This window comes from Narcine bancroftii, chromosome 14 (genome assembly GCF_036971445.1).
Source record: "Narcine bancroftii isolate sNarBan1 chromosome 14, sNarBan1.hap1, whole genome shotgun sequence".
In the NCBI taxonomy this organism is placed as follows: domain Eukaryota; kingdom Metazoa; phylum Chordata; class Chondrichthyes; order Torpediniformes; family Narcinidae; genus Narcine; species Narcine bancroftii.
The window spans coordinates 20,317,431-20,426,520 of NC_091482.1; the positions used below are offsets into that span (position 1 = coordinate 20,317,431).

Consider the following 109,090-nt stretch of genomic DNA (forward strand, 5'->3'; position numbering starts at 1 on the left):
TAGGATGGGGTGGGTAGAGGCAGAGCGAGTGGAGTGAGGGGTGAATAGAGGTTGGGTAAAGGACTGGTCAGGTAGAGGGATGGTGGGTCGAGGGTGAATAGAGGCCTAGAGCCTGAGGAGTGAGCAGGAAATGCTGAGTCCTGATGCAGGCCAAAATGGACACAGCCTGTGAATGCTGACGACATCTCCACAGGGACCAAATATGTTTCCCTCAGGTCAAGCAAAGGGTGAACTTGAGCTACCTACTCCTGACCTGTAACATTATCCTCCTAAAGTTATATCCTAAAGTTTAACATTACATATGTTGAAAGAAGAGAAAACATGCAGATGTTGTTGAAAATTTTAAATAAATATTTAGTTCGGCCCTCGACTTAGTCCAAGTTTTTAAATTTGGCCCTCCATGAATTTGAGTTTGACACCCCTGTACTAGAAGTTTAGTTCCCTGCAACATGTAAAAATCTGCTATATCTGGAACACAGGGCGTATCGTGGGACAGTTGAAGACTTTCAAGTGATTTTCTTCACCCCCCCCACCCCCAACATTGCTTAACAAAATTATAATCCAGTTAAAAGCAAGGACAGCTAAGGGTTGATAGCTAAGGAAATAAAGGAATGCATCAAACTTAAAATCTCGTGTGTGCAAAATTGCCAAGAATAGTGAGAAACTGGAAGATGAAGAAATCACTCAACAAGCAATAAAGAACGATGGATTATGACTGTGAACTAGTACCAATATAAAAACAGTAAAAATTCTTACAATTGTATAAAGTGACTAAAAGTGAACATGGGTCCCTTGGAAAATGAGAAGGCAAGTGTGGCTGTGGCTTTGAACAATTATTTTTTGTCAGTCCTCACAGTGGAGGGCACATCTAACATGCCAAGGAGAGATACTATGGATGCAATGGGAGGTGACAATACTATCACAAAAGAGGGGGCACTGAGCAAACTAGTGGGTCTAAAGGTAAATAAGACTCCAGTCCTGATAAAATGTATCCCAAGGTTCTGTAAGAAATAACGGAAATATAATGGAGGGTTAAGGATGCAGGCAAAAAGGCAGGTAACTATAGACATTTTAATTTATTAAAACGTACAGCACAATAACATTTCAGTCCACAAGTCCATGCCACCCAATTACCCTACACCCCCCAGTATGTTTTAAACAGTTAGCTTAACGTCTGTAGTTGGGAAAATGATATCGTTCAGGAAGAAATAACGAGACATCTAGATAGAAATTGTTTCATCAGGGTGGATGCAGCATAGATTCAGGAAGGTCACGTTTGGCAAATTTACTGGAGTTTTTTTTCAAAGATTTGATGCAGTGGATAGAGGGAAATAGGTGGGTGCTGTGTTCTTGGACTTCCAGAAGGTGATTGATAAAGTGACTCATCCATGAGGTAAGAATGAATGGTGTTTGAAGTAAGGTATTGGTATGATTGATTAACTGATAGAAGGCAAGAATTGGGAAAATGGTTTCTTTGGCAATTGGTGGCAAACGGAGTGTGGTAGGGATTGGTGCTGGGTTCGCAATTGGCTCCTAATATATATGTTGATGATTTGGAAGAGGCGACCGAGTGTAACCTATTAAAGTTTCCTGATGACTCTTAATTGAACAATGCAGAGAGACTACATAGGAATATAGATAGGTTAAGTAAGGGGAATTATGGTAGGTGGAGTACATTATTGGTAAATGTGAGGTTATCCGCTTTGGAAGGAAAAATAGAAGGTAAGATTACTATTTAAATGGTGAAAGATTGCAGATTTGAGAATTCTTGAGTTTGGTTTGCAAGTGCGACAGGTCATCAAGGTGGCAAATGGAAAAATGGCCTTCATTGCTAGAGGAATTGAATGTAAGAGCAGGGAAATTCTATTGCTACTGGACAGGGTGCTAGTGAGGCACTTGGGATACTGCGTGCATTTGTGGTCTCCTTGCATGAGAAAAAAATATATTGGCTTTGGAAACCATACAGAGGAGATTCACTAGGTTTGATACCAGCCTAGGAGGAGAGATTGAGTTGCCGAGGATGATATTCACCAGAATTTAGAAAAATGAAAGTGATCTTTTAGAAACATTTAATATTTTGAAAGAGAGATATGACAGAGGCAGGAAAGTTGGTTTCACTAGTAAATGGGACTGTAACCAGGGGAGATAGCATCAAGGTTTGGATAGGCAGATTTAGGATGCAGATGTCAAGGAACTAGTTTTCCCAGAAAGTAGTGAATCGGTGGAATTCTCTGCCCAAGGAAGCAGTGGAAACTACCTCATTAAATATATTTAAGACACAGATAGAATTTTTGCAGAGTTGGGGAATTGTGGGTTATGGGGAAAAGGCAGGTCAGTGCAGTTGAGTCCATAGCCAGATCGGCCATGATCTTATTGAATATCGACGGGACAGATGGCCGACTCCTGCTCCTATTTCTTATGTTCTTGGGTGCAATTGCAAGAAGTTCACGTAACAAGGCTCTTGAGGTGCAGACACTGTTGTAGATGAAGATAATGATCAAAAACAGTAGATGCTAGAAACCCCCTGAAATAAAACAGAAAATTCTGGAGAAAAAAAAACTGAGCAAGTTGGGCATTTTCTGCAAAAAGAGAGTTTAGTTTCTGCATTGTTTTTATTGTAGATGATGATGGAAGATTGCAAACATAAAAGATTAAACAGGTTAGGGGTCTTATTCTCTGGAGCACAGAAGTATGGGGGATATTTGATAGAGGTATATAAAATTGAGGGGAATAGCTAGAGCTGTGGTTCTCAATCTTTTTCCACTTTCATGCCATTTTAAGTATTCCCTATGCCATCGGTGCTCTGTAATTAGTAAGGGTTTACTTAAGGTGGGATGTGGGTGGGAAGGGAAGGTTAGGAACCACTGCTCTAGGCCCAATTGTTACTAAAATATTTTGCTTGAGAAAAATGGTCATTGGCCCATTTCCTTTAGAGTTATGAAATCGTGCACATAATGAGTCAATTAGGGTTTTCAAACTTTTTCTTTCCACCCACATACCACCTTAAACAATCCCTTGCTAATCACAGATCACCTATGGCATAGGGAATACTTAAAATGGTATGAAAGTGGAAAGAAAAAGGTTGAGAACCACTGCTCCAGAGTAAATGCAGGCAAGATTTTTCCACTGAGGATAGGTAAGATTTTTTTTAAAACTGGAGGACGTGGGCTAATGGCGAATGAGGTCTTCTGCTATTTACAAAGTAGGGAATTAAGGGATATGGGGAAAAGGTAGGTCGGTGGAGATGAACCTATCAGAACTTTTCCTTAATGACTTGATTGTTTTATTGTCATCAATAGAGGATGAGCAAATGTAGGTTCTTGGGAGTCACTATCTCGGAAGATCTTTCCTGGAACCAACACACCAATGGCATCATGAAGAAAGCCTCTACTTCCTCAGGAGTTTGCGGAGGAGCTAGTGGAGTTGTTCGAGTGAACCGGTAGGGACTTGAAGGGCCGACATGGCCTGTTTCCGTGCTGAAACCGGTTATATGGTTATATGGAACATTAGGAAGGAACTTCTTCACGCAGAGAGAGGTGGGAGTGTGGAACAAGCTGCCAGCTGAAGTGGTAAAAGCAGGCTCAATTTTGACATTTAAGAAAAAATTTAGACAGGTATAGATGGGAGGGATATAGAGGGAATATAGTCCTGGTGCAGATCAGTGGTACTAAGCGGAAAAATAGTATGGTACAGGATAGAAGTGCTGAACGGCCTTTTTCTGTGCTGTATTCTTCTCAGGGTTTAAAAAAATGCAGTTTTGAGCAGACCTTCCTAATGCAAATCACCTAGAACCTCATATTTTTGCAATTTGTCAATTTTATGTCTGATTTATTTTTAAACTATCTGCGGCTACAAGCTCAATCATTTAGTCCACCTTCATTCCACTCCTCATGCCCTGAGGACAACATTTGACAAAATCCAATATAAGAAACATTTTGCCAAAGAAATAAAACAGGAAAATAAGGTGTGGATACTCCGCGCCCCCCCCCCCCATCCCACCCCCAAGTTCATGTGGGTGTCCTCCAGGTGCTACGGTTTCCTCTTGCATTCCAAATGTGTGTGGGGTTAATAGGAAATATGGGTGCTTTTTAATAAAAATTAAATGAATCCCAGCTTGTAGGTCACAAAAGTGTAGGGATTTCGTTACCACTCATCTTTAATAGGCATTTCCCAATTCCTTTCTTTCCCTCTAAGTGTCCTGGAAGATGCCAATTGGCAATATGTTGGCGTGGAAGACAGTAAGTCTAGCCTTACGAACACTGTGGTCACCTCTTTAAACAGTATGGTGCCCCAGACTGACTGCACAAGAACTGTAATGAAGGGAAAGGGTTGAAGAAGGGTGCAGATGCTTCTGTATCATCTGTTCCTTTCACCCACCCGTTTTCCAGAGGAAACCATATAACCATATAACTGTTTACAGCACAGAAACAGGCCATGTCAGCCCTTCAAGTCCGTACCGGTTCACTTGAACAACTCCACTAGCTCCTCCGCAAACTCCTGAGGAAGTAGAGGCTTTCTTCCATGTCTCACATCGCAGGTAATGATCAAAGAACAGATCTATGCAGAAACTGCTTGGGACGACTAATAAAAGAAAATATTAAAAAATTAAAACAATTATATTAATCAATCATTTGGATCTCCCCTAGAACCTGGTGCAATGACCCAAGAATACTTCATTTTAAATTGTTAGGATGGGTTGCAGCCCACACCCTTCTATGGTTAGAATATGTTCATTTTCTCTATGACGCTGCCGCCACAAAAGAAACCAAATGTCATGACTATAAGTTCTGATTCCAGCAGAGGACAGCTAGTCGCCATCCACAGCTCTGAATGAGGACCACATCGGAAACACGAGTCAAACCTGGGACCTGCCTCTTTTCTCTCTCAATGACAACATTTTAATTCTGCTCAACACGAGGGCTTCCAGCTACTTTGAACATTCACACCTTATAAATCAAATTACTTTAAAGCTAAACATTGGTTGCATTTAGTTTTGACAGTTTTTACACAGAAATAACAAATATTAATATTTAGGGTGTAAGGTAAAAACATCATGAGATGGGACTGGAGAAGGAGTCACCCAGTACTAAGGAGTAACAGGATGCAGGTGTGACCTTGTACGCTCAAGATAAGGGTGGCAATAACAAGATGATGTGCAGCAGACTAACAGAGAAGGGTAGCAACAGTTTATTCATTGGACAATGTCATGGTATGATAATTTACTAAGTGCGTGTCCTGAGGTATAAAAAAAACACCACTTGCTGATAACGGCAGAATGTGCCTTCTCCGACTAACACTGTTAGTTGCAAGTGTTACAATCCGGCAATAAAGAACAAAAAACCTTGATTTCGACTCAGTCTGGTGTCTGACTCACTCATTCATGAACAAAGCAGACCTAACAAGGGTAAAATACCCTCACATAAGAAATAGGAGCAGGGGTTGGCCATCTGGCCCGTCGAGCCTGCTCTGCCATTCAATAAGATCATGGCTGATCTGATTATTGACTCAACTCCACCTATCTGCCTTTTCCCCATATCTCTTAATTCTTTTTTTAATGTAAAAAATCTTTCTAACTGAATCTTAACTATGTTAATGGAGTAGCCTCAACTGCTTCCCTGGGTAGAGAATTCCACAGATTCACTAATCTCTGGGGGAACAACAGTTTTTCCTCCTCTTGAATCTACTCCCCTGAATCTTGAGGCTGTGTCCCCTAGATCTGGCCTCACCTCCCAGTGAAAACAATTTTCCTGTCTCCATCTTGTCTATACCTTTCATAATTTTATATGTTTCTATAAGATCTCCTTTCATTCTTCTGAATTTGAGTGAGTATAATCCCAGACGATTTAGTCTCTCCTCATAGGTCAACTCCCTCATCTTCAAGATGAACCTGGTGACCCTCCTCTGGACTGCCTCCAAGACCAGTATATCCTTCCTCAAGTATGGAGACCAGGACTGCACACGGTTTCCAGGTGTAGCCTCCCCAGTACCTTGCCCAGTTGCACCATGACCTCCCCTGCTCTTGAGTTCAATTCCTCTACCGATGAAGGTCAACATTCCATTTGCCTTCTTAATAACCAACTTTTTGCGATTCATGCACAAGCTCTCCCAAGTCCTTTTGCACAGCATGCTACAGTTTTTCACCATTTAAATCACGTCTCCAGAATGGAGGACCATCGCCTTCCCAAGATCATGTTATATGGCGAGCTCTCCACTGGCCACCGTGACAGAGGTGCACCAAAGAAAAGGTACAAGGACTGCCTAAAGAAATCTCTTGGTGCCTGCCACATTGACCACCGCCAGTGGGCTGATAACGCCTCAAACCGTGCATCTTGGCACCTCACAGTTTGGCGGGCAGCAACCTCCTTTGAAGAAGACCGCAGAGCCCACCTCACTGACAAAAGGCAAAGGAGGAAAAACCCAACACCCAACCCCAACCAACCAATTTTCCCCTGCAACCGCTGCAACCGTGTCTGCCTGTCCCGCATCGGACTTGTCAGCCACAAACGAGCCTGCAGCTGATGTGGACTTTTAACCCCCTCCATAAATCTTCGTCCGCGAAGCCAAGCCAAAGAAAGAAATAATAATATACTCTTCTATTTTTCCTTCCAAAGTGGATGACCTCGCATTTACTAACGTTGTACTCCATCTGCCAGACCTTTTCCCACTCACCTAACTTAACTATATCCTTCTGCAGCCTCTCCACATTCTCTGTACAATTTGCTTTTCCACTCAATTTAGTATCATTTGCAAACTTGGCTACTCTACACTTTGTCCCCTCTCCCAAATCATCAAATGTAGATGATGAACAGCAGCAGGCTGAGCACCAAACTCTGTGGCACCCCACTTACCACTGTCTGGCAATCAGAAAAACATCCATTTATTCCAACTCTCTGCCCTCACCAATCCTCAATCCATTTCATTATACTTCCCCGACTCCATTCATCTGTATCTTATTGATAAGTCTCTTGTGAGGCACCTTATCAAATGCCTTCTGGAAATCCAAATATACAACATCAACCATGTTCCCCACTATCTACTGCACCCATTACATCTTCAAAGAACTCCAGCAAGAGACCTGCCTTTTCTGAATCCATTGCTGCATCTGCCTGATGGAATCCCTTCATTCTAAATGTCTCACTATTTCATCCTTAATGACACCTTTAAGCATTTTCCCGACTACGGACATTAAATTAACTGGCCGATAGTTACCCGTCTTCTACCTACATCCCCTTTTTAAAAAGTGGCGTGACATTTGCTGTCTTCCAGTCTGCCGGGACCTTCCCAGAATCCAGAGAATTCTGGTAAATGACTACCAATGCATCGACTATAACTCCCGCCATTTCCCTGGGATGCAACCTATCAGGTCCAGGGGATTTGTCCACCTTCAGACCCATTAGTTTGCCCATCACTATCTCTTTTATAACAATCATTTTAATCGAGGCCTTCACCTCCCTCCGCATCCCTATCACCACTCTTTGGCATGCTTTGCTCTGTTAAATTGCAAACAATGGGTTGAAATGGTGATGAGAGCAGATGTTGATAAAGGACGCAACAGCAATTTTTACAAAGGGTTTTATGTTTTTGTCTGAAATTATTTTCACTATTTTTTTGACTTCAGGAATAATGACTAATACAAGTGAGAGAGAAAACAAGAAGTTGATTTAAAAGGGGAATTGTTAGTCCAAGTGAATCTCTGTGCACCATTGAAATGGGCGACTGTGTCCAACTTTCCTGTGGAAGTTCTCCTGCAATGGAGGCCACTGTCTGATTTTCTACCATCAAAACATCAGCACCGTTTTCATTCTGATCTGTTGCATCTGTTTCTTCACCTTGGGGAATGGATATTCCAGTTCTTTGCTCAATCCATTCTCCGTAGTCACTTGCGCTGGCATAAACTCCAGGTTTAAAGCGCTGCGCACAGCCTTCTCCCCAGCTAACTATGCCCACCACATAAAAACGATTGGAGTTTTTAGGTTGACATGATAGGGGTCCACCGCTGTCACCCTAGGAAACAAAGTCAAACTGTTATCCGTTGGCACGGTCTGTTTACAGCCGTGGTTCTCAAACTTTTTCTTCCCACTCACACACCACTTTAAATATTCCCTATGCCATCAGTGCTCTGTGATTAGTAAGGGATTGCTTAAGATGGGATGTGGTTGGAAAGAAAAAGTTTGAAAACCACTGTTTTAATCATACCTCATTGACTCGTTATGTGCATGGTTTCATGACTCCAAAGGAAATGGGCCAATAACCATTTTTCTCAAGCAAAATATTTCAGTAACAATTGGGTCTAGAGCAGTAACTCTCAACCTTCCCTTTCCACTCACATACCACCTTAAGCAATCCCTTACTAGTGGGATGTGAGTGGAAAGAAAAGGTTGAGAATCACATGTTTTGTAAATGCCATTAAGTTGCAACAGAATGGAACTACCGTTCTATCTTTCTATCTTGAATTAGTTTTCACTAGGTCTAGAACTAATTTTCAGATAATAAAACCCCATTGATAATTTCAGCAGAAAGGATTAACAAGTTTTCTATCATTTTAAGATTTGCTCTTGAATTGTTTTTTTTTTAAATTTTTTATTTTTCACACCATAAATCACATTAGCCATGATATACACTATTTCTTTTTCACACATATACAGTGACTTTTTCTCCCCACCCCCCCCCCCTCCCTCCTCCCAAGCCAACCCCCACCCCCCCACCCCCCCCCCTCATCCATTTTAGGTATACAATCTAGGTTGCATTAAGCCAGTCAGACAATGTTGTCATTCAACAAAAATACACCAGAAATTCTACTGAGTCCATTCTTTTCTTTCCTTCTCCTTCCATCAACTTAGGTAATGTTTGTCCCCGGTAGGTTTTCGCTATTGTATTTAATGTAAGGCTCCCATACTTGTTCGAATATTTCAATATTATTTCTTAACCTATATGTTATTTTTTCTAATGGAATACATTTATTCATTTAAATTTAGTAGTTTCTTCCTTTTAATTTGGTTATGTATTCCATTAATATTTAAAGTCATATAGTTCAGCGTAGCCCTTTTATATTTTGTTTATCTTCTCTTTCCGTTTTTCCATCATTACCTTTCCTCCTTTTCCATTTCTGTTTTCTTATTTTCAACTCTTTATAAGACAACATTCCTACAACATCCAACATTTTCCTTATTCTCCTTTTCAATCTTATTTATCCCCAATCTCCCCTTCCCCTCCTGAGTTGTCCTTTATCCCTTGTCGGACAACCACATTTCCCCTCTCCATTTGGATTTGCGAATCCACTCGCAAGCGTCAACTGATTTTGCAGTGACCGCTATTTCCCCCCACCCAGCCCCCCCAGAAAAGATTTCACTTTTCATATGTCACAAAGGTCACTCTTTTAATTCCCTCCTTATTCTCTCTATTCCATTACCTTCCCTTATTAATTCTTGTCTATACTATCTATATTTTCCTCTAAGTACAGATACATTCACGTATGCACATTGTCTCTATTCACTCTTATACCTCTTTACCCGCATACATATCAATCGTGATCATTTTTACTCTCATTACCCGTCTTCATCCCTTAGTCTATTTTTGTCTTTACCCACATACATATCAATCGTGATCATTTTTACTCTCATTACCCGTCTTCCTCCCTCAGTCTATTTTTGTAATTGTTCTGCAAATTTTCGTGCTTCTTCTGGATCCGAGAACAGTCTGTTTTGTTGTCCTGGAATAAATATTTTCAATACCGCAGGATGCTTCAGTATAAATTTATACCCTTTCTTCCATAAAATCGCCTTTGCTGTATTGAACTCTTTTCTCTTCTTTAGGAGTTCAAAACTTATATCTGGATAAATGAAGATTTTTTGCCCTTTATACTCCAGTGGTTTGTTGCCCTCTCTTACTTTTTCCATTGTCTTCTCCAGTACCTTTTCTCTTGTAGTATATCTTAGGAATTTTACTACAATAGATCTTGGTTTTTGTTGTGGTTGTGGTTTAGAGGCCAATACTCTATGTGCCCTTTCTATTTCCATTTCTTGCTGTAGTTCTGGACATCCTAGGGTCTTAGGGATCCACTCTTTTATAAACTCCCTCATATTCTTGCCTTCTTCATCTTCCTTAAGGCCCACTATCTTTATGTTATTTCTTCTGTTATAATTTTCCATTGTATCTATTTTTTGAGCTAGTAGTTCTTGTGTCTCTTTAGTTTTTTTATTAGATTCCTCCAATTTCTTTTTTAAGTCTTCTACCTCCATTTCTGCTGCTACTGCCCGCTCTTCCATCTTGTCCATTTTTTTCCCCATTTCTGTTAAGGTCATATCTATTTTATTCATTTTCTCTTCTGTGTTGTTTATTCTTTTTCTTAAATCATTAAATTCCTGTGTTTGCCATTCTTTAAATGACTCCATGTATCCCTTAATAAGAGAAAGTACCTCCTTTATCTTGCCTTTCTTTTCTTCTTCTATTTCACTGTACTCTTCCTCTTCCTCTTCTTCTTCCTCTGGGTTGACCATCTGTTGTTTCTTTGTTGCCCTTTCCTTCTCTTCTTTCTTGTTTCTATTGTCTTCTGTGGTCTCTTCTTGCTGCAGGTGTTCTGCAGCTGTCGTTGCCGGCTGTGGAGATCGACTCCCCAGCTGGTCCCCCCTCCCGTCGGTGTGTTTTTTTGCATGCGCATCGCGCATGCGCGAGGAGTCGCGCATGCGCGGTTGCGCACTTTTACTCGGCTCAGCGAGCCATTTTTATAGTCCATTATTTACCGACCTGAGGGAGCGGGTTTCTCTCTCCGCAGCGGGCCTCTTCGGACAGGTAAGGCCTTCACCTTTTTCCTCCGTTGTCTTCTCTTCCTCTCTTCTTACCGTTAATTTTGATTTTTCTTTTTTTGTCGCCATCTTCTTTCCACCTTTATACTCACTTTTCTGTAACTTTTATTTCTGTGCCTTTGTGTTTTCCTTTGTTTTTCCCGACTTTTCTGGAGAGGGCTGGAGTTCACTGTCCGGCCACTACTCCATCACGTGACTCCTCTGTGCTCTTGAGTTGTTCAGTGCACATTTTGTTGCTGGGTCTTCAGGAGTTGCAGGGAAAGATTCAACAGGTTATGACTTTATTCCATGGTTTGAAGAAGAATGAGGGGAGATTTGATAGAGGTTTACAAAATTGAGAACTAGAGCTAGAGTAAATGTGAGTAGGCTCTTTTCGCTTAGATTATGAGTGGAAGGACAATGGTTTAGGGGGAACATTATGGAGAACTTCTTCACTCAGAGAGAGGTTAGAGTGTGGAACGAACTTTCATCTGACTTGGTAAATGTGGCTTGCTCTTGGGTTTTATGAATAAATTGGATAGATATATGGATGGGAGAGGTCTGGAGGGTTATGGAATGGGTGCAGGTCAGTGGGATTAGCAGAATGATGTTTTTGGCACAAACTAGAAGGGCCATATGGCCTGTTTTCTGTGCTGTAGTGTCTATGGTTCTTTCGTCTAAGAGTGTACTTGGTGATCTCAGTAATCGCAAAGGGACTGGAAGGCCAAGGATTTCCACTGCCAATGTCAAGAATTCTTATCATAATTAAAAAATCTCCAAATGCCTGTCTAACAGATTAAAAAAAACTCTTCAGGAGGCAGGTGTGAATGTGTCAATGACCGTTGTCCACAGAGACTTCATGGACAGAAATACAGAGGCTACATGGCAAGATGCAAACCACTAGTCAGCCACAAAAACAGGACGGCCAGGTTACAGTTTGCAAGTATTTAAAAGAGCCTGCAGAATTCTAGGTAAAAGTTTTGTGGACAGTTTAGACAAAGATTAACCTGTTTCAGAATGATGGCAAGAGTAAAGTGTGGAGGCATAAAGGATCTGCCTAAGATCCAAAGCGTACCGTCTCGTGTCTGGCTGCCACAGGTACTGGTGAACTTATCTTCACTGATGATGGCAATAGCAAAATTAATTTTGAGCTGTATAGAAACACCTTATCTACTCAGGTTCAAGCAAATGCCCCGAACTCATTGGACAGGACTTCATCCCAAACATACTGCTAAAGCAACAAAGGAGTTTTTCAAAGCTTAAAAACAGGACAATTCTTGAATGGCCAAGTCAGTCACCTGATCTAAATCCAATTGAGCATGCCTTGCACATTCTGAAGAGTAAACTTAAGGGGACAAGCCCCTGAAACGAGCAGGAGCAGTTGCGGTAGGGGCTGGGCAGAGCATCACGAGAGAAGACGCTCCGCACCTGGTGAAGTCTATGGGTCACTGACTTCAAGCATTTATTGCATGCAAGGGATATGTAACAAAGTACGACACATGACAACTTTAATATACATACCGTTGTTCTGTCCCAAATATTATGGAGCTGTAATTTCTACCTGGTCAAACCAAAATGTATACAAATAACTTGAATGAAATCTGGAATGTGCACCTTATTCACACGTGAATTGTTTGATTACAAGTGGAGTACAGGGGCAAATAAGGATAAAAGAGTCATTGTCCCAAACATTTTTGAAGGCACTGTACTGACAGAGTATCGATCCCTGTGCTGGGACTGATCATGCATTGGTTAAAGTTATGGATTAGTAATTTGCAGCCATCTGCAAACACGAGTCTAAATTTGTAACTTTTGATCTTGGACCCTGAACTGTATACATTGACTTAAGCAGATAGAGCAAGTTATGACCTTACTATGGGAGAGTGAACCTCAAGAGGTATGAACTTATTCCCGCCCCATCGCCAAGTCCTATTGTAGCTACTTCTGGTCCATCACCTACGGACAGCGGAGAAAGTATCGCATCGGAGCATTGGGATGTTCTGGGTTCAAATCCCACTTCAGAAACTTCAACAAATGCAGTAAAATCTAGGCTACTTGGTGTCCTTGTGAGAGAAGGCTGCACTGTTGTTGACCCCTCCGTTTAAAAGAAATGTTAAACCATGACCCTCTCTGCTCCTCCGGACATGGACAGGATTGCACGGAAGAGCACCTTGAAGAAGACTTCTCCCTAGTGTCTTGGTCAATATTTATCTGTCCCTGGTTAATACTGAAATGGATTATCTGGGTTAACCCTGCTCCCACCCCCAGCCCCTACACCCAATCTTGTCAGAATAGTTTTTCTATTTCAAAACTCCCTCCAACATTTTTCTAAATAAAGGGTCTCTATCAAAAACCTGAGCAGTAAAAAAACCACAAAATGCTGGAGAAGTTCAGCAGGTCAAACAGTGTCCTTTATCTAGCAAAGGTGAAGATACATAATCGGCGTTTCAGGCTTGAGCCCTTCATCAAGGTATGAGCGAAAATGCCGGCAGGGGTCCGGACAAAAGGGTGGGGTGGGGAGTGGCAAAGGCAGGAGATGATAGGTGGAGAAAGGAGGGAGGGGACAGGAGCACGGAGGGATGACTGGGTGAATGGAGGAACTGGAAGGACAGGAAAAAGTGGAGGAGAAAGAAAAGGTGAGCAGGTTTAATGGAAAGCAGTAAAGTCGACATTCATGCCACCTGACTGGAGGGCGCACAGACGGAAAAACAAGGTGTTGTTCCTCCAATCTGTGGGTGGTCAGGATAGGATAGTACACAAGGCCATGGACAGACAGGAGCGTGGGAGCGTGACCCCAGATTTGAAATGGTTGGCCACTGGGAGGTCGCTGTGGTTGTGAATGGAACGGAGGTGCCAAGCGAAGCGATTTTTATCCACCCCCCCCCTCCCAATCTGCAACTGGTCTTTCCGATGTAGAGAACGTCACAGAGGCAGCACCGGATGCAGTAAATATGTCCTCTGGATGTACAAGTTAAGTGTGGCTGCACATGAAAGGCCTGTTTGGGGCCCTGGACCGTGGTGAGGGAGGAGCTGTGGGCGCAAGTGTTGCACCCCCTGCAGGCACAGGGAACCTGAGCGGTATTTGTGATCAATGGTAAGTCTGTAGAATTGATTACATAGCTTTGTATGCTATGTATATACTAGAATGTAAAATAATAAAATGTAGTTTTTAAACACTGAAACTGGAGATAGAGGGCTCTGTGCATAATATGCTCAGAGTCCTTGGCATCCAGGGTCCAAAATGTCTTCTTCACGTGCAATGCCATATATGGGCAGGGAGCAAAGCAGAAACATCCTCAATGTTAGTGAAGTGCACTTTGGTATTTCTCTACACTTTAAAAAAAAATCACTGAGAGTTTGGCTAAAACATCACGCACTACTTGTACACACCGCTCTATTGTTTACGACGCTCAATTCGTGCAATTTGTACACGCTTCTGTTTGTTTATGCCCTTTGTGCTTGCACTGTTCTACTTACCTTTGTACTCTGCTTGATTTGTACACACTTATGCTTGTGCACCAGTTGTGCAGCTCCTCCCCAGGTTACAAATGCTCAGCTTGTGGACACACTTTATATAAGAATGAGCATTTGGGAGACTGGAGGGATGCAACACTCGATGCAGGTGAAAAGCAATAAACATTGTGAAGGACTCCACACATCCCCCTCATGTAAACTGCTCTCCCCTTCTGCCATCTGGTAGGAGGTACCACAGCACTCAGGCTCTTGTGTCCAGAGTGGGCAATGTCTTTTTCCCCCAAGCCATCAGGCTCCTGAATTTCCAGAACCTTTGGGGTGGTTACTATACAAGTTAAATATTTTAACGTGTTTAACTTCTATTCTAACTTGTGTCTATGTAAATGTGCTCTGTGGTCCTGGAGAAACGTTATCTCGTCGTTACCGTGTGAGCCTGGTATGAATGATAAATAAAGGTGACTTTTTTATGAAGGAGCATGAAGTTGAGACTGATGGACATCTTCCACAGAGAAGGAGTTGGGCCATTTCCTTTTCCCACCCAAGCACATTATCCATTCCCTTTTGTAGCCAAAAGGAGAGAATTTTACTTCAAAACTTGGATCAATTATCCTTACATAATGAAGAAAGGTGTATTTTACCTGACAGGCATCGATACCTCCACCTGCAAAACCAGCGCAGATCATTTTACTGTCTACAGCGTGGTCATACCAGTTGCTCTGTTGACAGGTTTCTGAAGGAATCAACTCAACTCTCGCCTCCTGAAGAATACGCAATGGCTTACCTAAACAAAATGAAGAAAAATTGAACTGGATTGCATCTGTAGCTGAATGAAAACCTCATGACTATGTGTACTTTCTGAAATAAATTGAAAAATCTTCTGATAATATCTGAAGAATTGACGATATTTGCTCTATAATAACTTGCGTGGGTTTGCTCTGGTTGCTTAAACTTCTTCCCAGTGAAGCACAAAGGTTGGTCAGTCAGCATAATGCTGTTACCACGTCAGTGACACACTATAAACAAATAATGAATTAATAAATGAACACTCCTTTAAATTATATCCTTTAAATTGTGAGATAATCACAAATATATTTCCTCACTTAATTCATCCTTTTACTAAGGAATTGCTGTTAATCGAGCAACAATGACACAATTAAGCTCTGCAGATCATTTAAAAATAAATACACAATGCTGGAGAAACTCAGTAGGTCAAACAGTATGTAGCAAAGACTCATGGATAACCAATATTTTGGTTAAGATATGAGCAAAATGTAGGCAGGCGCCCACCGGTGTATAAATTAATTGTTTGACCCATTGAGTTTCTGCAGAGTTGTTTTACTTTAATCATGGTGTCTTCAGACTTTCATGTTTTAGTCCATTCTACAGATTATTTCTTGTACAATTACTAATACTCGACAAAACTTTGTGAATATTATAATCAAAACAATAGATAACTTAAGTTGAACATGTTTTAACCACATAAATCAAAAGTACTTTACCGATTATGTTTTTTTTTAAATGCAAGGGCTTTTAGACATTTTAACTCGCATATAGTATAACGGATGTTGTTAATAGGATAAAGAACTATAAATCATATCTGTACACAGGGTAAAGTGAACAGTTTTTAAAATTTAGACCTACAGCATGATAACAGTCCCTTTCGGCCCACGAGTCTGTGCCGCCCAATTTACACCCCATTCACCTACACCCCAGAACATTTTCGAAGGATGGGAGGAAACGGGAGCCCCCGGAGAAAAACAAATGCAGACATGGGGAGAGCGTACAAACTCCTTACAGACAGCGCGGGATTCGAATCCCGATCTGGTCCAAAATCTAGCTCCAAGAATATTGAATGTTTGATTTTTCCCAAATATAAGGATGATGACTTTCAGAAGATGTAGTCTCCATTAGAATGTTTGTTTCCATATTTAGGAAAATGATCTATTTGAAGAGGCACGATTTCAGAACAAGCTCATCTAAACTTAAACCCTACCCAAAAATCTATTTAAATTGGCAAAAAGGCCAAGAAAAAATAAACAAGGGTTTGTGAGACACTTAATAAACTACTTTTTTTTAAAATTACCATTTTGTTCCATAAGTCCCCATCCTGTAACGTGACAATGGGTCCACTTCTCATTATCATATTTGCCTGGTTTTGGTAAGCAGGCTGGCCTGATGTAGTCCCCAAAGCTGATTGGTTGGTCCACTTTAAGCACAGCCACATCATTTCTGTTGCCCACGAACTTTTCATGCAGTACTATATTTTCCAGTTTCCGTGTAATGGTCCATCTATCCGGCTTTGACAGCTCTCTCAGCCCTATCACAGCTTGCCAAGACGTCTTCATACTGAGACAGTACAAAAACAAATGTGAATGATGGAACTGAGAATCACTTCCAATCACTGACTAGAATCTGATTTCACTGCACAAAATGGCAATGGAGTCATTGAGTCATAGTTGTTCCAATGGCAATAGGCCCTTTGGCCCAACTTGTCCATGCTGAGTTAACAGGGCTTCACCAATTAATAACAAATATTCACAATTAGTAGTTGTGCAAATTATCTATATTTAAATTATGTTTACATTTTTCATTAATACAGGAACACAATCCTTTATCCGGACATCTAAAATCCGGAAAGCTCCAAAAACCGGCAAGTGGGGAGACTGGCAGCGTGAGTCAGTGGGCGACGGGAAGGGAGACCGGCAGCACGAGTTGGGTGGGCGAGGGGGTGGGGGGAGATGGCAGCGCGATTGGAAAGGGGCGGGGTTGGATACGGCAGCACAATTTGGGTGGGCTTAAATCTGGCTTTCCGAAAACTGGAAAATTCCAAAATTCAGAACACACCGTCCCCCAAAGGTTCCGGATAAAGGATTGTGTATCTGTAATACAACTATAATGAGCTGATGGTAGGAGTGCCAGTCGGACAGCATTTTGAGTATGGGGGCCTTAACTTTGTAATTTTTAATGTGTTACCCAACCCCAACCAACCAGTTTTCCCTTGCAACCGCTGCAACCGTGCCTGCCTGTCCCGCATCGGACTTGTCAGTCACCAACAAGCCTGCAGCAGACGTGGACATACCCCTCCATAAATCTTCGTCCGCGAAGCCAAGCCAAAGTAAGAACCAAGCAGGACAAAGACGGCTCCAAAGTTAAGTTTGAGTCAAAACAAACAAAGGAAATGAACAAAGTTTGTTCAATTGCCTTTCTTAAAAATAATAACGTAATATTTGCTTAACATACTTTAATTCATATTTACGAGGAAAGCAGTGCGCTGCTGATAAAAGCCAGTACTGATTGATGACTGACGCTCCACACATGTGCGTGTTACTAGCTACCATTTGAAGGCTGACTTGCCAAGGCCACGCGCCTGTCACTGCATCACGGCCCCCTACTATCCGCGATTGGCTTGTCTTTACAGTAATGGATCTCGTCCCGCATTCTGAAAGGAAAGAGATTTAAATTTGAAAAGCTTGGACTCGCTGTTTTATCAGTGGGACTTCAGAGAGATACCCGTGTTGATTTTAGTATCAGTAGTCCCACATGTCAAGTCATTCGAGAGAACAGCTTAAAAATCAAGAAAATAACAAGTGATGTCAAATTGATTGAGGAAAAACACAGAAATGCTGGAGGAGCTCAGCAGGTCTTTCAGAGTCCATAGGAGGTAAAGATGTATAACCACCATTTCGGGCTTGAAATGGTGGTTATACTGTATATCTTTGCCTCCCGTGGATGTTTTGAACATGAGAGCTAGGAGTTGGCCTTCTGACCATTCAATGAGAGCATGACTGATCCGATAATAGGCTCATCTTCAGCCTTCTCAAGGCTAATGTGCCCTTTCTATTTCCATTTCTTGCTGTAGTTCTGGACATCCTAAGATCCTGGGGATCCAATCTTTTATAAACTCCCTCATATTCTTGCCTTCTTCATCTTCCTTAAGGCCCACTATCTTTATATTATTTCTTCTGTTGTAATTTTCCATTATATCTATTTTCTGAGCTAACAGCTCTTGTGTCTCTTTAACTTTTTTATTAGATTCTTCTAATTTCTTTTTTAAGTCCTCTACCTCCATTTCTACTGCTGCTTCTCGTTCTTTCACCTTGTCCATTCTTTTTCCTATTTCTGATATGGTCATATCTATTTTATTCACTTTCTCTTCTGTACTGTTTATTCTTCTTCTTAAATCACTAAATTCTTGTACTTGCCATTCTTTAAATGAATCCATGTATTCTTTAATAAGAGAAAGTATATCCTTTATCTTGACTTTCCCTTCTTCTTCCATTTCACTGTACTCTTCCTCTTCTTCTTCCTCTGGGTTGGCCATCTGTTGTTTCTTTGTTTTCTTTTTCTTCTTTCTTGTTTTTGTTGTCTTCTATGTTCTCCTCTTGCTGCTGCTGTTCTGTAGCTGTCATTGCCGGCTGTGGAGATCGACTCCCCAGCTGGTCGCCCCTCCTGTCGGTGTGTTTTTTTACATGCGCGGTTGTGCACTTTTACTCGGCTCAGCGAGCCATTTTTGTAGTCCACTTTCTACCGACCTGAGGGAGCGGGCTTCTCTCTCCACCACGGGCCTCTTCGAACAGGTAAGGCCTTCTCCTTCTTCTTCCGTTGTCTTCTCTTCCTCTCTTCTTACCGTTGGTTTCGACTTTTCTTTTTTCGTCGCCATCTTCTTTCCACCTTTATATTCACTTTACTTTAATTTTTATTTTTGTGCCTTTGTGCTTTCCTTTATTTTTTTCAACTTTTCTGGAGAGGGCTGGAGTTCACCGTCCGGCCACTACTCCATCACGTGACTTCCTCCAGGTGGAAAGGATGGTTGATGAGGGAAGGACAGTTAATGTTGTGAACATAGACCACTGAGACTTTTGACCAGTTCCCTCGTTGTCGTAAGGTGCAGGAATATAGGATCCTCGGTGAGTTGCTAGTCGGGTCATGAAATTGGATAGGCCATAGAAGGCATAGGGTAGAGGTAGAAGAGAGTTACTCATGTTGGAGCCCTATGACCAGAGGAGTTCTGCAGGGGTTGGAGTTGGAACCCCTGCCATTTGTGAACAGGTTTGGAGGGAGGGAGGGACTTTTGTTTTTGCTTTGTTTGTAAGAAAAAGTTTAATGTAGATTTGTTACTATGTATTTTTTTTTAAAAACAATCAAAAATAAAATATTCAAAAAGATAAGTGACCTATTCAATTTGAAGGCTGACATCAAAAACCTTGCACAGGTACCTCAAACATCTCTCTAAATTTTTCCATTTTACAAGAATTATTTTTAAAAAAAGCTTTTTAATAGTGTTCACACATCCTAGACTTTGTGCTTAAGGTTCCCTAATGACTCATTGTGTATAAACTATTGCTCTCTAAGAATCTTTTTATTTTGTAATATGCATGTTCATGTTTTCCTCTTTCCAATATGCTCAATAAGAATGGTTTTCTATTTGACTGTTCTGGAATCACAAATCACAGTGTTACACTCACGTACCATCAATATCTTTTTATGTAGCTGGTGGAAGTACAGAAGAACCCAACTAAACTTGGCTGCTTCACAAGGGAAGGGGGGGGGCATAAACTTTGAGGAGAATCCGAAGGTTGAGGAGGGAGATGCTACAGCCAATAAACGGCTGAGATGTTCCAGGTGAATGTGAAGGGGATGCAGGACTTCCTGCAAGAGTTTTAATTAGATTTGGACTGACACTGGGGCCTTGTTCCTGTTGTACTATGTTCTATATCAGTGGTTTTCAAACTTCCTTCCCACTCACACCCCACCTTAAGCAATCCCTTACTGATCACAGAGCACGATGGCACAGGGAATTCTTCATTGGGTGTGTGAGTGGAAAGAAAAAAGGTTGAAGACCAGTGTTCTATATAAATTACTGCTACCCCTGCCTATTGCACAGGTCATCATTTCCGCGGGTCTGGCTTCTGGTTACTTTATAACCCGTAAGGACTCCTGTTTCCCAGGTTATATTTAAGACTTGAAATGACCAATACATTTGAACAGTATGTGAACTGATGTCTCAACGTGCAATAATCTTCAGGATCGGTTTAATTCCCTCCACTCTTGCAAAAAGAACAAACTTGATACAAACCACGTACCCATTTGTGCTTCCCCATTTGCAAAAACGACGGCAAGGACTGCACAGGACCAGAGCCAGTGGGCGAAGCCCGGGCGCCAATCTCGGCTCATTGCCCACGTTGGACCGACTGCAGGGACATGAGCCAAGGGAACAAAAACTGCAGCGATCGTCACCCAGCCGGATTGTGACGAGAAATCACAGATGCTGAAGTGGGAATAGACGGCGCCGGCACAAACCAGAACCACGCAATTGGTGGCAAGAAATCCGGGTTTGGGACAGCGTCCCGACCTGGTCCAACTGTTTTCGTTTAGAAAAAGTTTACGATGACGCACTAAACTATTGGAAAGTTTTTTTTGTATTAAGAGGCCACCCTATTGTTTAAATCTACTCAAAATACTTTTTAAACTGCTATTTATACCAAAGAAAAGGTTTCTCCACATCCTGCCAGATGCTTCGTGATACCTGGGGCCAGGTCCTCCAAACTGAGGAGTTGGGACGGCCCGGAATGTATCGTTGTTCCGCGCATGGTGGAGCTTGTGATCTCATTCTCATTGATGTTCTTGCCTGACCTGATCCCCTCCCCTCCCTAGTGTATATCCAGCGATTTTTTTTCTTTGCTTTTATTTCTCAATTCTTTTGAAACTTGCCCCACAAAATTGATCCACCAAAATTGTGGAAGTAAAGTCTGCCGACGCCGTGGTTGAAGTTGAAGCACAATGTTTGGTCCAGCAAGGCTTGAGGAAGGATATATTGGCTTTGGATTCAAGAGGTATGGGGGTTAGCCTATGAGGAGAGATTGTGTTGACTGGGACAGTACTTGCTGGAATTCAGAAGACTGAGAGGGGTTCTTATAGAAATGTATAAAATTATGAAAGGTGCATACACGATAGAGGTGGACAAATTGTTTCTGCTGGTAGGTGAGATTTACCCTCAAGATTCATGATGGAGATGAGGAAGAACTGCTTTTCCTGGAGGGCGGTGAAACAGTGGAATTCTCTGCCCATTGAAGTGGGGCGGTGGGGTGGGGGCTACATCAATAAATATATTTAAGATGAGGGTAGATTTTTAACTAGTAGGGGAATTAAGGGATATGGGGGAGGGGGGAAGGGGAAGCAGGTAGATGGAGATGAGCCTGTCATCAGATCAGCCACGATCTTAGAGAATGGCGGAGTGGGCCGGATGGCCGACTCTTGCTCCTATTTCTTATGATCTTATTGTTATGAAAAAAAATGTGGGCAGGGGCCCGAACAAAATGGCAGGGAGCCGCACAGTCCCAAAGGCAAGAGGAAATGGGTGGACGAGGGAGGGCGCACCAGCAAATGGGGAGAAGGGGGATGGCTCTGTGAATGGAGAGGGAAGGGGGTGGAGAGCTGGAGGAATGAAGACCAAGGGCAAAGGGAGAACGGAGAGTAGGCTAGCAGAAACTGGAGACGTCAATACCAGTTGGAAAATCAATGGTTGTTCCTCCATTTATCGAGGGTATTGGTGGGACTCTACATGAGGTCGACAGATATGAGGAAATACATTGCAAGAGGCTTTCAAAGGATCCAGGAATATCAATTGTGGTCAGAAATGCTACTATCAATTGCATCTCAAGTATGAATGCCTCCAACCACAACAGATTTCTACTCTTACTGGGTTCAGAAACAAGGCAGGCAGCTCTACATGGAAAAAGAAAGTTCCTCAGCATTTCAGGCCATTCTTTTGGAATTCTTCTGAGTTTATTTTTATTTGATTTCCAACATTTGCATGAACTATGTAAGTTAAGCCCCTGCTTTAATAGCCTTATGATTTATTTTCTTGCTCTCGCTTCATCTCAAGCTCCAGAGAATGCAGAATCATCTTAAAGTGGTGGTAACCTTTCAAGGAAGGGAACCTCATCACCTAAATTGCAGTCTCAACATTACCACCAAAATCTTTGAATTATTCAGTTATGTTGACTTTTTTATTTTCAGAAGTCACTCAATGTCTCTCCAGCAAGTTTAGATAATCACCATACCTATTCATTAATCATCTGCCACCCCTACTTGGTTTAGCAATATCGTACTGGGTCCTTCCTCACCTATCCCACCCTTTCCTCCTTACTCTGTCTCTCTCCATGATCTGTCCTAACGAAGGGTTAATATCAACAATTCCTACCCCCACCTCACTGATACTACTCAACCTGCTGAACTCCTCCAGCAGATTGTTTCTTTTTTGTTCCCGATTCCAGCATCTGCAGTCTTGTGTCTCCTGTCAATTGATAATGTACCCCATTTAAACTGGGTTTTGTTTCTTATTACTGCCTTCTTTCACTTTGCAGTATAATCCATCATCCCTGGAATATACAGACCGCTTCTCACATCTCAGGAAGGCAGCCATGGATGATGAAACTCAGCCTCACCTTCAAAGTGCCAGCACAGCCTTGGAGCAACTGAGGAAAAGATCAAGATTTCAGGTCAGGTGAGGATCAAGGTTTCAGTGAAGACCTGGGATACCAAGAGTACAAATTTCAAGGCACTCACCAATTAACACCTCTTGTTGTTGGTCTATGCTCCACCCTCTGCCTCTTCTTCCAAGCCTTTTAATTCAGGTGCTTCCCTGCTTTTTACTCGTAACTTGAAGAAGGACTCGAGCTCAAAACGTCAGTTAGACATCTTTGCTTCCAATGGATGCTGCGAGACCTGCTGAGTTCCTGTGTTTTTTTGCCCCCAGTGCTATCTTGTTAACGTCCTCCAGTTGCTGCAAGGAGGAGCAAACCAATGTCAGCACCGTTTCTTAGGCCAACACCCACGACATTGAGGTCCTGGTGACACTTTATCACGTTGGGCTGGTCACAACACCAGGTGGGAAGAGATAACCAGGTGGATTCAAGGATATGGTCAAACCCTCTTTGCAGAAGGGCAATGCAGCCACTCACTCCTGGGAATGTTTGGGCCATGAAAACCCTCCCCACCATTGAGAACATCTACAGCAGTGGTTCTCAACCTTTTTCTTTCCACTCACTTACCTCTTAAAATATTCCTTACACAATCGGCGCTCTTTGATTAGTAAGGGATTACTTAAGGTGGTCTGTGGGTGGAAGAAAAAGTTTGAAAACCACTGTTTTAATCATATCTAATTGACTCGTTATGTGCACAGTTTCATAATCCCAAAGGAAATGGGCTAATGACAATTTTTCTCATGTGAGATATTTCAGTAATAATCGAGTCTAGAGCAATCTTTCTCATCCTTCCCTCCCCACTCATGTACCACCTTAAGCCATCCCTTAACTAATCACAGACCACCAATGGCATAGGGATTACTTCAAGTGGTGTGTGAGTGGAAAGAAAAAGGTTGAGAAACACTGATCTACAGGGAGTGCTGCTGTCTTAGAGCAGCAGTAATCATCACAGACCCACACCACCCAGCACACACCCTGTTCTCGCTGCTGCCATCAGGAAAGAGGTGTAGGTGCCACAAGCCTCGCACCCCAGGTTCAGGAACAGCTGCTCCCCCTCCACCACCAGACTCCTCAAGGACAAATTCCATTTAAGGACTCTTACTTTTGCACTTTATTGATTTTTTTTTGCCCCTCTCTCTCTCTCTGCATTGCACAGTTTGTTTACATTTCCTTATTTATCTACGCGTGTATTTTTTTTGCGCTACCGAAGAAGTAGTAATTCTGCCTTGCCGGCAGGAAAAAGGATCTCGGTGTTCATGTTAAGCCATGTATGTCTGAGGAGAGGGAGTACCTTTGGTGCTGATAGCTGCGCCTAAGGTGGGGATGGGGCATCACTGGGACCTCACTTGCCTCCTAAATCTCCCACTTGTAGGCCAGCAGGCGGAAACAAGGGGGAGGGGGTGGTGTCATTACGAGACCACGAGGTGATCGTCCCAACGGCGGAAGAGGAGACCTCTCCCAAGGGCTGCAAAGGTGGAGGAGGATTCCCTTTTCCCCTCTCCCACCCCCCCTCCCCTCCTCAGGAGCCCATAGATCCCTTTTCCCCTTGCCCACCCTGTGGTGGTCCACCAGCGGCCTACTGCAGGGGGCAACCTCTGTACCTGCAGGAGTGTAAGGGGACAGGACAACATCTGGCCGGCAGCCAATCAGTCGGCCTGAAGGGATCAAGCCCCACCCAGTCAGGTGTCAATCACCCTCTGGGTTTATAAGCCTGTGCCAGCCACCCGAGGCCTCACTCGGAGTTGCTGCAGCCACAGCCAGTCTGGCTCTGTGGAAGTCTTTGTGGATTAAAGCCTGTTGTACAGTCTTTACCTTGTGTGTGTCTGATTCTGGCTAACAGCGCATCCCACACCCCCTCCTCAGATGCCCATAGATTCCCTTCTCCTATCGCATCACTACCTGGTGAGTGGAGCCCGTATTCGGCGGACGAAACCATGGCTGGATGGACGGGCGGGAAGGCGCTGCGGAGCGCCATCCTGACCTGCCTCCGGCCGTCTCGACTGGTCGGCCGGGGCGAGGGGGCGAGGTGGACCGCCTGCGCAGCTCGCTCTCCCTGGCCCCACCCAAAAGTTTTGAGGTGCCCCTCAACTTCGACTAGGGAGGGCAAACAACCCCGGCAATAAATCTGAAGTCGAGCAGCAGCAATCCGGGACGGTGACCCGGGAGAGCCTCTGCCCTGCAGAAGGAGGGTGGGGGGGGGGCAAAGCTGATGGTTCGAAGCAGGGAAAGGGACCAACTTGCGGCGTCGAATCCAAAGCAATTCGCGCTGCCTGTTAAATGCAAAATATTGCAGGCGTATGGGAGCAGCGTAAACCCCCCCCCACCCGCCCCCGTGCAACACCCGAGCTGCTGCTCCCTTCCCCCAGATTCAAAGTGGGAGAGCAGCTCCGGCACCGCGCTGGAAGGGGGAGGCGGGTCACGTGAGCGGCCGGGTCACGAGACTCGCGCCGCCCGCCGAGGTGATGGCGGCGGCCCCGGGTTTAGCGCTGCTCCTCGCCGTGCTCGGCTCCACGCGCGCCCTGAGCCCCCGGGAGACCCCGACCCGCGAGCTGAAGGAGCTGAGCGGGCTGTGGAGCTTCCGGGCGGACCGGTCCTCCGGCAGGAGGCAGGGCTTCGAGGAGAAGTGGTACCAGCGACCGATGAGGGAGGTAGGAGGAGGGATGGAGTAGGGGGGGTGTGGTGGGGGATGCGCTGGAGGATCTCAGCGGGTGGCTGACTTAGATGGGGGGATGGGGTTTACTGTGGTTCTAGGGTGTGTGCCTGATTGGGGTACCACCCCACCTCTTCTCACCAGTTTCTTCCCATCGCCCACCCACCCCCCTCCTCAGGAGCCCATAGACCCCTTGTCCCATCGCCCACCCCCCCTCCTCAGGTGCCCATAGACCCCTTGTCCCATCGCCCACCCCCCCTCCTCAGGAGCCCATAGATCCCTTCTCCCATCGCCCACCCTCCCTCCTCAGGAGCCCATAGACCCCTTTTTCCCATCGCCCACCCCCCTCCTCAGGTGCCCATAGACCCCTTGTCCCATCGCCCACCCCCCCTCCTCAGGAGCCCATAGATCCCTTTTCCCATCGCCCACCCCCCTCCTCAGGTGTCCATAGACTCCTTGTCCCATCGTCCACCCCCCCCTCCTCAGGAGCCCATAGATCCCTTTTCCCATCACCCACCCCCTCCTCAGGTGCCCGTAGATTCTTTCCCTTTTCCCATCGCCCACCCCCCCCCCTCAGGAGCCCATAGACCCCTTTTTCCCATCGCCCACCCCCCTCCTCAGGTGCCCATAGACCCCTTGTCCCATCGCCCACCCCCCCTCCTCAGGTGTCCATAGACTCCTTGTCCCATCGTCCACCCCCCCCCCTCCTCAGGAGCCCATAGATCCCTTTTCCCATCACCCACCCCCTCCTCAGGTGCCCGTAGATTCTTTCCCTTTTCCCATCGCCCACCCCCCCCCTCAGGAGCCCATAGACCCCTTTTCCCATCACCCACCCCCTCCTCAGGTGCTCATAGATCCCTTCTCCCATCGCCCACCCTCCCTCCTCAGGAGCCCATAGACCCCTTTTTCCCATCGCCCACCCCCCTCCTCAGGTGCCCTTAGACCCCTTTTCCCATCACCCTCCCCCCTCCTCAGGTGTCCATAGACCCCTTTTCCCATCACTCACCCCCTCCTCAGGTGCCCATAGACCCCTTTTGTCCTCGCCCACCCCCTCCTCAGGTACCTGTAGATTCTTTCCCTTTTCCCATCGCCCACCCCCCCTCCTCAGGAGCCCATAGATCCCTTTTGTCCTCAGCCACCCCCTCCTCAGTTACCTGTAGATTCTTTCCTTTTTCCCCTCGCCCACCCCCTTCCTCAAGCGCCCGTAGATTCTTTCCCATTGCCCTCCTCTGGTGTCCCTAGTTTATTTCCCTCTCTCCCCATTGCCCACCCCTTCCTCTGGTATTGCTAAACACAAGCACCCCTCCCGTCCTGTGGGTGAGACAAGAATGGTAACTGAAATGAATTCTTCCTGAATTTTGGTTTTTTTTTTCTTCTTAAAATGATAGTGTCACTGTGTCCTGTAAGCCTTCTAACAGTAACCCCATGAAATTGTGTAATGCAGAAAAGTAACGATAAATTTTATGGAGCATCTGGAGAGATTGCAAAACATTTTGCTACCAAGAAAGTGATTCAGAAGTGGAGTTGATGGAATATAGGAAACATTAGGGAAACTTGTTCATAGTAATGTTTCATGGTCAATGATAACAGTGATCAAATAAAATGTTGTGATTTTTGACAGTGGGAATATATTGATTTTATATCACCCTGCTATAATTTTTAACTTGTATTTGAGAAGGAAGGAAACCAAGATAGATTTGCCAGGCAGTGAGAAAGGAAAAATTCTATAGGTATGCAAGGTGGGGTCCATTGGTCCCCTTAAAAATTAGCATTATTTTTGTGTGGAGGCACAGAAAATGGGTGAGGTTTTGGAGGAATATTTCTGATCAATCTTTACTGTGGAAAAGATCATGGAAGACACAAATTGAAGCAGACAAGTTATGACCCGTATGTAAATGACTAGGGGGAGGGTGCTGGCGGCCTTGACTCGTGTTAGATGGACGAGTCACTAGTTCCTGACTGTGTTTTCCTTTGTTGGTAGCTATGGTAGAAATTGTGGAGGTTGTTGCAGTAATATTTGTTACATCTAGCAGTCACTGAGGTCAAGGCCTCGTTGTACACAGATGACGTCGCTGTCTTTTGTTCATACACAGGATTGGTCTGTAGATTGATCAGTGTCTATGGCCAGTGTGATTCAGCATTGGGTGCCAAGGTAAATCGATCCACCATTCATTCAGAACTGATTACCTGAAAGTGTTGGGGTTCTGGTTTGTAGGGGGCCGAAGCATACAAGAAGAATTGTTCGGAGTGGATCACCAAGGTCCACCAGAAATCGCATCTGTGGGCACAGCGCTCCCTCTCAGTAACAGGGAAGAACCTGGTCATCAGGTGAGAGGTGCTTTCAGGACCACTGTACATGATGCAGGTGTGGCCCATCCCCTGCACCTCCACCCTGGTGGTCACCAGGGTGGTTTTCCAGCTCATCTGGCGAACGTAGCCGTCATCTTGATGAACACCTTCGTGCGTTGCTTCTTCAGGCTGTGGGTCGAACCAAAGAATGAGGGCATCAAGTTCCGCTATGTATACTGTTGGTTTTTGAATGTAGTTGTCAAAGATTAATATAATAATACAAATTGCAAAAACAGGCTAGAAACTGCATATGTGATCCCCCAAAACCACCTTCCCTCAAAATAATTAATATAAAAGATACAATATAGTTATGTACAATAAAAGAAGAGGGATGCCATCTAACACATGTTTAAACAGAGTTCTTTTGCAGGTCCAGAGGCACATGAAGCATTACAAATTTAAACCGAATAATTGAGTATACGGGTGCCCAATTTGTAAAAATGCAGCATATTTATTTCTCAAATTATGTAATTTGCTTTCCAAAGGAAAGCAACTTTGAACTTCTGCATTCCATTGTGCCATACCCAAATGTGGACCTGATTTCCAAGTAACTGCCACATTTCCTTGCCTCTCACTGCTAATACAACTTCAACAAATTCTAATTGGTATATTGGCAGTTTTAGTTTAGGTCTTGTTCCTTCAATATTTCCTAATAAAAATAAATCTGGATTTTGCGGAAATACAGTACCTGTAACTTGTTCCAGAAAGTTCCCTAAATTCACCCAAAAAGGAAAAATGCAAAAAAAAATTCCTACATTCTCACCACACCTAAATCTGATAAGTCTGATTTCATTCTATTCAATTTTTGTTATAACTGATGTAAAAAAAATTGTACTGAACTAATTTATACCTTGCATTAATAGTCATACAACCTCTGAAAAGATCTGCCCATCTTTGCTAATCAATTGCAATATTCAAATCTAATACCCATCTCTGTTTAGATTTATGTTTAGGAGTTCCTACTTGTAATTAAAAAAAAAAGTATTTTGGGTTATTCCATATTTATTTCTCAATTGTTCAAATGTCATTAATTGACCCCTTTCATAATAAATCTTCAACATTTATAATCCACATAAAACCAAGGACCTAAAACTTGATTATCTTTTGAAAAAGGTATAAGAGAATTTTGAATAAAAGATATTTTGGGAAATGTACGTCCTTGCACCAATTTCATCATTTATTTTATTCCAGTTAATAATCAGGTGCTTCAACAATGGTGCATTTTACAACCCATTTGTATATGAATTCTTCTGCTTTTAATCAGTTCTATTTTATCCCATGCTGGTTTATCTTCTCTTTCAAAAAAAGTAAGAAATTTCATTTGTGCCGCTCGATGGTGGTTTTTGAAATTAGGAAGCTGTAAGCTTCTCAATTCATCGTTCCATGTTAACTTTTCTGTAGAAACTCTTGACATTTTACCTTTCCAGAGGAATTTCCTTACATATTTGTTAAATTCTTGAAAAAATATTTTTGATATTAAAATAGGTAGTACTTGAAAAAGATGTTGTATTCTTGGAATACAATTAACTCTGCCCACTAAAGTTGTAGGTAAATTGATCCATTTTAAAAAATTTCCCTCAACCTTTTTAACTCAATTTATATAAATTCTTCAGAGTAACGATTAATCTGTACAAATTTCTAAATATTTAGTACCATCTCTTGGCCTTTTTAACTGGGTATCCCTTTGGCATTGACTATAGTCTCCTTCCGCTAATGGCATCATTTCATTTTTATCCCAATTTATTTTATAACCTGAAATTTTTCCATATTTTTCCAATTTAACATTGTTTTTGTAAAGAAGTGTCAGGTTCAATCAAATATACTAAAAAGTCATCTGCAAATAAACTAATTTTATGCTCTTCTTGATCAACCATAAAACCCTTAATTTTCAAAATACTCTGAATTGCTTCTGCAAATGGTTCTAAAGCTAAAATAGACAACGCTTGGGATAAGGGACATCCTTGTCTACTTGTCCTCACCAACTCAAAATGTGCAGATACTTGTCCATTAGTCACTACTTTAGCTTTAGGATTATTATATAATTCCCTAAAAATGCCCTAATCCAGTTTTCAAATATTGATCTGAATCCAAATTTATCTAACACCATAAACAAAGAGTCCTATTCCAGTCCATCAAACATTTTTTCTCCACCTAGAGCCACTGCAACACTTAAATTTCTTTTTTTTGCCCTAAATGAATTACACTAAGTAATCGGCCACATTTTCAGCTGACTGTCTTTTTTTTTTACAAAATCTGTCTGATCCATATTTATTAATTTAGGTAACTTAATCATTCTTTTGCCAAAAATTTTTCAACAATCTTATCTACATTTAATAATGAAATAGGTCAATATGATGAAGGATTTAAAGGGTCTCTATCTTTCTTTAGGTATCACTGTAATTATTGCTGTCGAAAATAATTCTGGGAGCATATGGATTTCTGAAGCCTGATCTAATACTTCCATAAAGATAGGAATTAATAAATCTTTAATTTTTTTATACAGTTAGGGTGGGAATCCATTCTCTCGTGGAGATTTATTACTCTGTAATGAACTCTTAGCCTCCCTCACCTCTTACTGAGTAAAGGGAGCACTTTAATGTGCTCCTCAAACCCTAATATAGGCAAAGCTATCTGTAATAAATATCTATTTTATTTTTGTCTTTTAAAGATTCTGAGCTATACCATTTCAAATAAAAATTCTTAGAGGATTAATTTATTTCTTGAGGCTTATAATAAAATTAGTGTCCTTTTTAATTGCATTAATTTGTTTTTGAAACCTGCTGTTTTTAATTTCCCAGAAAGTACCTTGTGAACTTTCATCTAATTCATATCTTTGTTTTGTAATTGCTTTCTCTGTTCTGTAAATTTGTAATGTGATTGAAGTTTTTTTAATTAATTCATTTCCTGTTTATCTTCAGCATCCTGATTTTGAATATCCTTTTCCAAAATATTATTTCTCTTTCTAACTGATCAATCTTTCTCATATACTCCTTTTTAAATTTAGAAGTAAAACATAATTTGACCTCTTAAATACACTTTCAAAGCAACCCATATAATAAATTTATCATTTACAGAGTTCAAATTTATATCACAAAATGTCCAAATTTGTGTTCTAACAAACTCACAAAAGTCTTTTCAATATAAATCGTTTTATCCTAGTCAGGATTTCAATCGTTATTAATAAAGGCGAATGATCAGATAAGATCCTTGCTTTATAATCAGCTTCAAGAATCCTTGTTTGCATTTGTGCTGAAATTTAAAAATAAATCAATTCTAGAAAAAGAATCATGCCTACTCGAATAAAATGAATAATCTCTCTCTCTAGGATGAATCCTCCTCCATGCATCTATTAAATTCAAGTCTCTCATTAATACCAAAGTAGCTTTTGCTGCTGCTGTTCTCATTGCTACTTGCTATCAAACAATGGATCTAAACAGAAATTGAAATCTCCTATTAAAATATTTCCATGTGCCTCTGCTAAATTAAGAAATGCTTCTTGAATAAATTTCTCAACATCAATATTTGGAGCATATAAATTTTAAAAAGTCCACCATTCAAAATATACATCACAATGTACCATTACATACCTCCCTACAACATTTTGAATTTTAATTGGAAGATTGCCTTTTATCAATATTACCACACCTCTTGCCTTAAAATTAAACAAAGAAGACACTACATATCTAACCCAGCCCCTTTTTAATTTCAAGAGTTGTTTTTCAATTAAATGTGTTTCTTGGAGAAAAGCCACATCGACTCCCATTAATGTATTAACACCCTCTTCCTTTTTATATATCTGTTTGACCCATTAACATTAAAATTTACAAATTTCATTACCTTACTCATCTTGGTAAACTATAATCAATCCCTTTTGAGTTGCTTCTGTTACCTCCCACCGCAAAACTCCTAATTCCATTATTTGATATCCTATGTCAGTACGCATCTCCTCCAGCAATCCAAATAGAAGAAAGAAGAAAACAGATAAACACTCAAAAAATTTATAATTGCACACATCTAAACAAAACCCTCCCTCTAAGTATTGTTTAAATAATGTACAACACTACCTCCGTTTTATGGCTGCGACCAAGGTCAAAAATCACACAATCCCATAACAATCAGCACCTCCATCTCCTCCCAACTCCCTCGGTACATTTACTGTATAGTTATCTTCAACTAACGTCGAGGTACTCGAGATGGCAGAGGTCGACAGCATCGAGTCCACGCTGCTGAAGATCCAGCTGCGCTGGATGGGTCACGTCTCCAGAATGGAGGACCATCGCCTTCCCAAGATCGTATTATATGGCGAGCTCTCCACTGGCCACCGTGACAGAGGTGCACCAAAGAAAAGGTACAAGGACTGCCTAAAGAAATCTCTTGGTGCCTGCCACATTGACCACCGCCAGTGGGCTGATAACGCCTCAAACCGTGCATCTTGGCGCCTCACAGTTTGGCGGGCAGCAGCCTCCTTTGAAGAAGACCACAGAGCCCACCTCACTGACAAAAGGCAAAGGAGGAAAAACCCAACACCCAACCCCAACCAACCATTTTTCCCCTGCAGCCGCTGCAACCGTGTCTGCCTGTCCCGCATCGGACTGGTCAGCCACAAACGAGCCTGCAGCTGACGTGGACTTTTTACCCCCTCCATAAATCTTCGTCCGCGAAGCCAAGCCAAAGAAGAAAGAAGAAGATCTTCAACTAAAATAACTTCCCAGATATCAAAAAGAAAGAAGAAAAAAAGAATAATTCTTATTCTAATTTCTTTCATCTTTACCAACTTTCTGAATAATAATGAAGCAGGTTAAAGAAAATAACTTACTTCAGCAGAGATGAAGTATCTTCTTGGGACTGAATTCTAGGGAGACCCCAGACAAATTTTTCTGCTTGAACAGAACTAGTAAAGAATTTATTTTGGTCTCCTGGTATGAAAATCTTAAGTCGCAGGGTAGCGTAGCACAAATTTGTAGTCTTCATCGAAAAGAGCTTTCTTAGCTGGCTTGAACTCTTTCCTTCTCTTTAATAAAACTTCACTCAAATCAGGATTACATAAAATTCTATTTCTGTCCCTTGTCCCTCTCACAGGAAGACTTGGAACCTTCTCTCTATCTTGATTTTTAAAAAAAATTGATTAATATAGAACGTGGATTCTGGTTTGGAAGTGGTTTTGCTCTCAGAGCCCTATGAGCATTTTCAATTTGAATTGGATCTTCAAAGTTTTGCTCTCCCAAAACTTTAGGGATCCATTATTGAAAGAAAAAAAATTGAATCTGGACCCTCTTTCTCTTCAGGAATGCCCACTATTTTAATATTATTCCTTCTGCTGAAGTTTTCCAATACATCCACTTTTTCTAAAAGCTTTTGATTCAGCGTGATTAAACCAGTAGTTGTATTTTCCACAATTGACACCCTGTCCTCAACATGGTGCTTTTTGTCCTGTACCCTCATTATATTCTCAACCATTTTATCTAATTTCTTCTTCATTTTATTCACAACCTCTAACACTCTGTTAGTTTCCCCTTTATTTCTGCATTCATTTCTGCCTTCAATCCCTTTGTTTCTTCTTTATTTCCACTTTCATTACTTTAAACTGATGCATTATTGCTGTAGCTAAATCTTTTACTTTGTGAAATGGTTTTAACTCCTTTAATTACTTCCTTTTCCTGTCGTTCTTCTTCATTTTTGCTTTCAGTTCCTCCTCTGGAGCTCGGCTCCTCGTTGTCTGGCGCTGAAGTGGAGGTCTCCGACTTCTCCATGACTTGTGGCCCTACTCCCAATAATGTCTTGTGCTTTGCTGTTCTTCTCGCGCATGTGCAGTTCAGTCCCAGGTTCTCCTCTGATGCCATCTCTGTAGTTGTGGGTGGAGATGCTGGTGGAGGGCCCTTCAAAGAGATCACTCACTCCCTGCTTCATCATTGAGGTAGGCCTTGAATCTCTTCTCATCCTTTCTTCTAGTTGGGCTCCAGGTGAGGCTGAAGCTATTCTCTTCTTGGAGACATTTTTATTGTAAAGTAGGAGTACTTAGTTTTTTTTAAGTATTAATTAGACGTGGACATTTACCCCTTCCATAAATCTTCGTCCGTGAAGCCAAGCCAAAGAAGAACAAAGAAGAATTAGTTTAAAAACATTTCTTAAATAGCACTTTTTTAACTAATTTACCAAGGAAATCAGATCCTCACGTGCTCATCCTATGGCATCACGGGATGTTACCCCTATATGCTGAGCCTCTTCCTGTCCCAGGTTTTGCTCAGGATGGGCCTGGCCCCGTTGCCACGGAATGTCCTAGTCAGCTGGATTTTTCCACACCACCTATCCTTCGTGGGAAAGTTTTTCCAAACCAACATCTTTGATCACAAGGAGTGATTCACCATAGAATGTCCTGCAGAAACTGAGAGACGAGGACTTGATGGACCTGGTGGGTTGTTCCCTGAATAGACCATCCAGGTCACCTGGTAGAAAGCCTCCTCGTCATTAGGGCTCATGAACAAGCACCAGGACTTGGCCTGGCTGCCAGTGAGAGGAACCCTCTGAGTCAACCAGAACATCACTGACCATGCACATTGTCCTCGAGACGATGGTGGTGGCATGGAGACAGTCGGCCACCCCATTGCTGCATGCACATTCACAAAGAGTATGTGGAGAAGGATGCAGGGGGTTTTGTCACTGTTCATCCCCAACAGTAGTCTGATGGTGGACTCTCTGAACTAAGGACTGTTCCCAGGGACACGCATAGAGTCAGACATCCAAAACTGCTGGAAGACCAACTCGGTAAAAGACGCACTTTGGTCTGCCTGAAACCTATTGGTCTTTCAGTAAGTGGAGATGGTCTGAGAATGCTGCTGACTGGCATCTTCCAAGCTGCAGGAGTACAGACTGAAGCTTGGTGGAACAACGTGAGGGTGCTGTGGGGAAGGACCACAGTCCAGAGGTGGGAGAAGCAGCAAGGTGCAAAAGGGGTGGTGATTGGGTATATAGAGAATATATTTACATTGTACATCGATGGGAATGTATAGATAAGATTTGACTCTGTGGGTGCGAAAAGAGTGAACATTTTTTGGTACATAATTTATTGTGAATAAAGTCTATTTTTGGGTGGAAATATTCTATCATCTTTTGCCATAGATGAAGTTCTGGAAAACTGGAGGGTGGCTAATATTGTATTGTAATTTAAGAATCACAGAAGGTAAGGAACTATAGGCCGATGAGCCTGATGTCAGCAGTGGGAAAGACGTTGGAGGGAATTCTGAGGGGCAGGATCTCCCAGCATTTGGATACGCAGGGACTGATTAGGGAGGGTCAGCATGACTTTGTGCATGGGAAATCGGCGAATCAGAGATTTTTGCATAGGAGAGGAAGAGGGCTGATGAGGTCAGGGTAGTTGATTTTGGATTATGTGGACTTTAAATTTAAATGCAGCATGATAACAGGCCATGTGGCCCACAGGTCCATGCCACCTAACTTGCACCCAATTAACCTACATCCCCGTTAAGTTTCAAACTGTGGAAGGAAACTGGAGTCCCTGGGGAAAACCCGGAGAGACTGTACAAACTCCTTACTGACCGTGTGGGATTTGAACCACAGTCCTGAATGCTGGCACTGTAAAGGTGTTACACTAACTGCTATGCCAACTGTGCCGCTTGAACAAGGCTTTTGCCTAGTTTGGAAGGTGAGATCACTTGACATCCAAGGTGGGCGGGCCCATTGGATTGAAAACTGGCTTGGAAGGTGGAGGGTTACTTCTCTGATTGGAGGCCTGTGACCACTGATGGGCCATGGGGTCTGTGCCAAGTTCGCTGCTATTTGTCATCTATATTGATATGGGTGACATAGTAATTAAAAGGGTTTGTAAATTTGCAGGTATCAAAACTAGTGAGAAAGTGGATAGTGAGGACAACAGGTTCTAGACAAGATGGGAAGGTGAGCCAAGGAATGGCAAATGGAAATGAACTCTGGCAAGTGAGGGGAAGTGAGTCATATCAGGGCAGGCCTTGCACTGTGAATGATGAAGTTCCGGAGAGGGTTGTAGAACAGAAGCACCTTGGAATACTGATGCATAATTCCTTGAAAGTTCACCTGGTGACAGGTGAACAGGGTGGGTAAGAAGGCATTTGATGAGATTGAGTAATGTTGGGACACCATGATGCAGTTATGCAAGTCATTGGTGAGATCACACATCGAGTACTGTGCCTATTTTTTGTTGCTCAGCTATAGGAAAGATGACATTAAGTCAGAAGAATTCTGAAGAGATTTACCACGATTGAGTGAAAGAGGCTGGGTCTTTATTGCCTTGAGTGTAGGAGACTGAGGGGCATCTGGAATGAGTTGCAGAGGAACCCAAAGAATGGTTTTGATCATCAGATATTTGAATAGGAAGGGTTTAGAAGGATATGGGTGAAATGGTGACTGGTGCGAATGCCAACTTGGTTGGCAAGGACAAGTTGGTTGGAAGATGCACTCAATGCTGTATACAAAATTCTGTGACCTTTATGGAGGGTCTCATTTCATTTGAAAGATGGGACTTTGGATGTTTTATCAATCCTTTAGCACTCACTGGATTATCAGGCTAGATATTGTACTATTTTATAAATTTGTGGAACCTGTCTTACTAGAGGGATTAATATGGAAATGTTGCAATATGTGCCTCTGGTAACATGTACATTAGCAGGTTAGAAACTACTACCCTTCACCCTGAAAAGCATATTGTATCGAATAAATATTCATATGGAACAAAACTGATAATTCTAGCTTCGTTGCATCTGAAGAGCTTTTTGAAATCTATCAGATATTTGAACTTGCCCTGTTGGTTTGCAGAGCGTCCCATCATAAATGACTTTTCCTTTTAGACAGGACCAGTGATCGACATGCCTGTTCCAGCAAGTTTCAATGACATCACACAAGATCCCAAGTTGAGGGATTTCACTGGCTGGGTGTGGTATGAAAAAGAGGTTTGGGTTCCCAGATGTTGGACTTCATCAGATGCTGGGAAGAGAGTGGTACTCTATGTTGGTAGCGCCAATTACTACTCTGTTGTTGTAAGTATTCCTGATTCAAATAATGTTTGTTTGATAAAACTTTATCACTAGCTTAATTAAGAATTAGAATTTGATTTAATGTGTAAAAAAAAAAAAAAAAAAATAGACTTTGAGTGGATGATAAATGACCATTATTGTTACAGATGTTTTGAAGTTTATTGAAACACAATATTGGTGTATACTTCGTCCCTTAAAAAGGTCCAATTCTAACAATACAAATTTCTGTTTGAAAAATTTAGCTTTGCAAAGTCTTGAGCTCAGTGATTTTAAAATTCAGTACACCTGATACACAAATTAGACCACAGATTGATGGTGCAGATAGCTTAACTCTTTGATATCTGCCATTTTTAACCTTTTATAATATATACTCCAGACTGGGTCAATGGGTAAACTACTGTACAAGCACCAGAATGAACTAGCTGGTGGTTGGGTATAAAACCAGTCCTGGAAAACTGGGACACTGAGTCCAAAGGGTTAAAGTGGATAATCATTTTTTCATGATGAGTACATTATAGGTTTCTGAAGGGATTGCAGGGATCTTGGTCATTACCTAGAAAATCGCAAATATTATTGTTTTATTTGAAAATAATATGAAGATAAACTCAGTAATTACAAATCACTCATTTAGCTTTGGTGGTGGAAAAATCTAGAAACAATAATTGGGGACAGTTAGGTGACTCTTGGACAAGTTTTGTAATGATTAGAGAAATTCCACATCGATTTTTTAAAGACAAATTGTATCCAAATAACTTCATTGATTTTTTAAAAAATAATTTATTTGAGAGGGTTGATGTGCTATATATTGGATTTCCAAATGGCAGGTGATAAGGTGCCACTTACATCTGTCATCCAGATAATGGTGCTTGTAGCAGCATATTCTCTCAGAATATTCTTTTTGAATATGATCACCCCTCATTCTTCTAAATCAGTGGTTTTCAAACTTTTTCTTTCTACTTACATACCACTTTAAGTAATCCCTGTGCTCTGTGATTAGTAAGGGCTTACTTAAGGTGGTATGTGAGTGGGAAGAAAAAAAGTTTGAAAACCACTGTTCTAAACAAACAATAGTTCGAATATCTTCCCACCTGAGTAATTAGTACAGTGGATCCCTTTTAGATTGCTCCCCAGTGCCATTAAATCTGTAAATAAGTGGACCAAATCACAGATCACAGGGCTTATTTTAAAACAATTTTATATTGAATTTGAGGATATGTTATGTACAGTGAAATTTAGGAACAATACAGAGGTTAGTACAGTAAAATCTCTGTTATTCGGAATTCAAGCAACCGGCAAAAAAAAAGGCAAAAAAAATGAAAGTTTAAATTTTCTTCCCACCACCCCCCCCCCCCCCCCCCCCCATAGTGGTTATTTTGCCAAACCACACAACATCAAACAACCGGGAAAAAAAAATATTTATCTGGCATTTACCAATCCCCATAGGTGCCAGATACCAGGGGTTTTACTTTGTAACAGGTTTTGTGAAGCAATTTTGAATGCCCTTGTCCATTCCTAATTACTTTGAGAAAACTTTGATAAGTAACTTCTGAAATATATTGAATAATTGTTAATTTTTACTTGGGTGTGTGAAAAGCAAATTTTATTTTTGCCCATGTGCCTTATTTACATTTTAAAATTTAATACTCAGCTCTACAACTAAATGTAACACATGCATAGGTCCACTATTTGAGATGAAGAATAGGCGACTATTGTTCTGGTAGCCTGATATCATTGGTATGGAAAACACTGGTATGGTATTGAGCAAAGTTTTTATTTAAATTTTTTTATTTTTCATTCTATGAGCCACACTGACCAAAATACACACAAACATTTCCCTCTTGAATAAACACATTTTCTCCCCTATTTCCCCCCTCCCTTCCTTCCCTCCTTCACCCCCCCCTCCCCACCCACCCAACGCCCAACATATATGATACATTAAACCCATTAAACAATGTCATCGCACAATGAAAATAAACAAGAAATTTGTGTCATCTACTTTTACATACTGGGTCAGTTCATTTCGTCTTCTCCTTCTGTCATTTTAGGTGGTGGAGGTCCGTGGTGGGATTTCTCCATGTACGGTTCCCGAATTTGTTCGAATACTATGACGTTATTTCTTAAATTATATGTTATTTTTTCCAATGGAATACATTTATTCATTTCTATGTACCATTGCTGTATTCTCAGGTTATCTTCTAATTTCCAGGTTGACATAATACATTTTTTGGCTACAGCTAAGGCTATCATAATAAATCTTTTTTGTGCTCCATCCAAATAGAGTCCAAGTTCTTTACTTCTTATATTACTTAGAAGAAAGATCTCTGGGTTTTTTGGTATGTGGCTTTTTGTGATTTTATTTAATACCTGATTTAGATCTTCCCAAAACTTTTCCACTTTCTCACATGCCCAAATTGCATGTACTTACAGCAAATATGGTATAACTCGCGGTACAATGTTTACATATCACCAACTGAAAACGTACTTGAGAGACAAATTGGGAAGCAGGCTGAGGTTACCAGAAGGAAGCAATTTTGAATATGTACATCAAACTGCAAGAAGAAGAGAACGTGGAAACAAGCTGTAAACCCAAACAAAAATGGGAACAAGATCTAAACATAAAGAATGAAACTTGGTAAAAGCTATGCTCTGGAACTATGAGAAATACAATAAACACGAGGTTACGCATGATACAATATAATTGGTTACACAGTCTAAACATCACGTCCCAAAAGTTAAATAAATGGGACCCAACAGTATCAGACAGATGTTTTCGCTGTATTGGGCAAAGTTGATAGGGGTTTATGAAAGGGAAATCATTTTTGACAAGTGTTAGTATTTTGAGATTGTGATGATCCGGACAAGCCATTTGGACATCTGTAAGGGATTTGATATTGTGCCACAAAAGAGACTATGAAACAAAAGTGCATGGAATTGGGTAATCTACTGAATTAATCGATAATTGGTTAACATAAAACAGGGTAATTTACAGGTTGACCAGTGAGCTGCCACAGAATTTGGTGTTGGAGTTTATATCTATGTCAATATATGCCCAAATATGCTAATTGTATAAAACAACAAGGCAGTATGATCCGTGAACCCCCTTTGGGGGTTACAGATGGACAGAGGATATTCATTTGTTGGTCAAGGCTTTGTTTTGGATTTTGACTTGGTTCAATTAGGTGGTTGCAAAATGAAATATTCCAAAGATCGAGATTAATATGACTGTGTCTTTTTGCAGTGGGTGAATGGTGTACAAGTTACCTCCCATGAAGGCGGCCACCTTCCTTTTGAAGCTGATGTCACTAAAATTATGCAGAGTCCCTCTCTTCAATATCGAATCACAATAGCAGTAAATAACACTCTTACTCCTTATACTTTACCTCCAGGAAGGATTCAATACATGTCAGATACAAAAAGGTGAGGTTAAATGAAATAAATAATTCTGTGATTGATATTATTAAAGAGGACTTTTATTTTCTTTGAAAATGATTAAAAACTGGATGTGCTTTTCAGCAGGCCCCAAGGTTTGTACGCAACACCTCACACATTTCAGGCTTACGAGTTGACATATTTTTCAAAAGTTTATCCAGTTTAGCTTGAGAATAAATGTTTTTAATGAAATATTGAAGAGATTAACTGCCTGGATCCTTTCAATTTAAAATATACTGAAATACTTTGGTTGCTAAAATGATTTGAACAACTTACTGCTAACAATGAAAGGCGGGAACAAATTCAGTAGTTTTTAAAAAGTTTAATATTCAAAATGATTCAAGTGGGCTATCTTAAAGTTTTATGTCCAAATTGCAGTTGTCTGTGGGATTTTCTAAAAGACTACCTTAGTTGCTACTATTGAGCATGTATTGGTCTGTGTCAGATATTCAAGCATCAGTCCTTCCACTAGAGAAGTGGTATATCAAGAAATAGAATTCTTTGAACTTGTCTTCCACTGTTTCTCGGCCAGGAATATGCTCGGCAATAGCTGTCATTTTACTTTAACAGCTAACTTGATAGTTTTATATATCTACTGCTTATGGTCTAAAACAGTTAGAAAATAGTTAATATATTAGTAGTTGATGTACAAAATAAATGGTATAGTTTGCAGTCATCTCAAAAGATTGTCGTCTGTATCTGATTAATACTGGAAGCTGTTCCTTTTCAATATTGTAAACTAAAATTTAGCAGAAAAATTATCCACATTTAAAAATGCTGTATTTTAAAATGTGCAGTGAAATAGCACAATAATATAACAAACTCCTGAGGGTTGTTAACTCCGCCTGCAACATCACAGGCACAAAACTTTACTCCATCGAGGACATCTACATGAGGCGGTGTCTCAAAAAAGCAGCCTCTATCCTCAAAGACCCCACCACCACCCAGGCCACGCCCTCTTCACTCTGCTGCCATTGGGGGGGGAGGGGGGCAAAAGTACAGGAGCCTAAAATTGAGCACTTAGCAGCACAAGGACAGCTTCTTCCCCACTGCCGTCGGATTCCCGAATAATCAGTGAACCAAAGACACTGCCTTACTTTTCGTGCACTACTTTAAAAAAAATTTATAGTAATGTTGTAAGATAGTTATAATGTGAATGTTTACAGTATGATGCTGCCATAAAACACCTAATTTCATGACATGTTCATGTCAATAAATTCTTATTCTGAAGATTTCCATGTCTTGAACTTGCAAGCAAAATTGAAACCCATCGATTAAAGTATCAGTGACTGTATTTCAAAATTTGATGCAGTACAGTTGAGGAAAATAGGGAATTTGTACTTTATGTACAGATTGGAACCATTTTATGTTTCTTTAATAACCTGGATTAGGTTTGGAGAATACAATTTAGATGGAAACAAACATGGAAATTTAAAAAAAAAAACTGAGGATGATAATGACTTTGGGATGAACCAAGGAAATGCGATAGGAGAGTGGTAGACATAAATGAATTAGTACAAAGAACAAGGAGAAGCAATTTTTGTTTACATGTGCATGGTTGAGTTATTAAAATGGTTAGTGTTGAAAGAATTGGGTGAAATTGAAGTGGGATTGTTCTCCATGAATCAGAAATAGAGAGAAGATTTGATGGAAGCATTAATATTTTTATTGAGTAGATAACTGTCGCATGTGCTGAAAGACATTGCCCGATGCCATACACAGTAAATAAAACCTGTGATCTGGAATTCAAGCAACTGGCAGCCTCAAGCAAACGGTGTGAATATAAAACTTGGAACCCCAAGAATTAATTCAGCTTAATTGAAGAGTTTCAATTAGGATACAAGGGACTTCAATGAAGTAAGATGGATAAAATAATCACAAATATTTCTGCATTTTGTAGAGTGCTTAGTAGTGGGAAATGGTGTTTTAAAGAACGAACGAACATTAGGGCAAATAGAATTTCTGTGTTATGATTCTAAAATAGTTTAGAGATTTTAAAATTTTGCAGTATTGCAAGAGGTGAATTATAAAGAATAAAAGAAAATAAAAATTGTAAAAGGAGCAATTGAGAAGTTTAATTTAGTGGTTTCATATACATATGGCTTGAAGTCTGAACTCCAGAGGGGCAGTTCTCCAACTTTGCTCCAGATTATTTGAAATTTAATTTATTTCTTGCAACAGACATTATAATTAATGTTTGACACCTCATGTGTTGGAGAACTGCAAAGCTGCCTTTTAATTCTTGAGGATTTTTAAAAGGTATCCTCTTCTACAAAGAGGTGGAAATGTGACAGAAACCCCCCCCCCCCCAGAAAATGCTGGAAACACTGTGCCAGGCAACATCTATGGAAAGATGCACTTGCTGAGGTCTTTGCCTCCAGATGATGATAGTGATTTTGAAGGATGTTATATGTGTGGTTTTTTTTTAAATAAAAAATTATTTCTTATCTAATATACTGCTTGCTTCTAAAATTGGTTGTAGGTGGATTTTTTTGGGGTGTTTCGGATGGTCTTGTGCTGAATCTACGGGGAATGTTTTGGCGTACAAGTTGACCCAGTTCATGAGGGTTTCAAGACTCGCCTCTTATGCTAATATTTCTCTTTCTTCGGATGCTAGCTGATCTGCCTATTTTTTCCAGCACTTATTTTTGCATCATGAGCCAGGCAGAATTTTAAAACATGGTATTTTACATTTAGTATCTTCGTTAAACTGCTTTTAATCTTTCTTTAGGTATCCTTCTGACTATTTTGTGCAGATCATCCAATTTGATTTCTTCAATTATGCTGGGATTCATCGGCCTGTTCTACTGTATACAACACCTAGTGTCTTTATAGATGATGTAACAGTTATTACAGACATCCAGAATGATATAGGTAAATATCAAACTTTTCATAATTCATTGTGAGAATTTTGGATGTCGCTGGCACCTGTTGCTCATCCCAAGTTCCATGCGAGAGGGTGATGATGGAGCTATCACCTTGAACTGCTGTAATTGTTCAGTAAAGGTCCGCCCACAGTGATGTTGAGCATTCATGGAGTTGGACTCAGCAACAATGAAGGATTGAGTAACTCGGTGTTGTTGGCAAGCACCTGAAGCCCTTTACCTCTGTGTGCAAGAACAGTCTTGATGTGTAGCTCCAGAGCATGTTGTAGATAGTACAGTCTGTGACTACTATATTTGAAGGGTGGAGGGAATTAATGTTTTGAGATGATTGATAAGGCACCAAACAAGATTGTTTTGTCCTCGATGGTTTTGCTTCAGGTGTGGCTGAACTGTGCACTTATTCAGGAAAATGAAGAGTATTCCATTGTGCTACTTGTAGATGGTGGAAATAGGTATAGTATCAGATGCTGATGTGCTTTCCCCAAATTAACCATATAGGACCATAAAGCTTTAGATGTGCATTTGCAGCCACAGTAATTATGTGGTTTATTTATTTCAGTTTCTAGTCAGTACAAATAGTAGGACATTTGCTCTTGTTAGAGTTATTGAATGCTATGGATAAATGGTTAGACTCTTTTTGGGAGTCATAATTGCTGGGAATTTATTTTGGCATGAATGTTACTTGTCACATCAGCCTGTCCCTAAATGTTGAATTGGTCTTTTTGTAAGCACACATGGGCTGCTTAATTTGCTGAGATGCAAAAAGAACTGAACTTTAGGGTAGATTCACCACACTAACCTTGTGACAAAACCAAGATAGTAAATGTCAGTGGTCAGAAAAATGCTGGAGGAGATTCTGAGAGAGAGGATTTGGATAGTCAGGGATTGAATGGAGGTAATCAAAATGACTTCTTGCACAAGTGATAGTATCAGAAATGTGGATTAATGAGGGCAGAGATGTTGTATGTACAGACTTTAACTAGGACTTTAACAAGGTCCGATGTGGCAGGTTAGTCAGGAAGGTTGGGTCACTTGGAGTTGAAGGGGAGCTGTCCTAGTGGTTGAATGGAAGGCACAGAAGGTACCAGTAGAGGGATTTTATTTTTCTGATTGGAGGCCAATGACCAATATTGTGCCACACAGGTTTGTACTGGGTTCACTGTTGTTAACTAATATTAAAGATTTGGAGTGTGGTTAACATGATAAGTAAATATGCAGATAAAATTGGTGGTGCAGTGGAACAGTGATAAAGGATAGCTAAATAGACAACAGGATCTAGATCAGATAGCAAGGTGGACAAGGAATGGCAAACTGAATTTGACAAGTGTGAGATGTACACTTTGGAAAGTTAATCAAGGAAGGACTTGCGTGGTGAATAGGAGAGTCCGAGAGGTATTGTAGTACAGAAACTAATGGGTTCAGCAGCCTGAGGCATCTTGGGTAAATAAGATGAAGAAGTAGGTATTTGGCACGCTTACCTTCATTGTGTGAGGTGTTGCGTACCAACATTGGGGCCTCCTGAATCAGGAGTGTATGGGATTGGTGAAGTCACACTGAGAATACTGTGTGCAGTTCTGGTTGACATCAAGAGGTACAGAGGATGTGCTGGGACTAGAGAGCTTGAGTTAAAGGGAGAGGTTGGATAGGCTGGGTCTTTATTCCCTAGAGCTGACGGGTGATCTTATACTTTAGAAAAATCATTAGGGTCATGGATAAAGTGAAAATGGAATCTTTTTTCCAGGCTAGATAATTGTAGAACTTAACATAAGTGAGGATGAGAAGGGAGCTGAGGGGTCACTTTTTTTTCCCTCGGAGGGAGTGCCATATCTGGAATGAGCTGCCAAAGGAAACTAGATGTGGGTACAATTTTGACATTCAAAGTCATTTGGACAGATATAGACAGGAATGGCTTAGAAGTTTATGAACCAAATGCAGGCAAAGGGACTAGCCCAGAATGCTAACTTGGTTGACATGGATAGGTTGGGGCTGAAGGGCCTTTTCCATGATACGATTCTGTGTTGGAGCACCGCAGAGGATTTGCTGTTAGCGATGTTGCCATACCGCTCCAGCAACATGTGACCCTCATTTTGGATGCTGTTTGTTTGCAGGTCAGGGTTTCCTCCCATATCCCAAAGATGTGACAGTAGGTTAGTCGTCCCAGTAGCATAGATAAGTGGCAGGAGAATCAGGGTTGGAGTAGTTGGGCATGTGATAATAGATTACAGAAAATGAGAGGGGTGGGGGAGAGAGAGAACCAGTGGGAACATTCTTAAGACACGAAGTTAAATGGCTCCTTACAGTATCATACAACTGATTATATGAAATGGTTGGGACCGGCTTCTATAATCAGATAAACAGTTTTTTTGGATAACATTTTTAAAAACAGCCCAGCAGCAACAGTAAATCACTTGTATCAATGTTTAAACACAAGGAAAGGGTTTTTAAGCATTAATGTTTAATTCTCCCCCAAAGAATGCTGGCTGCAACGCTACCTCCTATCCCTGATACATCCCCATTGCTGCCGCTGATCACCGAGACAACCCAACCACCGCCGCCAATCCCCAACGTGTCTCTACTGCTGATCCCCGGGGAGGCTTCCCGGGCTCTTGGAACACTCACTGATGAGTCGGCGGGCCCCTATCTCCCCAGTCACCAGAGCTCCCGATGGTGATGTCTGAGTCGCGACTCTGAATCCTCCCCTAGGCCTAGGAGAGTCTCGTGTGCGTGCACGGTAGTACGCTGAGGGGAGGGTTCAGAATCGGCATCTGGCCTTCTGCTGTGCCAAGGAGGGAGGGAGGGAGGGGAGGGAAAACCACTGAACTCGAGGTCCCGCTCCTGCGTCTCCTTGATGACACTGGGAGGAGAGATTCTTCAGGCTGCTGTGGCCGGGAGATAGTGGCACGCAGTTTGAGAGGGAGACTTGGGAAGTCAATAGGGGAAGGTAAAGAACAAATGGAAAGAGGGAGGGGAGGGAGTTACCTGAAACGAGGACATTCATCGTTCTAATTTCATGTCGAGTGAATTTTTCTCAACCTGTGAGGTCAGTTCGGCTCTGAAAGAATTTTGGATAGATGAGGATTTCAGATTTGTTTTGGATATCCTCAATGATCTGAACTTTTAAAAAAATTCAGATAAATGAGGTTTTTGGAGAATCCGATTTCAGATAATTGGATGATATTCGTGAAGCAGCCAGCGATTGTGCTGAAGAACTCTTGTTGGGTCCAGGAGCTGGGCTGATTGACCCCCAAGTACCATAACCATCTTGACTTCAACCATGGGAGAGTTTTCCATTTGATGCACATTAAGTTTTGTCAGAGCTCCTTGGTACGACGCTCTGTCAAAAGCGTAAAAGGTAATTCTTGTCACTTCAATTCTGACATACAACCCTTTGGTACCTATTTGGAATAATGCCTGTGCTGAGATCTGGTGCCCAAACTGGGCATTAATTGTTGAGTAACAGGCCTTTTTGACCCATCATATCCATCACAACCATATGAGTTAATCCTATTCACTGGCATTCTTCCAAGTGCTCATCCAGATGCTGTATAAGTTTGAGAGTGCATGTGTTCTGATTGGGGAAATTGATTGGATTTATTCTTTTTGTGAATAGGGCATGCTCTGTGGTATTGTATCCTATGATGCGATGTTAATATTCATACTAGTTCTAGGACACAAAAAAAATAGCTTACACTATTTTTCGTCTTCTAGGAATAATAACTTATGAAGTGTCTATACATGGAAGTGCACACTTTTCATTGTCACTTAAGTTACGCGATCACAGAGGGCAGGTTGTTGCTTCTAATATTGATGGGCGTCCATTTGGACAACTTAAATTGCATGATCCTAACCTATGGTGGCCATACCTCATGCATGAGAAACCTGCGTATCTTTACAATCTTGAGGTAAGATTAGCAATATTTTCTGAGTAGTATTAAAAAAAATACTGGTCCTAGTTTGGTCTTTTAGAAAATAAAATAGCGTGGACTTGGTAACTAACTAGTTGTAGTTGATTAGCTCTAGATATGGTAGTTCAATGCAACATTCTCCAGGTCTGTAGAATAATCGGAACAGCTTTTAATCCTCTTCCAAAATCTTTTAAGTTCTTGAATGATTTTCATGCACGTCTTATCTCAATTTTCTCGGGATTTCCTTCCCTTCTGAGTGTAAATTATTGTGCATTAGCTCAGCATTCGTGCTGCCAGTGAAATTATTTATAAATTTAAAACCACAAATAATTCACCTATTTGATACTAATATAAATCAAATCCAAATACATGTGGCATTTATAAAAAGAAAATAAAGAAATGCCCCCTATATACCCCTCTCCCTCTATCCCCTTAACTAAACAAAAGATGACAAGAGCGCTTATTACCTTAAGTTTCTTTTAATACTACTGAGACATTAAGGATAAAGGGAATGTCAGAGTTTCATTTTAAATATTCACACCCATACTTTGTAAATATGGGCACCATATACTTCCAAAATACATGACATTTATCTCTTAAAAGTAATTTTCTCAAGTGGTACACAACTCTGATACAGATTTGGGTATGGAAAGATGGTGAGCTGAAGTTCAGACTTCCAAGTTATGGCAATACATTTTCTTGCTATTGCTAAAGCAATTTGAACAAACTTCTTAATGTACGTATTCAATTTAGGTTTAACCCCTCTAATTTCACCCAATAAAAATAACATTAGGTCCTGAGGGAATTTGACCCCAATAAATTACCTATTTCTAACCAAAAAGATTTAACTCTAGGACACTGCCAAGTAGAATGCAAAAATGCTCCAATTTCTAGCCGCATCTAAAATTAAAATCCGAAAAGATCTGGTTCAATTAAAAAAAAACTTTTGAGGTGTCGCATAAAACTATATTGTACTTTTCATATGTTCTCGACATAACTCAATTCAGTTGAGTTCATCTATTTGTTTATTCAAATCTACTTCCCATCTTTGTCTAGATTTATGAACCCCTACTTTACGGGCTTTCTTTTGTAATAACTGAAATAAATTTCTTTATATCTTCATTATGCCACACAATGATTCTAGTTCCATCCCTATTGGCAATAACGGCTCTTGACCAAAATTTGTATTCCATCTTTTCAAATCTTCCCTTATTCTTTTTAATAATGGAGAATAATTTAACTTAAATAATCTGGTTCAACTCAAAAACCTAAATATTCCTTCATCTGATCTACGAAAACCAATTACTCCCTTACAATGTGCATAATCCCCATTTACTAAGGGCATCATTTCACTTGTTTCCCCCAATTGAATTTATCACAATGTTCTTTTAATCTAAATTTAAGTTGTCGCAAAGAATTTAACGGATCTGTTAAATAAATCAAAACATCATCCAAGCTGCTTTCTTGTTAATGATTGTTTGCATTTATTTGAGGCTGTATTTCTGTAAACTTTCTCCAATGAATTTTTATGTGGACGAGTTATTACTGATGCACCGCTAGATCTCTCAAACCAATTAAAATTATAATGTAATTTGGATGTGATCTGGAAGCCAGTGATTTTATTGGACCTGCTATCTTAATTTTTTTTTAACCTAGGTTCATATGAAGAGTAGAAATGGTAGCACATCGTTTGAAGACTTTTATACATTAGCAGTGGGAATTCGCAAAGTCCAAGTTACCAAGACCCAGTTCCTTATCAATGGAAAGCCATTCTATTTCCATGGAGTAAATAAGCATGAAGATTCAGACGTGAGCATGAGTAAAATTTCTATTTAAATTGTTTTGTATCTCCCCTGGTCTGGTTACGTTTTAGGTTATTAAAGTTTTCTTTCTATTTTGACAAATATCATCGGGCAGTAGTTATTTATTTTAAAAAATGTGATTAATGTAATTGTAACGTTCATCCATTGAAGAGAATAAATTCACACCTAGGGATAACATTTAAGATCTTTATCTGTGCTGCAAATTTTGTGGGGACATTTATGTTATTCATACGCTATTTCTGCAATTAAGGATAATTGTTATTCCTAGGTGTTGGTATGCGATCTTGGGAATCGTAATCCTAAATAAATTTCTACATCCTTTAGCTACTGGATTCTATTGGAGGTATAAATCCTCAATCTGGACATGTTTACAGGCACACAGAAATGCCATTAAAGCTTCTTGATTGTATACAAATCCTCATTAATTACCACCCCCCCCCCCCCCTCCCCACTAGATGCGAGGGAAAGGACTTGACTGGTCAGTGATTATCAAGGACTTTAACCTTCTTCGATGGCTGGGAGCAAATTCATTTCGTACAAGCCATTATCCATATGCAGAAGAAATTATGGATCTGTGTGACAAATATGGGATTGTGGTCATCGATGAATGTCCAGGCGTGGGCATTAAGGATCCGTAAGAACACTTAATTTTTTCTCGTGAGATACTGTACTGCAATGAGGATCTTCTGGTTTGCTATTACTTTTCAAATGATATGAAATTTTGTTACTGTTGTATATGGTTCTGTGCTGTACAAATTTGTACAACTTATTGATTGGATGAATGAAGTTGTATTTTTTTGTTGTTGTTCATGACCCAATTGTATTTGAATTGGTAGAATCCACATTTACTTTAGATCGTTTGGCATATTGGCCACAGCAAAGTCGATAAGCATATTTTCTCTAAAGGCCGAACTTGACCACTCCTGTCAAAGTTAAATATGTCTTTTTAATGAATTTTGAAATCTTTATTTTTCTATGTGCTTAAACTTGTTTAGTTTCTTCCATTAGTGAATGCATGGTTTAGGTTAGAACATTTAGAATAGACCTCCAATGGGATTGAATAAGCCATACTGCACAAGATGCTTTAACAAGCTGATGACAACTTTCCCATTTCAAACTACAGTATCTTCATGACATTTGATTTATTCTTCAAGCATGACGGTGACGAGATTTCTATTATTTTCATCTCTGAAAGTATTACCGTCTGAAGCAACTATAAGCAGCTTTGAAATAACTTTAGCATATTAATCAAACATGGCTTCATCACAGAGGGGAAGATAATCCAGATTTCTTCCCTGACAGGACTGATAATTTAACTGGTTAATTGGTTTATATATAAAATCTATAGATGATATTTAATAGGTAATGGTAACATTGCATTTTTCTTTTAGAGAGAGCTTTGGAAACAAGTCCCTCACTCATCATTTAGCTGTAATGAAGGAGCTGGTGCACAGAGATAAAAACAGACCATCAGTGGTGATGTGGTCTGTAGCTAATGAACCGGCTTCTGGATTGCCACCAGCTGATTCTTACTTCAAGTAAGAACCAAGTGTTGCAGTGATCTGATTTTTTTTAAAAATTACTAAATCAATCTTGCCGAATATAAATGACTTTTGCCTTTAAAAACAGGACTTTAATTTCATCGACGAAAGCTATGGATCCAACGAGGCCTGTCACTTTTGTAACAGACACTGATTACGAGGTTGACAAAGCTGTGAGTACCGGAAAAACTGAAAGTCCAATGTTTTTCTTTTCTGCGTGGGATGTTCATATAATTAAGTGTAGCTGAACGAAACTTTTACAGAATTGGGGCGGCCAATTTGAAAATTCTTGAGATGATAGTGTATTATAGGAGATGATTACTTTTGAGATTTGAAGTGATTAAGTTAGAGAACTACATTCATTACTGTTTTTTTTTTAAAAAAAAAGGTCTGGTAGATCTGATACTTTCACAATGGTCCAAATAGTTCTGCCATTGAAAATTGCGGAAAGGGCAGTGGTAGTTGGGCAAGTTACACTTAGGATGAAAACAAACTGATTTTTATTAAACCTTCTCTGGAAAAATAAGTTTGGTTATGTTTTCACAGATACAGTACACAGACGTTATATGTGTGAACAGCTATTTTTCCTGGTACCACGATTCTGGCCACCTGGAGGTCATTCAGTTGCAGCTAGCCAATCAATTTGAGAATTGGTATAAAAAATACCAGAAGCCAATTATTCAGAGTGAATATGGAGCAGATGCAATTGCGGGACTGCATAGCGTGAGTGCAGAAAACATGACTTGCCTATTAGTGTACACGTTTTTCATGTAATCAGTTGGAAATGAAAAGCAAAATTCTTCACAATTTTATGTGGATCCAACATCACAATGTCCCATTGCAACTGTAAACTTGAACATTTGGGAATTTAGGAAAAAAAAACTAGTCATTAGTCCCTCAGGCTGAGGAGGCTTGCCATCCACAGAATGCTACAGCACAGAGAACAGGCTATTCAGCCCTCCAGTCTGAACCATCCACTTCATTTTTACCAGATATGAAAGCAAATGCACACAATAGATGGTGCTATAAGGTTAGTGAACACAATAAGGGTGCCAAGCTGAGCTGCAATATGAGCAAATGGACCAGATAACGTACAAAATTCTCATAGAATATTATGTCAACAACAGTCACTCCCTGCCAAAAAAAATTGATTGACACTTTGCGAGGCGATTTGTATTATTTCTGCCTCAGAATGCGGGGGGTGAAATTGCAGGATCTTAAATGGCAGTGCTGGCTCGACAGGCCAAAGGGCCTACTCCAGCTCCTATTGTCTATAAAGTGAATGAAGGGGGCATGGGCAATTACTCCAAATAGTAGGATGATATGCACTTCTCTCTTCAGGATCCTCCAGTGATGTTCACAGAAGAGTATCAGCAAGCTGTAATGCAAGAATATTTCAAAGTATTTGATGAAAAAAGGAAAGCCTACTTGATTGGAGAATTAATTTGGAATTTTGCAGACTTCATGACAGTCCAATGTGAGTCATAGCTTGAAACCATCTAACTGACCCTCCTTCTAAGTGCCGTGTACTTAATGTGTGTGTAAATGCAGAAGTTGTTTGATTGCCAGTCTACACTGCACAGAATTTTACATTTATAAAGTTCACTAGGGTTTGGTGGTTGGAAGGTAAATTGTCACTGCTCGGAGAGGGGGCCACCACCATTTGCAATGCAACTTTTCAGGGGATGCTAAACATCTCTTTAATTTGCTTCCAGCCAAGACACGTGTTGATGGGAACAAGAAAGGGATCTTCACTCGGCAGCGACAACCTAAAATGTCAGCTTTCATGCTTCAGAATCGCTATTGGAAACTGGCAAATGAGACCACATTCATTTCTCAGAGGTATTATGGCAGTGGCTAACAGTGAAAATACTACTGTGTGAAATTATTTCATGAATGGTTTACGTAGCAGTATCATTTCTAAACAACTTCGTGTAAAAGTCTTCAAGCAGTACAACAGGGGCAGGCACCTTATCCCTACTTGTTGATTAAAAAAATGTTCATTGAAAATACCCATTTTGTAAGCATCAATCCTATTGTTTGGCAGATTCTGTTGCCAAAATGAAGAATACAACATCTGTCAAAGGGATGAAGAACACTTTTGTACAAGCAAGTCTCAATTTCAACAACCCTATTCCCCAATAAAATAGGTAAGAGAAAATTCAAGTTCTTGGCAGGTTTTTAACCTTTAATTTTCTGCAGAGCCCCACTGACCTGTAGCCAATTTCAAAATTGAACCTGCATTTACAAATTCAGCTGGCAGCTCATTCCATACACCCACTATTCTCTGCATGAAGATGTTCCCTTTACACTTTTGCCCTTAACCCACATCCTTTTTGCCCATCATTTCCTTGCATTGTAATAAACACTCTGGAAATGTTAGTATTTAACTGGAATTACAGAAATTCACACTAGGCTGACTTTGAGATGTTCAAATTACAAATGGCATGATGCAAAGTTTTTCACTTAAGCCAGTGGTTTTCAACCTTTTTCTTTCCACCCACCTTAAGCAGTCCCTTAGTAAGAGCACCTGTAGCATAGGAAGAAAAAGGTTGTGGACAAATGATTTAACCCCTTTGTTTCAAATTGCAATATTTCCTATAGCTTTATAGCCATTTACGGAGCGGAAACAGGCCACGTCGGCCTTTCGAGTCCGCACCGATTCACTAGAACAACTCCACTACCTCCAACCCCCTCACCTCCATGTACACATCCAACCTGCTCTTAAATGACAGAAGGGACCCTGACGCGACTATCTCAGTCGGATGTTCATTCTATTCTGCCACCACTCGCTGAGTGAAAAAGCCACCTCTAATATTTCTCCTAATGTGTTGCCCCCTGACCCTTCACAGTTTGTTTTTCAGAATGGACTTTTACTGAAACAAGTTTAAGCTAATGGGAAATTGAATATACAGATTCAAGTTACCGAGCTCAAATAAGTTCATCTTAAAATAACACAAATGTATTTTTAAACTTGTCGACAACCAATAAAAATTGACTGAAAGAATGTGGCAGACAAAGCATGGTTTCATCAGAATGTTAACAGGTTTAGGTAAATTTCCTTTTATAATTTCAGCATAAATGGTGCTCTGGGAAACAGGAAAAATGCAATCATTCATGGTCATGCTCCAATTCATAGTTTGAGGTTTCTTAATTCTACATATTAGTTCAATCAGAACTTTAAATCTGCATGAGGTAATTTTAGACACATCACTGCACAACAAATTTTTTTCCTAAAAAAAAAATGGGGACATTTTTGGGGACCAAAAATAATTTCAGAAATATTAACTTTTATTAAAATTACCTGTCTGCATTGATGGATTCCAGTTGCCCAGGCACCACTTTTTCAAGGTCGTAATGCCCTGGTGAAACTTTTCACCATGCTCATCATTACCTGTAACAAGATCAGCAGGGAAGAAGTCTAAATGCAGAAAATTAATTTTCAATGATCTGTTTGAAGCATGCTGTCAATCAGCTGGATGGAGTTGCCAAGCAAATTCTCAATAACATCTTTAAATGTCTTCCAGGCATGATGGGATTGACCAAAAACACCTCACCTTGTGCGTAATACACTTAGTGATCAGCCCAGAATCCATAAAATAGAAATCCAACGGTGCCCAGGAAGCAAAATCTTAGCTGACCAGTGTAACTTAACTGCATTCCTTTACATGTCCGAACACAAGTAAAAATAACACAAATTCCCTATAACCAGGGAAAGTGTGTGTCCCCCCACGCACACACTTTGGCTTAGCAAAAATCAACATTCAAAAATGACAAGGCTCATGTAAATTCTACATTTATTTCATACCAAAAAATTTTGTGCAATGAATACATATTTACAAATCTTTGCTATTTAGCAAAATGATATTCCTGAACCTATGTATAAAAAACGTTCGCATCTGTGAAGGGGAACATTGCCCAGAGAGTCCACATGTGTGCTCACGAGCTTGAAGCAGCATATTAATAAATAATTCTGATGGAACATTTTATACAGATCAAGAACATAGTACTTCTGCCATGCTAGATAGTTTACAAAAATAAAGAGCATCTGTAACCCTGTCACTTTCATAATGCCAATTTACCTTCTTTAATGGGGGGGGGGGGGGGCATTTACTTGCATTGATCGTGATATGTAGTGATTGACCAATACCAATTGTGATGAACCTCTAGTTATATTCAATTACAGTACAGCAGGAGCGGTAAACACGGGTTTCATGCTGGACAGTGCAATATTATCAAACAAATGATGGTCTAATACAATTAGACTTCCGAGTCCTTAAATTTACCCATCGTTCTACTGCATGGACCAATACCAGGCAGTAGAACATTTGAACCCAACGGGAATGAAAATTAATATGCCATTTATTTTGCACCAAACATGGGGAATTGCAGTTAAATAGTAGAGTTTGACTTCAAAACAGGATCAAGATATAAAGTACTGGTTGAGTACCCAGATCTGAAAATCTCCAAAGTTTTTTGAGAACCAGCAAGTGGAAAATTCCACACCTGTCCTCGCTTGCCCATTTTGGGCTCCGTTAGTACCAGTTTGTGTTTTTTAGCGCTGCGGTACAAAGATACTGTTGAAAATGACCAATAGTGTAATAGCCAAAAGGGAAGTCAAGGCAAGTACAAAACATTATTTTCATCTGAAATTCGTCTCCACCTAAAATAACATCTTTGAATGTAACATGACCAGCAACATTATTGCAATGGAAAAAATAGTGTATTCTAACCTTTTGATCAAAACAGCATCATATAGGTGGAGATTGAAAGTCTGCTGCTGTTCGTCATTGTTTAACAACTGATACAGATATTCTGCTGATGCTACTGTGTTGCTTCATTACCCCAATTATTCCAAAATCTGAAACACTTCTGGTCCCGTGCAATTCAGATGAGAGGGACTCAACCTGCACTAGTACTATAGAGCACATGTTAACTCCTTTGGATTTTTTTCCCTCTTCTAGCTTATGGGCCACAGGAATGTCACATAATAGGACAATAGCATTCGGTGGTCATCTGGAGCTCAGATAGACTTCTAATCACTTATTAGATCAACAGCTTCAATAAGCACAGATACAATAAATGTTTTTCTCCCATATCCAGGATTCAATCTTTTGAGACAAGCTTTAACTGTACCCAACTTCCTCTGGATTATGCACATTCTAATGGCTTTAAACATCACTAAACATTTACAGTGCAAGGATTTAAAACAGATACTCATCAGGGCACACAAGTGTTGCAAAAATACTGGTTCCACAAATTTCTGATTGCATATCATGTGCAACACTTTGCCCATCAACAAAAACTCTCAGATAAAAGAAAATGACTACGCATTAGCTTTATAGGCAGTTCTTGATTGACATTAACCCATCTTTTTCTCCCAGTAAGCCTGATCTGTCCATTCACGAGACAGTTCACGTCAAGTAGGAACAGAAAGTCGACAATCGTTGGATGACTCACCCATGCAAGAGTGATCCTATGCATATGTGCACAGTATCTGAGGTATACGAAGATTGATGTTTATTGATGGTTGGTCCAAGGTATTAAAAGTTACATTTAGACAAAATGTTGGTTTAACTACCTTTCCAATAAACCAATATTTACCAGTTCCAATGACATCATTTCATTAAACATTTTCACAATCCATGACGTTTAAAGTAACTTCATTCTAATGACATCATAAAGCTACTTTAAGTTCAAAACCTCTAGGATATCACTTAGTGCAATAGATCAAATTTCTTGATGTAATTACAGTGTTTGAAGTTATTAAATTTGCTACAATTTTTTTTTAACAACTTGTAGCTTTGGGGGCACCAAAGTTAAATTAAATCTTTATCTAGTGCAGCAATGAATACAAAATAATTAGTCTGCTATTACACACTAAGTGCACATTCTAACACATGAACAACCCAGCTTCAAAACTAGGTAAAAGCCTCTAATTCAGACGCCGTTATCGGAGCAACATCTGCCATTTAAAATTCTGCAGAATGAGAGAATCTGATATTTAAGCATTGGTTGTGCACATTTAAATAGGATTTAATAGGTCAGAAATTAATTTCAGTACTCATGCCAGCTATCAAACTTTTCTATAGTAAGCACTTATGGCAATACAACCATTTTGAATGTTTAATATAGCAATGCTTAATCACTTTAAACAATTGGCACGATGGTGTTGAATACAAAAGGGGTGACAAACTAATTCAAACCTCAAAAAATTTACCAAGTTGTGTACAGCACAATGAAATTCAAACCAGAAAGGGTCTATCAAATTCACTAAATCATCCAATTTTTTTTTTAAAAATTGGTTTACATAGACATGGTCCTCATTGCTGCTTTATTCAGGCTTATTTTAAAACAATTATATATTCTTAAGTGTAGCCAAGCTTTTTGGTATAAATTACAAACTATTATATTGCACTACCACTAAACCACATCACTAATGATAACAAATTGTTAGTCCATTTTAGTCATCCACAAGTTCTGGATACTCAGAAGCATACTTTTAAAGCTATTGAGCTCGAGCCAGAACTATCCAGCACTGAACGGTGCGAATTTAAATACCTGTGTGATACATTGGTCTTTAAAACAAAAGTCAAGCGTGTAAACAGATAAGGTTTATGCCTACAGGACCCAAGCATTTTTTTCCCAGTATAGTTACCATTTCAACACATGAAAGATAACTACTATACTGAAAGATATTGGACCTGCAACACTAGATGTACATTTTTTCTGGCCCACATACAAAAGCACCAAGAACCAGGACATTTGACAGCCACTTTCTGTGCAATATAAAATACTTGGATTAAAATAAACAGCAAATTCCTCTGTAACAGAAGGCACTTTCAATCACAATTTAACACAAATTACATTATAGCCAGGAGAAAACAAAGGAATGCATGAAAATACCACTTGGTGCATTTAAAAAATAACATCAGATCTCCCAAGGAATGTGCACTACAGTTAAAGCTTGCTCTTATCTGGCCTGTCTGTCAAATCTTTGCATGAGGGAGGATAAATAAAAGTTCAGGGCCCCACACAAGTATTCAATTCAAAAGAACAATTGGTTCTCAATTATTTTGATTTCCTTTATATCACATACAATTCTCTCACTCAAAAATACTACCAAATAGACAATGAAAGCAGGCTCTCCAGGTGTTAGTTAGGCTTGTAAATAGTATGCATTATTCCTGTTTGGATTGGAGTTGCTGTTTCCAAGCCTCATTCAAGTAAACAAGTCGTTTATAGTTGATAATAAAGAGAATGAAGTTCAGGATGTATGTAGTGAGGCAAATTATGCAAAAGTCCTTCAGCACAAAATACAGGATGTAACTTAAGTACAGTGCGCCCACCACAGACACTATCGATGTTGTCATTAATATTAAAGCAGCCATTGCACTCACGGTCATACCTGCAAGAAAGAAAGGAACGTTACCTTATGGACCAAAGTAATTCCTTATACAAGACAAACCTACGCTTCCATAAATAAATGTCACTGCATTTGAAAATGAAAATAAATCAGTCAGGGCACAGAGAATCTGGTTGTGGAGCCAGCTGGATATTTATGTAACAAAATTAATTAAAAGCAAAACAAGTCTGCAGACAGTGATGGACGTAAAAACATAATGCAACCACTTTTCCCGCTTCACTAGTCTTCCTAAAAGTGCTGCTTAAAACTTGCGCTAGGGCTAGGTTGCAGCTCGTCAATTAGTTTCATCACGTGGATCCAGTGACCTAGGTTGGACTAAGATTTCAGATGCTCCTTGTGTACATGCACTCCCTGCGTCTGCAAAGTTTCCCAGCGGGGGCTCTAGATTCCTCAAACATCCCAAAGATGCACTGACTGCTCTTCCTCTTCCCCAAACCTGTCGGTTTTCTATTATTCGCATCTCCTTCAGTGAAGATGGACACAAAACTTCTGCGTTAGTCTTTAAGGAATTTGCTCATCTTTATTTGAATCTACCTATAAAACAAACTAGATTTTAAAATTTCTTGGTAAATTAGTTTGCTCTGCTTTCCTCATCAGTGTCTTGATCTTCCTTTATCAAATTCTGAAATCCTCACCCCTTATAATTTTTTTTGTCAGATCTCGGATCATCTTTAACTTTCCCAATCAGGCATGGTTAAACTTCAGGAAATGGGATATTGTACATTAGTCGTTGGTCTTCTACCGTCACACCTTCTACATACAGTACTTCCCTCCTCACTACTACAACCAATTCAGGCTTCATAACTGTACTACTGTTAAGATTCCAAACCCTGGTTTCAGATTGAACTAAATAGCTTTCAATGACAAGATCATAACATAGTAGAATTTTGCAAGAAACCTTAAAATAGCTGTACTGAAAGTGCCATAACAGTTAGATGTGCTAATCTCAGTCAGACAAGAGTACAGTTTAAACTAAGCGATTTTTTTTTTTTTTCTTGAGCCAAACAAGTTCAAATTGAGAAATTCAATTTGCAATATTCACACAAGGAAACAGATTGTTGCAAAAAGATAATCGAGTTTCAACACACTGATCTTGTTTGCCAGTTTTGTCACTGTCAAAACAGCAATGAACTGTGACAAGATTACAGTTTTAGAGTCCTTCATTGGTCACAGGTTTCCTCTGTTTTCACCATGTTGACTGACCATTTCTACCCATGGATGGTGTCTGAACTTCTGAGTTCCTCCAGCAATTCTTTATCTTACTGGGATAACAAACCTCATTTAGGACCATTCCTTGAATAGTTTTTTTTCCAAGATTCTAAAGAGTCGAATGCAGAAAGAGCAGGAGTCAGAGATGAAGCAAGGAGTTATGAATATCAATCAACCTCTTGTATGAAAATTGTAAATGTTCCAGGTCTGTTGGTTCATTTGCAATTGAATGAAGCTTAGATGGCCAGATGTAAAATCATTAACTCGTATAAGCTGTACTCACCCAACAACATTTGTAGTACATAGAAACTAAGTCCATAAATACTGTTTGGCTGATTCAAAGCACTGTCTTTTCCAAAAATGATCCCAACTAGTCCAAATCCTCTTCCCCACCTGTGACAAATAATAGTTTAAGTGACACAGAAGGATCAATAAACTATTTGTTACACATGACATAAACACCATGTTTTCACAAACATGGTAAAACTGGTTTTCAAGAATACCAAGTCAAGCTAATTAAAATAATAAAAAATTAATGTAGAACAAAAATGCTGGAAATTGTGACGCGTCAGCCAGTAAAATTGGCAAATCTGACCCCATTCACCTGTTTTTCATGTCTAGAAGCTTTAGTTCAATTAATATCTGTTCTTAATGATGCAGGACAATAATTTATACGTCACATTTATCAGCCACAGAAAAGTATTACAGATTATTTCCTGAACCAATGAAAGGAGGCTTTCTTGAAAATAAAGCAACTGAACAACACAATCAGCTAACAAACAGCACAGAGGGGAATGAAATGATGTCAGCATGCACTGAAGCTTAAGCTCCTATATCTCCTCTCACTTCTCTTTTACTCTTCATAAACTTGAAGCTTTTTGTATCCCCTTTGACATTATTTGCTAGCATCTTTTCATACTTCAACCTTTTCCTCCCTATGAGATTTTTTGTGACCTTCTGCAAATTTTTCAAAACTTTCCAATCCTCCATCTTCCCACTAATTTTTTGCTTCCGGTCTTGCTTTTTCATTGGTTTTGACTTCTCTTGTCAGCCATATTTGTGACATTTTTCCTATTGAATACTTCCTCTTTTTGGTATAGTTTTATCCTGTAGCCAACTTCCTTTTTTCCCTACAGCCCCTGCTGCTCTTCCCTACTAGTGCTCCCTTCCAATCTACTTTGGTCAGTTCCTTTACTCCACTGAAATACTGACACAACTGACTTTAGTTTCTCCTTGTTAAATCTCAAATTGAACTATCATAAAATGGTTCCTTTCCTCCAACTTCCCTAATCACCTCTGGTGCACTGCACAACACCCAATCTATTATTACAGCAAGTAGGTCTATCGACAAGCTCATCTAAAAAGCCACCTTTCTACAACTTCTCTTGAGATGCAGTCCCAACCTGGTTTTCCCAATATACTTGGATGTATATATGCATGAATCCCCCATGACTACTATAAAATTGCCCTTCTGACGAGGCTTGTCAGGTCATAGTTATTCACATAGGAACAGGTCCTTTTGCTTACCACATCAGAGTCAACCTTCAAACATCTTTCTTTCTAGACTAATACTATTTTATGTCCCTCGACTGGGAGAAGATCAGAATCTTCCTATTTAGTTAGCTTTGAGTTCTTGGTGCTGAATTATTGGGAATTTCAGTTAAAAGCTGAGCAGTTGCCAACTTCATAAAGTAATTGCAATTTGCATTCAATTTTGCAACTCAACCTACAATAAGAATTATAAACACAGAAATATTGGAGGAACTCAGACCCGACATGTCAATTGTACATCTTTACTGTTGTGTGACCTGGTGAGTTGCTTCCAGCATTTCTGTGATTTTACTACAATCAGTGTCTGCAGACTTTCATGTTTCACCAAGAATTATAACAATCGTTTCAATAAGAAATCCCTTGCCAGTCAAAATGGTTTCCATCAGTTTAAAATGCAGCTTACTTAATAAGAAACATTGGATCAATTCACATTGCCCCTACTTCATGCTACTCATTTAAGCAAGTTGCACTCAGCTGAATGTACAGCTTGGTGCATCAAAACAAGGAATATGAAAGTTATCAGCTGTTCATATCATAAACAAACAGTACCATTGGCAATACAGACTACTCACACTAATCCAGCTTCAATTGCATTATCAATCTTTTCAATTTATTTTTAAAAAACGCACACAATGTCTCCAACGTTAAATGCCAACGCTTACAGAATGCTGGCAGTTTCGTGTGCTACAGAAACGTCTCACTGCACCAAAGTTAGCACTGCATCGTGCAGAATTGAATCACACCCATTCTTTTACCAGTGGAAAAGTTAATCAAAACAAGTTAAAGCTGCTGCAAATAGATTTCTGAATACTCGGGTTAGCAAGGGTGTCAAAGTCTACAGGTTGAAGGGAGAGGAGAAGAAAAATACATCAGGAACATGCCAGAGCCTTATTCTGCTCAAATGTCTTATGGTCATTATTATCTCAATCCAGGGAGAATTCAGTCTGAAAATTAGGGTAGGTGGAGCAATCAGAGAAGCAGGACAAAATGCTGCTGGTGTACAGTAACAACCATCTTGGTCTCAACGTTAACAAGATCAAGGAGCTTATTGCGGATTTACGAAGGGGAGGCCGAGGGACTATGCGCCAGTCTTCATCGAAGGTGTAGAGCAGTGGTTCTCAACCTTTTACTTTCCACTCACGTACCACTTTTAAGCATTCCCTATGCCGCAAGTGTTCTGCGATTAGTAAGGGATTGCTTAAGGTGGTCTGTGGGTGGAAAGAAAAAGGTTGAAAACCACTGTTTTAATCATTCCCAATGGACTCGTTATGTGCACGGTTTCATCACTCCAAAGGAAATGGGCCAATGACAATTTTTCTCAAGCCAAATATTTCAGTAACAATTGGGACTAGAGCAGTGATTCTCAACCTTCCCTTCCTACTCATTCCACCTGATGCAATCCCTTACTAATCACAGAGCACTTACGGCACAGGGAATACTTCAAGTGGTCTGTGAGCGGAAAGTAAAAGGTTGGGAACCTCTGGTGTAGAGGGTTAGTATCTTCAAGTCCACATATTGCAGGATTTCTGAAATGAGCAGAGACAACTGTAAATATGGTTATGCCAACATCTCTACTTTCTAAGAAAGCTGAGGAGATGTAGCATATCATTGAATGTTCTATCAAACCTCTGCATGTGATCTATGAAAATATACTGACTAGTTGCATCACACCTGGTTTGCTAATTGAATAAAAACATCAGAATGCTGGAGGAACTCCGCTAGTTTATTCAGCATCTATAGGAAATAGATAGATTGCCAATGTTTCAGCCTGACCTCTTCAAGGGGGGGGGGGGGGGGGTGAAAAAAAGCATCAGAAAAAGGAAGAAGCAGGATCTATCAGAAAGTCTTCAAACAATGGGGTTGGAACCAGACCAACAAAAGGTGTTAATTAGATGTGATTAGGTCTAGGTAGAATTTATCATGTCTGTGCAAAAGGAGACAGGGAATGGAGAGATGACAGGAGAAGCAAGAATGTGGGGGGGGTTTAAACAAAACCCAGAGGCCTATATTAATACCATCTGGTTAGAGGGTGCCCAGACGGAAGATGGTGTTGTTCCTCCAATTTACAGGTGGTCTCAATCTGGCAGTACACGAGACAGTGGACAGACTGGCAAGGGGATGGATGGATGGAGAATTGAAAGGGTGACCACAGGGATATTCATGCTATCGTGGCAGGCAGAGCCGAGGTGCTTAACAAAGCAATCTCCCAGTCTGTGTCCAGTCTCTCTGATATCAAGGAGATCACAGCAGGAGCACCGGATGCAGTCGATAACCCCTGCAGATTCACTTTGGAGAATGTTTGGGGCCCCGAATGGTGCTGAGGGAGGAGACGTGAGTGCAAGTGGAGCATCTCCTGCTGTCACAAGGGTAGGTCCCAAGGGGACGATTGGTGGAGAAGGAGGAGTGGACGAGGGACTCACGGAAGGGATGGTCCCTGCAGAAGGTGGAGAGGGGAATGTGTCTCGTGGTGGGATCGTGTGGTAGGTAGTGGAAGTAGTGGAGGAGGATGTGTTGGATGCGGAGGATGGTGGGGTGGTACGTGAGGACGAGGAATCCTGTCCTTGTTGCGCATGGGGGAGGAGGGGACTCCATACTTAAAAAGTTCTTTGTTTTGATCATTTTGATGAGAATTACCTGGAGATAAATAACAACCAACATAAGGACAACCTTGGATTAGAAATTCCACCAGGTCTCAAGGTGGGAGAAAACCAAACACAGTCCAAGAAGAAAAACTCGATCTTGAAAAGAAAAATCAGATAGTGTGCAGGACAATATTTAAGATTCCTTTATCATCATGTAACAGTACAGGACATGTAACATTGCACAAATTGCCTTCTGCCTGCCACAAGGAAGAGAAAGAGTAGCCAGTGTCACCAAGCGATCCTTGTAGTAAAAGAAAAAGAATCAAAAAAATCTCTTCAGAGTCGCAGTATCTGGATTTGCCTCCAGCTCCCTCAGCCTCAGTAGCTGTACAAGCTCAGCAATCTGAGCTCCAGTTCCAAACTTCTGACATGATCAGGAAGCCTCAAGTGCTCAAGGCCCTCAGAGACCATCTTGCCCTTGGCTTCCTCTTGAATACTGGATCCAAGACCTGGTTCCCATGAGTTAGTCTCCAGAAGCCTGCAGCACGTGCAGGCCCCCTGACCATGTCACTCTTCGGCCCGCATCAGTCCCTTCGCCACTGAGCCCCTTGCGATCTGCCACCATGGTCGCCTTCCTTTCAAGGTTATCTCTGCATCTCCTCAACAGGGGAGGCAGGGGGTGTTTGCCCTGTTTCTCGAGCCATGCACCTGTCTGTTGTTGCCTGGAGTCTGCAACCCCTTGTGGTGCCAGGCACAGGTGCCACCATCTTGGGCACAGACCTCTGCGGTTGCAGGATTTTACTTCAATAGGCAGTTCAAAGCCTTTATGGAGCTCCCAGCCATTTGAACCAGGCAGTTGAAGCGTTTAGAGCAGTGCAGTGTCTCCGCTCTCCTGGGACCACATCAGTGGCAGCGCTGCCGTTACAGCAGCTCCGACTCCAATTTCCAACTCAAGGATAATTTGCACGTTATGGTTCCTCAATGACATAATGTGATTTATAGTCCAAATTTCTAAAAGGCACAAAACCAGTGAGAGTACAAAGTTGAATTTATAACAAACCAAAATACAGTCAGCACCCAATGAAAAGTACATTTCAAAAAAGCCTCACAATTGTGACAATTGGGAGGACTTCACTTCTGTTCTATACCCTTCTACCCAATCTGCCCTCTGAAGTCAATGCCCTAGATACAGATAGCAACACTATTAATAAACTCACATGAAAACTTTATAGGTTAGTGCTGGAACAGGGGGAAGAGCTCTTGTAAGCCTTGTTTGTGTCCTCTTCAATACATAAAACACATTATTTTACTCAAAACTAAGTAGGTTAAGTGCCAAGGAAGAAAAGATTACAGCCCAAGTGCTGACAAATAGGACTAATATAGTGAGCTTGAACATGGTAAGCTGTTTCTTTGCTGTACAACTTGAAGATCTGCTTATTTTTTTTGGAAACTAAAGTACAAGGAAATAATAAAAATGCCATCTTAAGATATTGCCGAGAAGTTATAACACACCGATCAACTGAATCAATATTCATTCTCTGCAGATTAGCTTCAAAATAGTTTTTGCATTGAGGTCTAATTAAGTTTACACGAAGAATGGCCTGTAGGTAAAATGACTAAGGTCTCTTCAGGGAATCTCAGTAGACAAAGGACCATTGATCACATTTACGCTAGAGGCTGTGAGATTTAAAAATGGAGCAGAAATAGATTACAAAAGCCTGCATATATGAATAAGCTGGATCAGGATATTTCTGATCTGCACCGGCTCCATACCAGTCTCTCAATTTAGGATGGCACTTCAAAGAATGCCATTTTGTCCCATGATGTACTTCATGCTAACAATGTTTAATCAATCTTTGGTCTATTCAAGAAAATAATGGCACAGTGAATGAGAAGGGCATTCTCCCGCCGACTTAGCTAATATTTCTGGCTTAATTATCCTTCAAAAACTCAGGTTGGTGGTTTTTAAAAAAAAAAATTGGTATTTTTAAGCAAACAGAGTCCTGTTTGCCTTATAAACAGTAATAGCACAAACAAAACTGATTGACTACGACATTTCCATCTCATCACAAAGTCAACTTTGAATCCAGATTTTCATTTATCTGACCAATCTGCCATGAGGATCTTATCAAAGCCTTGCTAACATCATATAAACTGCATCAAGCATACTACTTTCAACCTTGTTATCTTCCCAAAATACTCAAATGAAGTTGGGCACCATCTTCCACAGTTACAAATCCATGCTGGCCATACCTTTAACAAAATTCTAACAAAACTAACAAGATTATTAATAGTTACTTAAAGCTAGTTTTATCATTAGGGAAAAGGAGAAATAGGGAGAGATGGAGTGGGGGCAAATGGAGACCAGAGAAGTCAACGACAATGCCATTTGGTCAGAGGCTGCCCAGTTGGAATAAGAGGTGTTCCTCCAATCTGTGGGCGAACTCAATCTGGCAGTGCACAAGACCTGCCTCCTTGTCTCTTTTTCCTTTTCCCTCCACTTCTGCATTCACGGAGCCAACCCTTCCCTGATCATTTCTCACCTTTTCACTTGTTGTCCTACCCGTGTCCAGTTATCACCTTTTGTCTGTTGGTCTGTGCTCCTCCCCCATCCTTTCTTTCCTTCTTCCCAGCCAAGTAATTCAGGCACTTGCCTGTTTTTTAAAAAAAATCGTGCCTTGTAAATGGGCCCAGGCACAAAACATTGGTTATACATCTTTACCTCCTATGGAGGAAGCAAGACTGGCTGAGTTCCTCCAGCATTTCAGAGATCTCCCCCCTCCTCCCCCCACAATTAATCACTTGGCTTGCCTTTCCCCACAGTAAAGGCTACTTTTTCAATGGATTGTATTTTCTGAAGCAGCTTTAACTCACAGCATTCAACATTTGTAAAACTTGCCCTTATAGGTTTTCAACGTAGCAAAGTTATCAAATGGAAACCATAACGTCCACCGCAAGGAAACCGAGCTGGGATTTGTGCGAGAGGCAAGCAACTGCCTGAACATGGCAAGCAACTGCACATCTCTTAGTCAGAAGGTTGAAGAAAAGTTGGCAAAATTATGAATAAAAACCTAGGTGCCAAAAGTAAGAGAATTCAACTTCAGGTTCAGAAAGAACAAGAAAAAAAAATTCAAACTGTGGAATAAGAATGGTTTAATTTTAAAATTCTGAACCACAAAAAAACCCCTCATCATAATTAAGTGCAAGAGAGCCTGAATGACATAATTTACCATTTCTCAAATCATGTCGAGTACAAAAGTGGGAAAACAAATCCACGGTGAATATAATTTGTCTCTGGTGCAGTGATGAAACATCTTATTGACATTTGACTCATTTCAACATTGAGCTACAAATGATCTATTTGCAAAGCTAATAGCCAGACAGTGAACATTTGATTGCATTGAGCCTGTAGTTGCTGAAGCATTGATAACTTAGCAGTTGCACGATGGACTATTATTGCATCATTTTGACATAAACTTCTTTATTTTCACTGGCCTTTTTCCAATTGTTTATATTTTAGAACAATTAAAAAAATTTTTTAAGCAATAGATTTATTCTGTACTTTTGCAAAACCTTTTATAAAAAAATTCTGCCAGATGCTAATTACATCTCACCTACTTCACTCACCTTCGAAGGGTCTTCCTTAATCTAATCCAACCATTTCATCGCGCCCTTGGGGGGGGGCCAAAGCACATTTAATAAAAGCTTTGTTTTCTTATCACCTCAAGTAAGATGCGTTTTATGTAGTCAGTCGGAAAGAAGTACTGAAGAAACCAAAACTTGACTGCTTCACAGTGAAGGGAGCTTAAGCTAAAGGTTGAGAATAACTGATCAAATCTGTCTATAAATTTTGTACAACTTTCCAGTTGGAAAATGCTGTCTCCATACTTTTGCCCAAGAAATAAAGCACTTTTAAAAACATTTTTTTTTTTTTAAAAAAGGTACTTTATAAAAGTTTTCAATTAAAAAAAATCTCAAAGCCAATGGACAGGTGGCTAAGAACTTGGTTACGATGTTCAGTTTTAAGAAGCACCTTAATAAAGGTTAGACATACAGAGAGACTCCTTAACCGATTCTCACATATAAAGTAGGTCAGATTACCATGAAAATCTCATCCTGTTTGGGAGGTTTCTTTAGCTAGCTGAACTTGCTGTTCCAATCTAGCCTGACCAGTACACAAATCCAGGCTCACTTGATAGTGAAGCCCAAGGAAAAATAAAAATCCATCTGTAACTACTTGCTGAATACTTTAAGCATTTTCTATTTACATTTCAAATTTGCAATGTCTTTTGACTTTTTAGCTATGTATTCTCTCCTTAGATTTTGAAATCACAGGCTAAAATGGTTTTGCTCATTGGACTTTAAATTCTATGCAACTACACCTTTCACACTGATTTTATATCGTTAATACGAGCATAGAGTCAACTGTCATCGTATTATACCTCAAAATTTTCCTTTGACTGGTTCTTCCGACTCCCTCTAAGTCTACAATCCAGTAGAACATTTAAAAATACTTCAACCATTGTTCTAACATATGAATTTTTCCAGCATATCATTCAGATAAAATGACTAATTAATCATCTTCCACCTTATTAGATTCTTTGGAATTTCGTACATTTCTTTTTTTTAAAGGATTGCTAAATTCCATTTTGCCTTTGTTCCTGCAGCTTTCCAGACTTGCCAATTTTCAGCTTTTGATTGCTGTATTTGCTTTCATCCCCTCCGATTAGGTTATCACTCATCTGCAAATATCTACACAATGTTGCTTTCAATCCCACTAACATGCCACCCATTTAATTCAAACAGGTCCCACGCTCCCGTTAGCAAGTCCCATTACCCCAGGAGTCAAACGCCCTCCTCTGCATCAATGTTCCCATCGTGCTCAACAAACTATTTTAAAATTCAGGCAAATAAATAATTAAACATGCTTGATTAGAAAGTTTGCATGTTACAGTAAAGTGTCTGCTATTGTAGATAGTGAAGATGATTGCAAAAAAATTGCAGTAGTATCTTGATCATTGGGCCAGGTGGGAAGAGGAATGGTTGATGAAATTTAATACTGAGAAATGTGAGAGGCATTTGGGAAGTCTAAGAATGGGTTGGACCTACACAGTGATTTGGGGAGAATTGTAGCACAGAGGGATCTCAGAGTCTAGGCACACAGCACCCTGAAAGTGGAGTTCTAGGTAGATCGCGTAGGTTTTTGGCACTTTGGCCTTCCGAGTATTGAGCATAGAGTTGGGAGGTCATATTATAGTTGTTTGAGATCTCCACAAGGCTTCCTTTTGAGCACCCTCTTTAGTTTTTGTCACGGTGCTAGGAAACTATAAGGAGTACATCAGGTAACACAGAGTCTTTTGCTCAGATTAGGACAATTGGTAACCAGAGGATGTAGGTTTAAGGTGATTTTTTTTGGGGGGGGGAAAGGAGGGGTGGGGAGATTTAATACAAACCTGAGGGGTAACTTTTCTTTAATTACATTGAGGAGAGTGACTGTATGGAACAGGCTGACAGAGGTGGTGGTGGTTGAGGCAGGTGTAATAGGATAGGTTTGGAGGAATACAAGCCAAATGAAGAAAGCTGGGACATTTTGATCAGTGAGAGCAAGTTGGGTTGAAGAGCCATGCTGTACAATTCTGACTACTTCACATTGTCAGTTATGCGGAAGAAAAACAGCTTTAATAGCTAAAATTATAGGAATATTATGGTTCCCATCCTTTCATAACAAGGGTGGATGAAGAAAGTGACTCAAGCCATTATTTCAGTTCTGCTTCAGAAAATACTCCCTTAGGGAAAAAAAATCAAAAAACTTTCTTCCTTTATTAACTTTTCATGGGTGGGTGGGATGGAGGATTATAGCCATCGTGTATCATAGATTATTATTTTTACTTTATATTCAAGTTGTTTTTTTTCCCCTTTGTTTTTGTTGATTGCAATTTTGGCTTTAAATATATAAAAAATATATATATATTTTTAAAAAGCCAGTATTCCTCAAAGTTCCGATTCAGAAAATATTCCCTTAGGAAAAGTCAAAAGCAACATCATCATTTACTAGGAGAGAGAAGCCAGGAAAATATTGACCTGTTAGGGAAAGTTTTTAGAAATAAAATATTGACAATATTTGTGCACTTGAAGGTTGGAAAGCTAATGTGGACTTGTTAAAGACAAATTACTTCTATCAAACTTAACGGAATCTTATTTAAATAGCTAAAGTAGTCGACTAAGAAATATTTCTGGATAGCCGGTTTCACAAATTTTACTTTAATTAACAGCTGGTTAAGCAATTTAATCCATTATTGATTAAAATGTCAAGGCACTAATACAGGAGGAATAATGTTATGAAGTTGAATTAGAAAGAAGTGATACAATTATCAATGCCAGCCCCTCAATTCTTCAATAGGTAAATGACACAAAAATATAGCAGATAACAAAGATTTTGATAAGAGGGCACAACTTCAGGATTGGAGGACCCCCCTTTAAAGCACAGGAATTTCTTCAGCTAGAGACTGGTGAACTTCTAGATCGTTTGCTACCACGGATATTTAAGGCAGAGATTGAACCCTGATTATTCAGATACTGATCAAAGATTAAGGGGAGAAGGCAAGGGAGAGGGCCTGAGTGGGAGAATAGATCAGCTCACGATGGAATAGCGGAGCAGACTCAACAAAGCAAACGGCCTACTTCTGCTCCTATATCTTACATCATAATACCGGTGAATGGAAGGTTGATGACATCCATGAAGACCCATAAAAATAGATCCAAATATTTCCATTTATTTATTTATTTTTTTAAAATGGTAAAATTAGAAACAGTCGATGTCCAAAGGGACATGTAGATCAAATTATACACAAGACCAAAATACAAAGTTTTTAAAAAAATTCTCAAAGCCCATATTAGGCTACACCTCAACTGATCAATCTTTTGCACACTGAGTAAATGGCATATAGTGGCCTTTGATGGAGTATTGTATATATTCATAATAATCTTACGACGACTTCAAGAATGAAATTAAAAGATTGTACAAATAGAACTGTGCTCCATGGAAGACATAGAGAGGATTGGATTCTCAGAATTTTGAAAGGAATCAGAAGGACTGAAAGAAAAACTGATGGTGATCATTTAGAAAGTACAGAAATTGGAGTTTAAAATCAGTCTGGTCATTCAAAAAAAAACCAAACAGACTGCCAGAAAAAGGGAGACCATCTCCCCACAAAATACTACAAACTCAATAATTTTAAATCCAAGATGAATAAAATTTTGCTGGGCAATCTAAGAAACCCTATGATATGAAAGGCAGGGAATGAGCAAAGTTATGATCTCACTGAACAATAGAGTTAAGGGACTGAAAGCTTGCTCAAGTGGTTAACTGAATAGCTCAGAAAAATAAGGAAGAATTAGAGAGTGCATATAACTTGATACAAGAAGTTTTAACAGCACAGATTTAATTGGCTTCTACCATGCTGTAAATAAAATTTAAATTTGTGTCCATATATTTATCCAAATTTCAACAAGATATTGAACCAAGCAAGGTTAAAATTGCTTTCAGGATGCTTGTTACATTACCTTTGCATTTTTAAATAAATCTGGGGAAGTCATGTCCCCATAGAGACAGGGACTCCCACAGTTACCTTCACTATAGCTCCTCGCACCCCAACTCCTGTACAGATTCTATGCTTTCTCTAAATTCCTCTACCTCAGACTACTCCCAGGATGACATCTTCCATTTCAGAACATCAGAGATGTCCTCTTCCGTAAAAGAAATATAGCTTCCCATCTACTGCCATCAACTCAGCCCTCATCTACTTATCTGCCTTGGCTCCCACCACCCCGAGATGCAATAGATCAGGATTCTCCTCGTCCTTGCCTATTACCCCTCCAGCATCTGTATCCACAATTTCAGCCACCTACAATGTTATCCCACTACCAGACACATCTTCTCCTCTTCATTTCCGCAGGTACTGCTCCCTCAGGGACCCCCTCATTCACTTATTTATCCCTTCCCATTAATCACCATATCTACTCCTGAGACTGAAAGAAATGCTGCACTTGCGCCAACATCACCTCCCTCACCACCATTTGGGGTCCTAAGCAGTCCTTTCAAGTGAAGAAAGCCTTCACATGAATCTGAAGGTGTAATTTACTGCATCCGGAGCTCTCGATATGGTTTGGACGCAAACCGGGAGATCATTGTGTTTTGCACCTTCACTATCCGCTGCAATGGCGAGGACCTCCCAGTGACCAACCATTTTGATTCCACACACTATTTCTACACTGACCCATCTATCCATGGTTTCATGCACTGCCAAACCAAGACTACCTATAAAATGGAGGAACACCTATTCAGTCTGGGGACACTCCAGACGACATGAATAATGACCTGCAATTTCCATTAAACCCCTCCCCCCAACTCTCTTTCTCTATCCCTCTGTCAGCTTCCCCCCCACCCCGGCTTCCTTCCAGAGAGCTACTCTCTCCCCCATCACTTTTCAGCTTTTGACTCTTCTACCCTCCCTCTTGCATTAACCTTTCCAAATTTTCTTTTCTCCCTCCTTTTCATTCAGGCCCCTGCCTGCTTTTGCTTATACCTTGACAAAGGACCAAGGGTCAAGCTTTACTTCCTCTGGATGCTGCTCAACTTGCTGAGCTTCTCCAGCATGTTTATAACTGGTTAAAAAAGAATAAAGCGGAAACAGAGGTAGAAAGACAAAATTTCTGTGCAGGAGGGGAGGAAAGAAAAAAGAATGGGAAGGGTGTAGGATAAGCGATTAATTGTGAGGGAAGCTGATGAAGGTTTCTGCGGTTGTAACAATAGCAAGTTGCCTCCAGGGTGAGAAGCAATAAGATCTTGGAGTAGTGACAGGACATCCAAGATAGAGCAGATGAACAGCCAGTTGGTTGTGGTTCTCATCTGTACAAACAAGGAAAGGCACAAAGTCCTGCGATTTATGTTGGGGGGGGGGGGGGCGAAATTTAAAAAGGTCAACTTAAAAGATTATGTTAGAAATAAACCAAGTACCATTTGGTAGCAAGAACAAAGTGGAAGAACTACTGGATAAATGTGTGGCTGGGAGGTTATTTGGGAGAGGGATTCAGGGATTCCTGGGACATTTGGACCAGTACCATTGAAGATAGTTCCACCTGATCAGTGACAAGACCCATGTACTCAGGGAGATAGTGGCAGTTTGTTTCCTTGGGCTGTTTGTGAAGGTTTAAAACAAAATAGGAGGCAAAAAAAATTAGAGATGCATGCAATAAAGGTACAATTGTAATCCTAGGTGATCTCATAAAAGTTTAATCAAACCAAATTAACAACAAGAGTGTGAAGGACAAATTCCTGGAGTATTCAACATGATGGAATTTTAGAGCAATGTGCTGAGGAACCAAGCAGAAAACAAACGCTTCGAGACTAGGCATTGAATCATAAGGAGGCAATCTTATTATGAATGTCCTTTTTGTGAAAAGTAGCTATAACATGATGGAACTCTTTAATAAAGAGCAAAGTAATAGAAACTTGGGTCCTGGATCTGAATAAGGTGCTTATTCGCTGATCGACCAGGGAATTTTACGAAATGGATGATGTCACAAAGGAAATTAGGGGTCACCAGCAGCGTGGAAGGACATTGGCTTAAAGGCAGAACATTAATGGAGGTGGTAAAAGTTGCACCTCAGATTGGGCAGAGATGTTCCCCAAGGACCATTATTGAGTCCATTGCTTTTTTTGATATACGAATGAACTAATTTTCATGGCACAATGTTTGGAAATGTAATAAAAGGTGAGGGGGATTAAAGCGGTAAGAAACAAATAGGCTGAATGAACAGACAGATTAAAAAAAATGAAGTTCAACATTAAGAAATGTGAAGTGATGCACTTTGGCAAAAAGTCAAAATAGAGGCAATATAGGTCAAAGGGTACAATTCTAAAAGGAGTATGGGTGACAGTTTGAGACAGTATTTATTAAGCATTGTGGGTTCCTGGGATTCATAAACTGAAATGTGGAACCTGCATTAAACTCTGGTTAGGTTCACATTTTATGGAGGATAAAAAGGTCTTGTGGAAGGTACAGAAATATTTACTTGAATAGCTTCAGTGGTTGCATTTAAAGGGTTAAAATGAAGTTGCAATTGTTCAAAGAGGACTGACAGAGGTGCAATTATGACTGGATTAGATCAAAGTAAATTCAAACTGTTTATAATAGCAGACTACCCAAAGATTTAAAAATTGTGGGTAACATTTTAAAGGGTTGTAAAAAGGACATTGAAGTCATGGGACTTTTTAAGCAAAAAGCTGTCTGGTGGGATGATGGAAATAGAATCAGCGCTTTCATCTAGCATTATGTTCCTACTTCCATTAACCCAGCCTTATCAACTTGCAACTGCTCAATGAGTTGTCTTCAATGCCATTTTACTGAAATTACAAAAAATACTTGCAATTGAACCTTCTTTAGGCAGTCCCTTGGGAGTCAGGCCTCAACACCGACATCCGTTCGCTTACCCTTCCAGTGAATTTGGACGATTTTGGACAGACATTTTTGGTACTAACTTAGTGAATACAGTAGCAGTGGCCCTCTGGTAACATTTTCACTACTCAGTGGGCAAACACAAGGAGAGTCAATAGTCAGAAATCTTGATCAATTAAGTACCTGGAGAAAGTTGACAGAATGGTTACCAGTATCCTTTCCTGCCTCAGCCTTCCAAAGAAGTGTAGACACCGTTATGCCTTCATAGCAAACGAGATGTTATGTGTCCAGGATAGAACATTTCAGCATAGTAGAGGCCATTTGGCCCCTTGATGTTACGTTGACCTATATACTTCTACCAAAAACAAAACCTTTCCTATCTCATCGCCCTCTATTTTTCTTTCATGTATATACCTGTCTAAGAGTATTCCCCTAAGGTTTCAGCCTCCACCACCACCCCTGGAAAGGCATTCCATGCAACCACAAACCTGTGTAAAAAATACTTAGACCCTTAAACTTTCCTCCTTGCATTTTGTGCAGATATCCTCTGGTGTTTGCTAATCCTGCCCTGGGAAACAGGCACTGGCTGTCCACCTCATCTATGCCTCTTAGAATCTGGTAGACCTCCAAGTCACTTCTTAAGCAGAATGTGTAGTGGAGGGTGGTTCTCTTGAAGTCCACAATTATCTCCTTTATCTTGTCCATGTTGAAATTCAAATCTCACATCATTTCATGAGCTTTTCCACCTCTCTGTATTTCGACTCATCGTTGTTGCTGATGAGGCCAACTTCTGTCGTGTCACCTGCAAACTTGCAGTTTGAGCAGAGTCCCGAGGTGATCCAGTGCTCAGCAGAAGCATAACGATGTGCTCATCATTAAGGTTGCTTTTTCGAATAAATAAATAAATAAATATGGATTTGGTTTTTAAACTATAATCATCACCTTAATAGTACTTCTTTAAACATGATACCACCAATGTGATTTCAGGATTGGAAATAGAGAAGCCAGGAAGTAGTTTTACCATCATTCCTAACAACGGTTCAACTATTTCAGGTTGTGTAAAGCATTTATGGCAGAGGTTGTTCTACATCCCTATATTTCATTCAGAAATGAAATCTTGTCCGCTTGTTAGTTTTCCAATGAGGGCAATTAAAATATAAATGAAGAAACGATCTAGATATTCATAGTCCATCCAAATCCCCTCCCACCCTATTGCATCCAATCTGCACACCAGCTTTTTTACTCCCTCCTATTTTGAACTCAATTCTATTTGAAGGTAACTCCTCCACCACTTCCTCCATAAAAATTACTTGCAAGTTATTTTTAAGATTTTAAATTTCCTCATTAAATCAAAGGAATCCCACATCAATTCAAGACATAGGAAAACCATGGGTTGCCGTAGCAGTTAGCGCAACACTTCAGTGCTAGGGATCGATTCTTGCACTGTAAGGAGTTTGTATGTTCTCCCTGTATCTGTGTGGGCTTTCCCTGGGGGCTCTGGTTTCCTCCCACCATTTGAAATGTATCGGCGGCGTAGGTTAATTGGGTGCAAATTAGACAGCACGGACTAGTGGAATTTTTTTTTAATTTAAATTTAAAAACTCGAAGTCAAGAATGCAAGCATACAAAATTCCAATCTCATCTCAAAAACATCTCTTTAAAAAGAGTTGTAGAGGAACATCAGTGAAGGGTCAATGCAATAATGCAGAAGCATCAAGTGAAGCCTGGTTGGCAAGGAAGATTGTGAGGTGAGTTGGTGTAGTGCAAAGAGTCTTTTCATTTCATTGGTACATTGAAGAAGAACACAAAGATAATATGGGTAAATTACTTGAGGCAACAGTTGGACTAATCACACAGAATTAATCACTTCAAAAGACATTCTGAATCAACAATTTACATTCACAGTTTGGAGGAAGAGCTCCTGTGTCAGTATTATCATTTAAATAAACTACATTTATTTACTCCTGCCATTCTAAAATAAATTCCCAAAGTATTTAACACATTTCTAATCAACTTACTCCCAACCCCCAAAAGAAATCAAATGGCATCTTCAAACTCATGCAAATTAATAGTCTCTGCTACATTCTGAGAGATGAAGTCTGACACTTTCAACCGCACAATTTACAACTTCACACACAATCATGTACACCATTGGCAAAACAAGCACCATTAGTATCAATGTTTATCTTATAAATCTTATAGTATCAATGTCATCTTATAAATCAAAAGTCAATGAATAAAGCCAGTGAAAAGTTCAACACCCTTGTACTCTTCAAATTAAAATGCATCATTTTGCTTGATAACGATCACATATTTACACAGAATAGCAAGGCGGCAGATGATAGTAGTAAAACCTAGCAACTACATAGTAGGGCAAGATCCTGCTTTGATAAGTCTGTGCAATTAACTTGATATTAATAAGCTGGAGTTCAGTATGCCGACTACAACAAAATTTGCATTTTGCCTTCTCCCACACAACAGCTAAAGATCGCACGATCATTATCAATTGACTGGAGTGCAACCTGTCATGTTTCTAATAGTATGGAAAAGATGGCACAAAATTACAAGTACTTCGAAATTAGAGAGCTTTGTGGTAAACTAATTTTTAAAAAAATATTCTTAATTAAATTGTTTTGAAGGAGGTAAACAGGGCATGCATTTTGACCAACAGTAAAGAACATCAATTAAGAATTTCAGTGCATATGTACTGTATATTGTTCAACATATATGACAAAATTATTATCAGTATAGCATGCATATATATAATTACAGAACAATGTGTTTAAGCTGGCCAAAAAAAAAGAGCTATTGGGATCATTTCCAATTTGTTACGTTTTGAACTGACTGAACCAAACTTCTCCGGTGGAATTTCATCCTGACTTTCTCTTAGCAGCACTAATAGTCTCCAAATAGTTTTAAAACCAAAACATACAAATACTGATTTGTCATTCTTTTGTAAAAATGCAGTTAATTTATGGGACTAAATGGTGATGAAAGAGACTTTGAAGATGTGTGTGCAATTTCTCCCTTTTTTTTGCAAAAGACTCACCAAATTGCAATTACCCAAAGAATCATGTTGGCAAAATACTCCATTTAAAAAGGAGGAAAAGTGTCAGGCTGAAATCCTCTCCCTTTCCCCAGTGATACCCACCCATCAACTGGTCAATATGGGTTTATTATTGAAGTCCCTACTTCATTGCTGTAATTTTAACAGTTCATCAATTTATGCCATCTTACCCATGCCACAATGGTAGGTAGAAAGAATATGCCACATGGTCCAATCAAGCAAACTTTTATATTGCCAATGTTTGAATGGGGCCTTCCTTTCTTGCTTCATCTTGGCTGAAAATTATAAGAATACATTTTTTTTAAATAAACCCAAAACTCATTGTAATCTTGTCCCACACATCGGTCAAACAAGGAGTTAGTTTTGACGCCAACGGACCCTCTTAATTATATCAATAAAGTTTAGAACAGCACATGGCGGCTACTCTGAATTTCACATGCGGAGTTCAACTGGTTTTGGAAAGTGCCCTAACTGTGAAGGTTCGTTCAATTCAAAGTTGATTTTATTTTTTAAATCATAGCCATCCTTGCTCTGTGCACTATATGCCTGACAAGTACATTTCCCTCAGCAAAATTACGATCTTCATTTAGGTTACACCAAAACATTTCTGCTACACGTGGTTGACTGTCAACAGATAGGGTACAAAATGGTTCAATGGGAAAAAAAAAGCTATCAATGCACAACATGAGCCTTCCACATTAGTCCAGTCCTTCCAAAGCAGGTCCACGAAATTTTCAACACATGGGTGCATCACAGTTGAACCAAGCAACGCCCCGTGATTCTCCTCCAATACAAAAGGTATGCTTCAACAACTATTGGTAATTTAGAAATCCGTGAACCATAGATGCCCCTAAAAGTTAAGACATAATACTGGAGAGAACAGACTTTGTATTCATTCAACAGCTAAAACTGTTTACACGATCAACAGCAGATCGTTAACTATCACATCTTCGTAATGAGACTCAAAATATTCTGGGCTTAACACACATCCTTAGAAAAAAGATATTAACCTGTTCCACAAGAAAGTCTGCAGACGCGGTGATCGTAGTTTAATAGGACAAAAAAGGTGCTGGAGAGATTCAGCAGGTCCAAACCAAAAAAAGGTACAAGCAACCGAGCGGGCCTGAGCCATTCAAAGAGGGGATCCTCACCTGCTCCAGTCCCAAACAGATGCTCACTCGGCACACTGACACCACCACAGCGTGAGCCGTTCAGCCCCTCTCCCCCTTCTAGGGAAGGACCACCCTCCCGTGCCCCCACCTGTCAAAGCCCGGACTCTGCCCTCAGCATCTGGTCAGTGAATGGAGCGAGGCAGGCAGGCCCTCTCGCCTCCGCCGCCGGCCACTCTCCCCATCCCTCCCTCCCCACCCCCTCCGCCGCTGCCCACTCACCTCGAGCCGAACACCTTGGTGCAGCTCATCCGCTCGCTGAGGTCGCACGCGGCCACGTAGCCGGGGTCGGCGGCCCGGGCGCTCTCCACGTGGTAGGCGTAGACCGAGAGCAGCACCCCGAGCAGGCACACGCTGCTCCTCGCCACTTTCTCCCATTTCGGGGTCGCCACTTTCAGGATGGGCGCCGACATCTTCCCCTCTGTCCGCCGCCGACGAGGCGTCGCGCCTTCCGATTGGTCCGCGGCCGCATTGTCGACGGAGAAGTTCGTCATCAGCGCCTCGCTGACGTCATCAAAGCGGCGCCCAGGTCCCCGAGAACGGCCCTGAGCCATTGGGTCCCGTCCATTGTGGGCTTAATGCAGCTGCAAACCACACCGTGGCATAAATAACCGACATAATGTACTGCCATTGAATTTTAAATGGGCAATGACACCTATCCCTGCAGAAAATGGAGCTGCAGTGACAGAATATTCAACCTGAATCAGTTGCCATATACAAAAATGGTTCCAATGCAAAACTATCTCATCGTGAATTTTTAACTGAGGATGGTTGAAGCTTGGGGTGCTCTGTATATAGTTATTGCTGGTTACTGTATATATGGAGCTGGCCCACCCACTGATGACTCGTACTGTAGGACTCCTCCCCCATGGTCTTGAGCCATAAAGGCGGAGCCACCTCTCCCCTCCCTCCATTCCTATACCTGGATCCGGGCCAGCAAGGTTCTTCTGTCCATTAAAGCCCATCGTTCCGTAAAGGTGGAACCACCTTTCCCCTCCCTCCGTTCCTATACCTGGATCCGGGCCAGCAAGGTTCTTCCGTACATTAAAGCCTTGCGTTCCGTAAAGGCGGAGCCACCTCTCCCCTCCCTCCATTCCTATACCTGGATCCGGGCCAGCAAGGTTCTTCTGTACATTAAAGCCTATCGTTCCGTAAAGGCGAGCCACCTCTCCCCTCCCTCCATTCCTATACCTGGATCCGGGCCAGCAAGGTTCTTCCATACATTAAAGCCTTGCGTTCCGTAAAGGCAGAGCCACCTCTCCCCTCCCTCCATTCCTATACCTGGATCTGAGCCAGCAAGGTTCTTCTGTACATTAAAGCCCATCGTTCCGTAAAGGCGGAGCCACCTCTCCCTTCCCTCCATTCCTATACCTGGATCTGGGCCAGCAAGGTTCTTCTGTACATTTTTTTTAAAATTTTTTATTTTTCACACCATAAATCACATTAACCATGGTACACACTTTTTCCTTTTCACACATATATAGTTATATAGTGCCATTTTCTCCCCCCCCCTTCCTCCCATCCCACCCTCCCTACCTCCCCCCTCCCATCCATTTAAGGTATACATTCTAGGATACATTAAACCAGTCAGACAATGTTGTCATTCAATAAAAATACACCAGAAATTCTACTGAGTCCATTCTTTTCATTTCCTTTTCCTTCCGTTAACTTAGGTAATGACTGTCCCCGGTAGGTTTTCGCTATTGTATTTAATGTAAGGCTCCCAAATTTGTTCGAATATTTCAATATTATTTCTTAAACTATATGTTATTTTTTCTAATGGAATACATTTATTCATTTCTATATTTTTTCTTTCTTTGGCTTGGCTTCGCGGACGAAGATTTATGGAGGGGGTAAAAAGTCCACGTCAGCTGCAGGCTCGTTTGTGGCTGACCAGTCCGATGCGGGACAGGCAGACACGATTGCAGCGGTTGCAAGGGAAAATTGGTTGGTTGGGGTTGGGTGTTGGGTTTTTCCTCCTTTGCCTTTTGTCAGTGAGGTGGGCTCTGCGGTCTTCTTCAAAGGAGGCTGCTGCCCGCCAAACTGTGAGGCGCCAAGATGCACGGTTTGAGGCGTTATCAGCCCACTGGCGGTGGTCAATGTGGCAGGCACCAAGAGATTTCTTTAGGCAGTCCTTGTACCTTTTCTTTGGTGCACCTCTGTCACGGTGGCCAGTGGAGAGCTCGCCATATAATACGATCTTGGGAAGGCGATGGTCCTCCATTCTGGAGACGTGACCCATCCAGCGCAGCTGGATCTTCAGCAGCGTGGACTCGATGCTGTCGACCTCTGCCATCTCGAGTACCTCGACGTTAGGGGATGTCCCCCAAAGTTCCTCAACATGATTATCCAACTGCACGAAAACCAACAAGGTCGGGTCAGATACAGCAATGAGCTCTCTGAACCCTTCTCCATTAACAATGGCGTGAAGCAAGGCTGTGTTCTCGCACCAACCCTCTTTTCAATCTTCTTCAGCATGATGCTGAACCAAGCCATGAAAGACCCCAACAATGAAGACGCTGTTTACATCCGGTACCGCACGGATGGCAGTCTCTTCAATCTGAGGCGCCTGCAAGCTCACACCAAGACACAAGAGAAACTTGTCCGTGAACTACTCTTTGCAGATGATGCCGCTTTAGTTGCCCATTCAGAGCCAGCTCTTCAGCGCTTGACGTCCTGCTTTGCGGAAACTGCCAAAATGTTTGGCCTGGAAGTCAGCCTGAAGAAAACTGAGGTCCTCCATCAGCCAGCTCCCCACCATGACTACCAGCCCCCCCACATCTCCATCGGGCACACAAAACTCAAAACGGTCAACCAGTTTACCTATCTCGGCTGCACCATTTCATCAGATGCAAGGATCGACAATGAGATAGACAACAGACTCGCCAAGGCAAATAGCGCCTTTGGAAGACTACACAAAAGAGTCTGGAAAAACAACCAACTGAAAAACCTCACAAAGATAAGCGTATACAGAGCCGTTGTCATACCCACACTCCTGTTCGGCTCCGAATCATGGGTCCTCTACCGGCACCACCTACGGCTCCTAGAACGCTTCCACCAGCGTTGTCTCCGCTCCATCCTCAACATCCATTGGAGCGCTCACACCCCTAACGTCGAGGTCATTTCTATATACCATTGTTGTATTTTCAAATTATCTTCCAATTTCCAGGTTGGCATAATACATTTTTTTTGCTACGGCTAGAGCTACCTTAACAAATCTTTTTTGTGCATCCTCCAAATCAATTCCAAATTCTTTGTTTTTTATGTTACTTAGGAGGAAGATCTCTGGATTCTTTGGTATATTGTTTTCTGTTATTTTATTTAATATCTGATTTAGATCTTCCCAAATTTTTTTTTTTACTTTCTCACATGTCCAGATTGCATGAATTGTTGTTCCCATTTTTTTTTTAAAATATATATATAAAAACATCGAAAACATCTATCAGATACTGTTGGGTCCCATTTATTTAACTTTTGAGGTGTAATGTATAGCCTGTGTATCCAGTTATATTGTATCATACGTAACCTCGTATTTATTGTATTTCTCATCGTTCCGGAGCATAACTTCTCCCATGTTTCCTTTTTTATCTTTATATTTAAATCTTGTTCCCATTTTTATTTAGTTTTACCATTTGTTTCCTCATTCTCCTTTTCTTGCAGTTTAATATACATATTTGTTATAAATCTTTTGATTATCATTGTATCTGTAATCACATATTCAAGGTTACTTCCCTCTGGCAAACTCAAACTGCTTCCTAATTTATCCTTCAAGTAGGATCTCAATTGGTAATATGCCAGCGCTGTATCTTGAGTTATATTGTACTTATCTTTCATTCGTTCAAAGGATAAGAATCTATTTCCTGAAAAACAATTTTCTATTCTTTTAATCCTTTCTTCCCTTTCTCTTTCTTTTTCTTTCTTTTTCAATCTTTTTATTATTATTATAATTTATAAACACATACAGTTCAAAGAGATATAAAAAAAATACATAGTAAGTAATGAATTAATACAGAGATATTAAACAATATTACAGAATAAAAATATATCATAAAAAAAAAATTTTGATCAGTTTAGGGTGTGAACTATCTCTAAAAAAAGATATAATTAATAACAATATATGAAAGAAAAATAACCCCAAAAAAGAAGAAAAAACAAATCTGAATTAAAAAAAACTTTAAAAAAAAACCCTACAGATATAGCTAAACCACGCCGATCACTCCGATCTCATCTTACAGCCCAATTATCATACATAATCATAGAAAGAAAACAGAGCCAGATGAATCCCATTCTCTAAAGGAAAGGTTATCTATTGTAAAAGGGAGTAACTTGTTTTGCGTCAATATTAGTTTTGGTAATTGATAATTTGTTTTATTTCTTTCTACATGTATCTTCTTCCAAATATTGAAGAGATGATGTAATACTGGAGAACTTCTATGTTGTACCAATTTTTCATCCCATTTATATAATATGTGTTCAGGTATCTTTTCCCCTATTTTATCTAATTCTAATCTCGTCCAATCTGGCTTTTCCCTTGTTTGATAAAAATCTGATAGGTATCTTAATTGTGCGGCTCTATAATAATTTTTAAAATTTGGCAGTTGTAAGCCTCCTTGTTTATACCATTCTGTTCATTTATCTAGTGCTATCCTCAGTTTCCCCACTCTCCATAAAAATTTCCTTATTATTTTCTTTAACTCCTTGAAGAATTTCTCTGTCAGTTGTATTGGCAATGCCTGAAATAAGTATAATATCCTTGGAAAAATGTTCATTTTAATACAGTTTATCCTTCCTATTAGTGTTAGTGGTAAATCTTTCCAATGCTCTAAATCGTCCTGTAATTTTTTCATTAGTGGATAATAATTGAGTTTATATAGTTGGCCGAGATTTTTGTTTATTTGTACACCTAGGTATCTTATTGCTTGCATTTGCCATCTAAATGGTGATTCCTTCTTAAATTTTGAGAAATCCGCATTATTCATAGGCATTGCTTCACTTTTATTTACGTTTATCTTGTAACCCGACACTTCTCCATATTCCTTCAATTTCTTATATAATTCTTTTATTGATAGTTCTGGTTCTGTTAAGTAAAATATATCATCCGCAAATAAACTGATTTTATATTCCTTGTCTTTTATTTTTATTCCTTTTATATTATTATCTGTTCTTATCAATTCTGCTAGTGGTTCTATAGCTAACGCAAACAATAAAGGTGATAGTGGGCATCCCTGCCGTGTTGACCTGCTTAAGTTAAATTGCTTTGATACATGTCCATTTACTGTCACTTTCGCTAACGGTCCCTTATATAATGCTTTAATCCAATTAATATACTTCTTCGGTAAACTGAATTTTTGCAATATTTTGAACAAATAATTCCATTCTACTCTGTCAAAGGCCTTCTCTGCGTCTAAAGCAACAGCTACTGTAGGTGCTTTATTCCCTTCTACTGCATGAATTAAGTTAATAAATTTTCAAATATTGTCTGTTGTGCGTCTTTTTTTGATAAATCCAGTTTGGTCTAAATTTACCATTTTCGGTACATACTCTGCTAATCTGTTTGCTAATAGTTTAGCTATTATCTTATAATCTGTGTTAAGTAAAGATATTGGTCTATATGACGCTGGTGAGAGTGGATCTTTCCCTTGCTTTAGTATTACTGTAATTGTTGCTGTTTTACATGAATCTGGTAAGCTTTGTGTTTTATCAATCTGGTTGATTACTTCCAGGAGGGGCGGAATTAATAAGTCTTTAAATGTTTTGTAGAATTCTATTGGGAATCCATCCTCTCCTGGTGTTTTATTATTTGGTAATTTTTTTATTATCTCTTGTATTTCTACTATTCCAAATGGCTCTGTTAATTTATTTTGTTCCTCTATTTGTAGTTTTGGTAGTTCAATTTTAGTCAAAAATTCATCTATTTTCCCTTCTTTCCCTTCGTTTTCAGTTCGGTATAATTGTTCATAGAATCCTCTAAAGTTTTCCTTAATTTCTTTTGGATTATATGTAATTTGTTTGTCTTTTTTCCTTGATGCCAATACCATTTTCTTAGCTTGTTCTGTCTTAAGCTGCCATGCTAGGATTTTGTGCGTTTTTTCACCTAGTTCATAATATTTCTGTTTTGTCTTCGTTATATTCTTCTCCACCTTATATGTTTGTAGTGTTTCATATTTTATTTTTTTATCCGCTAATTCTCTTCTTTTAGTTGTATCTTCCTTCATTGCCAATTCTTTTTCTATATTTACTATTTCCCTTTCCAACTGCTCTGTTTCCTGATTATAGTCCTTCTTCATCTTGGTTACATAACTTATTATTTGCCCTCTAATGAATGCTTTCATTGCATTCCATAGTTTAAACTTATCTTCCACTGATTCGTATTTATTTCAAAATACATTTTTATTTGTTTTTCAATAAACTCTCTAAAATCCTGCCTTTTAAGTAACATGGGGTTTAATCTCCATCTATACATTCTTGGAGGGATGTCTTCTAACTTTACTGTCAATATTAAGGGTGAATGGTCCGATAGTATTCTAGCTTTATATTCTGTTTTTCTTACTCTATCTTCCATATGAGCTGATAACAAAAATAGGTCTATTCTTGAGTATGTTTTATGTCTAGCCGAGTAATATGAATATTCCTTTTCCTTTGGGTGTGGTTTCCTCCATATATCCAAAAGTTGCATTTCTTCCATCGATTTAATTATAAATTTGGTTACTTTGTTCTTTCTGTTAATTTTTTTCCCAGTTTTGTCCATATTTGAATCGAAATTCAGGTTGAAATCCCCTCCTATTAATATGTTCCCTTGCGTATCTGCTACCTTCAAAAAGATATCTTGCATAAACTTTTGATCTTCTTAGTTAGGTGAATATACATTGAGTAGATTCCAAAACTCTGAATATATCTGACATTTTATCATTACGTATCTCCCTGCTGGATCTATTATTTCCTCTTCTATTTTAAATGGAAGATTTTTACTAATTAATATAGCTACTCCTCTTGCTTTTGAATTATACGATGCTGCTGTTACGTGTCCTACCCAATCTCTCTTTAATTTCTTGTGCTCCAATTCAGTTAAATGTGTTTCTTGCACAAATGCTATATCAATTTTTTCTTTTTTCAGTAAATTTAGCAGTTTCTTCCTTTTAATTTGGTTATGTATTCCATTAATATTTAAAGTCATATAGTTCAACGTAGCCATTTTATACTTTGTTTATCTTCCCTTTCCGTTTCTCCATTACCTTTCCTTCTTATCCATTTCTGTTTTCTTGTTTTGAACCCTTTATAAGACAACATTCCTAAAACATCAAACATTTTCCTTATTCTCCTATTTAAAACTTCTTTAGCCCTAATCTCCCCTTCCCCTCCTGAGTTGTCCTTTATCCCTTGTCGGACAACCACATCTCCCCTCTCCATTTGGATTTGCGAATTCACTCGCAAGCATCATCTGATTTTGCAGTGACCGCAACTCCTCCCCACCCAGCCCCCCCCTCCAGAAAAGATTTCACTTTTCATATGTAACAAAGGTCACTCTTTTAGTTCCCTCCTTATTCCCTCTATTCCATTTCCCTTATTAATTCTTGTCTATACTATCTATATTTTCTTCTAAATACGGATACATTCATGTATGCACATTATACATATACACACATATACCTCTTTACCCACATACATATAAATCATGGTCATTTTTACTCTAATTACATATCTTCATCTCTCTGGTTGTTTTGTAGTTGTTCTGCAAATTTCCTTGCTTCCTCTGGATCCGAGAATAGTTTTTTTTCCCCCATAAGATCGTTTTTGATGTATTGAACTCCTTTCTCTTCTTCAGGAGTTCAAAACTTATGTGTCTTTTTAGTTCTCAGTCTTTTGTACTCTCGTTACACGTCTTCGTCCCTCAGTCTATTTTGTAATTGTTCTGCAAATTTTCGTGCTTCCTCTGGATCCGAGAATAGTCTGTTTTGTTGTCCTGGAATAAATATTTTCAATACCGCTGGATGCTTTAGTATAAATTTATACCCTTTCTTCCATAAAATCACCTTTGCTGTATTGAACTCCTTTCTCTTCTTCAGGAGTTCAAAACTTATATCTGGATAAATGAAGATTTTTTGCCCTTTATACTCCAGTGGCTTGTTGCACCCTCTTACTTTTTCCATTGTCTTCTCCAGTACCTTTTCTCTTGTAGTATATCTTAGGAATTTTACTAAAATAGATCTTGGCCTTTGTTGTGGTTGTGGTTTAAAGGCCAATGCTATATGTGCCCTTTCTATTTCCATATCTTGCTGTAGTTCTGGACATCCTAGGATGTCAGTTTTATCTATCTATCTATCTATCTATCTAAAGAAATTTTGGGATGTCGATTTGGCTAGCAAGACCCGTATTTATTGCTCATCCCCAACTGCTGCTGAATGGTTGCATTTTCCCCCCCCCCCATCTGAAAAGGACTCCACAATGGGCATGGAGCTTGACAGTGTGGAAGCTGGGCTTTCATCCCAACTTTCCACACTGACCATTCCATCAATTCAGCCCTTAACCCTTTCTTAGCCACGCACTCATCCAAATGTCTTTCACAATTGTACCTGCTTCTGTTGCTTCCTCCGATTGTTCCTTTGATATACCCATCACCATTTATGCGCTCAGTACTTTCTTAAATCTATCCTCTGTGGGGGGAAAATACTATGAATATTTATCTTTTCCCTGATTTTTATAAATCTCTAACAGGTCTCACCTCAGGTTCCAAGACTCCAAGGAGAAAAGTCCCAGTCTGTTCAGCCTCTCCTCATAATTCAGGCCTGTCAGTTTCAGCAACATTCTTATGAATCTTTTCTGCACCCTTTCCAGCTTATTGACATTTCTCCTATGTTGAGGAGGGAATCAAGGAAGTAAACCTATTCATACATATCCAAGTCGATAGAGGGTGAGATTCAAACATTCTATTCATTTGTTGTCTTGCTTTGTGCAACTGAACACTAAAGAAAAGCATTGACCATGAGAAGAAATGTCCATCGAGCGACACAAGTATGGTGCAAAGCTCATGCAAGACCATATTCTTATCCAAATTAGTTCACCTTGAATTAAACTTTGCTGCGATAGATGCCAACCAAAGTTAGAAGTAATTATGAAGGCCAGGAAGCCTAAAATCACATCAGGCTATTCTCAAGTGCAATATCATACCAGATCTTGCAGTTCCAATGGCAAGATTACATTAGTTGTAAAAGTGCAGAAATAAAAGCAAGCTGGACTAACTGAAAAGATGCATCTTTTTATTTATACTAATAGTACTGAGCCATCTTGTTTGCACTGTTAAAGAAAAAATTATTATTGTTTATATGGGGAGCTCTGAAAAGACAAAGGTGGTAAGGAAAGCAGCAAGGTGGGAACACCAACTTAGTTAGTGGTGGGGGAAGATGGTGCCAGGAGGAGTGGTTTTAAAAGATGGCGCCAAAGGGAGCATTTCTTCTTTGGAGGAACCAGTGGGATTTTGGGTACTATTGCTAACATCACCATCTGAGCTAGGGATGTGTGTGTTTCTTAAAGGGGAAGTGTCTTAATAGGGAAATGTTAAGACAGTATTTGTGTGAGAAATTGTATGGATAAAACACTAAAGTTCTATAATAGGATAAACTGTAAAGTGAAAAGGAAGAGGGTCTTGGCATACTTAAAGAAATTAAAAGTGGGTATAATCTTTTTGCAGGAAACATCTTACCAAATTGGATCATGATAAATTCAAAAGTGGATGGGTGGGACAAATAACATCTTCCTTTGGTTCAAAATTAAGAGGGGTGGCAATTCTAATTAATAAAAATACACCAGTGTTAATAGAAGATACCTCGATTGATCAAGCTGGAAGGCATGTAATGGCACACTAAAATTTATGGAGAAGCATGGACATTTATGAATATTTATGCCCTGAATTATGACAATGAAACCTTTATGAAGGAATCTTAAAAACAGTAGAGGGAAGACAAAATATATTAGTTGGAGAAGACCAATTTCTGCTTGGACACAAGACTGGATAAATCAGCAAGAACAATAAGGAGGGCAAAGGCAGCAACAAAAAAAAAAAAAAAAAAAACAAATCTTACAAATGCAATTAAATCCCACAGAGAGAGACAAATGTGCACCACTCACAGACAAGGATTCACTTATTTTTAAATGTCTCCCCAGTTGAAAAGTAGAGTGATAAAAACAAAATATCTAGTGAGGTTTCTATCAGACATTCTTCATTAATATTAACTATAACAACCATGGAAAAGCAAGGAATATAGATGGAGATGGTGTCTCAATACCACATTAAGAAGACTTCTGTGAATTTATAAAGAGCCAGAAATATTTTGTGAAAAGAAAACTGCCATCCATGTTTTCTGATATAGGATACACTTAAAGCATATTTAATGGGACAAATTATATCCTATCCGAAGAATCTTAAGAGGGAACATATGGCAGAAGTAAACAATTTGGAGGAGGATATTAAAGAATTAGAGGAAAAAAAAAATCAAAGATTACTGGAGAATAAACAGCTCAAGATATAATACAAACAGAGGACAGAAAAAGCTATACTTAAAAACTAAACACAAGTTGAGTGAACAGGCACACAAACCATATAACCAAAGAGAGTGGCCTCCCAGGCAGGAGCAGGAACTCTGGCTCAGTAGCTTTCCCTCCTCTCCCCTTCCTTCCCGCTCTTCCCTTCTCGGCATAACAGAGCTCCGAACAATGAACCGTCCCCTCGGCCTACTACCACACAGACTCCCTGCTGTGCATGTGCAGTAGGCTTAGGGGAGGATATGGAGTTGGGACTCAGAAGCTCCAGTGACTGGAGAGATGTCCTGCTGACTCACTAGTGAGTGTCCCACCAGACCAGGAAGCTTCCCCGGAGATCAGCAGCAGTGGTTGGTCAGTCTCGGTGACTGGCAATTGGGTATGTTGGGGATTTGGCAGCAGCCAGCGTATTTTTTGGTGAGAATTAAGCATTATTTTAATGCTTAAAAAGCCTTCCATTGTGTTTAAACATTGATACAAGTGATTTGCAGAGGTTCTGAGAGCTTAGCGGTTAGAGCACTGGTCTTTTAAAAAGTTTAAACTTGGCAGATTAAAACAGAGGAGTCATCAAGAATGATAAATGCTATAAAAACAGATACCCTAGAATATAAGCAAAAATAAATCAATGACTTTTTAGACAATAATGCACAAAACTATACATTTCATGAGAATGAAATGGAAGAATTTTTGCTGGAAGAGAGAGAAAGGATAAGGGAAGAAATCAAGGAGGCCCTGGGTACCCTACAGGCTAATAAATTACCAGGAGAGGATGGATTTCCACCAGAGTTCTATAGACAATTCAAATAATTATTAATGCCCCTTTTAATAGATGTTCTGGACCAAGTTGTGGAAATACAGACCCTCCCAGAGTCATTCTCAACCATGATTATTACATTGTGAAGAAAAAAAATAATAGGGACCCACAAAAAACTTCATCATTCAAACCAATATCCCTGTTACATGCTGATTATAAGATACTAGTGAAAGCATTGGGTAATAGGCTTGGACAATACTTGCTAAAACAAATCCATATGGACCAAGCAGGATTTGTTAAAGGAAAGCATTCCTCAAATAGTTTAGGAAGATTTAATACACATCTGAACAAAATCCAAGTATGACAGCCTCCCTAGACGTAGAAAAACATTTGTCTATTTGGAATGGCCCTTTTTATTTAAAACACTGGAAAAATTTGGTATAGGTGGAACATTTATGAATTGGATAAAGATTTAATATCATAAACCACAAGCTAAAGTAATCAATTGTTGATTGAGTAGATAGCGATGCCCCTCGTTCCCAATGTTTTTTATTTTAGTGAATGAATCACTGGCAGAGATAATAAGAAGGGATCCAGATATAAAGGGCTTCAAAGTAGGGCAAGAAGAACACAAAATTAGTCTATTTGCCAATCATGTGCTATTGAACTGGCTAAATCTTTAGAAAATTTACAAGGAAAACTAGAAAAATATGGAAGAATATCAGGCTACAAAATAAACATGGATAAAAATGAGATAATGCCATTAACAAATTTTGAATATAAAGATACCAAAAAGGAAGTACATTTAAATGGAACACAGATGGAACAAAATATCTTGGAATAGCAACTGACAATAACTTGCAAAATCTGTACAAACTAAATTATGTTCTTCTTAAGATAAAAAGAGACATACAGAAATGGAGAGACTTACTGATTACTTTAGTGGGAAGGGTTAATTGCATCAAAATGAAAGTGATGCCAAGACTGCAATATTGGTTTTCAATCGCTGCCTCTTCCATTACCTAAAAACTAAGCTACTAAACAACCATATTAGATAGTTCCTGTGGAATAATAGGTACCAAGAATTGCACTGGAAAAACTGACATGGGACTACAGGCTGGGAGGACTTAAGACTCCTAGATTTAAAATTACCTAGCTGCACAGGCTAGATTTCTCACAGCCTTCTTCACTGAAGACAACACCCTGTCTTGGGTTCAAATGGGAATATACTCAATGGAGGAGGGGAAGAAAAGGACTTTCTATAAATGGAGAGTCAAATCACTAAAGAAAATAACTCCATTTTAATACACATAATTAGAATGTGGCAAGAAATTAACAAATGTATAGGAAAAAGTAGGGATATCAATAAAAGGACCATTGTGTAAAAATGTGTTACTGCCTGTGAACATGGGCAATAGAATATTAAATTCATGGTATGACAAACACACAAGATACATTAAGGACTGTTACAAAGAAGGAACTCTCATGTCCTTTTAAAAATTAAAACACAAATACAGAGTGGTCAATGGGAATTTCGTTTGTTTTCTCCAGCTTGGATCATTCTTAAGAGAAAGATGGAGACCAACATTGACCCCACTTGAAATTAGTGAAACTGAACAAACAGTTTGGATGGGGAATACACCCAAATTTATAACAAAAATATACTATGCTCTCCAGAGTAAAAGTGCAAAACCAGGATTGCAGAGGTCAAGGGAAAGGTGGGAATCAGACTTGGGTGTGGTGATTTCAGAAAGAAGCTGGTCAGACTGGTGCAAGGACAGCATGACATCAATTATAAATGCAAGATATGGACGGGTTCCGTACAATAAAAAAAATTGTATCTTACTCCACAAAAGTTACATAGATCAAAAGCCAAAATTTCATAGACGAGTTTCAGATGTGGGTCTGAGACAGGAACTTTTCTACATGCCATGTGGTTGTGATGAAAGTGAGGCCATTTTGGCAGGAAATCAGAGAAAAATTAACCAGGATAACAAGAGTGGCCTTCATGGGCAACCCGGAGCTCTATCTATTAGGTAATTTCATGGAAATATCAACAAATTGACCAAATCTCATTTATAAAAATAGCACTGGCGGTAGCAAAAATGATTGCAATCACTTGGAAGTCCAACTCCCCGCTACTTATAGCATGATAGACTGCAGAAATGAACACCTGTAAACCTATGGGGGGGGGGGGCGGAGAAAGAAAAAAAAGTAAAAAGGGTATAAAAGTAACCATTATACATACAAAAATGTAGTTTCCCCAACTGCACACAATATACTTAAAAATGTATGCAAGCTGACGGTGAATGGAACTGTATGTATGGAAAGGGTGGGGAAGGGAAGGACTGTTTCATTCATTCTATTTGTGAGAAGTTTTGTACATTTCAAATGTCACTATATATAATTTTTTAGAAAAAACAAATAAATTATTTAAAAAGTCTAGATGACAAACCGAATCTCCTCAAACATCTAACAAAGTGGAACTGCTGGCAGAGGACAGATCCTTGGAGATGTTGACACCCAGGAATTTGAAGTTCTTGACCCTCACCACAACTGACCCCTTGATGAGGATTGACTTCCTCCTGTCCACAATGATCTCTTTGGTTTTGCTGATGTTGAGGGCAAGATTGTGGTCATTACACCATTCAACGAGCTGACCCATCTCAGTTCTGTACGCTCCCTCATTGCCATTTGTGATTCTGCAGACAACTGTCCTCATTGCTATTCTCCTTATTGTCAAGATGTTGTAGGTATCCAGCAGGGAGAGACTTGGTTTCTGCTGAATTGTGTGGGCCTTTCAAAACTGGTAGACTGGAGTCCACACTCGATAGAAAACCTATTTGGAAAATTTTCCTTTTCGATTTTAAATTTGGAAGCTATTATTTTGTAACTCTTCAGAAAGCACTTTTATACATTGGATTATTGATTGATGGCACAACCATCTGGACTGGCAAAAACAAACTGACAAGGTAAATATTAATTATTGTTTCAATCCATGAGTCACATAACATGGTCAAAGAGCAAAGATATACATATATGCATGGGATTTGGGGGTGGGGGGGTGGGGAAAAATGATTGAAACCTCAGGCTTTTCATCACTTGAAAAAATCCAAATGGTTTCAGACAGTGAAGGAGATTTGGTGTTGTCTGTAAATAGACAAATTGGAAATATCCACTCTAACAAAAGATTGTCTATTTAACTGGCTTTCTGAACAATCACATTTACAAAGTAAATGTCATCAAATCATTGGGGATAACAGTCTCCACATACTTCAAAATAATGGGAAAACAGCTTTAAAGTTAATCTTACAGGATTTCTGCCTTGGGAGTCAGAGGCATTCTCCATTAAATGGAGGGTAGCAGTCACATGAATTGTGAAAAAAAAAACAAGGAGGGGCAAGTCCACTAAGGTTTACACCTTTAACCAAACTTAGGGAAAGTTTGCTGGCTGGTCTGAGTGTTGGTAATCAAGGAGGAACCAGACTTCCTGACCCAAGCCTGACAGGAGCCTTTTTATGACGTTTTTGCTCTGTAATGACTGATTTCTCTCCGAACTTGGGTGCTGCGTTTTGCCATTGAGATTAAAAACAAAATGCTAGAAAAACTCAGCTGGTCGAACAGTGTTCATTATGTAGCAAAGGTGAAAATTCATCACCAACATTTCAGGCTTGAGCCCTTCATCAAGGTATGGAAGGCGGCCAGCAGGCGTCCAAAGGGGGTGGAGGCAGGAGATGATTGGGAGAGAAGGGACAGCAGAGATGGGGGTATGGTTGGGTGAGTAGAGGGAGAAGAAATAGAAAGTGGGCAGGGAAAAGACAAGCAAGTTAACAGAAAGCAGAGAAGTACATCTTAATGCCATCCAGCTGGAGGCTGTCCAGATGGAAAATAAGGTGTCGTTCCTCCAATCTGCAGGTGGTCTGCATGGGATAGTATACAAAGGCATGGACAGACATGTGAGAATGGGAGTGCGACTCAGAAATTAAGTGTTTGGTTTCTAGGAGGTCTCTGTTGAAGCGAAGGGAGGAGCAGGTTACACCCATACTATAGAGTGAATTCCTGTGGTAAATAAAATGGTTTGCATCCGACAGTCACAAATTCCACCAGCGTTGAGTAGTGACTAGAGACTCGTACTGAATCAGTGTTGATGTAAATGCACAGACCACCGCCATGGACTTCTCCCTATAGAGCAGCATCTGTCAGCCTGAAATAAGGGGGAGCTGAATGTCTGTGTCTGGGACCCCGTCGCTGAGCCACATTTTGGTAAAGACCAAAGCACAGCAGTCCCTGGAGTCGGATGTCATCCATTTTATTCACCAGGGAGCAGACGTTGGTGAGCAGGATGGATGTGAGAGCTGGGCGGCAGGGGTTGTTTCTCAACCTAGAATGGACCCCTGCTCATTTACTGGGCTTTCTCCACCTCAAGCACAGTTCCTTCTCCTCCGTGAACCCAAGGCTCTATGGCCTAGTCCCCACAGCAGCCAGTGGTTGTGCAGCTCAGCCTGGAGGTGAGTTGTTACATTTCTAACTATTTTAAGCTGTAGCTACAGGTAGTCACGACTTTAATGAACTAAAATTATAACACTTTAAACTACTTAACTGTAATTAAAAGAAAAACAAAGTGAAACTACCAGTGTCCTGGAGAGGCTGCTGGGTCCGACATCGCGCTGCAAGTGCAACACTTGCACCCACACCTCTTCCCTCACCACTTGGGACCCCAAAACAGTCTTTCCAATTGAAGAAAGACTTCACTTGCGAATCTGCAGCACTCATCTACTGCTCCCGTTTGTGACCTCTACGTCAGAAAGATTGGACACAGACTGGAAGATCATTCTGTTGAGCACCTTTGATCTGTGCAATAAAAGCCAACCATTTCAATTCTGCACCCCATTCCATTGTCTCATGTACTGCCAAACAGAGATCACCTGCAAATTGGAGGAACACCACCCATTTATTATATTCTTATAAAGGCAGATAGGTGATGAGCCTAACAGGTCAATCATGATCTCATCGAATGGTAGAGCAGGATTGACAGGCTGGATGGGCTACTTAGGTTCTAATATTCCACCTGGGCATCCTCCAACCAGATGACTTCTCCACTTTCCATTAGGCCCCTTCCCGGTCTCTCTTACCTCAATCAGTCTCCTTTTCTCCAGCTCCCCACCCCTCCTCATCACTTGCCAGCTTCTTTTAAAAATCTTTTACCCTCCAACCCCTAAACCACTATGACCTCCTGCCTGTGGGTCTCCTCCCACCATTTTATTCAGGCACCTGCCTACTTCATGTTCATACCTTGACAAAGTCCAAAATATGGATGGATGGATGTGTCTGGTACACCAGAATCCTGATTAGCCAGGTATTACACTGAAGCTGAATTCTACGAAATTCTGAATTCATTAGTCTCCACAAATCCAATAAATATGGCTATTTCAGTACCTTGATGCAACTCAGGGCAAATCTGAATTACAGAGCAATGCTACTCTCAGAATCACGACTGTTCCCAGATGTTTAAATTTAAATTAAATGTAGACACACAGCATGGCAACAGGCCATTTCAGCCCATGAGCCCGTTCTGCCCAATTTACACCCAATTAACCTACACCCCCTATACATTTTGAACAGAGGGAGGACCAGGGAAAACCCACCCAAACACGGGGAGAATCTACAAACTCCTTAGACAGTGCGGGATTTGAACCCTGGTCTCAATTGCTGGAACCATAAAGGTGTTACACTTGCCACCACGCCAACCGTGCCAAAGACAGGTTGAAAACTTGAATGATCTCATGATCAATAAAACAATTATAGTCCCCACCAATTTCATGCGGAGGGTGCCCAGAGGGAAAGAGTTAAATGAGAAACTATAAACAATGTCTATTTATTGTAGCCCACAATTCTACCTCAAAGAATCTAATAGACATTGCATGATGTCCATTTCTCCTCAGCCACTGGATATTAAAGGAATAGAAATGAATAAATCTTCAGATAGAATGTTCCATGTGATAATAACTTACTGTAAGCAATTTGCTGCCTGTACAATATTCCCTTGACTTCAGGAGCTTAAACCTCATTAGCAGAGTTCTCAATAACTGCTTCCTTTTTTACAGTCCAGTTATTTTTTTTTAATTGGTACTTGGCTGAACTCTGGGGGGGGGGGGGGGGAGTGAGGTTAAGGTCAGCTGTGATACAGTAATGATCTTTGTTAGTTAACGCAAGCCTGAAAGCAAAGTAGCAGCATTATCCTGCGAGTTTACAAATTTGTTAACTAGCCAGTAGGCAACAAGGTTAAAATTACTTTTAACGTTCATCAGCTTCAAAATGCAAACGTAGAGAGTTTTTAAAAAAATATATAATGGCTATTCTGTGTTTATTGACATGAATGATTGGTAATGTCACCAGAGTTCAAAGCAATTGCAGTGGCCACCACACCATTTTATTACTTTGTAGATTATGTTACTTGTTTACTCAAATAAAGGCTCAGAGCCAGGCCATAAAGTGTGGACTGTGCCCTTTCGAGCATCTTAAAGGGACCATTAAAGTGTCAGCAAGAGACAAAAAGCTTTACACCTCAGTGACTATTACCTCCAACGGATATCAAATTCTGCAGTCACAATCTATTTTATAAAGCTATGCCAAACAGGAGCTTGACTGTGAATTAAAAATGATTTCCAATAATTAATCGACCTACATCCACTTTGATTATCCCCTTTATCATTTCCTCTTTTGTCACATACTTGGGGCTTCTGTCCTTGTTGTGGAGATTAGATCTTCTTTGCATTCACTAAATGCATGATAAAAGTCCAGAAATCCAGACCATCTGGATTTCTCAAAACCCCTCTGCTTTCGTGTGCACGCTTAAGCGCCACAGATGCACAGCAGCAACAAACGACATGCAGAAGCTGTGGAAAAGTAAGAATATTTTTGTACCTTGTATTTTATGAAAAAATGTTTCCTTAATAAATGATCAAAACTTGTGTTTTTCCTCCATAAATTTGAATTTTAAGAGTTCTGTCCTACAACGTGGCCATTAGTAAAACTTGGTTGAAGGAAGGGCACGACTGGTAGCTCAATGTTCCTGGCTTCCGTTGTTTTAGATGCGATAGCACCGGGATGGGTAGGAAAGCTTGGTTCAAGAAGGGTAGACTGGTACCTGGTGTAGTCTGCTTGTTTTAGATGCCGGTTAATGCAGTAGCCGGATGTGGAGAAGATAGAAGGGGGAGGAGTGGCGTGGCTCGTCAGGGAAAATGTTGCAGCGGTGCTCAGGCAGGACAGACTAGAGAGCTCATCCACTGAGGCTGCAGGAGTGGAGCTGAGAAATAGGAAAGGTATGACCTCTCTTGTGGTGTTGGATTATAGACCACCCAATAGTTAGTGAGATTCGGAGGAGCAAATCTGTAGAGATAGCAGGCAGCCGCAGGAAACAAAGTTGCGATAGGAGGAGATTTCCACATATTGACTAGGACTCTCGTACTGTAAAAGGGCTGGATGGCTTGAAGATTGACAAATGTGTTCAGGAAAGTTTTCTAAACTTATAAAGAGAGAGAGTGCGAGAAAGAGCGCACAGACGCAAGATTGGACCTCCTAGTAGGGTAAGAGACAGGACAGGTGAGAGGTATGTGTAGGGGAACATTTCCAAAATGGCCTGTTACTGTGCTGTATGTCTAATTTAAAAAAAAATAATTTAATGAACATATCAGCAGGTCTCTACATGTGCTTATGTTCACATACTGTGCAATATTGCAGAGGATGGATCTCTCATTTTCTCGATTTGTGAAAAGTCCTCGTACTCAAAACTCAACTTTACTTTCTTCTTTTCCCCAGAGGTTGCAGGTTTTCTGCTGTCCCAACATCTTTCTCCCTTTTATTTGCAGCAGGAAAGGCCCAGAACTTCCACTGGCTGACTAGATAATCAGAAAAGAAATTTGGATGATTGCAGTTAGGAAACAAAACCCAAGATCATTGGGAGAAAAATGTAGCACAATTCCTTCAATGCATTCACCGCTTTATATTGCCAATCTTCATGCGATTAGAGTATCCAGTCACATTTTTAATTTCATATGGCATCACAGCAGAATAATCACCAAGCTTTCAGATGAAAGTCCAGGCCAACTTCTGAAGAACTGAGGAGTTGCCGACAACAAAAATCAACAACAAAGCTGGTGTTGACAGAATATTGAAGTTACTCTAGTCCACAATGTCCGCTGGGCAGTGCCTCAGTGTGTTTTAGTAGGACTTCTATAGAAGTGCGGTGGAAAAAGCATTGGTCTGGTATGGGGACACCAATACTCCTGAGTGCAAAGCCCTGCAAAAGGTAGTGGACACAGCCCAGGACATCACAGGCAAAGCCCTCCCCACCATTGAGAACATCTACAGGGATCTCTGCCGTTGGAGAGCAGCAATGACCATCAAGGATCTACACCATCCAGCGCGCACACACTGTTCTCACTGCTACAATCAGGAAAGAGGTATAGGTGCCACAAGATTCGCACCACAAGGTTCAGGAACAGCTGCTACCCCTCCACCATCAGACTCAACAAACTCAGACACATTTAAAGACTCTATTTTTGCACTTCGCAATACAGAGTGGGGGGGGGGGGGGGGGAAATCAGCTGCTTATTTATATTTCTTTACTGGTGTACTTCAAGTCAGTTTTTTTTGCATGACCAATAAGTGGTCATTCTGCCTTGCCTGCAGGACAAAGAATCTCAGGGTTGTAAGTGATGCTGAATATGTACTCGGACAATAAATATGAAATCTTTTGCATCTGTGGCTCAGTTGATTGCACTCTCTCCTCTTGTCAGATGTTGCATGTTGGAGTCCCATTCCAGGGAACTGAAACACAGAAGAAATAGAGGCTGGTAATCCAGAGGAGTGCTGAGGCTGTGTTTCATTTTGCACTGTCAGAGGGGCTGTTTTTCCAGACAAGACATCCAACTGGGACACCATCTGTCACCTCAAATGGATGCAAAAGATCCCAAGTCATTATTTCAGAGGAGCAGGGTTCGATTTGTACTGTATTGCCCCCACCCCCCTCCCCGCAATTCAATCCTCAACCTAGATCCTTTGATGTCCTCAATCATTGTCTAAATTACATCAGTGATTACTTTTCCTTGGCTGTGAAGCATTTTAAAGAGGAACATACAGAAAAAGTCTAAAAATCTAGACTGCTCGTGAATTGAGTCAGTCCAGATTTTCTGGATTCTTGAGCAGTACTTTTAAAAAAGAGGAATAAAGAGAGGAACAAGTACATTTTGATAGTTTATTTACTGGCAAATGCACTACGCTTCACTTAATCAAAACTTGCAGCTTTTTAAAAGTCAACAAGCATGTTGCCCATGACACATACATCCAGACAAAAACCCCCCAAATTTAAAAAGTTTGAGTTTGAAAAGTCTGCATTCTTGGGTGGTCTAGATTTTTGGACTTCTCCTATAAAGAAATATGGCATAGAAAAGTTGGTTTTTTTTTTAAATCCCTCTCACTGACTTAGGTGTAGTGGTGGTTTGTGAATTTGTTTTAAATAAAACATTTGTACATTTCACTACCCAAGGACCCTTCTCTAATCATCATTGGTGCAAGTGATACAATAGCCAAACTGTACTCACTGGTTATGCTTCATTTTGATTTGTCAAGCCCGGCTGTGGAGATCTATGAAGGTTTTGCACATAGAAATCTTGAACATTGAATTTCAAATGGAGTCAAGGTGGAGGAGAACAAGAGAAACAAGTTAACCTGGAATTTAGGACAGGCTGATGGGAGGCATGGTTCACGCATTGCTGTTACATCACCAGCGATCGGGACAGGGGGTTCAAATCCCGCACTGTCCGTAAGGAGTTCTCCCCACTTGCATGGGTTTTCCCCTGCAGTCTCTGGTTTCCTCTCACTGTTTGAAATGTTCCAGGGGTGTAGGTTAATTGGATGGCACAGACTCATGGGCCATTACTGTACAACCAACTGAAAAACCTCACAAAGATAAGCGTATACAGAGCCGTTGTCATACCCACACTTCTGTTCGGCTCCGAATCATGGGTCCTCTACCGGCATCACCTACGGCTCCTAGAATGCTTCCACCAGCGTTGTCTCCGCTCCATCCTCAACATCCATTGGAGCGCTTTCATCCCTAACGTCGAAGTACTCGAGATGGCAGAGGTCGACAGCATCGAGTCCACGCTGCTGAAGATCCAGCTGCGCTGGATGGGTCACGTCTCCAGAATGGAGGACCATCGCCTTCCCAAGATCGTGTTATATGGCGAGCTCTCCACTGGCCACCGTGACAGAGGTGCATCAAAGAAAAGGTACAAGGACTGCCTAAAGAAATCTCTTGGTGCCTGCCACATTGACCACTGCCAGTGGGCTGATATCGCCTCAAACCGTGCATCTTGGCGCCTCACAGTTTGGCGGGCAGCAACCTCCTTTGAAGAAGACCGCAGAGCGCACCTCACTGACAAAAGGCAAAGGAGGAAAAACCCAACACCCAACCCCAACCAACCAATTTTCCCCTGCAGCCGCTGCAACCGTGTCTGCCTGTCCCGCATCGGACTTGTCAGCCACAAACGAGCCTGCAGCTGACGTGGACTTTTACCCCCTCCATCCGCGAAGCCAAGCCAAAGAAAAGAAGAATTTTAAAATAGTAACAGAGCCACAGGGAGAAACCCAACAACCCGGCAGGACCCGTTACTGTTTTGTATCTCTAAATTACAAAAGCATTAGAATGAAAAAAAGACCATCCAGATATGAAATGCCAACTATATGGCTGGTTCACATAACTGCAAACAAAATTCAGATTCCAGCTTTTAGAGCATTTGTTTATCCTGGATATCCATCCAAGTTCAGAGTACATTTTCTGATGCTTTCTCAATTTTCAACTGTTCGCAACTGCTCAAAAAATAAAGCAATCCACAGGCAACAAGATCCAGACAACCTTCAGGCACGAGAAACCCAACCCCATTGTTGGACCTTGAGGGAACGAAACAGCAAGGAGGAACTCAAAGGCTCAAGCAGTGTCCACTGAGAAAAATGGTCAATATTTCGGATTGGGACCCTTCATTGAGACTAAAGTGAGAAAGGGGAGCCAAGAGGTGGCAGGGTATTAGATGGAAGTAGGTGAGAGAGGTGGAGGCAGGTAGGTGAAGAGACCACTGGGCATCGGGGAGGGGGGGGTGAGAAGATTAGAGGGAGAACAAGGCGAGGGTTGATGTTCCTCCAGAGCAGATCATGATAAATAAAGTTTCATGTTACCGGAATCTTGGTTATTCATTGAGAACCCCAACTCAGTCAAACAATTTCTATGAAATTGTAGGGAACGCATGTTTTTTCTTCTTTTAAAGAAAAGATCACTTTCCAAGAACTGTCGGAGATGCATTAGACTTTCATATAGAATCTGAAGAAGTCAACCCATTAAACCTTCCCATTATGAAGACTCTCCGATAGTACAGGTGAATCGGGGCACTGACAATGTTCTTATTTTGAAGAGAATCAGCTCCTTAATAAAGTGAAGACTCCATCTATTCCCTACCCAACAGGGCAACTTATTCAATGAGGCAATGCCACATTAAAATGGAATACTTCAGAGCTATCATTTATCACCTGCCTTGAACTTGAGTGCTTATCAGGGCCTTGGGTGAGTGGAAAGGAAAAGTAAGAACCCAGCCCATGGCGAGTGGGAAGGGAGCGTGGCCATTGGCACCTGCTGAGTCATCAGGTTTTCAATACGATGCTGCCACAAAACACCAAATTTGGCAACTGGCTCATGACAATTCTGATTTAGTTTAGTACAGATCACAGCATCTGCAGATGTTCATGTTTCACCCCATATTACAATGTATGTCTTTGTTCTTGGTATAGTGTACAATTTTCTTAGAAAAAGGGAGTTCTAATTGTCTATGGTTTTCAAACAGAAGTATCAAAAAAAAAAGGAACAAAGCAAGAATTTTTTCAAATTTTGTCAAGAGCATAAACAATCATATAGTAATTACCACCAATTCCCATTTCCCAAGTGCAACTGGCTTGGGATGATATTGTCATCCCAAGTACATACCAATCAAGGATTTTATGAAATAAATTACATTTTCTATACAAAATAATCTCATTATTATAGAATATTTGGTCAAAATGAAGTCAGAATTACAGAAACAGGTCCTTCAGCTGATCTAGTCTGTGCCAAACATCCATCCTATCCCACTGACCTGCACCCAGACCATACCCCTCCCATCAACCTATCCAAATTTCTCTGAAATGTTGAAATCGAAGCCACATCCACCACCTCTGCTGGCAGCTCATTCCACACATTCATCACCTTGAGTGAAGAAGTTCACCATCATGTTCCCCTTAAACATTTAATCTTTAACTCTTAAACTCATGACACAGACACATGTCAATCTCAGGGAATAAAGTTCTAACCTATTCAAGCTTTTCCCAGTAACTCAGCTCAAGTCCCAGTTACATCCTTGTAAAGTTTCTCTGTACTCTTAAACTCAATCTTATTGAAACCTTTTTCTGTAGGTAGGCAACCAAAATTCCTTTACGGTCCTCCGTACCGGGTGTTGTAGGTCAATTGGGCGGTATGAGTTTGTGGGCCGAAAGGGCCTGTTGTCATGTTTATGTCAAACATTTAAATTTCAAAAATTGTTTATTTTGGTTGTTAATGCAACATGGCAGTTTAGAAAAAGGAAATTTTTAAAAGTACTTTTGCTTCTTTTAGGAACGTAGGAGAGGGAAGATATTCCCTTTTAGTTGCTAACATTAAGTATGAATAACTGTCAGCTGATAATTATTAAAAAAAATCAACCAGCATGTATTTACGTTGACTTCAGTCAACATAATATAAAAGCAGAAGTAACACCAGGAGTATGCCATATTGTCCCACAAGATCATGGTTCATCCTCATGTTTTCTGATGGTGCATCAATCCAAGTGATACATGCCCAGTGATTGGATATACCCTGCCCAAGGTAGAGTATTCCATGGCTTTGCAACCATTCTTGTAAGAACGCTCTTCACGCTACTCTGTAGTGTCCAAGACAACATCCTGAGTCCAAGCTTCTGGTGGTTCATCATTTGCCTGGTGGTTCCTCCTTTTAAACTTAAATGCCTTAAACTGATATCCTCATCAGTTGAGCACAGGCCAATTTCCTTTCTTCCAGGGGAGAATTTCATGAATTTTCACCATGCTAATTTCTTCCTTTGAATGCAGAGGCCAAAACTACAAGCAGCACAAAGGAGACCTTGTACAATTCCTATGGACGGATTTACTTTAATTTCCCCAACCAGCTTTCAATGAAGGCCAACTCACCTTTTCTTCCTATTTTTATATTCCACTTAACAGTTTGTCAAGTGGATCTCTGGAAATAGCACATCAAGATTCCCCCATCTCCCAGTTCATCAAGGGTTCGGCTTTCATTTTTATTTCCCCTACCATAGTCATATTTCCCCCCCCTCCCCACTTTGTACTCCATCTGCCACCTCTTCAACAAAGCTCCCTCTAATTTTTTTTTAAGCCGTCAAAAAGCTTAAGTTGTGCAAATTTTTTTCCCCCCCTCATGACACAAGTATGTGAGTACTGAATGCAAATTTTAAATTGTTTCAAGGTCATTTTGGCACAGCCTCTCTCATGGCTAATAAAACTGTATTGGCATGTTTTAATACAGATACGATTAAGTACTCGTTTAACTGACTAACTAGTTAACAGAAGCAGTTAGCTAAGAAGTTATTTTCAATAAGTGCAGTAATTAATAATTATACAGTTTAAAAGGCAAAAGATAAAAATACTACTCTATTTACACTGAACAAACTTCACTTGCATGAATATATAAACCTTAAAACATTTTCAGTCATTCTTTGAAAACACTTAACTGTCGTTGCATCTGCAGGTTCCTCCCCCTCCATGGAGCCACCTGGAAGATAAACAGTAGTATTATAGATGATTAACCTCCCCACTCGCCCCACCAGAGTTTACAGATAAAACCTGACTCCTGCTCTTCATCCTGGGCGATGCCATTACTGCTTCCCACAACTTTATTCACACAGCTGCTAGGAGCAAAGCACGACCAAGGCACTCCGCTGGCTGAATATTTGCTCTCAACTTCAAAAGTTTGCATTACTTCAAAGAATATTTACTTTTATAATTTTAATTTTTTTTTTTTTAAATTTTGTTCTTATTTACTTTAATTTTTAAAATTTATTTTCCTTGATTTTTTTGGCCAGTTAGGGTTGAGGCTACTGGTTGCTCCTATTCCAGATACCTAGGATTTTACCATTTCTATCCTCAAACATGACACTTTCAAATATGAACACAGAAAAGCAATAATTCACAAATGTCACTTTGAGTTTTGGATTTCAATCAAGCCTTTCTACATTTATGCCATTAAAAGGCAGTGTTCTCTCAGAAGCAAGGTTACTCAATTCTCACAAATCAATGCATATCCTAACAAATTAGGCTGCTGAGAAAATTGATTTGGTACCAGAAAAATAAGGCTGCAATGAATGTTTCATAACATTAATGGTTTTATATTCATTGCTTTAAAAAAAAAAAAAAAATAGCAATCCTGATTTGTGATACAGCAACAATTCTGGAAATAAACCACTATTTACAAATTGAAAAATTATTGAAAAAATCATCAGGGATCAATGCCTGCCTACTATAGGTTTACTTCAAGGAGATGAACTGAAATTATCCATCATGGAGAGACTGCTCTGTTTATAACAGAAAGAGAATTTGCCACGTTCCGTAATTAAGAGTTTGCGACCATTCCAGCTATTCAAAGCTTTCTATCAGCAGAGCTGGCACCATTAGACAGGTTTCCAGATCTCCTTCAGCAGTTGTTTTTGATCCAGATTCCAGCATTGGTTGTCTTTTGTGTCTCCATAAAATAGGTGTTTGATCAGCCATTTTGTGAAGGCTTTTGTATCATTTGCCGTCAAAGTAACACTATGTATGCATGCCGGTTTTTGATGCGGTCTGGTCGGCAATTCCTGGATTACTTGGATCAGTGGCGGATTAACCATTAGGCCAAGTAGGCTTAAGCCTAGGGTCCCGGAAGGGAGGCCGACCCTCCCCATTAAAAAAAGTTTAATAGAGTCCATCTGCGAGTGTTTTGGTTGACATTTCAGCATTTTTTTTTTCATATCTGGAATATTACAAATACTATTAAAATTAGGCTCCAAACAAATATTTAGAAGTAATGCTTTTAGAACTTGGTACTGAAGCCGCTCAATTGTTTTTTTACCACGATGTCGTTATGTCAAGTGTTTTCATCAACATGCGCATACACTGGTTAAAGACCAGGAGCAAACGTGTTGGAACATGAATACCAGTATTGTGAAATCTATGACAGTAAACAGAAATGTCACTTTAACAAGGTCCATGTTTTACCGTTCCCTGACAAATAGGGAGGGAAAAAAAAATCAGGCAACTTTGGCTCTGCTGTTCTTCAAGTATAGCAAGGCATTCAGTTTTAACTGCAAACTGTTTTCAAGTGAAGACCATTCTTGCTTACTCAACAACACCAGCCAGAACGCAATGACTGTACATGAAAGCACTTCTGGGTAGGGTTGTTACTACAACTAAATTTCTTGCTTGTACATGTTATGTTAAAGAACATGTAGAACATAATACAATACATCACTTTATTCTGTGCAACAAAGGGTGGGGCAGGGGGAGCCTTGGGGGTCAGGGTACTAGTTAACCCACCACTGACATATATATATATATATATATATATATATATATATATATATATATATATATATATATATATATATATATATATATATATATATATATATATATATATATATATATATATATATATATATATATATATATATATATATACTGATGTCTCAACTCTTCTGAGCTGCTAGTCATTTCAAACATCTCTGCTGGCAACCAAAATTGAAGCTGCGGTGTCAGCTGGAGTGGATAAATACTGAAAGGCCCTTCTGCATTCACTTCCAATAGAGTGTTCTGACAGGTGCAAACACTGTGTCCAAGAAGCCAGTTAACAGGCTGTTATAATACAATCTTCCAATTAGCTGCCTTGTACCTTGAGTTTTTTTTTAAAATCACTGAAGGTTTTAGTATTGAATGAAATGGAATTGACTACCAATTTTGATTGAATTATCAAAAAAAACAAGGTTGTTAAATAGTTTGCTTGCAGATTGTGTCAAATCTGATGGCTTGTGTGTTAATGTGGTTAGACATTCCCAAGAACATTTAACATTTTTTATTTTTGTTTTGTCATTTAGATTTACAAGTTTCTTGGAGTATCAGACACAATTCATATTGTATTCATAAACAGAGAATATTAATTACTTCAAAAGGCAATTAGTACAAGTACTCAAAGAAAATGTTGCCGTTTTGGTGATGGAAGATTAATTGGGTCTCTTTCAAAGAACTGATACCAACATAATGGGTTGAACGACCACCTTCTTTAATGCAGGATCTTATGGACACTACCTCAGACTTTCGTGTACTGCAGCCTCTAATAGCACCACCTCTGTTGATTCAATACAACCTTATGATAAGATACTTATTCAATGTTTGCATGCAAGAAACACCAACTATTCAGTTCTGGTGCTAGGTTTTAAAGGCAGAACAGGGACAACTTGGCACAAGAGTCAGAGGAGGGGAAATAAGTAAAGGGAATCCTTTATGTAGTCATGCAATAGTCCATCCCTCCTTTGCTGGCCAAACAAAAATGTACATTTTCTGTACGCTACTTGTAAAGTTCAACTCTCCTCCTCCATTTTTTGCCCCAACTGCCCACCCACCAGAGCTCCCGATTCACTAACTACAGACCTTCGCCCTGGCTGACCAATGCCCCAACCGCAGACCAAGCCTCTGCCCACCGGAGCTGCTGATGCCATGGCCACAGACTGTCTCCCAAGCCCCCAGCCTCTCACCCATCCAAGCTCCTGATCCCCCAAGACTCTCTCCTCAGCTCCAGCCACCCGCGCTCCCAAAGCCTCAATGATGCGGGTACTTATCGTGGTCAGAAGTAGGAGCTGTGCAAAAGTTGATCCTTACATTTGACCCAAAAAAACTCCACTATTACAAGTATACACATGGTAAGAGATTCCATGTTTGTGGACACAGCATTCTCAAAACATTGCACTCAATCAGTGCTTCATTCCTCGCCCATGATCAGACTATTCTTGTTGACTAATGCTCTTACTTGATGTTCTGCCCAACAAGTCAAAACAGTGCAAGAACAAAAATACAAATGCAATAAACGGTGGGGGATGGGGGGAGGAGTGTGAGATGTTATTGTGCGCAGATAGTATTGCGGAGTTGACATTAGCCATGATTTTTTTCTAAAAAAAACAGGCACAAGCGTCTAGGCCCCAAGGTATCCTATTCCAGAATCACATGTTTATGTCCTGAAGGTGACATTTCACAAAGATGATAATCTCAGTTTTAAAACCACTATATCCCACCATGGACAAACCAGAGCATACTTGTTGCCTCATTTCTGTAAAGCACTGAATATGGGGATGTCATGTTGCATAAACAATTTGTGACATGGTCAGAATGTGACCCAACACACCTCAACACTGGAATATTGGACGTTACAGTGAACAGAATTCCCAGTCTTAAATATTGTCCTATTGGGTTCATTTGGCTCCCAATGCCCATTACAACCAGGCACACAGAGCTGCATGATGTGGTCAGTAAACAAGAGACAGCCCAGCCCAACACACCACAAATCTTAGTTGGTGACTTTAACCAGGCCAGTGTCAAGAAAACCCTGCCTGACAACCACCAGCATGTAATCTGTTGTGCCAGAGGTCCCAGCACACTCAATTACTACTACACCAAGATAAGAAAGGCCTAACGTTCTTTCCAAAGATTGCACTTTGGCAAGTCTGATCACCTGGCTGTGCTCCTTGTGCCTTCATTCAGACAGAGCCTAAAAAGAAGCTCCAGAGGTCAGAACAGCTAGAAAGTGGTCACACGAGGCTGAAGAACAGTTACAGGACTGCCTGGTGTTAACCATATAACCGTTTACAACTCAAGGACTCTGCTGAGAATTTGAACAAGTCCATCAAGGCTGACACTTTGTGAAAACAGCTGTGGATGAGTGTCCCCACCAAATCATTCAGGCTTTTCCCCAACCAGAAGCCCAGGATGAACAATAGAATCCAGAACCTGCTGAGAGCCAGATCACAGCATTCAAGCCCAGAGATCCAGATCAATACAGCAGGAGCAGGTATGACATGTGGAAGGCCATCTACTGGGCAAGTTGGAAATTCCAGATGAAAATGGAAGCAATGAAGGACACGTGACAGATGTGGCAGGGCCTGAATGGCATATCCCATTACAAACCCAAATCCAGTAAAGTCACCGATGGCAAAGGTTCTCCCCCAGAGGAGCTCAACACCTTCTACACCCAATTTGCCAACAGTAACAGTGAAGAACCGCTCATCCGGACCCCCATGTCCCCAATGATCCCATCCTATCTGTATCCAAGGAGGACACGTGTGCTGCCTTCAGGAGTGAATCAGGAAGGCATCCAGCCCAGATGGACTTCTTGGCCAAGCATTAAAGATCTGGGCGGACCAACTTAATTCATGGATATCTTCAACATTTCACTAGCAGGGGGTGGTACCCTCCTGTTTCAAACAGGCATCAATCCTACCAGTGCCCAAGAAGAGTACAGTCACCTGTCTTAATGATTATCAACCAGTAGCACTTACATCAACAGCGATGAAGTGTTCTGAAAGGCTGGCAATGAGCATGTCAGCTCCTGTCTGAGTGGTGACATAGATCAGTTTTAGTTTGCCTATCAAAGGCAAAAGGCAGATGCACTGGCTCTACACAAAGCCCTAGAACATCTGGACAATAAAGATCAATAGGAGAGGATGCTCTTTATCTACTACAGTTTGGCATTTAACACCATCAGCTCCTCAAAACATCAGCAAACTCCAAGACCTGGGAGTTAACATACCACTGTGTAATTGGATCCAGGATTTCTTTCCCTCCAGACCACAGCCAGTGAAGGTTGTCAAGAACTTTTCCATAATCTCCAACAGTACCAGAGCATCACAGGGCTGTGTTCTTAGGTCCCTGATCTATATCTACAACAGTGTAGCTTGCTTCAACAATAATACCATCTACAAATTTGCTGACAATACCATGTTAGTGGGTTGTATAAAGGATGGAGATGAATCAGCATACAGGAGGGAGATTGAAAACTTAGCTGAATGATGAACCAACAACCAACCTCACTCAATGTCACCAAAACTAAGGAGCCATTGTTAATTTCACGAAAGGAAAGCCAGGAGGTGTACAATCCAGAGATCATGGGGGGGGGGGGTGGGTGGGTGGGAAGAGAGGTGGAGAGGGTGAGTACATTTAGGTTCTTGGGAGTCATTATCATAGGATCTTTCCCAGACCCAACACACCAATGGCAAAAACAAATATGCAGAAAACCTCTAGTGCTTGAGGTCCCACAAAGGTAGTAGCAGTGTAATCTTCCTTGCATCAAGTTTACTATCAAGTCCAGTGGCATGCAGGTACAGCACAAATCATTGTTTGAACAACCTGCACTCATGGTCAACATTTTCAGTCTAATTTACAGCATCAGGAACCTTTACACTCTCCATGTTTGTCTGATTCTCACTCTCAATTTCCTGAATTTAAAAAAAAATCCACCTCATTGAAAGTCTCCAGTCATCTAGTTTTCAAAAGCCTCCAGTGCAGATTTGCCATTTTCTGTAAGAAAGAAATCGCAGGCACCTCAATTCCAACTAGTTTCCCCCACGTCTTGAAAGCTTGTCCCCTCGCCCAAGAATCCCCAGTGGAGAAATTCTTGGATAGCTTGGAATTAACACCATTTACCAATGCATCCTTTCAAAGTATAAAGTAATGGGACAACATTTCCAGGTTAGGGTGGTGTGTGAAAGGAAGAATTTGCAGGTGATGCTCTGAATGTCTGTTGCCTTAACACTTTTTGTCACAGCTTTGGAAGGGGCTCCAAGAATATACCAAGTGCAGTACA

The 109,090-nt window shown here is 40.3% G+C and overlaps 3 protein-coding genes across 11 annotated transcripts; 1 reads left to right on the top strand and 2 right to left on the bottom strand.

Annotated features, from left to right (window-relative positions):
• Positions 1-7,556: 7,556 nt before the first annotated feature.
• Positions 7,557-21,323, bottom strand: LOC138749318 (acrosin-like). Its single transcript, XM_069910535.1, has 7 exons — positions 21,248-21,323; positions 21,013-21,139; positions 20,339-20,616; positions 17,496-17,694; positions 16,339-16,601; positions 14,894-15,036; positions 7,557-8,004 (listed from the first exon to the last, which is right to left on the bottom strand). Exons 1-7 carry the CDS (start codon positions 21,321-21,323, stop codon positions 7,615-7,617), a joined length of 1,476 nt encoding a protein of 491 aa, XP_069766636.1. The 3' UTR covers positions 7,557-7,614.
• gusb (glucuronidase, beta) lies at positions 20,548-67,035 on the top strand. Of its 9 annotated transcripts, none has more exons than XM_069910837.1 (14): positions 20,548-21,088; positions 22,622-22,756; positions 36,578-36,766; positions 40,002-40,180; positions 42,924-43,066; positions 46,786-46,979; positions 48,639-48,791; positions 49,261-49,439; positions 50,197-50,343; positions 50,435-50,519; positions 50,893-51,069; positions 51,688-51,823; positions 52,062-52,188; positions 52,394-53,353. In XM_069910837.1, the coding sequence occupies exons 2-14, from the start codon at positions 22,679-22,681 to the stop codon at positions 52,494-52,496; spliced, it is 1,890 nt and encodes a 629-aa protein (XP_069766938.1). In that variant the 5' UTR covers positions 20,548-21,088; positions 22,622-22,678; the 3' UTR covers positions 52,497-53,353. The 9 variants fall into 9 exon arrangements, with proteins under 9 accessions (XP_069766938.1, XP_069766940.1, XP_069766939.1 ...); XM_069910832.1 differs by lacking the exons at positions 20,548-21,088; positions 22,622-22,756 and adding exons at positions 25,169-25,389; positions 66,022-67,035 and having other exon boundaries at positions 52,394-52,496; XM_069910831.1 differs by lacking the exons at positions 20,548-21,088; positions 22,622-22,756 and adding exons at positions 25,169-25,389; positions 55,731-55,992 and having other exon boundaries at positions 52,394-52,496.
• On the bottom strand, positions 54,127-78,275 carry vkorc1l1 (vitamin K epoxide reductase complex, subunit 1-like 1). The gene is made up of 3 exons (XM_069910840.1): positions 78,030-78,275; positions 59,265-59,374; positions 54,127-57,754 (listed from the first exon to the last, which is right to left on the bottom strand). Exons 1-3 carry the CDS (start codon positions 78,218-78,220, stop codon positions 57,528-57,530), a joined length of 528 nt encoding a protein of 175 aa, XP_069766941.1. The 5' UTR covers positions 78,221-78,275; the 3' UTR covers positions 54,127-57,527.
• Between the last annotated feature and the right edge of the window lie 30,815 nt (positions 78,276-109,090).

Coding starts and splice junctions, on each gene's coding strand:
- vkorc1l1 (XM_069910840.1), bottom strand. CDS start 78,220: ATGTCGGCGCCCATCCTGAAAGTGGCGACCCCGAAATGGGAGAAAGTG. Junction 59,375..78,029: donor ACCAAGGTGTTCGGCTCGAG/GTGAGTGGGCAG, acceptor TATTTGTCACAG/GTGGGGAAGAGGATTTGGAC. Junction 57,755..59,264: donor TGTACTACAAATGTTGTTGG/GTGAGTACAGCT, acceptor TCTTTCTTGCAG/GTATGACCGTGAGTGCAATG.
- LOC138749318 (XM_069910535.1), bottom strand. CDS start 21,323: ATGGGCAGAGAATTCCACTGTTTCACCGCCCTCCAGGAAAAGCAGTTC. Junction 15,037..16,338: donor GGGACTTATGGAACAAAATG/GTAATTTTAAAA, acceptor CATTTTGTTTAG/GTAAGCCATTGCGTATTCTT. Junction 8,005..14,893: donor GAGGTATCGATGCCTGTCAG/GTAAAATACACC, acceptor TTTGTTTCCTAG/GGTGACAGCGGTGGACCCCT.
- gusb (XM_069910832.1), top strand. CDS start 25,204: ATGGCGGCGGCCCCGGGTTTAGCGCTGCTCCTCGCCGTGCTCGGCTCC. Junction 43,067..46,785: donor AGACATCCAGAATGATATAG/GTAAATATCAAA, acceptor TTCGTCTTCTAG/GAATAATAACTTATGAAGTG. Junction 50,344..50,434: donor CCAGCTGATTCTTACTTCAA/GTAAGAACCAAG, acceptor CTTTAAAAACAG/GACTTTAATTTCATCGACGA.